This window comes from Ambystoma mexicanum, chromosome 8, assembly GCF_040938575.1.
Source record: "Ambystoma mexicanum isolate Mex_15411 chromosome 8, UKY_AmexF1_1, whole genome shotgun sequence".
NCBI lineage: Eukaryota > Metazoa > Chordata > Amphibia > Caudata > Ambystomatidae > Ambystoma > Ambystoma mexicanum.
The window spans coordinates 1,549,131,630-1,549,275,808 of NC_090929.1; positions in this window are offsets into that span (position 1 = coordinate 1,549,131,630).

Consider the following 144,179-nt stretch of genomic DNA (forward strand, 5'->3'; position numbering starts at 1 on the left):
CATAATTAGTGTATGTGATGCCTAGTGCATCCAGGAAGTTGAACAGGGGCATCATGAGCAGGTTGTAAAGGGTGGGTGAAATGCAGGATCCTTGAGGGACTCCACATTTAATCAGTTTGGGGCTGGTGCAGGCCTGATCCGAGAAGACTTTCATAATTCTTTCTTTAAGAAATGATGAGATCCAGGCTATAGTGTTGGTGGTAGCATAGGGTATCATGGTCCATCAAGTCAAAAGCTTCAAAAAGGTCAAGGAGCAATAGGGCACGTTTGCCTGCGTCTCTGAGAGCACCAATCTGGTTTTTAAGGTCTAGTAAAGCAGTTTAGGACTGGTGGCCAGGAGGGAAGCCAGACTGCCGGAGACCATGCAGATGATTTGACTCAAGGTATTTGTGGACCTGCAGGTAGGCTGCTTTATCGAAATTTTTCAGCAGGAAAGGGACAGTGGTAATGGGTCTGTAATTCCCTGGGATGGACAGGTCGAGCGTGTGTTTTTTCAGAAGTGGTCGTACCCATGCTTTCTTGAGGCAGGCAGGGACATAATCTGATTTGAAGGAGGCATTGATAAAGATTGAGGGTGGAAGCACATGGCAATCCACATCCTTCCCAAACCCCATCAATTGCACATGCCATGGATGGCCGCGTGTAGGATGGATGGATGTATTGAAGGATGGATAATGGATTCAAGATAATGAGATGGAATGGATGGATATATGGATTTGAGATGGGACAGATGATAGATATATTTAGGGAAGGATGGATGGGAAAGTAGAAATATCTCATAAAAGGCAAAACATCAAATACAAAAGTTAATAAAGGAAGTGGGGAGAAAGAAAAAGAGAAAGTGCACTCTTCATATTCAGTACCCTTCTTTTTGGTAAGGTATCTGGAAGCTTGCATGCATGCCCTTGAATTGTTCACTAATGGCAGCAAAATATCTTGGACTCGTACTGGCTCAGAGAGCTGATTTCTTACCTGCTGCACACACCTGCATTTTATATGCATGTTTCAAGATTGAATCTGTGCGGCATGTCTTAGCCTTTAACCCCTCTGAATGAACTACAACGCTCATGAGACGTGCACATCTCTGCAGTGGTTAGTCAAATATAAATGTCATTGTTGACGGAAGATAAAGGCTTAACGTGCATTATTAGAACACCTCACATTGAGTGATTTAAAATTATTTTACAAGCCCTGTATATGACAATTATATGCTCCTGTTTCGGTCTCGCTAAAGCGAGCGTTAGCTCTCCTCTTCCTGAGTTCTTGAAGATGCATACCAGAGGATTCTCAGATCTAGCAACTGTTCTGTAATGCAGAATATACACATCATAATAAGCGCTGTGTCATACTGGCATCCATCATATAGAAGAAAGATGAAGTGTTGTAGAAGAAAGATGAACTGCTGTAGCTGGGGGTGGAGTTGATTGCTGCTGCTGCTTTTTATTAATTATTTAATAATAATGACAAATGACATAAATGATTAGATGATTGCCTCAGGAGGACACCGTCTTGAAAGCAAGACGCCATGGAGCAACACAGGTTCTATCCCCGGGTCCGCACTTAGAAACCTCTGGGTATTAAGCGGATTATAAATAACCCATCATATCATATCAATATATCAGTAGTTAAGAGCCTGTGTTCTTTTCATGCTAGCGCTGCTTAGTTCATTGATGTCTTTTCACCATTTAAGCTGCATTGCATTGTCTTCCTTAGTATGTTATAATTCATATTTTTACTGATGTCTGCGCCACTGTGGTTAAAGAACGTGGCGATGAGGGATTGGCAAATACACCTTTACAATGTTCTGAATCCATCATGGCCTCCATTCAATGAAACACTGGCAAAGCCAGTAGGACTGGCTGTGCAAATTCAGAGAGTAAGGTGTTTTACCCTCTAATTTAACAACGCTTGTAGTAGTGAATCGCATTTGAAACCAACACTATGATACTTTTACTGCATGCCCTAACTGAAAAGAGTTTGGCTTTATGCATCCCAGCATGCGTCAGCGATGGGAAACATGTGGGAGTGTATGCAATATCCCCAGAACAAGCAGATTCAGTTAGTTTGGAGGTGTTCCCTGATGGACACACATAGGACTATATATCACGAGCATGGAGGAAACAAACATCCATGGAGCTGGAGGTGGACATCGCAAGACATCAGCTCTACATTCCAGAGTATCAATTAACAGAGTAAGTGCCTGATTACATAATAGGGTGCAATGGAAAAGAGGTGGAATCCACTAAAGTACTGCCTGTTGTGGAAGCTACTTGATTACAGGCGGTCAGATAGCACAGCGAGTAGAGCGCTCGCTTTGACATCCATGCAGAGCCTGCTGACGCAGGTTCGAATCCCGGCGGGGCCAAACTCAGCCTTTCATCCTTCCGAGGTCGATAAATGAGCACCACACACCGTGGGAAATAAGCAGCGCTCAGATACTTGAGGGTTCGTAGCGCTATATAAATGCACAAACAGGTGTGCAGGTATTCTGCTCTTTCAGTATTCCAAGAGAATACCTCTGGCAGTCATAAAATCACTGCATTGCATGCTGGTGTTCCACCATGAAGGTGTCTCAGTGTGTGTGGGGTCTATTATTAAATGCATAATGTGATTAAATGTGGAATACATGTTTTATTAGTTTGTCAAACACACATTATGTGCTTCATGGATAGCCTGTTAATTTATGTTTTGTCTTTTTACCATCAAATGTAATCTAGAGCATGTGTCTTTTTCCTATTTTTAATGTTATTGCCAATCGGTTTCATATGTTTAGTTTACCATATAATGTCAATGTTGCCGTTCGCACTGTGTGCTAGGCAGTATGGGTTTGAACATCTCCGTTTTTTTAGGAAATTATTTCTGTTACTCTGGCTCATCTCAATAAAGCACTTTTTAAGAAGTGAAGGTTCGATGCAGCCTTGCTCTGCCTGTGCTTTCTCTTTCATGATGTGGATTTTTAGCATTTTCGCTTTCTGCCTGTGGAAAGTTTGAGCAGCCGGATACCTCTGGTTTGTGTGTTATGTATGATTTCATCGCGGTCAGCTCTTTATTTTCCAAAAAGAAAGACAAACAAAATCAAGCATAGACAAAAAATCAAGATGGCGCTGTTTTACATGGAATCATCCGATCTGATCACTGATGGCTGTTTTTTCACAGAATTTGGTGAAATGCACATTGTGTCTCATTTTCGCAATGTTTTTTTGAGGGGATGGGCCCGATCTGTGTACATTACAATATATTTTTGGAGGAGTGGGATGGTGGATGTGTGGTGTGTGCACGCGGGACGTTGGAATGGGGATACTGTCCTGCATAAACAAAAAAAGGCATACATACAATTTTCACTGTACAGTACAGATAAATAATAAACTAAACAAGTTGTTAAAGTGTCCAACAATTATCCACCCCTTTCATGAAATTGATCCATAACAATGGCTTAAATCGGTGGTGCAAAATGCAAATGTGATTGCACAATTTAAACGTAATCTGGTTGCCTGGTGTGACCAAATACTTCTAGAACAGTGGTATTCGAGCATTTCTCTGCTGAGCTCCCCCGTAAGTAAAAACATAGTTATCGAGCCCCCGTCCGTAAACATAGTGTTGACAGTGTCCCCCAGATACAATATCTGCTTGTATTATCTAGTGAAAGCAGTCACCAACTGTCTTTTTGAAGAGCTTCGAGCACCTCCTGGTCATCCTTCGGGCCGCGTAGGGGCGCCAGCCCCACAGTTTGAAGATCGTTGTTATAGATTGTCATGGAATTGTAAGGTGCTCTGCTTATGCACAGGTAGGAAGGTGCTAAAAAAAAAGCGTGAGTGACAAGACCTGCAGTTTTATGGCAATTTGTTATGCAACTTGGCTGCATTGCTGATGTGAAAATTATGTTTTTAAGGAATCTAGTATGGCCAGGGGCCTTGCTAGGGGGTGGCTAAGGCGGCTATAGCCCCTGATCTTTTAGTTGTAGCCCCGGATAGAATCTCAGGAGCTACAGCCAAAAGACTAGCTAGCCCCCAGTCCCAACAGTTCTGACATTAGCTTAGCCCCGGGTCTTTTCCAGACCTAGCAACTCCCCTGAGTATGGCATTTCTTAATAGGCAGATTTGAAGAATGGGAAGCGGGACCACATATGTGCAGGGTGTAGATGAGGGAGACCAGTCACATGTGAATGTCACAGTAAGTTGGTGATGTAATAACTGCCTGCAATCCAGGTTTTTAAAGACTATTTTTAAGGAATGCTTCGTCCCCTCTCTTATCAGGCAGCCTTCATGAAACGTAAGGAAGTCGGCCTCGCGCAGGTCTCTTTCTGTTTTCTTATATGCTTCTTCCCTTATCCAGATAGAAAGTAGGGGTGTACACCCAATTCCACCACTCTGGGGGTTTTCACAGGTGGGGGTCCCAGTGCAGAGCTACTCCTCCCATGTTAAGTGACTTCACTAGTGTTAGTGAGCTGATTTTTTGTCCATGGAATCCTTATCACACTGGGGATGAGGTGTGGGGTAAGAACAGTGGTGTTTACACTGACACCCCACCTCTGATTTGGGGAGAGACATTCTGGGGCCACTTACTAATGTTGTTTGTCTCATTGCAGGAAGTCCAGGGGTCACAAGCACAGTTGCTGAATTAGGTGTCAGGTTTATGTATATCTAAGTGGCAGTTCCAATCGCCATTGCTAATGAGTTTCCAGCAGACGTGCGGAACGATGTGCCAATGGCCTTGAACAGTGAGCACTGTGACTCCCATAATGAGGATGGACATCAGGACATAGAAGATGAGGTGAAACAGAAAGGAAAACCCGGTAAAGGGCAACACTCTCAGATCAAGGCCGTGACAGAAAACCAGTCTACACGTAGACCCCTCCTCTGGGTGGAGAGTAGAAGATGAAAGGCATGAAGTTCCTGGCCAACAATCTGAACATTTGCAAAGTCCCAAGTTCCAATTTAGAATAGTGTTAGTTGCAACAGGCACACCTGTGAATTGTCAGCCCAAAGGATGATCTCTGGACACTTCTGAAGTGTACAAATGGCAGGATGAAGCAAAGAATCCCAGTGATTGGCTTTGGCAATTGTGGATTATCCTACTAAAGTCCTCTGGGTTATCAGATCCTTTCCCATCATTTTCTTTTAAAAAAAGTTTTTTTCTTAACTTGTGTTATCTAGCATTACATACAACAGCCGTTTAACACAATCTAAAGATCAAAATACAGTATAAAAAGAAGCAAAAGAGAAAAATAAAAAAATACTTCAGAACAAGAACGACCCTTCATACCCGATCCCTAAGGGAAGCCCACCCGATTATCAGTGGGCCCAATTCTGGTAGCCAACGTTAACGGGAATAGTTCTCCAAAATATGGGAAACATTTTTTCCAAACGATGATTAAGAATATGATGCAGGGTTAATTGTACCCACCCATAATTATCTCCCAGAGGGCCTCACCAGAGAAGGGATGTTTAAATCCAGCCGCAAGAAGGGCCGCTGACCTGCACATTTCCAGTATCTCACAATGAATGAACAGATGGTTGACAGTATCAAGTTGACAGGATCCACATAGCCGACATGTGCGAGAGGGCGTGGGGACGTTAATACAAGCACCCATGATTTCCAGAGTCTTAACAGAGCTGGTTTTAAATTTGGGATGATCCCAAACCAATATGTTGCACACAAATTGTCTGATGTACTTCAGAGACATTCCCGTTGGAGAATGTACTCAATAAATAGGCTGCTGTTTGACTTGGTAGCAAAGTGAACATTGTAATGCTTGTGGTAGCAAGCATAAATAGCAGCTCACATATTAACTTAAAACCGGGGGAAACGACATACTCAGGGAGGCACATGGAGCCAAAACCAGCCATCTGTTTACCACCGGGGTAATGCAGTGTATAGCTCTACCCTTCATGTAAGCGGCCTTAACCTGGGCAGCATTAAAGATGATGGAATTCAAAGCGCCAGCCTCAGCGTTGGGGAGGTGCCTGTAAGTGTTCAAAGAAGACCACTGGAGTCTCGCCATGCAAGAGAAGATGCCAAACACGAGGGAGATGGTCTGAACCGGTGTACGAGTGGGAAGTCGGAACAGCCTTTTAAGAAGTAAAGACTCAAGTTGGGCAATTCTTTCTACGTTACCAGGATACCAACCTTTGGTTCCATACATGAGAATTGGGCTGATCGTAGCCTGCTGTAGCTGTACCAATATCCCAACAGAGCATCCTACTTCCGAGGCAGGCCAGTTTTCCCAAGGACCAATGGCCTGCGAGCACCTACGCTTACCATGGTTAAGATGGCAAATGCCACATAAGCCACCATCAAAGTGAATTCCCAGGCATGTGTAATCCTTAACCATCTCAAATCTATCACCCTTCAGGTGCCAAGGTACAATGGACTTTTCGTGGCCAGGAGGATGGAATACCATGACCTTAGTTATTTTATTATGTTAATCTTTTTTCTTTTTATGTATTTGTGTTTATGGTTAATACAAACCTTTACACAATATTATAATACATTTAAAAAGATATACATAAAAGAAACACAGATTTCACAAAGTGACACTTAAGTAAAAGGCAATTGATTAATCAACAGTTCATGTTAAAACATATAAAAATAGTGAATGCAAATTCGATGTAAGGATCATCCATAAGACCTTTAAAATATCATTCATAAAATATAATGTATCTTATCATTAAGGATTAGATTTATAACATTGGCATTAACCAGTACGATCATATTTCAGTGATTAGACATCTATTAAAATCCAGTTGAGATAAAACATGTCACAGTTCTTAAAAAGTTAGGGATATTATTTGGGCGAGTGCCTTCTTCCATACAAATTATGTGGCTCCAGATATAACAATAGATTTGCCCGAAAAGAAATTCTGCCCAGAATTGATTTCCTTCATTAGATGTAATGCAAGTTACAAATTTACTCTAAGCATGATCATACTCAGTAGTTAGCTGTGAGTATTCCTGAGAATATTGCAAAACAAAATCGTTTGTCGCCACACGATAGCCCCATATGCACTCCTAAGGAACCTAAGTTCTGATTCTGTGATAGGTATAGGTATAGGGTCAAAAATATAAATAATAATTTGTTAAGCGAAAGAGAAAAAAAAATCACTATCCTCTGAACTTCTGCTGATTGGATCACCTTTTACCCTGAGCAAACTTGACAAAGAGTATCTGGCCTTCAATATAGACAACTCCCCGTCAGAGTATCACAAACCATTAAGACCCTGGGCATTTACCTAGAGCAATGCCTGACCATGGACAGGCAGGTCAATGCCATAGCTTTCTCTGCAGCACACTATTCCAAATTGATTAATGCTATCAGGCCTTTCCTGACCCAACAGAACTGCATCACCATAGCCAGAGCCATTTTTGGTTCCAGACTCGACTATTGCAATGCCCTCTTCATCGGAACATCTCAAAGAAATCTGGCTAAGCTCCAGATTGCCCAGAACAATGCCTTAAGGGCCACAACTGGCATTTCACGCAGGGAACACATCTCAATGGTTAGGAGGCAGGCACACTGGCTACCTATTAAATAAAGGGTTGTCTTCAAAACACTTGCCATAACACACAAATGTCTCCACAGACTCACACCCACGTAACTTGAACAAAGGATCTCCAAAAAATCACAGACGACCTTCCATGGCCACCTATGCCAACCGCATCGTGGTTCCTCACATGCACTAAACTGCATCGTGGTTCCCCCTCTATGGCTGCCTATCTCTAGAACAACCTCCCGAACAAGATCAGATCAATTGATTCTCGTGCTGCCTTCGTAAGGCCTTAAAAACTAGTCTCTTTGTCTAGAGGGCTTACCCCACAGGCGACTCCGAACTTATGCTCCCCCGCTGATTGTGTCACACCCTTCAATGAAAAACTATGCTTCTCTTAAATGTACCAAATAGAGCAACTGTGATATGTTGATTCTTGGGCCGCTTATTGTAACCCTCAAGCAAGCCTTCTTAAGTATCCTTCACAGCGCCTCTATGCCCGTGGGCTGCAGTGCGCTCTACAAATCCAAAAAATAAAATAAAATAAAATAAATAAAGGCAAGTGTTCAATTGTGTATGTGTCAATTAACTACTAAATCTGTTGCTTTGACTTTACCAGGCACGACAAAGTCAATTTCAGAACAACAAAGTATTTAATTCAAATGATCAAAGCATCCTTCTTTGAACAACTATTGTACAATTTGCACATTGTAACATTTTTCAAAACCAAAGAAACTTCTTTTTGTAAACAAAAACCACCTTCACTTGGTGTAAGTCTCAACATTAGCAACAAGATCACAATGATTATGTCAACCAAGGTATATTTCATGCATTTCTACAGTAGTTCTCTGAACTGATGTTCAAAACATCTACATTTAGTCATGTAGGAAAACCATTGGCTAGCATGAACCATTGCCAACGATGTATAATTACTGGGTTTCATGTGGTCACCATCTTTAAAGATAGGGACCATAGTAGGCCTCTGCCAACTTCTCAGAATAATACCATCACATAATATCCTCCCAAATAATTTTTCATATGCTACAACCCAAAAATCTGGGTTGTCTATTAAAAAAAAAAGAGCTCATTCACTGTGTTTTTCCAGCTCTCCATTCCAATAGAATTTGTTTCCATTTTTGTAATGGAGTGACTATTGGTTATAATGATGGCCCACAATCTTTTTTCATCTTCTTTACTAAGTATCCTAAAACGATACTTCTAGTTGGCATTCATAATTAAAGACATATGCATCTTCAACCAATTTTTGTATCGGGTCGATGCCAGTTTGTTCAGGCGCCGCCTTACCTCTTTCTTAAGCAAAACATCTTTATCAATATTTATATTTTGTTTATGGTAGGATTGCTAAACTATCACAATCTCGCGATCATAACATCCCCTCTGTAGACTGGTGAGGTGTCCCTGTACTGCATTTAATTTCAACTGAGCTTTAAAACTCATCATAAGCTTTTCTAAGCTCCACTGATTATTTTGAAGCTAATCCAAAAGGGGGATCATGTTATCTTTAATGAATTGGTTAGGGTTGTCAAGATTCTTGTTACTCCAAGTTATGATGTTGCTGTGAGGTTGATTTGTGCTGGTTCATAATAAGGGACCTTTTTGTAGATTTGCAAAGTCCATAGATACCATTTTAATATTGCATGGTCACTAAGAGTAGTGAACTTTATGGTCATTGGTTGACAATGGTTAGCCAATTCATTATCTACATATACATAGTCCATGGTGGAAACAATAGTTCCATTTGTCCAAGTAGGACTGTTACTATTTAATTGATCTCCTTTTTGATTAAGACATGAAAAGTCCCATGCATAAAAAAGTTGGGCCAAGTTCATCCCACAATCTTTATTGGATATTATGTCTGATTGTCTTATCAGCTCTGAGAATTCCATATGGGAGTTGTTATATTTTGCCAATGTAGGTGCATTTAAATCTCCTGCAATCAAGATGCTATGGCCAGAAAATGTTGATTGCCAAATGTTGATAATAGTAACAATTGCCCAACTTACTTCCTTAATGTTTATGTCATCTGGAGGGGAGTAAACATTAATAATAAAAATAATGTTTGCAGAACATGGGAGCTGTAAAGCAACACCTAATGCATACTGCCAATTAAATTCCCTACTATATGGGTTAATTGAGAGGAAAGATTGAGCACATATGGCTAAACCTACCATTGGTCTACCTTTTGGGCCTCAAATTGCATATCCATGAAAAATAGTATAACCATCCACTATAAAATCTTTAGTTGCCCATGTTTCTTGTAATAGAAATATATGGGACCTTGTTGTAGATTTACAACATCCTCAGAGACCATTTTAATATTGCATGGTCACTAAAAGTAGTGAGCTTTATGGTCATTGGTTGACAATGGTTAGCCAATTCAGTATCTACATATACATACTCCAAGGTGGAAACAATAGTTCCGTTTGTCCAAGTAGGACGGTTACTATATAATTGATCTCCTTCTTGATTAAGACATGAAAGGGCCCACGTGTAAAAAATTTGGGCCCAGTTCGTCCTACGATCTTTAATGGATATTATGTCTGATTGTCTTATCAGCTCAGAGAATTGCATGTGGGAGTTGTTATATTTCGCCAATGTAGGTGCATTTAAATCTCTTGCAATCAAGATGTTATGGCCAGAAAAATGTGATTGCCAAATGTTGATAATAGTATAAACTGCCGAAATGATTTCCTTAATGTTTTTGTTATCCGTAGGGGAGTAAACATTAATAATCAATATGTTGTTTGCAGAACAAGGGAGTTGTAAGACAACTGCTATTTTATACTGAGAATTAAAATCCCTACAATATGGGCTAATTGAGAGAAAAGATTGAGCACATTTAGCCAAACTTCCCATTGGTCTACCTCTTGGGCCTTTAATTGAATGGTGATGGAAAATAATAAAACCATCTACTTTAAAATCTTTAGTTGCCCATGTTTCCTGTAATAGAAATATATGGCAACATTCAATCAAAGCCTTATCTTCAGTCTATTTCAGAAATGAATTGAAACTTCTTGTATTCTAGCATATCCATTCCAAAGAAATCAGATTCATAGCAGGTCAATTGGTTTTCATTGTATTGCTAGGTTGATTACCTTTATTTCCATATTGAAGCACATTCCTGCTAAATTGCTTACTGGGGAAGAATTTGGTATTTTTTAGAATTGTGTTATAATTCCCACTTGGGTTCATATATTTCGTAATGTGATTGTATCTGGATTCTAACAATAAATCAGTACATGAATACAATAATGCTGGAAGTAAGTTCCAGGAGTCACCAGTTATTCTGGCTACTCCATTGTGGTAGTTCCAATCTCTCTATGTCTCTGTTGCAAATAGCAGATAGATGGGGGATTGAACCCGACAGGGCAAGAAGATTTGTTGTATTTAATAATGTACTATCCACTGTGGGATTAACGTCCTCCAATTTAACAAATAGAGTCAATTTTGCCCATATTGCTTCCTCCACTTTCGAACTTGCTATGGGGGGTTCGCTGATAAGAGGAATATTAGTATTCGGAACTCCATGAGTCATTATTATAGCAGGCCTTGCTCATACCTGATAATCAGAGAACATCCCTCTTAGTTCTGGGGTGGCTTCGACCCCAGATATGAGTGGTTGGGCGATCCGAATTCCCAATATCATTCTTATTGCCCAATTTATCACTTTTACGTTTTTTTATTCTTGGGGCACTTTTCAAAGTATTATGCATACAACCCAGACATCTCATCATTTTCTCCCGTCTCATAGTATCACTCCTCAGTCCAGTGCATTTATGCCTTTTTTGTCAGGTCATTCTATATATCCGTCCCTAATAACTTCCCTGGTTTCCGTGTACGAGTCCAATCCAATTCAATTAGAAAAGCAAGGCAGATTAATTCAATTTCAATACTAAATGAATGTGCTCACCTTCAAGGGAGTTTACAACGCTAAAATGGTTAAAACAAATTCAATCCTTAATTCATACAATCATAAAAAATCAGAGTCTGTCCCTTCAGTGTCAACAATCGTGTCTGCAAATATATTAATACAATGAGAGATAACCATTGTGTTCATCCCAAACACTGATGGAATTAGAATTGAGCGTGTCCAAGGCATGTATGAAATAGTCACTCAAACTAGGTGGATGGTCCTCTACTTTATGAGTTTTAGTAGAAATGTCCACAAGTTTGTATATCACAATTCGATATGGATATATTTTCAGGGGTTCAAATCAGCCGTTACTCCATTTTCTCAAGGAAGTAGGCAAGCTGAATTTATTATATCTGTGCAGTGTTCAAAGGCTCACGACCTGCACTCGCTCTGTACAAAATATTTGCCTAGCTGTTAACCTTATTTAGCTATTCCTCCAGAAAGCACCAGAAAGAAACTGCCAATTGACTTGCAATGGTTGAAATGGTGTAAAGACAAAGTATATAGACAGTGCTCCAAGGCGCGAAGGCCCGCAGTTGCACTACTAAAAACAACCAATATTCTGTTGTCATATATATTGAACCAGTCAGAACAGCAGCTCAAGCAATATTAAACCACAAGATGTCGATTTCGAAGCTGCCCATTCCTCAAGTTAGAGATGAAGCACCAGAAAAAGTGCTGCCAATTATCAATGTCAATAAGAGTTGAAGTGGTGCCGAGTGGTGCTGAGCAGGATGCGATGTGTAAATAAAGCGTTTCACAAACAGTGCTCCAAGGCTCTAGGGCCACAGTTGCACTACCCAAGAACATGTAAATTACATAATAAAATAGGTCCAATTTATTAATAATCAAAAAGATAAATATATTCTATAAAGGCCATTTATAGAATGTATTTATGTGTTTGATTATTAATACATTATCAGTGATCAATACTGTTACATATTGCGCTGGATCCATTATTTCTGGATACCACTGCCGGATCATCAATTCGAGAGGGAGACCTGTTCTAGGAGAATACTAGGTTTCATTTTAATAATATTGGACCTATCTCTTTTTGTAATTTACATGAATGCATTGCCCCTGATGGTAGAGATAGGAGATTTTTGAAATAGGGTAAGTTTTTTGAACCTATTAAAAATCACTACCCAATAACAAGCAGCAGCCTATTCTGGTGTGTATCGGAATTCGCACAGCGGTGGCTCAGGCAATATAAAACTGCACGGTGGCCCATTCAGGCAAATGTTTTCCACAGTAGACGTATTGAAACGCGGTTTGTTTGAAAGTCATGAAATTAAAAAAACATATCAAACGTAGGAAAAATTTGGTATCACGAATGCATAGACGTATTCCCTCCTCCCCCGAGACGTTGATCTTGAAATCTTGTAATCTTCTTTAAACGGTTCCCTTAATCAGCTCTACCAGAGTTCCAACTGTTACCAAAAGTAATGTGGGGTGCAACCGCACAGTCAAACACCAAATGCAAAACACTCAGACGCACTCTGCGTCGCTTCGCTAACAGGTGTTTTTTTATATTATAATGACTGCAACTCGAGACAGACTCTTTATAGCTGCAATCCAGTTTTACTTTCCCATAGCAGGCTGCAGAGTGTTTCCAAAGTTCACAATACACTCAGACGCACTCTGCATCACTCTGCTCACAGGTGGGGGTTTTACAGTATAATGACTGCTACTGAAGATAGATTCTGTATAGCTGCAATCCAGTTTTACCCTCCCATAGCAGGCTGCAGAGTGTTTCCAAAGTTCACAATGCACTCAGACGCACTCTGCATCACTCTGCTCACAGGTGGGGGTTTTACAGTATAATGACTGCTACTGAAGATAGATTCTGTATAGCTGCAATCCAGTGTTACCTTCCCATAGCAGGCTACAAAGTGTTTCCAAAGTTCACAAAACACTCAGACACACTCTGCGTCGTTCTGCTCACAGTTGGGGATTTTATAGTATAGTGATTGCAACTCAAGACAGACTCCATATAGCTGCAATCCAGTGTTACTTTCCCGTAGCAGGCTACAAAGTGTTCCCAAAGTTCACAAAACACTCAGAAGCACTCCTTGTTATTGTGTTAATCATTAAGTCCAGGGAATCAGATAATTTTTTCAGTGTAACTAAGCACACCGGTAAACCAGTAGAATTAAGTTCCAGGGGAATTATGGCATTTTGGGGAATCAATGAGGGGTTTGCCAAGGCAGTGCCCGTATCTGCAAGGTATAAAATGAACAGAAGGGGAGTGCAAGAAGTCAGCCCTGTTTAAGGCAACATGCCATGGGAATTCAAGAAGAGGTGCTACCAGTTTGGTTCAATTAGACCTTTACCCTAGTATTGGAATAATGGAGAATATTCATAGAAAAGAGACCTGTGGGAATATTCCAGGCAGATAGTTTCCGCCAAAACTTATTTCCGTTGACGGAATCAAATGCCACACTGTAGTCAATAAAATGTGTGTAGACAGTGCGCTGATGAATAAGCCAGGCCTGCTGGATGATAGACTGTGGTGCAAGGCAATTAGTCGTCGTGTTCAAACCCTTTTGGAAGCCAGTTTGGTTAAGTGGAACAAGCTTGCCTTCAACGGCCGAGGACCATCAATCAATAACAAGCATGTGTGCGAACATTTTGGATGAGGCATAAAGCATTGCAAGAAGGCGGTAGTTGCCAAGGTCAGACCGATCAACCTTCTTCCAAATGGGCAAGAATGCATTATACACAGAGTTTCCCCCCACATTATTAGCGGGAAGAAGTTTATCGCCAGGTGGGGAAGGGCGCAACACAGAACACACAGCCTTAGGTGAATTGACCATCCCAGCAGGTGGAAGTTGAGGTGAAACAATGGAGGTGTCTGCAGAGGGTGTCACCGAGTTTGTACTAAGCACCCTAGCCACTTGTAATAGTCTTGGATCCCAAGCACTGGTAATGATTTCATGAATCAAGTCTTCAGATAGTGCTCGGCTAGAGGAGGCGATATACCCAAATTCCTTTTGTGCGTGGAACAGAACGCAGTAATTTTGGTATCCAGTAATAGTCTTTAAGGCAATTTCAAAGTACGCTCAGGGCAGGCACACTTAATACGGTGTGTATTTTTAGCCAGGATGTCGGAAGGACCAAAAGCAGAGCCTTCCTGTGTGCTAGTTCCAAGGGCCTCTTCAAATGTAATATTCAGGAGCACACAGTCTGCTTGAGCGGGCGGTCCAAGGCAAGGGCAGAGGTTTGACGCTTAAGCATGGGTGCTGACGAGGAAAGATCCTTCTCATTTAAAAAAAGGAAAAAGTAGTACAGCTGTGCCCCATACTCACCAACTAGCCAAACTGCCAAACTGTGTCTACATTTTCTGCTCACTTACAAACCGGAAGTGTATGTTTAGCCAGCCAAGAACAAAGCTCCCAGGCAGACCAAGAAAGTCAATGGAAGGTCAAAGTAATGCCATTCCAGGAAGAAACAGGGGAAGGCAGACAAGCTCAATTCCAACATGAACCTGTGCCAAACGGTGTCTGCACTTTCTCCTCACTTACACACTCACGTGCACATTCGCACAGACAGCGAGATTTTATGAGTAAGTGTAAGCTTAGCCAGCCGAGCACCGAGCTCCCAGACAGACCAAGAATGTCAATGGCAGATCAAAGCAATGCCGTTCCAGGTATCAAGCAGGAGAAACAGACAAGTAAAAATCCAACTGGAAACTGTGCAATTCTGTATCTACACGTTCTCCTCACTTAAACACTTGCACCATTACGTTTGGAACCTGTGATCCAGAGGGAGACTTCCTGAATTGCTCCAGACCCTCTCCACGTATCGAAAAGTATGGCTAAGGTGTTAGCCAAGCCCCTAAACGGCAAGGATCTTCACCTTTGTGACAGGTATGGGCTCCCATAAATGCACAGCAACCTACCGCCACACCTTCCTAGCACCAGACAGCCCAGGATATGGATTGGGATAAGACAGTCCCAGTTCTGATTTCAAATAATGTCACTCCCAAAAATCAGTGATTGAGGCTCTTGAGCAGTATCCCCACAAAAGTGTGTGCTCTTATTTGGAGGTTTCCAGCCTGAGAGGGTTAACTGCCCAAAAGCAATATTACGAAAGGACAGTGGGCACATGGAATTGAATGGTATTCAATATGGCATTATCACTATACAAGTGATGGTCTGTGGAAATGCACCAAAAAATTAATACAACATGGTCCTTTGCCCCACACACATTCTCTGCACATCACAAAAGTATAATGAAGGTTGACAAACAAAATGAATAAAGGGCACAAAGTATCACTGTAAAATGTCACTGACTGTGGAGTATACTGCTAAAAAAAAGCACAGGAATACATACATAAGAGAAAGCGTCTCCCAGCATTGGAAGCTTTAGTGAATTACTTAATCAGGTAAACAGAGCGAAAGAGGCTTTTCTTATCTCAAAAGACAGTCCAGAGAATACAGAAATATGCTTAGTCGCCCTTTGAAATTGAGGATGGAAGAGCTACAAATAGAAAAAAAAAAAATCAGTTACAAGTGGCATTAAATGGCAGTCTTGGGGCATATGAAGATGTGTTTCAGCATATAACGATGGCTAAACATTTCTGTACAGTTGTATGCAGTATGTAAGAGGGTGGTTACACCTGGCAAAAGAAGGAACTTCCTAGCCACATGGCACTGTGCTTCTACAAAGGATTTTGGCTGAACACTTTGGGTAATGACTGTACTTTAGCAAACTGTATGACACTACACCTGGGTAAATTAAGCTAGATATATCTACCATCATTGAAATCATCGGGACTGCCATGGTTGAACCCGTGTGGCTGACGGTGTTCAATCTTCTAGTGTAACACATGGTTTATTCACCAACTACCTATTCCAGCCCACACCATCACTCAAAGTTCCAGAAATATATCTAATGATAATGAACAATACCGAACAACCTGTCCAGATCAATGGTACACACATATAAGGGTCACCATTAACGTTTTAGCTCTCTGCACCATTAACGAGGAGAACACAAAGTGATCACAATAGAAACGTATGGGGGAAGCCCAGGACCTAAGCTGAAGCTGTGGAATGCATGCCATGCAAATATTAACCCTTCACAACCATTTCAAAGATGCTATAAATGTTATACAATAAATGGGCCATTTAAACTATGTCATGTTTTGAATTTTCAAAAATATAATCGGAATTGTCGGTAGTAATTGTTGGTTATCAGAGTTTTGAAACGCAAAGTCTGTCTTCCTTTTCATTTGCACCATATTCAATGAAGAAATGGAGAGTGCAGCAGGCGGGATGATGATGGAGATTTTTGGTGCCTTTAGTTTAGGAATTCTGTAAAGCCTGGGGCATACATTTTACAAACAATAGGCAATTGAAACAGTTATTTGAGATGCATGCATTTTAGTATTCTTGGAAGTTACCTATCTGGATAGTGTTCCTGGTGAAATGGGTATCAACTGGTGTTGTCCGAGTACAGAAGAGTATATGCATACTGCCAAATGCAGTGGTAGAGGGTTTCAATTGGTTGATTATGGTCTCTTTATGCTTTTAAAAATGTTACTTTTTCTTGTTATAAATAAAAAAGAAAACTTAGTAAGTAATTGTAGAACGCCCAAACCGGGTTGGCCTAGCACCACTACACACTGGAGGAACAATGTGCTGCCAAGTGTGAGGTTCACTTTGCCCAGGTAATCACATCTTTTCTAATTCAATAAATGTGGATGAAAATGGCAGGTGTCCATTTCTTAAGCATGTACTAGGACACCCCGCCGAGCCAGTGGCTTCGTTGAGGGGATAAGGATACAACAGCAGTGAGTGGGAGCGGTTTACAATTGTGTCGGATATGGGACTATGAGTGCACTAAGAGGCATAGACGGGTTGGAAGTGGAAAAAGGAGAGAGTCGCTGCTGTGTAAGACCACGTTTGCACGAAGAATTAAAGGGTATGAATATCGAACACTTTTATTTCAATACATCTCACAAGAGTAAGATTGTCTAGGCGTGGAGTTGGACAACCATCCTGTAGATCATTTCTGTATCTTTTTTATTAGATAGCAACTTGAAACACCACAACCCAGTCAGTAATCCAAATCCAGAGAGGGACATAAAGTGGTGGCAAGCTTGGCGGAGGTGCATGGTGGTTACTGTGGATGTCAGGAATATGAGCAGTTGCCCGTCTTTTTTTGATCGGCCAGCGTAACAGTCAAGTTTGTCAAATGGGGGGCAGCAGATGAAGATTGGCAATATCTTTTTCAAGGATCTCTCCATTAAAGTGAGTAAATATGTGTCAGTCCCTGTTAGAAATTCATGAAAATAAATTAAACACTGATTACACAGTCTAGTTCAGTGGTACTAGTTACATGATGTACATACATTGGTTACACTCAAGAAGGGAATGAAGATTGGCAAGGCTGTAGGAACAAAGTTTTGTAATGAGTCTTTGACCTACCAAGAAGGAAATTAAGAAAGGGGATGGGACAGTGTAGACAATGTCTAATTAGCTACTCTCCCGAGAAAGTACTTTGGGCGGCAGGTGGGAGTTGGTGGAACCAGGACTTTATTTAATAAAATGGACAAATGCCTAAACACATCAGGACACACAGAGAAAACTCTTTGGCGGTAGGCAGGAAGGGTTTGGAATGTTGGTGTCTATTTTATGGTATGGTTGGTGGTAATTCCTGCGACTAACCTTTCTTTGTAGTTTTGGTATGAAGCTAAAAGAAGAATCTGGGCACAAAGTGAGTTTTGCTCTTGCCAACCAATCTCTAATTTATTCTTTTTTTTTATTTTTTATATTGCGCCTAATACCATACCTGGGTTTGGCTTCTAAGCACGGATCAGGGATTCAAACCTGTATTGCTCTGTATGGTCTTGCTTCCAAGACCAGCGTGTTGCCCATGTGCTATGCTCCGTTCACTTTGCTTCTTATAAAGCGTTGCCTTCTCTTCTTGGACATGGATGAAGGTTTAAGATCCGTTTGTCTAAAAGTCTGGGATGAATAGTCTACAATAAGAAAACACTGGGGTTTATACTGCACTCTGCTGCCATTTATGAGCATAGCTAATTAGGCATCATCAATGAGACTATGCTTGCCATTAAGTACAATTTGTAAATGGGAAATGTAAGGGTGCAGAAGTAAGACTCAGAAACAATGGTGGCATGATCTTGGTTATATACTTTTATTAATAATAAGTTGGTTGGAAAATACCCATCTGTCCCTAAAGCTAAGAGGTGTTTCCCTACCTCAAAGGAAACTAATGATAATGTCAGGCTGTCCGAAACTAATAAATCTGTCGCTTTCTTGTCCCCCAAAATTCTACAGCTTTCCCTAACTCTAACAAATATGTGTGTAGGCTTGATCTCTTCTCAAAAGTAAAAGTGTTGCTTAGGATTTTAAGCAACTGAACGTTTCCCAGTCTACTGTTGCAAAAATAATGTTAAAAAAAGGTTCCAAACTTAGGGTTGTACTCCTTTCCACTAGCTAAGTCTGTTCACCTGTTTCAGGGTCCCAGACACTGTGTGAGTATCTGACTGTGCATTATTTGTTTCAAAGTCCCAGACCCTCTGAAATATGTAAAAGTCTCTAGTTTGTTTCAGTATCCCAGTCCCTCTCACCAAAGTAGATAAAGGTGACTTATTGGTTTCAGGGTCCCAGACTCTCTTTTTGAAGTAAATAAATGTCACTTGTTTGTTTCATAGTTCCAGATCCTCTCATCAATTATTAGGGTACCAGACCGTTGTGGTTTTTGGTGCACATCTCAGATTTGCACAAGTACGTTTAGTTCAATCTACTGCCAAACATAAAACAGTTTTTCAGTAGTTGTTCATCAATTATTAGGGTCCGAGACGCTTGTCGTTTTGGATTTGGGTCCCAGACTGGCAAAATGTTAGGGTCCCGGGCCCTTGTGGTTTTGAGTGCCAGACCCAGACTCACACAGGTGTGTTGGATTTGTTTGGTTTACTCTCCTGCCAAAAGTTCTTTGGTTTGTTATAGGGACCCAGACACTCCATGTCCAGCTCCTTAGTTCAACCCTGCACTTCCCTTGACCACCTACAGCTCCAGCCCCCCGTACCTGAATGCCTCCTTCGTGTTGGTCTCCACGGTCCCTGGGCAGCTGCATCCTTGTGGGAGGATCCGGGAGCGATCGGACGTCCAGCGGTTGCTGCAGCCTCACTGCAGACTAAGGCTTCTCCCCAGTCGTGCACTCTGTTTCATCCATGCTTCGTCTCTTGTTTGATTCGGCTTCCCGCTTATCCTCTTTGGGGGACAGCCCTTCCATTATCATGTCCCTCCGAGCTTGAGCTTGAACTGCAGCTGGAACCGCTGTGCAACTCCTGCATTGGATTGATATCCTCCTTCAAGCCAATGTCATGAGTCTGAACACTAGACTGCTTGTTCAACTGCTCACAAGTGATCTTTGTACTCCATGCCATCTTCCTTGTCACAGTACCATCTGACAAACTACCTGCACAATATTTCCTATTATCAATGGTGTTATGCATGTTAGTTTGATTATATGCATTGTCACTGCTGTTATGCATGTGAGTTGGATTATACGCATTTCTAGTGTTATTATGCAGGTTAGTTTGGCTATATTCATAATACTGTATATTGTCTAGGTCTTCAACATTAACATGGAGGTTAGTTGCACTAACTTGACCGTTATACATGTTAGCATATTTATTTGCATAGTTAACTGGGCATCATCAATAAGACTATGCTTGCAGTAAAGTACAATTTGGAGCCCCCCCCCACACACACCCACAAACACACACTGCTATGTTACTGAAGTTAGTTACAGTGATAAGTGTTTTGCCACCCAACCATTCCACAGCACAGTTGTCCTATCACATAGTAACAAACAATCCACGTTTTCAAAAATCTTATGAGAAATCCTTAGCCACTTTGCTGCTGCTTTGATTTTCTGCTGTTTTGCTGCACGTTAACATCTGGTGGGTTTTCCAATGTTGTTGTCATCCACGCCTTGGATAACACATAATGATAGCAGATGACATGATCAAGCAAGTATTGGGCACTAGACTTGCTAATGTCAGTGTGACTGATAGGAGACCACATAAACTTGTTGACCAATCAATATAAAATGGATGATATCAAGCTTCCTCTCATTGTGTAAAGACACGTGCCAGGCCTCCCACCATCACCTATGCCCTAGATGTCGGGTTGCCGAGGGCCTCTATCCAAGGTGGCATATGGGGAGAGGGAGGAGATGGGGTCAGTTGCTACTGGTTGTTGGCAAAGTCGGGCAATGTGATTGGCTTTGACCTTGCCCCTCTGGCACATACAACACATACATTCTGGTCAGGCATGGGTGGGACGTCAGGCTATATGACCCATCAGCCCATTCTGCTTTCTAATGTACTACAGGATCTGGGGTAACCAGTGATTATGGTTGATGCAGCTCCATGGAATAAAGCAACGTAGTGGTAATTAGTACTGTAGTTGAAGGGATGGGTACCTGAGAACCATGAGTACATATTCAAACGCACACACACATATCACGCAAGTACTCACTCCCTCAAACACACTTAAGTTTTGTTCTAAATATACATGTTATCTCTGCCCTGTCACGTGGTACCAAGAGTTGATATGTGCAGGTCCTGGCCATGTGAGCATAGGCGGGAATCAGGAATGGAAGTAAGTGGCCTTCTTCCCCCTCTGAGTCCCATACTCATGTGGCCAATATGAGGATTCGAGACCCTCTAACACAGGTTCTGTTGCAGCCTCCAACAAGCTGGGGCTCAGAATGGCCCTATTGGGCTTAGGGTCTGTATGGTCACTGCCCTTGCAGGCAGACACTGATGCAGATGTCTGTGCACTCCCTGTCAGGTTGACTGATGGGGAGCACAGTGAGATCAATGGTGGTGGCCCAACCATTACGTAAACACCACTGCCTGGTCACTCATAATGAACAGGCCTCCAGTGGCCACCTTCAGGGTGAAGCCAGGTGCATGTGTCTGAGGCTGCAAATGACTTCATATTGTGTTCTATTACATTGGTTTGTGTTACACATGTGATTTTGCTTTCACACGTACACTAATATTAACTGTCTATCTTCTGGCCTCCCATGGTGGCCAGGTCACTAAGGTCTATAGTGTTCGCTGCCGTTTCCTTTTCCAGCTGCATATAAAAGTGTGGTGGTGAGGGACTCCCTCCAATGATCTGTATCCTTGAGTGAAACCTGTATCTTCACATTGCTAAGATGCATGTGAGGTTTCTGTGGTGCAGCACCAGCAGGTTACACTGGGCCTCATTAAAAGTATGGCGGTAAGGCAACAACAGTGGCGGTAGCGATACTGGCACCACTACTACCTTACTGCCATACTCCGAGCTGTGCTCGTGGGGGCCTGTCAGCCCGCCAGGTCTGACCTGGCGGGCAGAGTGGCACCCGCGAGCACAGCAAGTCGAATGGACCAGCAACGGTGCCAGTGCATCCAATGTCCCCATTCCCGTTGATCCCTATGGGGAATGGGGATGTACCGCGCCCAGCACCCGCAAAAAGGCAATTAACGGGTCCGGCTGGGCCAGAATAGCCGGTAATTGCCCATTTGCGGGTGCCGGACTTGGATGCGAGTTTGGAGGTAGCCTTGCCGATTTTACTGGCAAGGCTACCTCCAACCTCGTAATGAGGCCCACTGTTGGCATTCATGTGCAATTGGCTGCACTGCTTGAACCGCAAGCACAGCAGTTTCCTTTCCATGAGGTTCCAACAAAGCGTCCCCCTTCTTCAGATTCCTCTCCACTAGGATGTCTTCTGCACATTAAAGAATACACAACCTTGTCCCTCTGCTGTGATGGTTCTGTTGGGGCCATATGTAGATATAGGTGGAGGGTGACAGCAATGCAGCCTAAAGTGAGTGTTGTTAAATTGGGATCAGACAGATAATGAGGATAAACGGAACAGACAACAGTGATGGAAGATCCGAGAAACGTTGGAAGAACATGGCGGAAATACATACAACGGGCAAAGAAGACATTGGTGTTTTACGAACAACAGACGCGCTCCTGCTTCGGTCCTTAAAAAGCATGGTAGCACCACAACAATAATGGAGGTAACTGTACAATTAAAGCAATAAAGCAAACAAATAACATGAACTGCAACTGTAGTTCAAAGGGGTGATACCCAGTCAGTAATAGTTGCTCAAAAACTTGCAATCAACCCATTGACTCAGAAACGTTGTAAGAAACATCCTCCTTTTCGTCATAAATACACGATTGTACCTTTTGTAGTCGTGCGCTTTCTTGAATTTTTCTTGAATAAGTTAAGAATCGGTTTCTTCCAACTGAGTCTCGCTGGAATTGTTTCATCTGAGACTGAGGTAGATTGCAGCCACAGAGAATGGACGATTTTTAATGAGGGTGGTTTTGTTATCCCTGTCACTCTGTGTGAGAAATCTGACTGGCAAAGAGGCAGGCGCTTTCTATTCCATGGCAGTCACAAGTTACGAGAAAGACTAAAGAGAATGACACCAGCGGATGAAGAGAAGCTCTCATTGTCTCTAACAGAAGGTCTCGCTGTACTGCTGTCACAATTGACAGGCCAATTTTCCAGCTAACATGTAAACTACGTTGGTTTGCTGGAAAGGAAGAGCACAATTACAAGTTATCGCTGCGCTCTCTTGCAAGTCATGCTCTTTCAAAGAAAGCAGCCTTCCGGTTGGAGCCATGAACTGGGCCGGAAACTTACATCAGATTGATATACCTGAAACATTTCCCCCCGGTTTATTCTAAAAAGTAACGCTATAGGCATCTTTATGCTTCTGTCACTACCTCCCATGGAAATACTGCCATATTCATTTCCCGTTTTTGCCAAAGCTACCCTGGTCTGAAAGGATGACTTTAGAGAGCATCCTGGAGTCATCCGATGATCATCGAACTACATTAGAAGTCATTCCCACATCATCAGAAGTCATCAGGCTGTTAAAGTCATCAGCAACTGTCTCAGAATGGTGGGTGATGATTTGGGGATGAGCTTAGGAAGCCTTGCTGATGATGCCAACATCATTCCTATTTTTTTGAAAACTCTTTGTTCCTGATGATTTTAGGATGACTTGCCGATTACTTCAAGAGCATCACCTTGTTTGTCAGTGATGATTTGGGTATTATTCTGGGATGACCTGCCAATTACTTCAAGAGCATATACATGTTTGTCCCTGGTGATTTGGGGATGATTCTGGGATGACCTGCTGATTACTTCAAGAGCAAAAACATGTTTGTCCCTGATGATTTGGGGATGATACTGGAATGACCTCCTGATTACTTCAAGAGCAAAAACATGTTTGTCCCTGATGATTGGGGGATGATTCTGGGATGACCTACTGATTACTTCAAGAGCATTGCCATGAAACATGTTTCTTCTTGATGATTTGGGGATGGCTTACTGATTACTTCGGAGCATCACAGAATTTGTAGGATGATTTGCGGACTAATACTGATTGTCATTCAGCTTTTGCTTAGTTGCACTTGTGTTGAATGATTTTCAAATGCTTTCCTAAGCACAACTTTTTGACTATGTTGGACGAAAATGGAAGCCACAGGACTAAACATAGCATGCACCCCCTGGGTGAGAGTTCTTCGCCATCCCAGTCAAAATCAGGCACCCAGCACCCTCAAAATCCCCAATGTGGCAGGGATAAAGCTTGAAACCAAGCCCCTTACCCATCCATATAATTCAATAGGCTCTCACCCTTCCAAAACAAAATCATCTGCTTTCACCTGTATTGGGGCTCTGAAAGGTTGAGAGGCATATGGCTTTGGTGGTGGAGTTGTTGTGGGTCCTGGAGAGCAAAGCAGGGTAATGTTGCGAAGTACGGTTGTGTGATGGATTTACTGCAGACCTGCCTACATTTGAAACCTGCCTACATTTGAGACCTGGAAAAGAGCTTGAAAACCAAGAGGCTGGGGGCAGGGGGCACCCGGCGGTCCCCGAGGTTAGGCAGATCTGATTTGACTAGGGTAGATACTTGGGGCAATGGGGTCAGATTATGCGGTGAGGTAGGGTGTTTGGGTTGCCCAAGTGAGCTGCTGTGGTGAGATTGGTTGGTGGTGGTGACATAATGTATGTATAATAGAGTGCTTTGCCCCTGAGCTATCCTCCCAGCCCATGATGTTGTGTTGGGGGTCTGGGTGATTGACTTGCTGGGGTTAAATTAGCCATTGTGGTTCTGTGTTGCTGAGTAGCATGGGTTCTAAATCAAGTTAGTAGCAGGGGTGCTGGAAAGCAAGCATCCTGGGTACATTTTTTACATTAAAAAATATATATATTTTATAAAAAGATAATAATGATAATTGGGATTAGCAAAACATTTTATAGCAGTTCTCAGAAGAAAAAATTGAAAAAGTCATAGGAGATACACCCTAAACCGGAGATCTTAGCAACAGTAACACAACCTGCTGAACTACATTTCTAGCTTTCAGCTTCTGACATTCCTGTTGAAAGTAAAAGTCAACTTGACGTTTTCACTTTACCTGGATAAATACATTTTCTTCTGAGTCTGAGCACATGTCTGTAGCTATTCTCAGGCCAAAAATGTTGTAATCTGCTATCGGAAAATTAAGCTTTAAAAGCATTTAGTAAATGTCACGGCTGCATCAGAAATTCAGTGATAGCACAATAGCTGCCTACAGCCCCCAGCATTCTATGCAGTTCCGCCATAAGTGTGGTTTCTTTGTTTGGCTATGGCCATGTAATGGGGCCGTAGTCAGCAGCCCGCTCTTACTGAAATTGCACTGAAATTGCACACAGGTGGGCTTAAAGGAAACCTTTTCGTTTGACATTGATGGATTCATACTACAGAACCAACGCACCAACATTTAGGTGTCTGCACAGATCGGATGCACTCGACATGATGACTCGAGTGGTGTGGGGGATGGGATTAAGAAGATTTACAGTGTGGGAGCGAGCGTCCGTTTTATGGGGCAGAGCAAATTCGTACTGGTAGGGGAGAGGGACTTGGCTGAGTGTGGAGAGCGTCTTGACCTGGGTTTGGAAGTGAGACATCTGTGGGGTGGTCCTATGCTGATGCCCTTGCTGATGTGGGGTGGATGTACTGGGGGTACAGATTGTGGGAGATTGCTGTCCCTGGAGCAGAGGCTGGTGTCCCTGGAAGCGAATTAGTGGTTTCCCTGGACTGGGGCTAAGTGTGGCAATGGGGGTGGTGCCCCTGGGGGCTGAGTGGTGAATGGGAAATATCCTTGGAGCATAGTGTGGTGATGGGATGGTGCCCTTGGAGAAGAGTGTGGTGATGGGGGCATCTTTGGGGGCAAGTGTAGTGGTGAGGGGCACCCTTTGGGCTGGGAGTGCTGTTTGGGGGTGCACTCGGGGCTGAGTGTGTTGCGACAGACCTTGGCTATGGGGTTAAATTGGTAAGCACAAGGGGGATCTATTAAGGGGAGTGAAGTCTTTGACTGAGGGTTAAGGGGGTGGGGGAGACCTTTGGGTGATGGTTAGGAGTGGGTAGAAGTGATTGGTGGAAGTCTCTGGAGGGGATAAGGGTTAAGTGGAGTGGACATTTTTGGGGTCTGAGGCATAAGAGCAGGGTGGAAGTCTTTGGGGGAGAGGGTTAAGAGTTTGAAAGTCTTGAGGCAGGATTAAGAGGGGGGGTCCTGGGAGATTTATGGGTAGAACAAAACATGGGTGAAGGGGGTGTCTTGGGGTTAAGGGCACATGGGGTTGTTTGGGTGTGGTTAAGGGCGCAGGAGTGCTTTTGGAGATGTTTATGGGTGGGAGAGATCAGGGGGAGGGTTAAGGTTTGGAGTGTCATTGGAGGGTAGGTAGGTTAATTGCAGTCAAAGCCTTTTGAGAGAAGAGGCCGGACAGAGTTTTTTTAAGGAAGGAGGGCTAAGGGTGGGCGAGTCCTTGAGGGGGGAGTGCTAAGGGCGAGGGAAGTCCTTGATGGGGGGGCAGTGGGTTAATGGGGGTTCGGGAGGTTAGGGGTGGAGTGCAATTGGAGGAGAAGAGGGATGAGGCCAATTTCAGGAAGAAGGGGGACAGTTGGAGAAGAATAGTGGAGGATAGTTGAGGGAAAGAGGTGGGTACAGTTGAGGGAGAAGAGGGCTGGGCAGTCAGGGACGGAGGTTGGGGTGCAGTTGGGGGGATAAGGAGGCAGTTGGGAGAGATGAGGGTGGCTGTTGGGGAAGAGGAGGGATGGGTCAGTTGGTGGGGTCAGAAGTGGGGCCATTTGGGAAGAGGAGGGGTGGGGCGAACGGTGGGCACTTGGGGGTAGCAGAGAAATGGGGAGGGGTGGGGCAGTTGGGGAGAAGATGGGTGGGGGAGAAGGAAGTGGAGGTGCTAAGGGGGGCATTTTGGGGAGAAGAGGGGTCGGGGAGAAGGGGGGAAGGAGGTCGGAAAGGTGGGAGCAGTTGGATGGAGACATTTAAAATCTATTTTTAACACGCTTAATACCGAAGACCAGTCTCTAAGCGCGGGAGAAGGGAGGAATTGAGGCAGTTGGGGAGAAGGAGGCCAGTTAGCAGGGTGGGGGCATCTCGGGGAGGAGAGGGGTGGGAGCAGGTGGGGGAGGCAGTTGAAGGTTTTGGGGGTAGATGGGGCGCAGTTGGGGGTGTGGTGGGGTGGAAGCTGTGTGTGTGGGGGGTGCTGAGTATGTGGGGGACTGCGTGCGTATGTGGCAGTGGTGTTGGAGGGATTATAGGTGCCATGTGTATGTGTGTTTTTGAGAGGGAGAGAGGGGGGCTGGGTGAACAAGGGTGCTCAGTGTGAATGGGGAGGGCTTTGTGCAGGGGTCCGAGTGTGTCTCTGGTGGCGAAATGTTGAGTGTGGCAGGGCTCAGATTCAGTGTAGGGGGATTCTGGTGCTTTGTGTGGAGGGGGCTGGGTGTGTGTGGAGGGGGCTGGGTTCTTAGTGTGTTTGTGGGAAGGGGATGTGTGTGGTGTGCTGGGAGCAGGTGTGGAGCGGAGGCTTGGGTGCAATGTGTGTGGTCGGGGAAGGTTGGGTGCAGAGTGTGGTTGGTTCCTGGCTGCTGAGTGTGAGTGGTGGGACTGCGTGTGGGAGGGCTACTGCTGTGTGTAGGGTATGCTATGTGGGGGTGAGGTGGTGCTGTGTTTGTGGTGGGGGGTGTTTGGGGACTGGTGACATGTGTGTGGAGATGTTTGAGGGGGTTGGGTGTGTGTCTGGGTAGGTCTGAATGTGTAGGTATGGATGGGTGAGTGTATGTGTGTAGGGGTGTTCCTTGGTGCTGTTTGTGTCTGTTCAGAGGGCCTGGATGCAGAAATAATAGGCCACCTCTGAGGTATTGTTGCAGTTTGCAGAGTTCATGCCTTAGTGTCTAAGTGGTGGGTGGAGGGGTGTCTGCATAATGCCCGGGGTGTTTATTGGCTTGCCGGAGAGCAGATTATGTTTAGGTCGCTGGATGTCTGTATTTTAGTGCAGCGCTTTGTAATTGTGGGAGTTTATTGGGTGTGAGCCCATGTTGGCTAGAGGTGAGAATTGAAATCAGGGAGTTTACAGGTTGGTTTGTGACATGTGGGTCGGGGGTGTTTGTAGTTGTGTGCATTAAATCAGCGAACTTAGTTAAAGGGTGGTCTAGCAAAGATGGAAAGTGACATCTGAAAAATTCCCTAGATTATTTTCCAGTAAACTATCCAGAAGTCTAACTAGAGTCATTGTAAAGCAATGCCACCAATTGTACTCAAAAGGGATACATCCTGGGGTAATCCAAGCCCTTTTCCTAAATCTTTTGGAAGCATCTTGAAATCATTTAAACTCATCCTGGAGTGGTCTTCAATAATCATTGACAATTCAAAACCCATCCTAAAGTTATCATGGAACCATCCTGGAGTAATCCCTGCCCATCCTGAAGTTTTCATGAAGTCATCCTGGAGTTGTCATGGAGTCATCCTGAAGTTGTCATAGAGTCATCCTAGATTAATCCGAAGTCATCCGGGAGTAATCCCCACTCATCCTGAAGTTGTCATGGAGTCATGCTGGAGTAATCCATGATCAGCACTGGAAGTAATGTAAACTCATCCTGGAGTAGTTTATGTGATAACTCTAGAGTCATCCATCTCATTAAATTTTGTGTCCTGTACACATACTTCAGGATGATGTTCCTGAACTATCCATGGATGACTCTAGAATGGATTCCTCAGATGACTCCAGAATGATTCCAGGAAGATTTTTTTTTTTTTTTTTACTGGGGTATCAGCAGTAAATCCAACAGATTATATGTAGCTCCAATACGATGCCATTTGGAACTTAATGTTTATAATTGGTTATTTATAATGCACTTAATACCCAGAGGCTTCTAAGCACGGACCTGGAAATGTAACCTATGTGGCTCTCTGTCGTCTTATTTCCAAGGTGAGTGCGTTGCCCCTGAGCGATCCTCCCGAGAGGTTTTTCATAGGTGGTCATTCTGGTGGCAGTGACTTCTCCATTTTGATGGTGGTAAAGTGGAGGAAAGACCTCCAGCCATATGCTGGACATGCTCCCTCCACATTGCCTGCATGATTGGTGGCGTGGTAAAAGTGGCAGTAATTCTTTTAGACTTTGATTTTGCTACATTTGTATAAGCAACACTGCTTGCATTTGCGTATGTGGGATTCCCCCGAATCACATGGCTTATAACTCCTGATTCATTGACACTCAATTGATTTCCACTCTAGGTGCGTGCATGTGATTATTTTCCTTTGTTTTTGGCATTTGGGAGGACAGATTGCCTGTTTCCTATTGTGTTTTAAATTCTTCTACTGTGAGGAACACTAGTGCGATCTTGATTATTTGCAGACTTGCATCTGCTTTACTAGTATTATCTGGGACTGCATTTACCAACAACCCTTTCTCCCTTTATATTATCACTGAAGGCATGTCAGCGCCGGATTATCTGGGTCAAGCCGGTCTGCACACATCAGCAATGTACGCGTCTCGCATTTGCCTGTAAGCGCCAGTGTCTGGAAGATTAAGTGTGCTTATCTTCTCCTTCGATCTAGGCTCTAACTATTGTGTCTTTGTTCTAAATTCTGTGAAGCCACCATGCATCCCCTTGACATTGTTGAACAAACATGCAACAATCTCTCTTAAGGCACCTCTTTAAATAGACTCCCTTCTAAGCCCTGTTAAAATGTTGATGTTTTGGCTCAACACATGGCCTTAGAGGGCTTATCTATCACATGATCTGCTGTCACTTCTTCCTCTAACAAAGTTGTGGTTCACTCTGCGAACATGACCTCCATCAAGGCAATCAGATCAGAATGACCAAATGTGGCCAATTATGCAATTGCCACAATGTCATGTGGTAGGGAACAACTTATCTTTCAGCTCCCTGTGCAGCACAATGTTGTTTTTGGAAAAACATGATGATTCCCACAATGGAGTTGATGGTGTTATTACATCATTTAATTCTAAAATGTTGATTACTGTGGCAGGAATGAGTCCTGCCTCTATCTAAACCCTTTGTATTGAACATGACGATCTTAGGCTTGCCCTGTTGAACACTCGGTTGTTAGTCAAGCACTCTGTGAAGGTTGCCGATCTGATCATTTCACAAGGCCTAGGCTATTACCTGGTTGCAAGCTGCTTCTAGTCACATAGCCATTCCAACTTGATCTAGGATCCTTAGAGCAGATCACAATAATAACGTGTATAATTCTGAGCACTTCTTGGTTAAACTAAGTATCGAAAATAACACCAAGGTCAATTTCTTGGCTTCTTGGCACTCTACAAACCGCCAAGAGAAACTCCTGCATTTGAAGAACAACGTATTACATTGCTTTTTTAAGTCTACTTCATATATGGTTATTTTTCTTGACTTTACTTGTTGGGCAGAAAATTACTCTGACCAGAAAACCTCTGCACTATTGCTTACCCCTTAATGCTATGGGGTTCTCTCAGCATGTTGACCACAGTACTGATAGGATGGGCAACATTCTGGACTGGGTATTGTCACACAACCTCTTCTTCTCTGTTTCTGTTATTTCTCCTTGTCCCTGGACTGACCTACATCTGATGCAATTTGCTCTTAATCTTCCTGCTATCTGAAACAAGGTAAATATCAATCCTAGGCCTTAACTGAGGGTGAAAAATTGTAAAAAGGTTACGCCAAAAGCCTTTGCCGAACTTGTAATACCTATGTTGGACAATACAGCTTTATCTGATGACACTAGTGTCTTAGTTCATCTATTTGATGAAATTAGCTATGAAGTCATTGATACGCTTGCACTTGTAAGGGTTAAGGTTGTTAAGAGTGAAGTAAGAAATAAGACATGGTTTGGTGATAATGTAATAATGCAAATGAAAATTAAGAGACAGTGGGAAAGATTCTGGAAGAAGGATCCTTGGCCAGAAACTCTGAATACATACCGGCTTGCAGCAGCAAGCTATAAGGATGATCTTGTGAGCTAAACAGGATGCATATAATAATAGGATTATTGATGACAATTCTAGTCAGAAGAATCTATTTTCTGTCCGTAAAGAACTTGAAGGGAAGAACAATACCTTAGCTGTAATATCAGCTGTAAAATGAGTGATGTCTGGTGTCTTAAAATTCAGCAACAGTTTTAGGAAAGTTGAGCAACATCAAGCCAACATTTACAATTGCCAGATTAGCTTGCATGGTGTATCCATGCCCTGCCTCAGGAGCATTATGTTGCCACCTGGGTTACAGATAGTGAAATTATAAAAAATTGTGCCTTGATTAAAACCAACCTTGTGAAAGGGTGATTTATGCCCCGCAAGCATTATAAAGTGTTTGATCAAGTGGCTTGCACCTCTAAATACCAGTATTTCCAACACTTCCTTGTTGACAACTAATGTTCCATCATGTCTAAAAGATGTCTGGGAAACCGCTCTGCTGAAAAAGGAGACTTTGGTTCCTGATGCTGCAGGTAATTAACACGCTATTATGAATGTCACTTTCTTATTGAAAATGATGGGCAGTCCTGCGTACCTGAAGCTTCAGGAGCATATTGATAATAAGCATCTGTATAGAAGTTATCAATATGGGTTTTGTGTTATGTACATAACCGAAATAGCCATGTTTGATTTAAAAAACATTCTTATTGAAATTGTTGATAGAGGCACACTGGCCATGCTCATGCTGCACGACCATTCAGCAGTGTTCAATCTCGTTGACCATTCTTTGATAATTGAAAGGCTGGGCAAGATTGTCAACTACAATGAGACAGGTAGGGATTGCATTAGGTCCTTATTAGGCCCTTGATCCTCAAGCATTTTGATTGGTGATTGCAAGGCACCGGCTCTGTTACTATTCTGCGGTGTGCCACAGGGCTATTGCCTTTCTCTTACACACTTTAATATTTATTCACATCCACTCTTTGATCTCTTGGACGGTGTTGGAGTGAAATATACACATTCTGCAGATGACACTCAGGTCATCTTTGAGTTGACAAGGAAATATGAACTTGATGCTACCAACATAAATGAAACCTAGGCTTTGATTCAAACTTGGATCGCCATGAATTCTCTGGAACTCAATGATGGTAAACTGAGTTGTTCATTGTGGGTTCAGCTCAATGTCTAAAAAAATGCGATGAGCAATATGGGCATTTTCTGATAACTGACTGCTCTCGCACAGTTTTGTCGTCTGTTAAAACTTTAGGAGTCTATTTGGACTCAAATCTTTCTGTGAAGAAACACTTGGCACATGCAAGATCTTCCTGCACCTATATCACCAAACTGCTTTGGCAGATCAGGCCTTACCTATCTAAGACCTATATTTCAACTGTGGCTTGTGCCTTGGTCGATTTGAAAACTGATTACTGCAACAGCCTTTTGTCAGACACAATGATATCTAATTTATAATTCTGAAGGTTGCTTAAAATGGCGCAGCCTGAGCAGTTTGTGGATTTATCAAGAACTAGCTGGGGTACCTGGCGTTGCCCGTGTCCTGATCGAGTGGTATCAAATGTGCCCTAAAGGATGTTGCTCTTGTCCTCATGTCAGCAATTCTTGCTTCAGTTTGCTCTGGCATCTCATTTGCCCTGGAGAAAGTTGCTCTTGTCCTCTGGTTGGCAAGTTGTGCTGCTGTTTGTTGATATTGATTTTCGCTTTGCATCAGATGGAGCTTTTCCAAGTGATGTTTGGTTTGTGTGCGGCATGTTTCAGTCACTCAACGTCTTCAGCACATTTGAGAAATTGTCCAAGAAAGATTTATTAATTGTGCTCTCTTCTTGTGAATGAACTTTAGTAAACTGTAGGCTTGCGATGTCCCATATTTGAAGTGGCGTGATCAGAAAAATATAATTTTGCTTTGAATTCCCTTTAAAGATGCTTTACTAAACACTTTTTAACTGTATACAGTAGTAATACATTTGAAAGCAATAACCAACACATTGAGCATTTTGCTTCAGGCACTTTTCCAAATGTTGCCTAATTTTAGTACCTTCTGTAGTGCATTAGGTTGAGCATCAGTACATTCTCTCCCTCATATACAAATATACTGCAGGTAGAGCTCCAGGTTACCTGTCGAGGCGGATACATGATGCCACGTTTACTAGATCCGCGCGGTCTAACTGCAACAGCAACCTTTACCTTTCTCATTTTACACGGAAATCTGTGGAGGGACAAGTTTTGTAGTATGCACACCCAGCTGCTGGAATTCTTTTCCTCATGCTATTTGTGCAATTCCTTGTCTCTTGAACTGTAAGAAAGTCAGCAAAACGTTCTTGTTTAATTCTAATGACTAAGATGTCAGTCATTCTCCTTACTGACATTTTGGACTTGATTATGTTCCCCTCTTATAAGTCTTGTTGTTTGCCTGCTGTGTGTGCATTGAGGCCCTTTCGGCATGCTGCACATTATACATAATTAATAATAATAATAATAATAATAATAATAATAATAATAATAATAATAATAATAATAATAATTAATGAAAATAGTTTGCAAAACTATACATGGACAGAACAGACTACCTTGCAGAAGCCTTGATGAAACGACACAAGTCTATCTATTTGCTAAACGTGACCACCAGAAATTCAAGCTAATAACTGCACAGATTTATGTTCTCCAAGATGCCCTGGCAAAGGGACATCATGGCACCATAATATTGTTGTATGTAGTAATAATGAGCATAGCTAAATCTGAATCCCCCTTTGAGGTGCACCGGATAGTTTTGTGTGGGTGGTTCCTGAACAGCCCATTGCTACTTCTGGTTCTTGGTTAAACTAAGCGTGACCTTTCATGAGCAATTTGTGGTGCTATCTCAAAATGCACAGTCAGGTTTTATTTGAAGTAACATAGGTGTTTGTGCAATCAGTGGCTGGGACACACACATAAACACTGTGTCCATGCTCACAGAAGAAAACGATGATGGTTTTTAATCACAGAACTTTACTTTATGTTGAGGGGAAACATTTCAACACAATCTTACAAAAAAATAATTAATTTTATTGTATAAAGATTGGGAGCTGGCTCTATTTTAAAATGTCTAATACCTCGCAGTATTTATTGTAGAAACAAGAAAGAAAGTTGCACTTATCCTTCTGAGCAAAGCATATTATCAAAACAAAGAATAACAATATAAACTACTTTCTGATAGAACTTTTAATTTCAAGTTGAACAATCTTGGTACAGTCATGTTGTATTCTTTCAAAATACCCCTTTGGTAAATGGAACAAGCAGGTATACATATTATGAAAGAGCGTTCCTGGAAGCTTTGCATAACGTATAAGAGAATTCTGGCCCGATAAGAATGACCACTTATCTTTATAGTTGACAAATATTCCTGCGATAAACGGTTTGAATGATGGAATCACTAGTACAAACTACACACTGGGCTTGGTGCTAATTACATTTTTCAAAACATTGACCCTAACATTACGTGTTTATAACGATGAAACAAATACTCTCATTCAGGTGGGATCACGATTTGTCTGTTAGGACATAAGGCGCAATGTATCTGTAATTTTAGAAAAGGCAAGGTTGCTGTTTAAGTTGCGCAGTCCATATGCTCCGTTGAAAATGTAGAGACATCTTTAGAGAATTTTATAGGTGAGATGTTCATTGTATTATACAGTGCTATAGTCCCCTGGTATATTCTCTTCTATGCCAGGCAAGAGTGTACATAATGAGGGTCATTAGAGGACAGATGGCAGTCAAATAATTTGAAGAAGACTGAAAAATCCATAACTGGATTCTGTGCTGTGTGCTTGGCAGAGATAGAGCAGAAAGAGGCACCGATCATAGAGTGTTGATAAAAGATAGCATCTAATATGCAATATGTTTGAAATCGCTCCTCTCAGCCAAACAACTCAATTATTAACTATTATGCATTCACATACACTACTGTTTGCCAACCCTGTGATTGTTACCCGCCCCCACAGGGTTAATTTTAGGCTCCGCCCACTAGGGGCGAGCACAGCATGGTGGGAGGAGGGAGTTGAGGGATTGTGAGGGAAGGTGCGCGTTGGCGCCAGTTCCTGTATAGCAGTGTAATAATGAGGACGTTCTGTGAAGCACTCTCCGTGTCCTGCATACTTCCTTTCTGTGCCCATGCACAGGGCAACACTGGCGACGAGGACGGTGCCAGTATGCCAGACGCCACTCACTGCCAGTCCTCCTTCTCGCTCCTTACGGGCAGTCCGCCCGACGCACAAAAGTCAAACCCTCTGCTGCAGGAGCTGTCTGACAGATCCTCCTCCTGTTTCCTGGTCCGCAGCCCTGCCAAGAGCAAGACAAGTCTTCTGGCGCATATGCACGTCGCCCTCCTTCTTTAAGCCAGCGATCCTGCTGAGCGAGCGTGTGGTGCCGAGCGGCCCGCCCCGCCTCCTCCTACTCACAACAGGCAGGCCGCCCATTCTTCCGTCTCCTCCTTCCTCAAGCCAACGATCCCGCTGGGTGCGCGTGCGGTGCCTGAGCAGCCCACCCCGCCTCCTCCTACAAGCAACAGCCACCCACTGCACAGCCTCTGGTGATAGAGACCAGTCTGCCTCTGCTCTCACAACCAAGCAGCCGCCAGAATTTTCCCACAGCCCCTGCGGCACTGAGGCCCAGCTGCCTACGGTTTCCATCCGGAATTGAAAAAAAAAATATGAGAAAAAAAAAACACACAACACCAAACGTGAAGCCCACCGGAAACCCATGGAATTCTAATCAATGACGGTGAGTGGAAGCACGCGCCCACCCACGACCAGAGGCCCGCAAAGTGAATTAACGGTTGCATGCCCATAACCAGCACCACAAGAGGCCACACCTACAGTGTCACCAAGCACATTTTCTTTAGCTCTTTATTTCTGAAGACATTTCCATGTGGAGAGGGTGTCCAGCACCTACACCGGTGTAGGCCCATGAAAGTCAAGCTGCACTGCAAACATGAGTAACCCTGCGTCACCCCAGCCAACGCATGCAGCCAAGTCCATTCAGTTGAGGATGCCTCCCCCATTTTCCACGGTGCCACAAGCCACCAAAGGGCCAAGTTGGACCAGATGGATGGAAGACTCCCACGATGTTGTGAGAAGCTCAGGTGATGGGGACTTGCCATACATAAGGGACATCTTTTTGAACCTGGTGGGGGGGGGATTAAAACGATTGTCAAGACAGTCCCCGCAGCCGAACAAAGTGACTTTACAAAACTGATCAGCGCCCTAGACAAGCTACTCATAATTGAGACAAATCGCGACTATGAAAGATACCTTTTCAACCAGTGCATCCAAAAACCTCAAGAAACAGTGGATGAATTCATAACCCGCCTACGAGTGAAGGGAGCACACTGCAAATCTGATGAGTTCTCCCTAGAAGAAGCAATTCGCCTCAGAGTCATAGAAGGCTGTTTATCCCCTGCACTATAAAAGCAACTATTAAAAAAAACACTCACCATCCCTGAAGTCAGTGAACTCGCCCGTATCTTCGAAAGAGTCGATGCCCAAGCCGTGTCCATGACCGGCACCAACAATCCAAAACAAGACTCAACAGAACTCATAGCCGCAACTCAGACACCTCGCCAATATGATCGGAGCCCACATCCCTACAGGTCACAACCACCACAAATCCCACGGCAACAGAGACAATGCTACCGATGTGGCATGGCATACCCACATTCAGGATCCTGCCAGCGCTGTCACAGAGGTGTTCAAACTGCGGGAGGGAAGGTCATTTTCAGTCAGTATGTAGAGAAGGAAAACCTTTCCCCACAATGCCTTCCCAAGCTCCAGCCAGAATGCCATTTTGCCTGACACCTCCACAAGGCGGGGCGCAAAGATATTATCAACAGAACCAACGGAGACACATCAGAGCACTTGACGAATATCAAGAGTATGAACACGCTCAAGCTTGTTAATACGCAGATCGGCAACACCAGCTGACGGATGAATATGACAACCCTCCTGAAGATCATGGCGAGGACACACAATACTACGAACCACCAGCTACCGCATATTACTTACAACATGACCCACAGCACCAGGACGAGTACGTCAACCTGATACTTGACAATGAGGAGGCCAGAGAAGCCCCAAAAATACCGATCAAAATGGAGAACTGCATTTTTCACTTCATGGTAGACTCTGGTGCTACTGTAAACATAATGGGCGAACAAGAAAACATGAAAATCCCACGGCTACCAGTGCTTGAACCTTCACACTCCAGGATTTTCCAATGGGGCGCAGCCACGCCGCTACAAACAATTGGATGGTTCACGCGCCGTTTTCTCCTAAATGGACGCCAAGTGGACACCACCATCCACGTGATTAGATCCCTCACAAAAGGCAGATGTCTGCTCAGTTATCACACCGCTTCTCACCTAGGGTTAATCGAGATCCACGTGGGAGCAGGAGACACAATCACGTCTACCACAGTCTGCCAGGAGCCGAAAGAACAAGTCAGAGCACTTCTTCATGAACACCCCCAGAATCTTATCTCAAAAACGGACATTGAACAGAGATACCCAAACATATGCTCAGGTTTGGGGAAACTAAAGGCTCCCCCAATTAAATTGCACATTGACCACAACGTGAGGCCGATACCACAACACCCGAGAAGAGTTGGTTTTCACCTTCAAGAAGCAGTATCACATGAGCTTGAGCAACTGCTTGCAGATGGCATTATCAAACCAGCAACAAGACCAACTCCATGGGTGTCTCCACTTGTCATAGTGCCTAAAGAGGGAGGCAAGTTACGATTATGCATCGACATGAGGGTAGCAAACACTGCCATTCAACGCGAGAGACATCCGGGCCCGTGCATTGAAGACATGATCGTACAATTAAACTATGCACGCTGGTTCTCCAAACTTGATCTGAGACAGGGCTATCACCAACTGGAATTACACCCAGTCTCCAGAGCGACCCACAATGGACTTTTTTAGTTACCGCAGACTTAACTTTGGCATCTCTTCTGCAGCTGAGATTTTTCAAGAGACTACAACAAATCATTAGTGATACAAACATAACATGGCAGTTTCTCCCTAAACAACGTCATAATCAAACACCTAGATTTACCCAGTATATCAAATGCCGATATTGCACTCTCCCCTCGTCCTCTTTCTGCCTGCCTATGTCTGCCTCGCTGCCCTCTTTCTCCCTCTGCCTCACTCAGTGTCTCTCTCTCTTTGTGTTAAAGTCACACTGTCAGGACCCCTTTAGCTGGAGGCACCACAGCCGTTGCTGACAGCAGAGCATCCAGATGTAAAAACAAAGATATCTTGAGGAGAGGAGCTGCTTTGTTTTCTGTGGTGTTAAGAAGAATGAGAACAAAATGAAGATTTACGGAAGAAAAAAGATCACTGATTTTACTCTTTGTGTGGAACCCTTTTCAAGAAGGAAGGACCTTTCCAGAGACAACATGGTATTTGGTCTCAGCAAAAACTTGTTAAAAATCGATTATTTGATTATACTATCTTTTGGAACTGGCTATCTTTAAAACATTTACAATCAATATTTCCAGTGATTTATTCCAGTCCGTCTTGTATTTGTGGTGAGCAAATTACATTATCAAAACCTAGACTAACCAAATGAATGTTGTACTGCTAGAAAGTTATCATTCATAGACAAATAGTACCAATGCGCTATCCTGGCTGCTTTTCATAAAATCAAAGAGTATTTTAAGAAAGTAAGAATGACAGAATATCTTTATATTAGAAAAATATATCTGAGATATAAGAATAACTTTTTTTTCATTCTAGTATAATACAGTTAACAAAGTCAACTTTGAATACACTGCCAAAACATCTGATATATAAAAGACACAAGTAAACATAGTTACTGTTTACAAAACAAGTTAAAAGAAATAACATTCATAGCAACACTCTACACAAAATTAGAAATTCACAAATGTTATACATTTCTAATAAACTCCTTTAAAAAGAGCGGTGTTGTTAAAATTGAGCAGCTAGTACATATAAAAAGACACACTAAATTGCAGTAGATGCTGAGTCTTTGGAGGAGAGCAAATGCTTGGAGCCTCTATGTCCTAATTTACAATTAGATGCTCAATCTGGTAGAATAAAATAATCAGATCTTCTATACAAATTAATTCGGAGCATCAGTACAGCATCAGATTTTGCCTCGCAGGGGGAGAACTGCCATAGACTGTAACGCTCACCTGATTCCCACGGAGGCGCTGGTCTTGGCAGGAAGGTGTCTGTGACTCGAAAAGTGATATGCAGGACTCGATTGGCTTCTGGGGTCGAACCTCTTCGCACTGTGTGTCGAACTCGTAGGGTGAGGTTTCTGCAGGTGAAAAAATATGGGGGTTAATGGTCTGGGCTGTTGAATGTCCCTCTCTCTCTCTCTCTTCCTAGCTTCTCCGTAGAGCCCCCAGGTCAACGTGCTCACCTTAGATAGGTGAATGCTGGACTCTCCATCTGCGTCTGGTGCAAGGTGCCGTTGCCAGTTCCTTCACTGGTGAAACATACGCCTTTTGAACTCAGAGGATCGTTACCGTCGTTAACTGCACGAGCGGTGAGTTTCCAGACACCTTTTTAGTCTTTATAGTCTTTAGGTGCGTGGCACGTTAATATTGAACAGGACTCTGTATAATGCTTTTGGAAGATGGAGTGAGCACCTGGAAATGCGTAAGTAAATGCAAGCGCTCTAACTGTCTTTTTCCCTTGCAGCTTAATTCGTGCTGAAGAGACGCCGGAGTATTGGCAGGCGTTCTATTGCGACGAGCGCGATGGGCGCAAGTAAATACCTGTCTAATGTCTCTTCTTTTGTCTTTCAGAAGTTGAGTTGCAGCGCCGGAGTCCGCGAAATGCCCGTAAGTAATAACAATGCTTTTGTCTTCACAGGCGGCGATGCAGCGTGAAGAATTCCGGAATTCGCGGAGTGCCGGTAAGTAATAACAATGCTTTTGTCTTCACAGGCGGAGGTGCAGCGTGAAGAATTCCGGAATTCGCGGAGTGCCGGTAAGTAATAACAATGCTTTTGTCTTCACAGGCGGAGGTGCAGCGTGAAGAAAAGGTCGCAGCCGTTGGATCAGGTGAGTAAGCACTGCGAGTAAAGGTTGCCTTGCTAACCTGTTGTTTCTTCTCTTTGCAGGTGCTGCTGTTGACTGGATACAGGAATGGTAAGTATAATTCTTGCAGGTTCAGGATCGAAAGAAGAAAGGCTGGAACAGACTCGGTGAGCGTTCTGCTGCAGATGCAGAATAACGCGAAGCACGTTTCATCTATCGGGTGTGGTTTAAATAGCCTTGGAATGATGAGGCGTCTTCCTCCACGGCCCCGCCTAGGTAAGAAAAGAGTTCCAGTTCCAGAAGAGTTCCAGTGCTGTATCCAGGGAGTGGAGCTTGCCCCACCCAGGTAAGAAAGTAGTTCCTGTTCACAGAGGACTTCTAAGTGGCTGCTAAGTAAGCAGCATGGTCTGCTGCAGGTAAGTCCACCCAAGCATCTTCACACATATTATGAGCCCGGCGCTTCCAGTGCCGGGACGGATGGTTTTGATGAGCCTGGTGCCACCGGCGCCAGGACAAGGTCCAAAAGGTCCCAGTGGGGACCGGCTGGTGCCTAGGATTAGGGTTAGGGGCCTGCTTCCAAGGACGTTGGGCTGGTCCTGGCTCCTTGGAAGCAGTGATCATGACATAAACATATTATTAATTCTTATCACTGCAGGGTCAGATGCACTCCCTTTCTACAATCCTGTGCCTTTGCAACCAGGCACTATCGGTATATCGGTATACCTTGCTGTGGCAAAAATAACATTATGATTTACTGAGTGTATCAGGTGCAACATAGCTTCATGAGTTCCTCTGACCCCTTCAACGTTCAGTAACAGTTTCAGATAGATTTGTTTGTGAATTGTGGTGAAGAATGTGACCTAATTAGGTTGTGCTCCCCTGAAACGTTTGTAAACTTCATTTGGCATTTGAATACGCCTAGATTCACTTTAAAACTAAATGAAAAAATCACAGACATTCTTTTCATGAATAACTCACCAACAAAAAAAAACAAATGAAAGAAAGATATGTGTGTTTTAAAAGCAACATGTCACGATTTTAAGATCTTCATGACACAGAAGTCTACATCAACTAATACTTACAAACACTGTTCGCAAGGCCATGGATTACTGTGCAATATTCAAGATGGGCAAACCATACTAAATGTCCTCATACCTTCATGAGCAAGACATTTTTGGGCTTTGATAAATAGCCAAAATGAATCTCAAAGCTCACGTCAGAAATCAATCAACTCTTCACTTACATGGGAAACCTATTTTAGTAACAACAGTCAGCCCCATGCACAGATGTCATTAATGATCTAACTCTATTGTGGTCTTTAAATATCTGCGAGGGAGACTATCAAATAACATCATGCGGGCAGAGCCACACACCTAGTCAGTAATAGTATGGCATCTTTTTAGACAGATAATCAAGACTAACCACATTCCATTGACTTGGAAACAAGCTATAATTATTCCCATCTATAAGAAAGGTCTCAGATCTGATCCTGCAAACTACCGACCGATCACTTTTGTAAATTGTGAAAGTAAAATTTCACCAGGGTAGTTTTGCAGCATCTTGAAGCATGGGTTCTCAGGTGGGTTTTCATAAAGGTCTCTCCACACTTCTCAATGGTTTAATACTTAATACAATAAAAACCCAGTCGAGAAAGGCAAATGCTCGAACCAATTATAGTGCATTTATCGACCTATCTATGGCATTTGACCTTATTAATAGATCTAAACTTTGGCTCAAATTGAGATCATCGGGTATCTTTGAACATCTATTGCAAATCATCATTTCTCTACATATGAATACCACAGTCAAAGTTTGTTTAAATCTAACTGGTGACTTATCTCCTTATATTCCCATAATAAAAGGAGTTAGGCAGGGTTGTCTTTCGGCGGCATTGCTCTTTAATTTATATTCATCTGACTTGTTTTTTTTTTCCATCTTGGTATCACCGATCATAAGTAAAAGTAAAATCCATTTTATGGCTTATGCAGATGATATTGTGATAGGTGATAATACTGCTGTGGCTCTGCAACATCTCATCATGGCTCTGGAGACTTATGAAATCCAACATGAGCTTGTTTTTTGTAAATCCAAAGAAATCTACTATCATTGTATTTGACAAACCCAGTAGGAAAACTCCCAAAATACAGTGATCACTAAACCACAAAACAATTACTGAAGTAAAGAAGATCAAGTATTTGGGATTTAATATCTACACCAATAATTCAGTGATAGCTCTAATGAGAGAACTTGAATGTAAAGCTGTTCAATCTTCGTGCCAGATGAAAACACTTTTTTTTCTTTCTGCAGATTCTCCCTCATGCCTCTCATCAGGTAAGGGTAAGATTCTTCCCTCACTCTTGTATGGAATGGATTGTAACCCATGCACAAACAAAATCATTTGGGATCATCTACAGGGTCACATTTGGAAGAAGGCTCTTTCTTTACCACTACCTCTAACTATAGCAAAATTCAGGTATGAGCTGGGCCTCCACTCTCTAGAGTCATATTATCATTGGAAGGTCCCCACTCTCTATGGACTAATCCTAATACCAAAACATGATTCACTGTATGAAGATATTCATGACAAGGTTTACACATCTAAAAATACTAATTTGTCCACACTACATAATGATGCCGAAAGAATTTGTATTGCCTGTGATAGTACCAAAGAAATCCTGAAAGAAAACCCAGATAAGTTGAAGGGCGCACTACTGCAGCCCTTCCTGGATTCACATAAGAGCTATCATCTGTAGCTTGAAGCACACAAAAAGATACACACCTTATGAGAAACCTAGTCAGTACATTCTCACGTATATCAGGCATTTTCCAAATCATGCCTGGTGGGCCGAACTGCTGCGCTTTAGACGCAACTTAATTAAGACCAATCAGATGACATGTATCTGGCAAAACATAGATCCTTCTGCTGATGAATGATCTCTCTGTTGTGATGGTTTGATTCAAGAAAGTCATCATCTATCTTGTACAGCTACTCTCTTGCTAAGAGTTAAATACTTCGCACATTTTGCACATGATCCTTCTTGGCTTCACACTCAAGCATTCTGGCATCGGATCTCCTCTGGGAAAGATATTCCGTTATCAATTTCCATACTAACATTTTTAAATGAATTACACTTTTTACACAAAATTTCGTTGTAACTGTAAAATTGTTCTTTTCTCCTTTGTAATGATTTTCCTATTTTGATCTTTTTACACGATTGTTTATACTGTGCATTTCTTCTAGCAATGTGATGTTTTGATTGTGATAAATAATAATGTACGTAATAAGTATTTGATATGACTAATGCACAATAAAAATAATTAAAATAAGTTTCAGATACATGCATATCAGTTTGTTAGTGATAGGACAGATTAGCAAGTAATGCACAGCTGTTCCATTTGCGTCTCTGCACATAGGCCATAAACCAGACCGTGAGGGAGACCATGACGGAGTATACCATGCTGTCTCAAGAATTCATATCCTCAGTCTGAAATATAGAGATCTTTTGTATGCAGGGTAGATTTAATCCAGTAACGGCTTGCAGCTGCCTATCATATTGGTCGATAAAAACTCTGGGCCAATTCTAAGTACAGCCAAATTGGCTTCCAGATGTTCTCTAGATCTTATTTGTGCCTTTTCTTTCAGGGTAACTATGGAGGCCCTGGTGCCCTGGTGCAGCCAGTAGGGTTATCCCACAGGAAATCAGCATCCAACATATGCAACATATGTTTTAAATGAGTTTGAAAGCTGCAACTCTTGCCCTCCTCCAATGTAAGGACATTTTTCTATGTATACTACTACAATTCCAACCCCGGGGAGCTCCAAAGTATTAACGAATACAACACTGGTTTTAGAGCAATTTGATCGACTATGGGGAAAATCCAAGAGTCCAAATGAAGTTGGAGCATTTTTGGGCAACAGGAACAGTTTTTTCATAAACCTGTTTTCCTGTATAGATGAAGATGGTACATCAAAAGTAATAACAACCAGTGTGAAACAAAGGAAGAAAATGAAAATACATTACACACAGAGATCTCTTAAAATTAGCAAAATTAGCAAAATTGTATGCCAAAACTAAAATATATAGAGGGTTCATTATTTCTGCTCAAGTAAAACTTCAAGATAAATTCATGATCATTACTGTCCGCCTGCAAAAGAAGCCTGCAACATTAGTATACCTGCATTTTAGATCAACCAAGACAATAAAATCTAGTAATGCATGTTCTCACCACGCAGTTGACAGAGGTTTTCACTCCTAACAATGTCATACCAAGCACCAGTGACCTCGAAATGGATGAGCAACATTAAATTTAACTTTTCTAATAAAATAAAAAAAGGAAAACAAATATATAATTTGTAACAAAAAATGTCAGGGGGTCTAAGAAGTGGGTGACAGTGCGTGAAAACATCCAAATCTATTTCTTTGTCGACTCATGTTCTCACACCGTCAACATACACTTCTCTGGACGTAACTCATCATTTCGGTTCCACTTCTGATAACATGGGTGCTAGTTCCATGGGTTTAGTCACAGCCTTCATCACACCTTCTCACTCGCAAGCAAGAGTCACCACTGCTATACCAAATCGCATTCACGCACAGGTCCACTGTGCTTTTTTAAGTAATTGTGATTCTTCAACATTCTTTCTTCATGGAGTATGCAATATTAACTTCCCTCTTGTAGTTAATCCTTTGAATATGCTGACTGATTCCAACTGTCTTGCACAGGAAACTCATATCCTGGGCAGTCTCAATCACTCACTGTTGGATGTTTCAATGTTGGCATCTGCAATTATTAGGAAAGCGAGTCAGGCTTTCTTTACGACCAAGTACACATAACTTTTTCCCGCAACAATATTGATGAAGTGCATCTATTTGCTCCTGCTACTAATCTACCCAACAAGCCGTGGTGCATTGAAAAGAACATTTCCATGCCTACTAATGTCCCCAATACACCTCAAGCCCATTCTCCCTCTCCTTTGAACAACGCATTTGGGGCAAGGGTTTAAATGTCTCTTAATAATGTTTCATTCTTTGAATTAAAGGACACTGAACAGCAACACTCTTTGCCCTCTCAAGATAATTCCCATGGAAATCCTTTTTATAATCCTGGTATACCTCATGCCCATCAATCAACACCTCACAAGGATCTATTTCAAGAATCAGCCACTTCTGAAAAATACTCTTTTGCAGTTTTAACAAGAATACTAAACCTAATGGACAAAGGACATGATCTTACTCAAATAGATATTTGCTATATGAAATCTACCCTGTCTGAAGTTTTGATTAAGCTGAATTGGCTGGAAGGATTTGTGTGTTCCCGTGAAAAATGTGCAACCACCAAACCTGTCGATATTGGGGGTGGGGTGCTCTGGTGCCCGATAGGTCTCTTCAGCAGCAGAAACACTTTCCATTCGGGCACGGAATATGCCAACCCAAACTGAAGCCCCTATGCCCACATATTCACTGTTAAAGTCTTCATGTGCCTCTGTTGTTTTCAATGCTGATCCCTTGTCCCCGAAGCCTAAGGGAACTGTAGGAGTGCATTAATATTAATGCAAAAAAGATCATTGATCTTCAAAACCACGGCTATTCAACTGAGGATACAATATCAATTCCATTGGTTAACGAACATAGCAGTTGTCAACAATCGCTGGTAGTAAAAGATGTGGTTATGTGTGATCCAGATAGTCTGTCTCCCTTAGTAGATCTCATTAATGCCACTGACAAGGACACTAGTTCGGGAGCACAGTCGGCTGTGGATACCAGCCCGCCACCTTCTCATAGCAATTCACCTTCTCACTTTTTATCACGCAAACAAAAGAGGATGGAACATTGTGCTGTTAAAAGACGAGCTACACAAGCAAATTCTTCAAAATTTCTCGATAAGAAAACAAAAAATCAGCCCAATAGACAGATCACTGCGCATAGCTCGAACCTGAAAATGATTTTTAATCTACCCATGCCGGACAGAATTTAAGATTAGCCCAGCGGCCAACATTTCTCAACAGACTAATAAGAGAGCTGTTCCACATCAGTGACCTACGAGAGCCAATTACTTTCCTTAATAGATCAAGGATGGAACCAGGGAGAGCATTAATAAAGACAAAGGCGGCAAAATCGCAGTTTTGCACAAATTCAAAAGGAGTATGTTTCGACAAGCAAATCAATCTATTTAGGATGTTTCAGTCAAGCCGTGCAATATCAGAGCCTTAGATGATGATAGAAAGTATCTTAACCGAATAAAGGTGAAGAATAACACTCAAGGAAGATCCCCCACAGCGGTGGGAGAGCTGACTGGCAGCACTGGTCAATTTACCAAGTTTGATCGCTACAGAATAAATATGATATTTCCAATTAAGGGAGGAATTAATGAATAGCCCTAGATAATAATAACATGACCTAAAGAGTTATATATTTGTATTATAAGGTACATCATGTACTTTGGGCTTGGTGCTCATTACATTTCTCATAACACTTTTCATTTGTGGCACATATTGCAATATAGACTAGCCTCGATCTTAGCGACACTCTTCCCAAAAATAATTTAAGTCAACTTTAGAAAAGGTCCAAGGAGTGCTGCTCAAAATACAATGGGGGATGCAAAGGTGATTAAAAGGGGTTACATTAATTATTCTTTTATAACACACTTAACACTTGAGAGCAATCTCGAAGCACCAGACAGGGATTCAAACCTGTGTTGCTCTGCATTGTCTTGCATCCAAGACAAACGTCTTGTACCTGAGATATGTGGGTGTTTGGTGTCCTAAAATAAGACAACTCCCACTGCCAATTAAATATGGCCATCAAAGAGTTGGTCTGTTGACTTAGTCGTAGGTCGTACATACTCAGTAGAGAAACTCTTTCATTTATCTACTGTATGATCTTGAATATAGAGATAGCACTCCCATTAAAAGAGTCAGGTACTACTTTCCACATAGAACCAAGCTCAAGCTTCACACCTTTAATTGAGATGTCCAACTTATTCAGGAGGTGGGTCGGTTTGGAATCAGATGAACATCTCACAGGTTGCACTATTGTTTCAATTAAAGTTAGAGCATGTTAATAGATGGTGTATTTTTAAAGCTGTCAGAGACTAGAGCAAGTGAAGTGGGCCAGCCTGAAACCAGGAGGTTTCAGAGGGTATTTAACTATTGACAAATGAAAACATAATAATTAGTTGAAATTGTGAATTTTATAACACAAATTTCATGAGATGTTGAATCAAAAGCCATATAATAAAAAGAAAACATGTCTGTATAGGAACCCATGTATAGGAACCCATGGAATATTGCAAATCATGGATGTGTCTATCAGAAAACTGCACGACTAAGAAACAATAGATGCAGAGTAAAAACAACTTGCATTTGCTACATATTGTCATTGAAGCTGGGACTGATACAACTTCCATTACCACACTAGGGAAAATGCCAGTAGATATTGCACCATCTCTAAGTATTGAAGGGCTAGACCTCAATCGGCAACTTTAATTTAATTTTAAGATGTTAGTTACAGTTTGAGTTTTTCATGTAAGTAATCCTCGTTGAGAATGTTGTTTTAAGTAAGGGTGCAAATGAAAATGCACCTGCAGCACTGCACTCGTCTCCCAAAAGTACATTGGCTGGCAGTTTCATAATGATTGTAGATTTCATCTAAATGTAAGCTATTGAACAGTTTTCAGGTCTGGCATATGTGCAATTATATATTCCAAGGACTGGTGATGTTTTTATAGATCATGTAATTGCATATTGCTTGTTCAGAATAATTGACATCTCCCTTTATAAATGGTGCCACACTCTGACAGCAGAAAAATAAAGTCAATCAGTTTTTGCTTTAACGAAAGTTGCTGTTTAATGCTAAGGAGACAACTTTATTCTATTTATTGATTTGGTTGGTCACATTTTCATTTTTCACTACATTGTTTTTGTTGCTTAAATATTGTATCATCTTCCAGTGTTTTCCTTTTTGTTCTGTTCTGCACCCGGATGATCTGCATTTAATCAACTACTCATGACACTGTATTACACTTATGATATGGGGACTATAACTACTGAAGCAAAAGAGCCTTTTCTTTGCAATCACATTAGAACAAGTTGCTATGCAGTATGCACTTTCCATGTAGACTGTGTGAGAAAGGGGTTTCAAGGGCTTCATCCAGATTGTAGTTCTTGTGATGTCATACCCATGCAAAAATGGAGTATCGTGTCCAATGCTCTAACTTCTTTCATTCACCTACAAAAGAACTCAGCATCAGGGTACACCGATAAACTTCTTTGCCGATGGGAGGGCAGGCCATTTAAGATCTAAAACACAGTCGGACTGGGGCATACAATTGTCTCTGGCACCAATGAATAAGTGGCCCACAGTTTTTGATAACAAACTGTAGCGTTTTAAGTTTTTGATTTTGACATTGCCCTATTCCCCTATAGGCCAGTCCGAGCCTGATCCCAAACCACACATAGGGTGCCCCAGCCCATTTGAATAAACAATCTTAAATAGGTGTTATACACCACTTTGAATGACTGGGTAGTGAAATGCCCCCATTGCTTAGTTCCATGGTTAGCAGCAGAGACACCCAAAGTTTCAAATGAGGCTCACATAGCCAGTCCCCAACCACATGATCAAATCTGAGGACACTCACGTTAATGCATTCAAAACCCCAAAATCTCAAACGCTTCTCCTAAATAATAGAAGTTGTCAACAATTTCGAATGGAAAATGATTAATCATACATTTCCTCTTGAACATCATACTTGATCTTTATTTTTTCTGCACTGGTGTGCAACTTCTTCTTGAAATATGCTACAAAATCATTCAACACCTTGTATATGGAGTGTCAGGGGTCAGAAATGTGAAGCGGACACATAGTGGTAGTGTTTTCAACATTAGGCATCTTTATTCAAATAACATAGGTTTGATAAATGCCTCTCTGTCCCTATCCTAAATACAGGTTTCCTACCTAGGAAACTAAAACTAAAGATCAGTCTGTGTTTCGTTATCAAAATTATATACACTGTCCTTGTGTCCAAAAAACACTAATCTGACTCTCACAGTAGAAATGAACATTAGGGTGGAAGAAAATGTCTCTGGCTTACGTTTGGTAAAAAGTGTTCATAATAAAAGCAAGTAGATAAATCCAACAAAATAATCCTTGGATCCAGAGGGTGATTCCCTTCCACTGATATTTCAGGTAAAATGGCCAAAAATGTCTTTTCAAACACGGGTTCCTTAAAGATGGCAAAATTGTCTTTTTTAAACACCAACTCCCCAATGATTGAACAAGTGTCCCCTTCACACAAACAACTTTGTAAGGATGGAAAACTTTTCTCGTTTTATATAACAACTTCTTAAGGATTACCTCCTGGTATACTCCCCTGCCAGGAATACTTCAGTACGTTCTTTAGATTCCCTGGTATACTCTCTTGCCAGGTAACTTTTCACAATGTCTTTTTCTTCTGTACATTTTAAATGGATAGGCTGGTGTGCTCTCCTTACAGGAATCCCCTTCTGGGGTATTACATATCCCCTGATATGCTTCTCTTCCAGATATCCTTCCCCTAAAGGCGAACTGCCTGGTGTGCTTCTTTCACCAGGCCATCTATCGATGTTCTCAATGTCGATCAGAATAGCACATTCCTTCACTGCACATATTTCATAGAGTTGAGGCACTACTTACTCCAACTTTCCCCACATGAATTGCCCACATGCCTGGCCATACGCCCCAGGGTCCCCAATGGCTCTGGGAAGACTCCCTGATATTCTGGTAGCTTTGCTGCTGCTACCGGCTTCTCAGCGGTTTCCCACAGTGCCTGCTGTGTCAACTGTGGCCTTGCACCACCCTTGTAGGTAATGCTTGTAAGTGGCAGCTTGGAAGTACCTGCCTTCTCCAGCACGGTCCGTTCCTGTGCTGTTGCCTTCTCCCTCGGTTCTGCTTCCTGCTTCTCCCATTCTGCTTTTCTCTTCTCCGACTCCTGTTTGAATGTATGCCATTTATAAATGTCCTGCGCACCCAGGCTTGATTGCAACAACTAGTCCACATGTTCAGTTTGGTGTTTCCTTTAATCAACTTGAACTCCTTCTTCATCTCCCTCGTCTCAGTACTTGATGCTTTATGGGAGTTGGAGTCCAGATGCTTTTGTTTAGAATGTTTATTTAAAACTAAAATATCAGAGAAAGGAGATGTTAAGTGTATTGTATGTGTATACTAGCTGTACCAAAGCAAAACAAAAGGAGTGATGGCTGGAAGTTTTGGAATTAATCATAAACTGTGGCACTGCTCTGGGCAACCCTCCAGACCATTGTTCTTAACCTGCCAAGCAATTAGAAAAGGGGAAAGACCATATGCAAATCGGGATTAGTCCCACACTTAAGGGGTAGTCCAGCCTGAACGGCTTGGTCACATCCCTTCTGCACAAGACCACAAGCATCCCAGGCATGTTCCAGCCTTGTTGTCTTCAACAGTGAGGAGCAGACTGGGTCTTTAGGCCCAGCAGGCATGGGATGCACCACCTTGGGGTGACTACAGAAAAACAAAAGAGGTGATGGCGACAAGGTTTAGAATTAAACTTAACCTCCAGCCTTGGTCCCACCCTAAAAAAGGGGCATTCCAGCACAAACTGCTTGGTCACATCCCTTCTGCACAAGACCACAATCATCCCCAAACATGTTTCTGTCTTGTTGGGCCTCAGCAGTGAGGAGTAGCTTGGGTCTCTAGGCCCAGCAGGCACAGGACCCACGTCTGGGCATAGCTGTCCAACTGTAAAACTATCCAAGATTTCTGCTTCCAGATTCATCCACATCTCCATCCATCAACACAAACTACATGTATGAACATTTTTTGTACAGTACATTTTCAACTCTGTTATAAATGCGTGTGAACTGGGTACCTGCCACTTACCCTCCATAACCTACTCAAAAAGCATACTGTCATTTCTCCCATCACTTACAATGCTATGTGTTTTGAAAGTTTCCATTTACCCGTATCAACCATTGTAATGTTCAAACTGTTATTCTCTTCTTTCCTTCTGTCATTTTTACAACCTCTTCCCCCACTAACACACCTCCTATAAAATTCCTAAAATGCACACCGAAAAGGAAAACTGAATGTATTTTATCAAAGCTTACCAAGGACATACATTGCATGCATAACAACAGGGTGCCTGCCACTTAGCTTGCACAGTTCACAGAATGCACCATTACTTAAAAAGCAAAAAAAATATGTGTGCATGGAGAACAGTACCATTTATAAATGTAGATAAATAAATCAAACAACTGAAATGATTGCTCCACACATGTGGCAAGTATATATCTGCAGAAAAGGTAATGGAATTGCACACACAAAAACATTCTCCTTTCCAATCTGTACATCTTTCCAAACCTTTTTCTCACCCTACTACAACTTGCTCTAATTCATTTCCAAACTAAATAGTCCTACAGCAACCCACAAACTTGCTAAAGTGCACCTCATACAGCACACTTATAAATAAACCACTGATCCCCTTACCAAACATGCTGATGCTCCCAAGTCCCAATTCACATACAAAGCTATCCAGTTTCACACACACACACTAACTCTTCCTCCAAGACATCCTCCTCCAATTTTAAATAATGTATTCACCAAATGCAATCACTATGCCATTAATAAACATACATTCTTACTTCCTCCTTTCACAGTTGCAGTGAACACCTCTCTCCTGAAAGCCAGTGGCATCTCAAGTGGAAAATACATCCTAGAAGAAACTTACTCTCAACATCCAACAACATAAGTACAATACTATTGTAGTGTTCTGCCTCCTACTCAGACAGTGCAGTGTTCTTGTATTGTAGGATACACAGTTCCATCAACCCAAAAGCATTTGCTTCATTCTTACTCATTGCACCTCAACAGGTGTCCACTTCCTATTGTCATCTGACTGCCATTATAGTAACACACATATACCAATACAGCCTCCTCAACCTACAGTAATAACCCATCACACAATCACACACTTCTAGGTGTATGCCTACCCTCATAGTCAAACACTCATGCAGAGTTCACACATATACATTGCACAACCTGCACACCCACACTTTCGTTTTTTCTCCAACAGATATTACAAAATGCCTACCAGAAACCAACTCCATAGAAAACAATGCAGAAATAGAGCAGGTCAACCTGAAAGCATACAAAATAGCCATCCGTCTTTAGCAGAATTTGTACAGAAAGTTCAAACAAAACAGCTAATACAGTCACTAATGAAAATGGAAGCACATAGCAGGAAACAAACTTTAACTCCGCTTTCAAAATGTAAAAATAAAATAAATGTACTAAAAAGATTGCACCCGGGTGGGTACCCCCATGGTATCAACCCTTTCAACCTATGATGCGCAACAACCGAGGCCGCAGGAGACGAACCAGGTAGACAAACAACCCATACCAATTTTCAATCTGGCCAACATCACTCTTTCAAAAACACAAACATCAGCTATCTCCAAAGGCTTGTCTTATGTGCCTACCCACCAAACCGACTGGTTTAAGACCGAAATGGAGGTACTTAAGTTTTTCCGTACCGTGCGTCTCAAAGCATTTTTTGAGGACCTAGAACAAGAGTATGTCGAACCAGATTCAGGGTTACATGCGCCATCCACCTTCTGTCCGCAGGACCATCAGGTACCGCCTGAAATCATTACTTTTGAGAAATGTGTGCTTAAAGATCTACACAATCACAAGAGAGAAAAATTCAACTATCAACATAATATCTCTAGAGAAGAACACCATGCTATCATTGAATTATCCAAAAATCGGTCATTGGTCATAAAACCAGCTGATAAGGGGGGTGGGATCGTATTGATGACCTCAAACCAATACCTCAAAATGGTTCATGACCTTCTAGCAGATGACATTAGCTACACCAAAATTAGACAGGACCCGACCAAGTCCTTCTCAATGAGATTATTGAGACCGCCAACTATGCAAGGGACAGAGAATGGATCACTAAGAAAGAGTTTGATTTTTTGACTAGTAATCAAGGAAGGGTACCCACCATCTATGCCCTTCCTAAGATTCATAAAAATAACATTGATCCACCAGGCAGACCCATTGTGTCCGGGTGTGGGTTGATACTTGAACCTGTTTGTAAGTTTATAGATTTCTTTCTGAAACCGATGAGTGTCCTAAGAGAAATGACCCACACGATTCAGGTTTTTGAAGACCTTCCTTTTGACCCTACACAACATCTGCTAGTTACTATGGATATAAAATCTTTGTACACTAGCATACCCCAGGGCCAAGCAATTGAGTGTATGAGAAGACAGTTGATGAAATATGACCTCCAGGAAATAGTCCCCATCCCTTTCATCATTGAATTACTCACCCTAGCCCTCACAAAAAACTATTTTGACTTTGACGGCCAGTTTTACTTACAAACGAAAGGCAAGGCAATGGGGGCGACTTTCGCTCCAAGCCTAGCGGTTCTTTTCATGGCAGAATTTGAGCAAATAAACATTTTGGCTTACACTAATCCCTTCAGAGAAAACATTCAACAATGGAAAAGATACATTGACGACGTTTTCTTCATTTGGGAAGGAACCAAAGACACCCTTGACGATGTTCTAGCTTGGCTGAATAATGTTAACAGTGACATCCAATTCACAATGGAATCCAGTGCAACAACGGTTAATTTTCTAGACTTAGAAATTAAACACAGTGAAGGAAAAATTAAATGCAATCTTTTCCGAAAACCTAGTGATAGGAATACTCTCCTTCATTTTTCTAGCGACCACCCTAGACATCTCCGAGAGAACCTCCCATTCGGTCAATTCTTGAGGATCAGACGCAATTGCTCTGACATTCAAGACTTTTACCATCATGCTCATGATTTGGACAATAGATTGACACAGAGAGGATATCCACGCCACATCATATCCAAATCTAAGAAACATGCCAGATTTTATAACAGGGAGGCACTATTGGCCCCCGAAATAAAATCACTGGATACCCACCCCAGGACCACCTGTGTCATTACACACGGCACCCACTCTATGAAAATCAAGAAATTGATTTCTAAATATTGGCCACTCACCCGCCTGTGCCTACAGGATGAACCATTCCCCAGATTTGCCTTTAAACGTGGCAAGAATCTAAGGGACCACCTTGTACACTCTAGGTTCTTAAAACCTGCACCGAGAGAGGGACTCTGGAATTTGAGAAGTGCTGTGGGCCACTTTGCCTGTGGCAATTGCACTGCGTGCAAATACACTAAAAAAACTAAAGATTTCATGGTGAATGGAAAACCTTGGACCCTACGCAATCTAACAAATTGCAAAAGCAAGCAAGTAGTGTACATCATCGAATGTCCATGCGCCCTCAGGTACGTGGGTCAGACCATGCGTGCTGCCCACATCAGAATCTGCGAACACCGGTCGAGGATTCGTTGTAAAACCATAAGTGCCCCATTGGTGAGTCACTACATGGAATTCCACCATTCGGTCGATGATATTACCTGGTGGATCGCTGACATCGTTGTACATTCTTCGAATGCCCTTACGAGCCTTCTACAAAAAGAGGCCAGGTGGATCCATCGTCTTGATACCTTTCAGAATGGTCTCAACGAAGGGTTCATACCCCCCATATGACTGGACATACTTATGATACAGTTACATTGTGCGGACCTCGGTGCCCTTGATGGTGACTCTGTATGATTACTGTACCATGCTGTAGTGCCATGACAGTCGTAGGCACGCTCCCTCTGAGTGTTTGTTGCATGGCCACTATTCAAAAATGTTAGCACCCCTGCCCCTTCTGTTCAGGACACATTTGGACCAAAACTCCCCCCCCCAAGCCTATCCTCCACAACCAGCTCTAACTCAGCGGGCTCCTGCAGCACACTCGGCCATACCGCACACCAGGGCTGGTATGTTTACGTACGGGGCTAGCAACCCCGCCCCCCTTTCCATTGGCTGCTTAGCCCGCGCTGCGAGCATCAGACGCCGGACGCGTGCTCCACCCTCTTGACGAGGACCGGGGTTACCGTGACAACCCCCTCGTATCCAACAAGCCGGCGCTAATCTATCTCAGCTGCCGGTTCCGAACAGGACCTTCGGTCAGCCATTTCACCCCAGCATGACGAGGCGCTCTGTCCTCTGGCTTCAACTCAGTGAACCGAGTTAGCAGAACGTTAGCAGGCTGTATTCTCTCGTTTCCACGGGGATTTTGCACAGACGAATCCTAACCTCTGCTGTTTTCTACTTTCGTACACTGGTAAGTTTTCCAGTTTATTCTGGGTTTCAGCAACAGCCCCCTGCCAGGTTCTTTACATGGTTCCTTTCATATGGCTTCTCCACATAGTTGTTACTGTGTTTCCGCCTAGGTCCAGCACAAGCGCTCATACAGTGTTTTTGCCTTTCCAGGTTAGGTGTGCTTGCTCATTATAGCACCCTTGGTGACTCCTGACTCCATCTTTATTTACTGAAGACGGACGTGTTTTCCTTTCCACCTAAATCTTCGGACAAGTTCTACCCGGAGCATTTCACTACTAAGGTACCTTTTACGTGTGTCTCTGCCCCACCGGGCCTGTTACTGTTAAATACCAATAACATAAATCCTTTTTAAACCTTGATATTAGCACTGTGCTATGCTCATATCCACATATGGGCTTGCATGCACCCGTATACTTATACCATGCTTTTATAAACCTGCATGCCATCTTCCCGTTATGCTCCTCTATAGGATCCCTCACCATTCACTCTATGACCCTGTCTGGGTACCTCGCACTCCTTTTACTTATTGTAGTGCTTGTTCTTTAGTTATATTCATGATTCGGAGCACCACCTTTCAGATAAAATACTCAGGAGCAATACCACAACATGCTCCGATGGCGTCCGACAAACTCCTTCACTGACTTTTCGCTCTTTCTATGAATTATACTCTCACTAAGGCTGTATTCTCTCCACAGCATTTTCAGAAGCGTGACCCAGGTGCGCTCTACCTTTTTCTTTCTACTTGGCCGCATTGTTACACAGCGTACGAAGTTCAATAGGTTTGGAAAAGTAGCCTTCTACGGACTGCACTCCGTTCTTTAATCTATACTGGGTGAGTGGTCCGTATATTTATGACAGCATACACTTGAATTATGATATCCCTCTGAAGTTGTCTGTATAGCAGCCTCTCTATATGACTTAAGTATTCCCTTTTTTCTGCCCCCTCTAGGGTGATACTATCAACTCACCTCCATCCTGCCCTGAGGAAGGCTCTGACTACTGATGCCAGTTTGCCATGCCGAAATGTGATTTATATATATGTTGTTCCTTTTAGGAACAAACTTTTGATTCTTTCCCACACGTTGGCAGATTAAATATACAAACTCAGCTAAAATAATATTCTTTTTACATACCTACCAGGGTAATTTTTTATACACCCTGGTAGGCCTTATGCTGCAGGAACTATGGGTAGCCTGTAATAATTGTTTTATCTTGATGTGATTAATATGTTATCCCTTCTTTTGCACTTGATGAATGTTCTGTTTTTCTTTATTTTTTCAATTGCTCTATTCTACTTATTTTTTGCTATAGAAATTGTGTAAAATCTCAAAAAAACTATGCTGTCAACAATAAATGTATGGTTAGCATTTCTCAGACTGCTCCCTTGGTGTATCCCCAGTGATTTGCCTCGCAAACACTAGCCTTTAAATTACTATGGAGATTTAATTTGAATGTCGGACAGAATCTAGGATTGTCTCGAGTGTGAGTACCCCTTTGTCGGTTTTTGTAAATTCTACATACTTTGCCCCCACTCACACTTGCACACAGGGGCTCCCCTATTGTTTGTTACATCTACCACTACTGCTAACAGAGCATGTACAAATGGTAACTTAGACACAAGTAAGCATGCCAAAAAATGCATTGTACAAAAGATTTTCCACCACAGAGTCTTTCAGAACCTTATAAATGCAGGGGGGAAAATCATGCTCAACCGCAGAAAACTGATCCTGGTAGCTCTTGTAGACAGTGCAATGCTACTCAAAAGGAAATTCTTTATATTAATTTTAAACAGAATGAAACCACTAACAAAATTAATTAGTAAACTACAACCAGTACTTTACAACAAATGCAATATCTGTATAGATACCTTTGGCAACATCTGTACAGGTGAGTGGAGTCACACACCAGCACAGAGCCATATTTCAATGACGAATCATACAAACAAGAGCAAACAAACCAAACTGCCATACATAGCAGTGGGCAAGGGTATGAAAAGTTAGACCATACTATAATGGAAGAAGAAACACTGCTTACACAAATATTCCCATCAAACTTAGAATCAATTCTCCATTCCACCGAACCAATACGCCCCATCTACAAATGGCCATGAACATCATTGAGTAACATAGGCCAAAACTCTATCAAGACTTTGCAGCAGTTCCTCAATCACTATGTGAAAGCCAACGACAAAGGAAAAATGAAAATACTAGAAACTATATACTCCTGTGCAGTGCGCAAATACACATGACTACGAGGACATTCATTAGCCTGCATTTATGGACCTGCTTTCAAAAGCACCTTCCACTATATCAAAATGTTAGCAACACACCATTCTCCTCTAAGAAATCTCGTTCACATACTGTACTATGCACAATGTCCTGCTTTAGCACTGGAGCATTTAAATGACATTCTCCTACCCGGTACAGAAAAACAACTGCTCGAACAAGTAGACCACATCCAAAGAAAATATTTTGGAACTGAAGAGCGCTTACAAAATCCAGTAACTTCAGAAAACAGTGGCAACAACCTTGCAGATGTCAACTTTCTATTACACACATACAAAAAAGAAATAGCCAAGTTCAAAAGCTCATCTGCTGAAGTACCAAACCAAGTATGTGTGTTTTGTCACAGAACTTTTTATACAAAGAGCATGAAAACTATAGATATCATTTACAAAATAGAAGACAATGAGGAATCCCAATGGTTCCAATTAGCTCTCTACCTTATAGCAGAAAACCGATACGAAATTACTAACCTCTCAATACTGTGCATATACTGCACTGCAAAACTTGACAATAACCAACTGCCTTCACGGGAAATGAGTTATAATTTGGAAATATTCCTACTGCCAAAACCACTCCAATAGCTTAATTTGTATGAGACCATTATAATCCTAACAGTTCACCCATTTCAAGTAATAATATGACTACAACCAAAAATTGCATCCCACTGAATTACTGAAACATTGAAGAAAACCTGAGAGAAACGATTGAAATAATCTGGCAAATTTGAACTTCTAGATCGTACTGCAGCCGCCAATATTTTAGACCACTATACAATTCACCCACAAGACACCAAAGACGATGCACTGGAAGCATATCAAATGAGGCAGGCAAAGGATCACCAATCCGTATATATGGGAAAAAAGTGCAGAAGTACAAGACTTTCCTCTGCTTTTTCCTACTGGAAATCTGGAAGGTACAATGAAAGATCCACACAAATAACAGCATCAGAATACCGTTCTTTATGATTGCATTCTGAAGACCCTAGATTCAAACAAAATGTGGAATGCATATTCCACATCCTCTTTGAAAGTGAACTAGCAACTCTATGTTATGGAGTTGTACACACATTAAAAACAGGTACCAATTTTCAAAACATGTCTGCTACTCAGCTATTTCAAATGGTGCAAGAGAACGACAACGTTTTACAGTCAAGTATTACAGATCTCTTGGCAAACAAATATTGTACGAATAAATACATTATTCCGACGGCATGCAGATGTACAGTGTATGCTACGCAACCTTGGCCCGCCCACATGGTTTGTCACTTTAAGGTGTGCAGAGTATGCATGGGAAGACTTACATATGTTCCAATGCCCTCAGAGAAGTGGAACACTTCTTTTGGAGAAAAGAATATCAAGCCAGTGGAGCACCACACAGCCACATGCTTTTGTGGATTAAAAATGCTCAAAAATGTGGTCAGATGGTCAGGACAGTGATGCAACTGTTTTGCAGTTCATTCACAAATATGTCACTTCCAAAATCCCTTCAGAAAATACACATTGCGACCTACATGCACACATTTTGCAGTTTCAAAGACACAATTGTGGCTAGTATTGTCGGCGTAAATATAAAAACACAGGCAAATACTACACCAAATGCCTAGACCAGTTTCAGCAACAGGACAACTAACAGCTTCATGTCTTCGGTTAGACACAATGGGTCTCATCACGAGTTTGGCGGTAAGCCTTAAATCCGGCGGTAGCGCTTTTATCGCCGGATTTAAGGGTCTGCCAAATCAGGGCTTTGCAGATTTCTCCCCAGCTCTGAGCTGGGGGGAAATCCGCCGAAAATTCACGCTCATACCGCCGGCAGGAAATTCGCCGGCGGTATGAGCGCGACATTTCCCCATTGAGCCCAATGGGGAATGGTGCATTCCCGAATGGGCTCAATGGGGAATGGGGATTTCCAAATCTGCCAAACCTGTGATCCTGCGCTAGTAGCGCCAGTGGGTTTGGCGGTAGGACAGATAGCACCAGCGCTATTAGCGCCAGCGTTACCGCCCAACTCGTGATGAGGCCCAATGTGAAAGGCAAATCTCCTAAGAACACATTCTGCATAAAAAGAACCGAAGCATCAAAGTATATCAATGATTACAATGCAATCATTTCCATCCTTTGGAATGCAAATATAGATGTGCAGTACATTGCAGTCAATTCCACTGCAGTTGCACGATATGTCACAGCCTACTTAACCAAAGCAGAGAAAACAGACCTGAAAGACCTCTGGGATGACATATCATCAGACAAAAAACTGTCACAGAAATTGTACAGCTTTGGCATAAAAATGCTCTGCCATAGAGAATGCGGCTGCTACAAAGCCGCAGACCGTTAAACCAGTGCTGCCTTATACAGAAAATCTGAAAAGATAATCTGGATAAGCCTTAGTCCTGCTGCATCCACAAAAAGAGTTCTCAAATCGTACCAAGACATAGAAACAATAGCCAAGAATGATCCCAACAGCCTGGACATTTTGTAAAACAACTTATTGGACACATACTACGCAAAAAAGAGTACTGTTTTAGAAACCATGTGCCTGCACCACATAGCCCAAAAATTCTCAGGCAAAAATAACATCAAACCAGATGGGAAAAAAGGTAAATGCAAAGTCCAAAGTTGTGAGGATAGCCTGGTGAAACTTACCAAACGCAGCCTGATTAATCATATGACGCTGTCATTAAAAACTCCTCAACACAAAGAGCTGTACTACATGGCCCTACTGCAACTTTGTAGACCATGGAGAAAAGAAGAAGATTTATTTGACACCCATGCCTCCTATGAAGATGCTTTCAATGCAAGTGAAAGCACCATAACAGATATAAAATGTATGCAGTACAAAAACATGTTGGACAATGAATGCCAACAAGAAGAACTTCAAGCACAACTAAATATAGACACTCCTGAGAGCAGTCAACCTCCTCTGACAGGAAGCCAAGAACCACTTGGACAACCACTCATAGCAAATGTGTAATACTACGAATACACTTTTTGCCTGAAGGTCCACTGATGGATGTAAAAGTTGATAGTAGAAATTCCCCTGAAAACCTCTCAGCGGCCCAGCTTAAAAGGCTTGATGACTTAGAGATCCCCAGGGAAACCCTCATGGGGGATAAAACCCTTTGTCTGGATACTGGGGTGTGCTGTCTTCAGGAAAACAGGATTGGAGTAGGGCTCCTGAACCGGATACCGATGAGCAGTCAGGAACCGATTCTCTTCAGATGGTGTTTGACTAGATGCACATATGGGGGAAAGGATATTATGATGGTAGTCCTGGGCCCATGTGTCCAGAAAGAATATCCGGAGAACTCCTAGATCTCTTACCCCAGATAGATGTGGTTGCCTCTGATCTGTATTTAGGGCATGACACTAATATAGTCGATGGAGCAGGAAACAAGGAGAGAACCTCAGTATAAGGAAACTAGAAAGATGTAAAGAAATGCGGAAGTAGTAAGGTAACGATTAAATAGAATGGAAGGCAAAACTCCTACCGATGTCGAAGGGTTGCGTGACTCTGAAAAGATGCTGAGTCTTGTAAGCGGGAAGGGAAACAACCAGAGTCAGTTTCCCAGATGTACAGATCCTAACAACAATACAAAAGTAATTTCCTAATTCTATTCCACTAGTGAAGGCTCGAGTGAGAATTGAGTGGCCAAACTTTAATTAACCTACCGCGCGGGTGAATCACAGCGTATGTCCGAAGCGGGAAGCCATTCCCCCAGCCCTGAGATGACTGAGATAAAGGACACCTGGAAGAATAGTCAGAACACAGTGTAGGTTAGAAGGAGAGAGGAAGTGGTGTGAAAAGAGTAGACAATGTCAAGTACCTAAACAAGCTTACAAAGCGTCCTGCAACTCTGTAGAGAGTAGCAACGTGAAGTTCCCACGATCGCCTCCTCGGATATGCCTGAACGGATGGGGGCGTTGCTACCAAAACGTGCAAGCGTGAAGGGAAGACTAGAGCACGATCACGACTCGCAGGACTGCCATATTGGAAGGCTGCAGAGCCGGCAGAGATGTAGTGTTGCTGTCAGTATCAGCAGCGGCGACAAGAGTCATTACAGTATGCCCCCTCTTAGGCGTACATCCCCCCGGATTGCCCGGGTGTCTTTGATGAAATTTCCTAATCAGAAGGGGAGCATGGACAGCTGTCTCTGGTTCCCAGGTACGATCTGCCGGGGAGTAGTCCTTCCAATTTACCAGGTATTGAAGTCTTCCCCTATGGTATCTGGAATCGCAGATGTCAGCGACTTTATACTCTGGCTCGGAGGCAGATAGAATAGGTGGAGGGTGTGTCGATATCTTCGGATGAAAGAGCGTGCAGAAATCTTGTTTCAATTGAGAAACATGGAATATTGGATGAATGCATGCACAGGTGTTTGGGAGACAGAGTTGGTAGGCTACAGATCCGATAGCTTTTAACACTCAGAATGGACCAAAGAATCTTAGTGACAACTTGGAAGTAACCAGATGTTGTGGAAGAAAGCGGGATGATAGCCATTCCCTGTCTCCGGGTTTGTTATTCTGGATCTTTGGTGCAATGACGGTCTGCAACCTTTTTACTCTAGCTTGTGATTCCATGTAATGCAATTTTAGCGAATTTATAGCATTTTTGTAACTGATCCATCAGATGATCCACATCTGGAAATTTAGAGTTGGATATCCCGCATGTTGGAAAGGAAGTAGGATAAAATTCATATGTGCAGTGAAAAGGGGATGTCTTGATTGCAGAGTGGTAAGAATTATGATAAGCATATTCGGCCACCGGCAGTAGACTTTTCCAGTCATCTTGGGCTGCGAAAAATAGCTCCGGAGATACCCTTCTAGGGTTTGATTTAGTCTTTCAATCTGTCCGTTGGACTGCGGATGGTATACTGAGCTGAGGGCTTAGGAGATTCCAAGGAAATGAAAGATATGTCACCAGTAGCGGGAGGTATATTGAGACCCTCGATCTGACATAATGGTCTCTGGTAGACCCTGTAATGAAAATATCCTTTTCATTAATATACGAGCCATCTGGGCTGCCATAGGTAGCCCCGACAGAGAGATGAAATGAGCCATTTTCATGAAGGTATCAATGGTGACCATGATTGTGGGGTCCCCTCCTAATGGTGGTAATTCTACCACAAAATCTGTGTGATGATCTGCCAAAGGCATTTGGTAACAGCATCTAAACCAACTTCCCAAGAGGAGGGTGTCAAGGTGTTTTGAACTGCAAGCATGTAGGACAAGATCCTGCATATTCCCGTACATCTTTTCTTAATGACAGCCACCAGAAGAACCTGGAGACTAGTTCTTGAGTGGTTGCTACCGCTTGATGGCTGGCCGTTCTGGCATCATGACACCATTTCAAGGCTTCCTTTTGGAGAGACCGAGTTGGTATAAAAGCTCTTTGACCATAGAAATAGCAATCATCCTGTCTAGTCAATGCCAGTTTAGCGGATAGTGGGAGATGTTGCTCTTCACCAATGTGGAACTATGCTTTACACGTGTCAGGAGGTCAGAAATCCTCTGTACTCCCATGGACAATTGGGGGAAAATGGGTTCGGACCTAAACTGATCCTCCAGAACAGGTTCCTTTCGAGACAAAGCATCCCCTCTTAGATGGTTTCTTCCGGGGATGAAGGTGAAGGTGATTCGAAAGGGAGAAAAAAAATGTGCCCATTGAGCCTGACGACTATTGCATGTTTACACGTACTGAAGGATCCTTAGATTTTGGTGATGGACCTCCACCGGGAACACAGCCCCTAATAATAGGTGACACCACTCTTCAAAGGCATGTTTTATGGCTAGCAGTTCTTTTTCTAATATGGTGTAATTCAATTCTGCTGTAGCGAGTGTGGAAACATACATCCACTCTCTGCAAACATGTGAGGTAACATCCCTAACAAGCGCTTTATGTATCTATACCTAACTGTGAATCCATTCAAATCCATCCAAATCCAACACTTGTGTACGAGCGTGATACAAATAAAATATCATATCATATTACAGCAACTTGTTCAAAATGCAAACCATAGCATATTAGGTACTACTGGCAATTTCGATAATCGTTCCACCTTACAGATACAATCACATAGGCAATACAATGCAGATGGAACCGAAAACAACTGCAAGCTTACTAGCTTCACACATGGACAAGTATCATTTGGCAAGAAAACCTTCACAACAGTAGCCATAATCTACCATACAGGTGCCACAACCAGTGCAGGTCACTATACTGCATACATTAAAAAGCAATGTGCATGGTTTTAATGAACTGATACTTCCATTACTCTAAAGTGGAGATTACCAGCAAATCTTGCAAAGGCCTACTTAATATTCTTGAAACCAAAATGTACTCACTGATCTACAAAATTAGAATACCCTACTCCCCAACACTCACCAGTACATATATAATCACACACAACAAAATACCTTCTACTCTGTGGAACTGGAACAACTTAGCATACAGCAACTATCCAACACATACTTCAGTTTGCCTGCAATACAGTGTTTTCCCCAATGACCCAATCATTACAGTCACAAAAACAATATGTGTAGAAAAGACACACTAATATTGTTTCCTATATGGTACTGATTATGAGGGTTTAAAACTGTCCTCAGTAACCTCTAAAACCACCAACTACTAGAATAAGGCAACAACTGTATAACAATGTCCATATCAATGCAAGAAAAATGCAAACATTATTAAGTACACCCATAGTGTACAATCTAGGCTATAATCCCTTGTGGGCTTCTCTAATCTCTCCACACAATGGCTAGTCTCTTTTCTTGGACCTCAAAATGCTCGGGTCGTCATTCAAAATGCCTCCTCTGTACCCTCTTTGCTCACACGTGGTGTCCCCCAGGGTTCATCGCTATCCCCGACCTTGTTCAACATCTATATTCTCCCCCTGCTTCGCATGATCGACGATCTGGGTGTCCTTTATACCAACTACGCGGACGACACCCAGGTCGTCCTTGAGTTGTCTGGTTCCTACCCTACAGATTCCAAGGCCATCTCTGCTATCTACTCTGTCATCCATTCATGGATGTGTACGAATTGTATGGCTCTCAATGCTGATAAATCTGAGCTTCTCATAGCAGGTTCAAGCCACATGTTAAAAAACCTTTCTAAGGAATACGACTCATTTTCCATTGCCAATGTATCCATTCCAGTGGCACGCAGCGTTAAGACTCTGGGCGTCACTATTGATGGCGAGCTCTCAATGCGCCAACATGTTGCTAAAACCAGGGCATCCTGTTGCTGGATTAACAAGCAACTCTTTGCGTTGCGGCCGTTTCTCTCTGTCAGCAATATGTCTCTTCTAGCAACGGCCCTTGTTAATTCTAGGTTAGACTATTGTAACAGTCGCCTAGCAAATACTTCTGGTGCTAATTACACTGCTCTCCAGACAGTGCAGTGCGAGCCGTGCTAGGTCTGGCCAGGCACTCTTCTATTACTGATGCCAGGAAGAAATTACACTGGCTGCCCATCAAGCATAGAGTATCCTTTAAGATACTCACTCTTACCTTCAAATGTCTGATTGGTTCTGCACCCATCTACCTGACCCAGTGTATTCATCGCTACGTCCACGGCCATTCACTTAGGTCCACTGAGCAAGCCATGCTCACTCAGCCCCGTTTTCGAACTGCCAAGTTCGGTAAAACTATCTTCAGTGTCTCAGCCCCTACTCTCTGGAACACTCTTCCTCTCCATATTAAGAGCTCCTCCTCACTGACTCAGTTCAAGAAAAATCTCAAGTCCCATCTCTTAAATGCTCCTTAAATCTTCATGTCATAGTTACCCCTGAGATGTCCACTTTTCAACTGTCTGTTTAGTATTGTCTTTTTTGATTTGTGTGCGCCGTGAGGCCTTTGGGCGATTTGGCGCGTTATCAAGAATTACAATAAATAAATAAATACATAAATAGTGCTGCAATGGCACTTCACAATATTGAAAAATGTAAATGTAACAACAAGAATGCACAAGCTTCTAAACATACCCTGCAAAAATGAGAAACTGTAAACAGTTAGAATGTGCAAACTGGTATCTAATTGCAACCGTAATACTTCAATATTACTCGCAGCATTCAAAGTGCCAAACTCAACATTCAGCAACAACAGTGCTACAAACATACCCTCAACAACTTCCAAACTATCAACACTTAGAATACACCAACAGATATCTAACTCCCCCCGCACTTCTGTAATATCACAGTGCAATCTGGCCATCTATTGTTCTCCTGCACATGTGGAGTCTGTGCCTCGCTGCTGACCATTCCATTAGGTAGGTGCACTTTCTGTGCATTACTGCACCTCCTGGGGAATTATTGAACCTGAAAAATCAAAATTTGAAGAAAAGAAAAGAAGAAAAAAAAATAAAGGAAATTTGCATAATATTGTTGGAAAGAACTGTTTTATTTGGCATTTTCATCGTGCAGCCATTTTTTCAGCTTTTTAATACCTGGAGCTGCATTGCTATTTTAAAAGCACTAGTTCTTTCCTCCTATTGCTGCTTATTTGACTGTTTTTGGCCCTTCCAAGATGGCTGCCGTGGTTTTCTTTGTTGTGTAGACAGGCTGTGCTGAATCACCTCTCCCTGTCCTGCACTCCCTTTGGTTGCTGAGTGTTTTCTTCCATCCAATCAGGGACCGGCAGGCTTCAGCCGGCCCTCTCAGCAAGGCCCACTGGCTGGAACTGGTTTCTTTCATCTGCTTCTCACTGGGAGTGAGGTCCTGTTTCCACCCTCCTGGCCATCTTTTGTTCTCCTGCACATGTGGAGTTTGTGCCTGGCTGCTGACCATTCCATTAGGTAGGTGCACTTTCTGTGCATTACTGCACCTCCTGGGGAATTATTGAACTTGAAAAATTGAAATTTGAAGAAAAAAAAGAAGAAAAAGAAAAATAGAGGAAATGTGCATAATATTGTTGGAAAGGACTGTTTTATTTTGCATTTTCATCGTTCAGCCATTTTTTGAGCTTTTTAATACCTGGAGCTGCGTTGCTATTTTGAAAGCACTAGTTTTTTCCCCCTATTACTGCTTATTTGACTGTTTTTGGCCCTTCCAAGATGGCCGCCTTGGTTTTCTTTGTTGTGTAGACAGGCTGTTCTGAATCACCTCTCCCTGTGCTGCACTCCCATTGGTTGCTGAGTGTTTTCTTCCATCCAATCAGGGACCGGCAGGCTTCAGCCGGCCCTCACAGCAAAGACCCACTTCCAAGGCCCACTTCCAAGGCTCCTGTCTGCTCCCTGACTGCTTCTTGAATGCTAATTGGGGTCCTCCCTGCACCTTAACTACAATGATGCGGCCACCTCTCTCCTCTAAGAAATCCGGACTGCCTTGACTTTGCCACCTCCAGAACTATGGGTAGTTCCCTCCTTATGGACTCACTTCTACTGCCTTTGACTGTCACTGTTCTTTCTGCTTGTTGCTCCCATGTTGTCATCTTGCTGCGCAGTGCTTCCTAAACCCTTTGCCAACATCCGATTCCAAGATTGAAAAAGTCAAATCTTGCTGTTTTTGCTTTGCTCTTAAAAGTCAAATCTTGCTGTTTTTGCTTTGCTCTTAAAAGTCAAATCTTGCTGTTTCTGCTTTGTGCTAAAAAGTCAAATCTTGCTGTTTTTGCTTTGCTCTTAAAAGTAAAATCTTGCTGTTTTTGCTTTGCTCTTAAAAGTCAAATCTTGCTGTTTTTGCTTTGTGCTAAAAAGTCAAATCTTGCTGTTTTTGCTTTGCTCTTAAAATTCAAATCTTACTATTGTTGCTTTGTGCTAAAAAGTCAAATCTTGCTGTTTTTGCTTTGCTCTTTAAAGTCATATCTTGCTGCCCAGTGTGAAATTCTCTGTATTTTGCTTGTATACTGTTTCTTCTCTGTAACCTGCCAGCCCAGTGACCTCACCACTCTCTTTTGTCTCACACCTACCTGCCTTAGCCCCCCCAGTATCTCCATCCTCTCCTTACTTCCACCCCAATGGCGCTTTCTGTTTCTCCTATCTTTTCCAACTGCTTCTCCATTGACTATCCTTCCCTTCTCACTAAGTCTGGTAGGAAGAAGTTCAAAAAGGATATCTTGGCCTCTAATCCTGGACACCTACTCCAATGCTTCCGCCAGACAGACCCTTACCGACATCCTCTTTGTCGTTCCTTCGCCAGATCTATGGACTCCTCATGTGGTCTCTGTGCTCTGCCCTAACTCCTCCTCTCCCATTAATGGTGGCACTCGCTGGGAAGTTCTCATGGCTTCCTTCGACTCCTCTAAAGTCATCATTAATGTCTACCTAAATGGCACTGTCATGGTCCAAGGCCCTCAGGCCAATCTCCTCCTCTTTGATAGGCGCTTCGCTCGCCTCATCAATTTCCTCTCATCTCCTGCTGTCCCCTCCACTCCCCCCTTGGCTACCTTGCCCTCTCTCACCTCCTCCTCCTCTGCCCCTCCTAGGGCTCTTTCTCCTCCGCAGGGCGCACCTCTGATCTGTACCCCTCCCCGGAAGGTCTTTAGGGCTGGCAACCTTCTTCATATTGCCACTCTCAACTCTCGCTCTGCCGTCAAACGCTCCTCTGACATCTGCCACCTCCTTGAAGAACTAGACCTTGATGTCCTTGGTCTTACTGAGACATGGTTAACGGCCAGCTCTGTTACGAGCTTTGACACTCTCCTCCCTGATGGCTACAAGATCCTCTCAGCACCCAGATCCTCCCGGTCCGGTGGGGGAGTAGCCCTGATCTTTCCTGAGTGGATTCCTGCCTCTATCATTCCCACTCAGACCTACTTCTCTTTTGAATGCCTTGTCTGTAGGCTTTATCTATCGCCTACCCATTCTTTTACTGTGGTTACCATATACCGGCCTCTTGGTCAAATCACCTTATTTCTCTCTGAGTGGGCAGGCCTCTCCTCCTCCTTCCTGCCCTCTACCACTCAACTCCTCCTCCTCGGTGACCTAAATATACATTTAGACTCTCCTTGCCCCTCCTCTGTACTCTTCCGTGACCTCTGCGACTCCCTCTGCCTGTCCATCCTGCCCTCTTGCCCGACTCACTCTACAGGGCACACACTCGATGTCTTGATCTCCTCTGACCTCCTCCTCTCCATCCCTCTGACCACTCCTCTCTCCTGGAGCGATCACTCCCTCCTCTCATCTCATCTCTCCCTCTCTTCCCCCCAAGCCAAGCCTACACCAACACTGCCACCTACCTTCTCGGACATCCAGCCCATGAACCGTGTGTCAGTTGAGGCTTTTGCCGCCACTTTCTCTCCCCCCCTCCACCTTTGGCTGTCTCTCATCCTGATACAGCCCTGTCTCTGCTCTACTTTTCAATTTCTGATACGCTTGATGTTCTTGCCCCTGTCATGAGGATCCTTTTGAAATCCAAAGCCAAGTGCAATTCCTGGTATGACTCTGACCTAGCTAAACTTAAACGTAAGTGTAGGGCAGCTAAGAGGAAATGGAGGACTTCCTGTTCATCCTCTGACAAACTGGCCTGTCGCCTGCTACAAAGGCAATACCGACTCTCTGTCCTCACCAAGAAGAGAGTCCACATTCTCTACCCCTCCTGTTGCCTCCCAGGCTCTTTGCAATGCCCTTGCCTCTCACTTCATTTAAAAAACCCAGGACATCCTGTCCACCCTCTCCACCCACCCTCCTCCTCTTCCCTCTCCATCTGTGCTTGCTGACCCTCCTTTAGCCACCCTCCCACCATCCTTCTCGTCCTTTCCTCTTTTCACCCCTGACAAGGTTGCTAGACAAGTCCGATCTATGAAAGCCTCTTCAAAACAGGTTCATCCCTGTTCCTCTAAAACCATCAAGGACCACATTGACACCCTCGCTCCGTCCGTTGATGATTCTTGCAACCACTCCTTTGCCTCTGGATCCTTCCCCTCCCCTCTGAAGCACTCCATTGTGCATCCTCTTCTCAAGAAACCCACATCTGATCCTTCGTTGTCCAGCTAACTGTCACCCAATTTCCATTACTCCCTTTCTTGGCAAACTCCTGGAAAAGTTGGCCATCTCTCAGATTAACCTTCATTCCAATTCTGTTGGCTGTCTCCATGACCACCAGTCTGGCTTCAGAGCTGCCAGAAGCACAGAAACTGCTCTCCTAAACATCCGGGAAGATCTGCTCACCAACCTTGACTCTAACATTCCCTCTGTCCTCATCCTCCTCGATCTCTCTTCTGCCTTCGACACGGTCAACCATACCATCCTGCTCAACCGTCTCTGTGAAAACTTGGTTATCACTAATCAGGCTCTGGCCTGGCTGACCTCTTTCCTCTCAGATCGACCCTCCCAGGTCCAACTTGGGTCCTTCCTTTCATCTATCTTCCTCTCTACCTGTGGTGTTCCCCAGGGGTCTAACCTCTTGCCCTGGCTTTTCAACCAATACCTGGCACACTCGCCCACTGCATTGCCATTTTCTGCTCAAATTTCCAGTGCTACGCTGATGACACTCAACTCATTTTCAGGCTGCCCTCTGCCACCTCCTCTCCCTCTCTCATCTCTGATTGCCTAAATGCCATTCAAGATTGGTGTGCCGCCAATGATCTTTGTCTGAATGCCAGCAAGACAGAGATCCACCTCATCGGCACACCTTCACCATCTTTTCCCCTCACTCTCTGGCCGGCCGCCCTTGGCCCTCCTCCTACCCCCACCTGCGAGGCTAAGAACCTCGGGGTCATCTTTGACTCCACCCTTTCCTTCTCCGCCCACATCTCTGAGGTCTCTAAAAAGTCAAATTTCCGACTGCACCTCCTCAGAGGTACTCTGCCTTTCCTCTGCTTCCCCCAGAAGCTCATGGTATCTCAAGCTCTGGTTCTCTCTAGCTTGGACTATTGTAACAGCCTCTTTCTAAATCTACCTGCCTCTACTCTCCGCCCTCTGCAACTAATCCAGAACAGGACTGCAAGACTTGTCCTTGGCCTCAGGCCCTGGGATCGTATCTCTCCAGCTCTGAAATCTCTTCACTGGCTCCCAGTGGATGCAAGGATTAAATTCAAAACCCTCTGCATTGTCCACAAGGCTTTCTGGGGCCTGGGTCCAAAATACCTTCAGCTATCCCTCCGCAAATACCTCCCCTCTCGAGCTCTTCTCTCCTCTACCTCCAACTCACTCAGGGTCAGTCGTTTTTCTAAGAAACGAGCTGGGGGTAGATCTCTGTCTTCGGGTGGGGCCTCCCTCTGGAACAGTCTCCCTGTCACTCTAAAACTTGAGGAGAACCATCTCCGGTTCCAGAAGCACCTCAAGACCTTCCTCTTTTCTTCTGCCTTCGCTCCCCCTCTCCCCTGCTGATCTGTTCTCTCTTGGCACCGTGCACCTGTCACCCTCTGTCTTTTGAGCCCAGGTACCTGCTCATCCTGTCACCCTCCCGCACTGCCCCCGGGCCACCCATTGCACTGGGGTCTGTATCTTCTTGCACTTATCAGACCTACCCTGTCTGCTGCCTTAAACATAGCACTTGCAAATTGCTGGCTTCATTACCACTGTTTGTTGCCTTTATTATTTATTTATTGTTATTTATCTGTTTCTCCTCTGCTTCGCACTTTCCACCTCTCCCCCTTCCATGCACTTTTCCCCTCCCCCCTCTCCCATGCACTTGCGCGTTCTCAATGTCACTGGCCCTAGTAAGATCGCTGTTTTTTTCTCTCCTGTTCCCCCCCCTTGCCTTGTCGCATTCTGAAACACTTGTGTACGAGCGCGATAGAAATAAAATATCAATCAATGCCAAAATACTTACAAAACATCAGCAACAACGAAACACATAAAGAAATACTGCTGAAAAGTTTAAACAGATAAACAGAATATGCCAACTGGTATCTAACTGCAACAATACTACCACCACTTCCAAAAGACAAATCATAAGCATTTCAATTCCTCCTACTGCAACAGTGTACTTTAGACATTGCCGTAACTAGTGCACATATCAGTAAAACAGACTGTGCAACATAAAAACAAATGAATGTCAAAGGTGTTTTTTAATCCTGCATCGTTTTTTTCCCCACAGACCCAATGATTGTGCGAAGAAACAGGAACTGTGCACATTGCACAGTGTACTTGTTTAAAGCATGGTACTTATGAAGTACTAATTATGAGAGTCCACTAATGTACACAAATGTCTGTAATGCAATGAACTACAAAATGACGAAGTACCTACCCTAACATGTTATGTTTACATTTATCAGAGAGAATGAAACAATGATTAATTACTCCTACATTTCCACATACCATGCACAGAAACAGCATAGGCCCTCAAGAATACAAACAGTAAGTATAACATTATTGGTGTCCAAATTGCAATATGTACACATATTTCTGCAGTCCACCAACCATTATCACAATGTTGACTGCAGAGGTATATTATACTGTGGTGCTTGTACCCATGGCCTACACTCTTGAGTGCATACCCTACAGTCTACAGCCTCCAGCCATGCACTCAATATTCTAGACCCTGGCCACAACCCCCACATCATAACACAGCCATGAATGCAAACATCTACCCACTTACCACAAACCACAAACATAACACAGCCACCTAACCCCTATCCACTTCAGTTCATATAGTATTGCAGTTCTTACAGCCAATGGACAAATTCTTTGATGAATGGCCTCTGCACCCAAGGCTCTTATAACTGCCCACAACCAATATATCACAATACAGTAAACTACCGAATAATCTGCCCAGTGGCCACAACCCAAACACAGAATGCATCAATATCTGGTACATAACTGTACTGTGTTCTGTAAGATATCCCTCCTCGCACGTCAGTGGCATCGTTTAACCCATTACTTGATCTTTCTTCTTATGTAGGCCATTTGACTGGAACTGGTGGAAGATACAATGGACTGGACCACATGGTGCAGGACTCGGGCAAGCATATTTTAAAGTCTGCTCTACTCTTTAAAGTTTTAAACTTCTGCTTTACTCTTATAATATCTAATGGAATCACTATTTGAACACCACGAATCACTTTTTAAAGGTTTTAAAGTAATTCCTTTGGTTTGGTGGAGGGGGCCCAAAAAATGTCTGTGCCCAGGGACCCAAAAGTGCTTAACATGGCCCTGCCCCCCACATATGTTCAGCTGTCTGACACACATAGTCTGTCACACACAACAGTGTCCAAACATGCACCGTTGATTCGTAAGACACTGTACATAACAGTATTACATAGGGGGCGTAATTCTACAATAGGAGGCGTAATTCTACAATAGGTTTTTGCTCATCCATCTATTCATTGTACAGTGTGTAAGGTAGAATTATTTCTCCATGTAGATAATGCTAAGATCTATGTAACTACATTGCAAAATACACAATAATATCCTACCAGTCTCCCACCGCATTGTCTTTTTTTCCCGCATTCTTTCCGGAAATCGAAACCTAATGTGTCTGCCTTTGAACAGGACAAATGCTTATTGTAATTTAGCTTTGAACGGTACGCATCAATTTCTCAAAGGACATACATTGTGCAAAGTAGAAAAAAAAGAAAAGATAACTTTAACTATATTCAGAGTGGACATGTACCTCCAAGTTAGTCTGAAATTGTGTGATAGGTTGTACAGCGCGATTTCCCGTGGAAACAATCTATCCATGGGATTTCCAGAAATTATGTAAATTGAAGTTTACATGACATTTGTATTGGGATTACAAATGAGTAGGATAGAGTGCTGTATACATAATTATTTATCTACCGTGGTGTAAACGTTGTCCGTGTGCACTGTGCTCGGTTTTCAAACAGAAATCTTGCACGCTTCATTACAATGACATCTCTCCGGGGTTCAAGCTGAATTATTGCTATGATTGTTTCTCCATGTGGTTCTCCATCCCATTCGAAGCTCTATCTTTTTCACACACTCAAATTGTACGCAACTCGTGGTCTAACCAGTACACCTTGTTTTCATTTGTGTGTTAAAGATTAGCTGTGTTCTGCCTTTGATTAGGTTTTGAACAGTTATGAGTTATACGCTAACTTATTATATTAAAATACCAACGACTACTTAAATGTATTGTTATTCTGTTTCATTCGCAGATAAGTTCTACTGTACTGCCCCTGTCACAGCTTCCAAGTGCCAACAGATGGATTCTGGAACCAACAGTACAGGATTACCATAAGCAGTGTTTTTTTCACTCTCCGCTATCTGGGACAAACGATATGGCCCTATATGTCCATTTGTGTTTCTGGCAATAAGGAGCAACATGTCAGCATTCATGATGTAAGAAGCTGCAGAAACAAGAACGTTCACCTTTCCCAAACAGACCACCAAGGACCATCATTGAATTGTTTAGCTAATTTGCCATACGGCAAAACAAGGACACAAAATACTAAAAAAAATTGTCAGCTCCAAGTATCCCGCAAAATTAAAAAATTGTTCAATTCACGGAGCTTACAATTTATTGTGAACATTCTTTGAAAAATAAAAGCACTTGTAACATTGCACATATTGTTGATGTATTATTGAAATGTTCACTTACAAAATACTATTGTTGGCAAGACAGAGAAGGTACGCTCTGTATGAGCAGGACTGTATTATCTTCTGTGTATATTCCTGTTTGCGCGGGCGTGGGTGATGACGTGGCACATTGGGCTACGCTGGCCACAAACGTAATGAAAATAGCTGGAGCAGATCGTTGGCACAACTGATATCGGCTTCGAAGGCGGGTGTTTTGATATATTGTCACGCCCTCACTTAAACTTATAGCGATGGATCCACGCATAAGATTAGCACAAGAAGGCCGTGTCCAGCACATTATTTTTGCATCTGTAAAAGTGAGGCAAACTAAGCTAAGGTGCATAGGCGAAATGTTTACAATCAATCAATGTATGGTTATAACGACTTGTCCAAACGATCGGTACAATAAAATTGCACTCTGTACACATATTTGTCAATCCATATATGAGTACACAATGTCTGCATGCATGGCTGTATTATGTTTCAATGCTTGTGGCCAGGGTCTAAACTCTTAGGTGCATTGCCTATAGCCTACGGCCTTGAGCCATACACCCAGGAGTCTAGGCCCTGGTCAGAAGCACCGCAACATAATACAGCCATGCATGCAAACACATGCCTAGTTACCACAACCCACAAACATAACACAGCCACTTGCGGCCCTACCCACTTTAGTTCACATACTATTATAGATAGTACTTCCAACCAATGCACAAACTCAATACATGGCCTCTGCACCCAAGACATTAACTGCCCGCAACCAATACATTATAATACCGTAAACTACTCAAGAATCTGCCCAGTGGCCACTACCCAACACATAAACCATCCACCTAAAGCCCTGTTCACTTCTGTACACATAGAATTCCAACGCTTCACCGAGTGGGCACACTCCTGGACTGTTGACTCCATCACCTCCGGCCATGCACCCAACACTGTAGTAGCTGGTCACAATCACCACATAACACACCCATGTACCCAACAATCTGTACACTGGTCATAAACCACACACATAAGCCAACAACCTGAAACCCTGTCCACGTCTATACAGTTAGTATTCCAATATGTTCAAGCAGTCACCACACTCTTCACTCCAATAAACCAGCCACCTACGCCCCTGCACACTTTTCTAGACATACTATACACCCTCAACAATACAAACAGTAAGTATACCGTTATTGGTATCTTACTTCTTTTTAATCTGCACATTGCATTCTGTACACATATTTGTACATTCCATACACCACTATCACAATGTTGACAACATGGCTATATTATGTTGCAGTGCTTGTGGCCAGGGCCTCGACTCGTGGGTGCATGGCCTCCAGCCTACAGCCTCCAGCTATGCACCAAACAATCTGTGCACAGCCCACAACCCACACATATAAACCAGCTGCCAGAGGGCCTATCCACTTCTGTACACATACTATTGCAGTACTTGCAACCAATCAGCAGACTCTTGGGTCCAATAAACCAGCCACCTGAAGCCCTGTCCACTTCTGTACACATATTATTGCAGTACTTGCAACCAGTGGGCAAACTCTTGGGTGCATGGCCTATGGCCATGCATCTACGAGTCTAGGGGCTTACTACACACAGCAAAGAATAATACATCCTATACAAACATCCTCATATCATCTGCAATCCACTCCCCTTCCCTAATTAAGCCTGCCAGCAGTCATCACATAAACTGCTCACCTCAGGACCTATTCTACCCTAATGAAGGCTACCTGTAGTCACCACGTAAGATGCTCGTCCGAGGAGCTATCCGCAAACGGCCATAGTATTTGCAGACACTGTGCACACACCACTGTCTTCTTCCACCTAAACAAATACATCATATAAACTATTGTTCACTCCCCCACCCTTTCCAACCTCTCTTCCCACTATCAGATGCCTCAAAGCATTTATTGGAGCCCTTTCGCTGCTGCTCTATCCTTGGATACAACATGGCAGGCGTTTCTGAAAATTATGACGCAGAACATGCTTCCTTCCAGCCAATAAGCGGGTGCGCCGTATGTCTGCAGACATCACACCGCCCCCTGGGCCAATCAGTGTTCTGGCCACGGAGCAAACAGGGAAATGGGACCACAGAGCAGAGCCAGATATCAGTAATCTTTTGGGATCTACATTTTACCTGTTTTAAAAAAAAAACGACTAGACAAATCTTCCCAAAATTTACAAAAGCACGCTGTCGAGACCAAGCCACCGCTCCTGCCACAAATTTTGTGTAAATCCATCCAGCGGTTTGGATTGTACGCGTGCACAGTTTTTCTACATTCAGTCTATTGAAGAAAAAAAATTAGGGATGCCCTTATACCTTTGCCCCCATTTAATGAAAGCTCACCAAACTTGCGAAAGAATTCAGAGCGGGCCATATACTTTTTTTTCAAAGTTTGTTGAGAATTCGTCCAGGAGGAGCGATGTTATAAGCTGCCCAAAAAGTGGTCTTCCTATGGGTTTAGCAACTTAACCTTAACTACACGCCCACTGCAGTGGGCCATGTAATGTATATATATGTATTACACGGACTGCAGTAGCAGCCGTGTAGTTATGGTTTAGTTGCTCAACTCATAGGAAAAGCAGTTTTTGGGCAGCTTATAACAGTGGTACAGTTCCATGAATCCTCTCCAAACTTCGCAAAACAAGTATATGTCCACGACCAAATGATTTTCCGATGTTTGGTGTGGTTTCATCCAGGTGGGCGTAAAGTTATATGGGTGTATCAAATCTTTAGAACACCTTATACACATGATAGAAAGAAATATGTGTTCGCATCTACAGCCCAAACAGCACGACGGATATAAACCAAAGAGCGGGGGCTTGCTCACGCAAGTGTGCTTTTTTGTATAAGTTTGGTGTAAATCTGTCCAGTCATTTTTTTTAAAATGGCCAAAAAGTAGGTAAACAAAATAGTGATATCTGCATGCGGTCTGCTGACGCATTTCCAGGTTCAGTGTCCCCAGACGCTCCTGGGCCAATTAGGGGGGGGCTTGGTGTTTGCAGACACAAACACGCATCTTCAGTGTTCTCCCATACCATAAGTTTTGTGTATAACCTACAGCATTTTATCTTCCACAATGTGGTTAAAGAGTTCAGACCATGTTCACATCTTATGGCTTCCACGGGTGTTGAGCTAGCTAACCTCATAACAGGCCTACACAGCTTCCCCTCTATGTTTCCCAGGCTGTCTGTGTGTCTTGCCACCACCGATTCCAATGCATACAGAGCACCCGGCACAATACAACTCTTACATATTTCCAAAAGACCTTCCACAGAATGTCCACCCTTTTTGACCATGTATGCTCTAATCACGTTCCATTTTTTGTTCACCTTAGCTTCTATCATCTCATGGTAGACATTTCTAGGAGGGTTATTCATAGTAGATATACCAAAGTATGGATAGATCTCCACCAATTAAATAATTTCTGTATCAGTCTTCCATTTAAAAATGTTATTAGCCCTCTTCCTATTGGTTCCCCCAAACACCATGATCTTTGTTTGTTCTACATTGATACACATCGTGTTGTCTTTTGCATAGGAATGTACTGTGTTCAACATCTTCTGTAAACCTATTGGGATTTTATTTAAAATGACTGTGTCATCAGCATACATCATCCGGCTGATGGTGAGGTCCCCGACTTTGGGTGGATGGTTATTTATTCTTTCAAACCTGTCGCACATATCTGCCACATAGAGGTTGTACAGGACTCAAGATGTTACACAGCCCCATTCCAGCCCCATGTTTATTTTAATGGAAGGGGAGATGTTAACTCCTTTATCTAAACACATAGTAACTGTGGTCTCATGATACATTTCTCCAAGGAATAATAATGATCAAAACATTTTGCAGCTAGTATCTGTCATTGCTAATAGCTGATAGGTCTTAGGGGAGGTTCTTTTCCCCTTTTTAAAGATGGGAACAAATATTGCTTTGCACCAGCTATCGGGTATGATTCCCTTTTGCCATATTGAGGAGAATAATTGAAAGAGGATGCATGCCTATTTTTCTGGGTTCCATTTGATGACTATATTTGTTAGCCCATCTCGCCCAGGGGCTCTTGATGATTTAATTTCATTTATTATTTTCAAAATGTCTGATACAAAAAGGGAATGTCACCTTATTCATATCACAGCCCATTCTAATTATTTTATTAATCGTATTCCCCATGTACTATAGCTGGGAAATATATTTTATCCAATGATCCAGTGTTATAACATTTACATCTTTGTTCTCGTCTTCACTCAGATACTGTCTATATAGATACCAACATTTTTTGGAATCATGTGTTTTGAATAGGATGTAGATAATTCTCCAGTTGGCATTATTGACATCTTGTTTGTGCACTTTTAGCCAATTATTAAACTTTCTTCGTATGGCAGTTGTTCTCTGCCTCTTCTCACCCTCTTTCATCCCCTGGCTATCAAATACGTTGTTATACTTTTTCCCCATTCTTTGTGTAACAGTAACTCTACTATTGGTCTTCTGAATCATAACAAGTAGGTCCCCCAAAATTTGGTTTTGTCCAAAATATCCTATTTCCCCTTGTGTGCTTTGTATATTCTCAGTATCTCCTGTTCGACCTCTATTTTGGTGGTGTTTGGACAATTAACATTTTAATACCTTATGATCGCTGAGAGGAGTCAACATATGTTGAAAGCATTTCACTTGTTTTTGAATAGCCTTGCTGGAGAACATATATGCCCTCATTACAACTCTGGCGGTAGCCGTGCCCGTATTAAGGGCACAACTGCTGCCAAAGTTGCATTTTTTCCGGCACCCGCAAATGGGCAAGAACCGGGTCATGCCGAGTTTGGCGGACCCGGTAAATGCCCATTCGCGGGTGCCGTTATGGCCGGCCTCCCGATCCCCATTTTGCCCCAGAGGGCAGAATGCGGTTCGGGAGCATGGTTGCACCGGCACCGTTAATAATGTTAATAAAGGTGCTGGTGCAATCATGAGTTCTGCTCGCGGGTGCCGGTCTGCACGCCTGGTCAGAACAGGCGTGCAGTCTGGCACCCGCAAGCAGATCTCATAATGTGGTGGAGAGGTAACAACGGCACCGGTAGCACTACCAGCGCCGTTGTTGCCTTTCTGCCACACTCATAATGAGGGCCATAGTCTAGACAATAGCTCACTTTACCATTTGTCCATGTAGTATGTTTTTCCCCCAAGACACCAGGTTCTAAGTACGACAACCCCCAATTCTGAAACATTTTTACCCAGGAGATCCCATTGTTAATTTGCAATGAGTGATTCTGTTTGGTTCCAAATTTTCCCAAATCTGGTGGGTGGTCTATCTCAAATTCCCCAGACAGGTAATTCATTTCTCCATCTTCTCCAGAGCCTAATCACAGTAGGCATTCCAATCCCCCACTATCAGAATATCTGACTTGGGGGATTCAATCTTCCATCCTTCAATTGTGTCTGTTATTACCTTTCCAACGGCTTCTATATATTTATTTATTTTTATTTATTTGCATTTATCAAGCGTGCTTGCAGCCCAGGAGGCATCGAGGCGCTGTTACAGATGATAAGCAGACTTAAGGTTACAGGCGGGTGCCCAATGGGCTCATGGTTACACAGTAGCAAAAAAATATGCAGGAAATTGCTAAAACCAATTCCTAATAGATATTCTGTTTAGACAAAGAGTCTAGTTTTGATAGCCTTACGGAAGGCTAGGTGTGATTCAATCAGTCTTAGGTGAGGTGGCAGTGTGTTCCAGTGCGTGGCTGCTTGGGTGGGGAAGCTGGAGCCTCCAGCGCGCACCTCATGTGTAATAGGCGTGACAATCATGTTGGCATAGCATGATCTTAGGGGTCTGGTGGCCATGTGCCTGGTGATTCTGTTGGTCAGGTAGGGAGGGGCGAGTTTGTGGAGGCATTTGTGGGTGAGGGCAAGAGTTTTAAAGACAATTCACTCTTTGACAGGGAGCCAGTGGGCTTGCCTTCTGATTTCGGAGATGTGGTCTCTTCTAGCGGTACCTGTGGCTGCCCTGAGCGCATTGTTTTGAGCTAGCTGCATTTGGCCACGTTTTTGTTGGCGGTCCCAGCGAGGAGGGCATGGCAATAGTCTAGCCTTGACCCGATAATTGTCTGGCAATGATGAGGCAATTATGGCGGGCCAAGAAAGGCCTGGCAGCATTGAGGATTTTAGAGTAGTAGGCGGAGGAGATGGCGATAGCATTGACCTGTCTGTCCATGGAAAGGTCGGAGTCAAGGTAGACTCCGAGTGTCTTAACATGGTTTGAGACCTTGATAGGAATGTTATCGATGGTGAAGGAGGAGTACTGGTCTCCAAGGTGACCCAATGTGAAAGGTGACCCTATAAGGAGGAGTTCCGTTTTTTCACTATTGAGGCAGAGCCAGTTCTCTGCCATCCAGGATTGGATGGTGGAGTAGATAGTTGTGAGGGTGTTAGTGTCTGCTAGGTAGTCGCCCGTGAGTGGGATGAGTACCTGTGTGTCATCTGCGTAGTTGGTGTAGGATATTCCAAGGGAATCCACGATGCTGAACAGGGGCCTTGTGAAAAGTTTGTAAAGTGTGGGTGCTATACAGGACCCCTGGGGAACACCGCAGGTAAGGAGGCTAGGGGTGGCGGATGCAGACTCCGAAAAGACTTTCATGGCCCTTTCTTGGAGGAAGGAGGTGATCCATTGACAAGCTTTCGGGGAAAAATTGGCTTGGGTGGCTAGATGGTGGCACAAGGTGCTGTGGTCCACGCAATCAAAGGCCCCGGATAGATCAAGGAGCAGTAGGAGAGCAGGTTTGCCTGCGTCTCTTAGATCGTCCATTTGATTCTTGAGGTCTATGAGGGCTGTTTCAGTGCCGTGCTATGAGCGGAATCCAGATTGCTGCAGGCCTAGAAGCTGGTTATCCTCTAAGAACTTTTGGACTTGCAGGTAAGCTGCTTTGTCCAAAATGTTGAGCAGGAAGGGTACAGTGGTAATAGGTCTGTAATTACCAGGGACTGTTGGGTCGAGCGAGGGTTTTTTGAGGAGTGGGCTAACCCAAGCTTCCTTGAGTCCACACGGGACATGGCCTGACTTCTAGATTAACCCCATGGGTGAGAATAAACATTGATAAAGAGTATTACACCAATACCGCCTAAATTCCCTATGATGTCATTCATAGCAAAAGGGGAGCAGCCACATTTTTCATACTCTCTAATATTAAGGGGGCATTTAGCCCCAATAAATAGCCCCCCAGTGGGCATCCCTTCTCCCCACAGATGGCTGATTTCATCAAAATATTGTAACCATCTAAAAGTACTGTGCCATTTACCAACATCTCCTGGAAGGTGAAAACATCACTATTTTCTACAATGTTGATTCCATCTTTTTATATGAAGGATCGAAACCCTCCACTATTCCAGGAGATAATTTTTAAATCCTGTCCTACCTCCTTATCTCAACAATCTTCAAAATAGGTCCTGTCCGGGATCCACCTCTCCGTCATCTTTCTAATCTCTACACCCAGATCTTTTTTCTCATTTTGCTTTGGTATATTATTTCATTTGGTGGTAATATTCCCAATATTGCTGCATATTATATCAAAGTCTTTATCTATTAGTGCCATTTAGTTTTCCCTTACCAATTCCACAATCACTGCTGTCCAGAACTGGACAATTGCCCACAATCACTCTCTCAATATCTGTAGTTTTTATACATTGGAATTGGGGGATCCTATGTAAGATTTCTAGTAGCCATGAACGATTTAAGAAGGGGCTTTCCTCCTCAGTATTTCTCTCAAGTATCTTAATGCTCTTGCCCAAGTTGATTTGTATCTCCTCTTTATCCTTTTTGTTCCCTAACATCTTTTTACTTCTTTCTCCTCTACTTCTACTCATAGCCAATCTCTCCATTTCACCTATGTACACGTCTTTTTTCACTGGGATTGAACACTTCAACGTCCTTATTAATGGGGTTAGTCAAATACCTCATCACTGTACTTCCACTTCCCTCCTGTCCACCAATATCCTCATTTTTAATTGGTAGTGTCACACTCCGGTACCACTAGGGTATGCTTTCCTCTTAACCATTTTTCTATCCCTTTAACTTGTTTACTAGAGTTATTACTGCCTTCCCCAGCTTCCTTACAGTTCCCGTTTAGCTTAAATCTATTTCCCACCTCAAAAAACTCAATATCTTTATGGATGTCTCAGCAAGGGCTACACTGTTATTTTGTTACTATGTTACCCACTTTTCCTGTACCTTTTACCCCTCTTTTATTGTTTCATTTACAACGTATCCGGCTTTTCTGTGTTAGTACCTATATCCACAATACCCTCAACCCCTAGTTAATTTACATTTTACTCTGATATCTTTGAATACATATAATTTACCACCCCACATTCCTCATTCACAATCATACATAGCTCACTCAGATCACCTATGATCTCATCCATCGTACCCACTTTTTCTATATAGTTGTTCTTTAATAACGTCATTTCTTGTTGAGATATTTTCACTCATTACTTTCAAGTTAAAAAAAGGTAGCAGGAGCCCCTCTCTCGAAAGAACACAGTATAATAACATGTTCAGTGGTTATTAACCACTTTGAGAGTTTGCATCCATCTGCTTTTTGCTCACTGTACCTTTCACAAATGGGAAATATCCATTTGCATATCAGTCTTTGTCCCGGACGTGGACTCCCTGCTCACTGTGCTAAGAGAAGCACAGCTTCACCTCATTGATGAGGCCCAACAAGGTTGAAACACGTGTATGGGGTTATTGTTGGCACTCTTGTTTAGAGAGGAATTGCAAATGCATTTCGATGCTGGACTGCCCATGTGGGCGGGACAAAGACTGATATGCAAATGTTTATTTCCCATCTGTGAAGGGTACAGTGAGCAAAAGGTGTGTGCTGCAAACTCTCATCTCAGAAAAGGTTATCATGCCATGTTCAGAACAGGTTATCATGCCATGTTCTTTCTGGAGAGGAGCACCTGCTACCATTTTTGACTCATTTACTATTACTACCAGGTTCTTAATAACTTGCTGCTCATTCATGAGCTCTGTACATACACCCAGAAGTATATCCACAGTTGTTGTTATGGAATCTATTTTTCCTCCCATATTTAGTGAAATATCAATTACGCTTTCCAGATCATTCCATGAGTAATCCCCATCATCAACATTGATAGTATTCTCTTGGACCTGTTTCTCTAGGTCCGGAGTCCCTGATAGATTGGTCCCTATCACATTGTCCATATACTCCATTTTCTCATTACTTTTTTCCACTTGTGGGGAACCCAAACCAGCCGGGAACACCATGGGATGTCGTCTAAAATCATGACATAGATTTAATTGTGAGTTATTGTCTATAATGGAGCTATTTTCAAGTGACAGAGTTATTTCTTTATTCACTTTCCTTATTTTTCTTAGATAGAAAGCTTAATATTTCGGGTTGTTCCATTGTTGGCCTGTCTCTAGTAAATTCCCTTTTTGGGGATGTTTAGTAACGGATAGAGGTTTAATAGGTGATACACCTCTTTTACACTTTTTCCTTTTCAGATTGTGTGATCAGAGTTTAGGTCCCATTTTAGCACTGCTTTGGTATGACGCTCTTTCAGAACAATCAAATTGAGAGGCACAAATAAGGGCAGTGTTTACGGGACTATACTATTATACTGCACACCAGATCACGCACTTCAACAATGTACTTACATTAATATGAAAAAAGGTGTGCCAATTGTTTCTAAAATGTTATAATATCGTACCGTATTGTATTGTATTAGTTGCCAAATAATAGGGCTCTATGCTGCAATGTTGTTCCCCCATGTTTCCGCCACCGCGTGTGCTATGATATCAAGGGTTTCACCAAAAATGGCACCGACACCAACACTTAGCCACAACTCTGTCACTGGCGTAACAGTGGCCCCCGCAGCCCCCGCAGTGCGGGGGGGCCCTGCGACCCCATGTTCTGGAAGGGGCCCCCACTTGGAGTAAAAAAATAAAAACATTTTTTTTTGCAAATTTCTTTTTTTTTACATTTTCTTTTTGAATTCACGCTGCATTTCTAAAGAAATGATTTCTGTAACATAAATAATTTCTTTATGAAGGCAGAGTGAATACAAAAAGTCTGGTGGCTACCCCCACCCCATGACATGAAGTCCCCAGGCTGGGGTGGGGGAAGCCCTATGACTATTCGCAGGTGGCGGTATTGCCGGGCTCCCGATCCTCATTCTAACCAATAGGGCAGAATGGGGGTGGGGAGCATAATTGCGCCGGCACCATTGATAACGGTGCCGGCGCAATTATTAGTTATGCTTGCGGGTGCCACACCGCCTACCAGGTAAGACCTGGCGGGCTGTCAGGAACCCGCGAGCCGAACTCGTAATGTGGCGGGACGGTATGAACGGTGCCGGTGCCTTACCGGCACCATCCATACCGTCACTGCATGGTCCTAATGAGGCCCAATGTATTTTTGAAGTATTATGGCTCCCCTCAACCCATGACATGTGCGTGTGTAAGTGTATGGTGAAAGAGTGCACATAAATGTATGGGTGGCTGGGTATGCATGTGTGTGTGTGTACGGTGAAAGGATGCACAATTAAATGTATAGGTGGCTGCCTGTGTGAGCATATGGTGAAAGGGTGCACACAAATGTATGGGTGGCTGGGTGTGCGTGTACGGTGAAACGATGCACACTTAAATGTATGGGTGGCTGCTTGGGTGTGCCTGTATGGTGAAAGGGTGCACACTTAAATGTATGGGTGGCTGCCTGGGTGTGCCTGTATGGTGAAAGAGTGCACTCTTAAATATATGGATTGCTGGGTGTGCATGTGTAAATATGGTGAATGGTGTGTGTGCTTGTGTTTAGGGGCGCAACAAAACCTGCATTTCAGGGGGGCTAACTTTTCAAATGTTGGGAGAGGTGCTAACTTCATGTGTGGTTGGGAGGAGCAAACTTATTTGTGTGGGGGCATCTAACTTCTTTACGCATTTTAATGAGACTATTTTAGTGCAGCTTCAATGTTACAAGCAGTTAACTCTCTCCTTTAGGTCTGAAAGCACCCACTTATGGGCTGCTGTGAGAATGACTGGTCTCCTGTTTCCGCTCTACCCTTCCAATCACTCCCATGCCATGCAAGTACTAAACCCACATAACAATTTCAATTACTTAAAAAATGTGGCATTTGAATGCAGGTACAAACAGTGAAATGCTGTACATTAGTAATTGCTGGGCTGGGCCCTTGTTAACGGCAAAACCCAGGTGCTGTTTAACATCTGTGTCCTTTTCTGTCCTGCAACTGCTCTGTTGGTCAGCCATGTCAAGTCCATATAGCCCACAATTTCAGTGGGGGGGGAATGTTGCAGCCCAGTCAGCTCACTGGTGTTGCACCACTATTTGTATTTAATGCCTTGATTCATTATTGGTAATCTTCTTTACACCTAGCCCTATTCTTCCTCATCCCAGTACTTGTGTATGAGGCAGTACTTGTGTATGAGGCACTATGCCTCATACACAAGTACTGGGATAATGTAGAGGTACATGAAGGTAATGCCTGACTTAGCTACCTGTAATCTTCATTACTCCTAGTCCCACTCTTCCTCCAGTACGTACCAGCGAGGCAAGGAGCCTCAAATGTAAGCACTAGGACAAGGAAGAGGGACAGAGGTAATTCCGGGCCAATTAGCTGATTTTGGGGGTTGGGGTAGGGGATGGGAGGGAGAAGGGATGTGTGGGGAGGGATGGGGTTGTGCAATAAATCATAATGGTCGTCCATGTCCATGCTAAGCAGGCATTATATGTGGTATTAGTGGCTAGAGAGGCATTTTGGTGCAGCCAGTCTAGTCATTCCTCAGTTTGGTATGACTTTTTTTAACTGGGCATTTCTGATAAAGCAGTCCTGCTAAGTGTAATTACCTGGCTAGACTGGCATTTGGGTTCTGCCAGTCTAGCCGTTTCTAACTGTGGCACTGTATATTTTTCTGGGCATCTGTGATAAAATGATATGTTATGATATGATAAGTCATATACAAAGCACCTGTACACAAGTGTTTTTAGGCACAAGACAAGAGAAGGAAAACTGAAGGAGGACAAGACAAATTATCTTACTAAGCCTTGTGTCATTCAGATCGTGCAAGTGCAAGAATGAGAAGTGCAAGGGGGAAAGGAGGGGGTAAGTGCAGGGGAGATGGGAGGGGAAAACAGGGCAGCAATGCTCTGAGTAAGTGCCGCCAGGGCAGCACCGCTCTGGGTAGTGCAAGGAGAACAAGGGACTGTAGGGTTACAGTTACAGCCCCTAACTGCGTGATGGGCCTGGAGGCAGTGCAAGCGTGACTGATCAAGAAAGAGCCTGGACTCAGTGAGACAGAGGGTAGCCAAGAAACCAGTTGGTACAGCAGACAGGTAGGTCAGGTAGTTCAGCAGGAGCGGGAGAGAGAGAAAGCAGAGGAGAAGAGGAAGGTTTTGAGCTGCTTCCGGAACTTCAGGTGGTCCGGCTGAAGTTTGGGAGGGTATGGGAGGCCATTTCAGAGGGAGGCACCTGCAGGGCAGAAGGATCTACCCCCCCCCACTCTCTGCCTGGAGAAGCATATAACCCTTAGGGCTCTAGAAGGAAGGTATTTTGGAAGATAGCTTTGGAGGTAGTGCGGATCCCAGCCCCAGAAAGCCTTGTGGACAATGAAAAGGGTCTTGAACTTGATCCTTGCAGCCACCGAGAGCCAGTGGAGAGATTTCATGGCTGGAGAGATACAGTCCCTGGGCTTGAGGCCAAGGATAAGTCTTGCATTCCTGTTCTAGATTAGCTGCAGAGGGTGGAGAGTAGAGGAAGGCAGATTGAGAAAGTGGCTGTTGCAGTAGTCCAGCCTAGAGAGAGAACCAGAGTGAGGCAGTGAGCTTTTGGGGGAAAGTGAGAAATGGAAGAGTCCCTTTGAGGAGGTGCAGCTGTTAGTGGGACTTCTTGGCGACGTCCGAGATGTGAGGAGAGAAAGAGAGAGTGGAGTTGAAGATGACACCAGGAATGAGCGAGAGAGGAGAGTAGGCTGAGGGGAGCCTGAAGGAAAGCTCAGTGTCATCCGCATAAAACTAAGTTAGAGGAGAAGGTAGTGATCAGGTGGTTCAAAGGGGCCAAGTAGAGGTTGAAAAACATGGGTGAGAGGATAGAGCCCTGGATTACGCCACATGTAGAGAGAGGTTGTAGAGTGAAAGGTACAAAGTTGGACCTGGGAGGGGCTGTCCAAGAGGAAGGAGGTCAGCCACTCTAGGGCCTCATCCATGATGCCCAGCTTCTCACAGAGTCAATTTATCAGGATGGTGTGGTTGACCATGTCGAAAGCAGAGGAAAGTTCCAGGATGATGAGGACAGAAGGAATACTGGAATCAAGGTTAGAGATAAGATCTTCACAGGTGTTCAGGAGAGCAGTTTCCATGCCTCTAGCAGCTCTTAAGCCAGACTGATGGTCATGGAGACAACAAACAAATTCAGTGTGGAGAGTAAGCTAGCAGTTGGCCAGCTTTTTCAAGAATTTGGGAGAGGGGAAAGTTCCAGTGGCCAAAGAATGATTACAGAAATCGGCCAAGGCTGGATCAAGGGTGTCAATGTGGTGCTGAATGGTTTTGGAGGAGCAGGTGAGCACCTATTTCGATGACACTTCCATAGATGGGACTTGTCTAGAAACCTTGTCAGGTGTTAGAGAGAAAGAGGAGAAAGGAGGAGGAGAGGGAGAGATGGCCAAAGGGGGCTGAGAGAGAAAGAGGGAGAGGAAGAGAAGATAGTGGACAGGGTGTCCTGAGTTTTAGCAGAGAAGCTAGAGGCCAAAGCCGTACAGAGAGCCTGTTGAGGGAACAGGAGAGGAAGAAAACGTAACAGGATTGGCCAGTTCCTTGCAGATTTTAAAGAGTTTGGCTGTGTTGTTAGAGCCCGCAGAGTCTCAGGCTTGAATGTGTGCTCTCTTCTTGATGAGTCTTATTGCTTCGACTGACATTTTGGTGCAACCACTCTAGGTATGTCTTAATGTGGCCTGGCATGCTTTACTGTAATGTTATTATGTGTCTACACTGGTCTACGTTGTGCAGCCAGTTGGACATGTTTTCATTGTGGCATGGCATTTGTAATAGCAAAGCATTAATGTTCATGTGCACTGTTGGTGACTTGCATGTTTTGGATTGCTGTTACCCCACACAACAATAGCAAACACTGTGGCCTTTTAGTAAAATGTTCTCAGAAAGTGTGCTGTATATTGCATGAAAACACATATTTATATCTTTCTCCTAGTACGGTGTGTGGCATACCCCATAAGCAACACGTTTTTGCGTATTGCGCAAGCGTGGTAATCTTTGGCGGCCCAGAGTGTGGCGCGACTCGTGATTTGTTGCAGATTTGCGGTGGGGGCCCCCTCAGCGTGGCTTGCAGGGGAGCCCCCAGAGCTTGTTTTATGCCACTGAACTCTGTATGCAGCTTAAAACAAAAGGGAGCACCAATTCACTTTAAGGCTTTACAAAACACAGTCCCATTCCATAATACAATATATTAGCTTTTAAACCCTGTGACTTTACACTATCCAACCATTCCTCCACGTTTCCAACAGCTCGTTGTACAATGATGTCAGCAATCTTACCCAATACAGCAAATACCCTTGCTTAGTTGCTGGTCTGTGAATGGCTTATTTATTACACAATGTGCCAATACTTCTACGTTGGTGAGAAATATCCTCAAAGGGCTCATTTTACCAAACTAAGCCCAACTTTCATAAATAATCTCAGCAGTAAAAACAATAAAAACAATACCTCGTACCCTAGGTCCTAGAGCCCCCGAACAGCGAACAGCTACTTTAAAACTACTTTAAAGCTACTTCAAAAGCATGCACGCAACACCGCGCACCTGCTAGTTTATGTAAGCCTTCTGAGAAAAGAGGGAGGGGCACAGTTGCATTTGTTCCTAAAAACGAGAAATATGTAAAATGAGTCCATTTAATAAAATTGTTCCTTATTATATCAGCCACTTTATGTGCAGCTCGTAGTCCAAATGAAATCGTCCGGCAATAGCACAAAATGCTTTAAAGGTCCACAGTGTCCTCAGCGTTCCAGCATAGCCTCTCCCAACAAACAGTTACTTTAACGCTACTTCAAAAGTGCACGCGCAAAAGCGTGCACCTGCTGGTTTATGTAAGCCTTCTGGGAAAAGTGGGAGGGGCCAAGTTGTATTCATTGCGCGGCATTAGCACAAAATGCTTTAAAGGTCCACGGCGTCCTCAGTTCCGATCTAGAGACTCAGAAAGCCCTCAGCAAAGGCAGAGAGCAGTTGCTGCTAGCCTCCAGTGAGGGCAACAGAGAGGGAACATGGGATTGCAGTACAATTAACAAATACAAAAGTACAGTGGGAGAAGGGACGGCCGGAACTACTATGTCTGTGAGTATTCAGAATGTACAAGTGCAGCAAGGAACAGTATAGTGGGGTAGGTGCAGGGGTGTATGTGTTTGAGGGTGAGCCACAGATGAAGTGCAAGGTATGGTAAGTGCTGGGCGGCCAGGAGCCACGCTGTTTCGAAAAGTGTGAGTCTCCAAGTGCAGCAAGGAACAGTGTAGTGGGGTACGTGCTGCGGTGTCCGTGTTTGAGGGTGAGCCACAGATGAAGTGCAAGGTATGGTAAGTGCTGTGCGGCCAGGAGCCGCGCTGGTTCGAAAAGTGTGAGTCTAAAAGTGCAGCAAGGAACAGTGTAGTGGGGTAGGTGCTGTGGTGTCCATGTTTGAGGGTGAGCCACAGATGAAGTGCAAGGTATGGTAAGTGCTGTGCGGCCAGGAGCCGTGCTGGTTTGACAAGTGTGAGTCTCCATTGTGGAGGGTGTGCCAAGGCAAGTGCTGAAGGTAGACAGAAGCTGGGAAGATTGGGTGTGAATGGTCAGGGGTCCTGAGGAAGCATAAGGGTCCAAACCACCAATTAGAGCAACAGTGGGATTAGCAGAGGAGGGAAGAAGGGCAGGAGGAGGAAAAGAGGAGAGTCTTGAGGTGCTTTCAGAATTTAAGACGGTCCTGCTCAATACGCAGAGGGAGGGGGCTGTTACAAAGGAGGGATCCAGAAATTAGGGTGCAGGATATAAAATACAGCTAAATTCATTTTTCAGTCAGAAGGCACAAATGCAGTGAAATTAGGGTGCAGGATATAAAACACACACAGCTGAATTCGATTTTCAGTGAGAAAGCACAAATGCAGTGAAATTAGGGTGCAGGACAGAAAAGACACACAGCTAAATTCGGTTTTCAGTGAGAAAGCACAAATGCAGTGACATTAGGGAGCAGGATGTAAAATACACACAGCTAAAATCGGTTTTGTGCAGTGGACACAAGCAGAAAGAAAGTATAGAGGTGATGAGGATAAGCAAAGTGAGATAGTCAAAGATATAGATCAGGGTGCAAGTGGAGGAGGCAATAGAACAAGTTCAGCCATCACTCACTGGAGGCTCAGCAGTTCGTAGGAGTGCAGAGGCCCAAGTTCATGGGAGAGTAGGATGTACACAGCAGGCTGCAGCATAGTTTGTGGTGGGGTGAAATGGAGGTGGCTCTCCTAAGCCTGGATAGGCACAGACAGGACCTTAGTTTGGGCCTTGGGAGGGGACGGGCGTCCGCCTGCCAGCTAACGTGATGGATGTTAAAGGAGAGGAACAGAGCTGATCACGATGTAGGACACTCAGGCACTGCAAGCACTCAAGTACATGCATTTAGGCACTGGCTTCGATGGAGTGAAAAAAGTTGCCCAGTTGTCCTTTGTAGTTGCACCACAAGCACTTCTCCCCAAATGGCTCTTTGCTGCTACCACGATCAAGATGGCAGAGGGGGATTCAGATTATGAAAAAAGTAAAATAAACGAAAACATAATTCTTTGTCTCTCACGGAGGGACCGCTTGCTGCTCAGGATTTTTCAAAGAAATTGAACCCAAAGATTTCTACAGCAATGCCCAGCAGCAAGGCTTACCAGCTTGTCCCTCATGGAGAGACCACTCGCAGCTCAGGATTCATTAACAAAATTGGTCCCAAAGATTTCTACAGCAATGCCCAGCAGCGAGGCTTTCCAGCCGGCAGATGGAGGCCCAGCTCCTGTGTCCTCGAGGTGAGGTGGGAGCTGCTGCTCTTTCCGCAGTGTTCCTACCGTTTCCTGCTTTCACCTCAGTGTAAAAGATGCATGTGTGTCACAATTTGAGTAGTCAGTGAACTGTTACTGTTCATCACTATGTGTAGGTTGAAACTGGTGTAGACTTGCCAGTAACGGTTGGCGAATGACCCTATTTCCTGTTAACAAGTTGTTCTTTTTTCTGGCCAGGAGTGTGCAGTTAATGGCACAGATGAGCCTATGGAACTTGACAAAGTCAGAGAATCATGTCCTGATGACACGGATGTACTCTGGAGAGTGTGGATATGTAACATAAGGCATTAGCGCATCTGTGCCTTCCCATACTGCTTCTCTGCCTGTGGCCTTTCATTTTTCTGTGCAGTGAGTTGAATAGTGTGTGGCATTGAGTCGTTTCAGCAGACTGGCATGGTTGTGGTATTGAAATTTGGGTGAGATGTTGTCCTCTGCCCTGTCAAAACAGAGATTGGCAAGCAGTAGAAGCTTCATTCCTAAAACAAGCACATTCATAATAATCAAAACATAGGCCTATCATTATCCAAATATGCTCTTCAAACATAAATACTGCAATATGCGAATAGTGCTGATTGAAATTGTTTTGGGGTCAAAATAATGTATTGATGAGTCTGCATGTGCTTTGCACAACCTGTTCCTTTTGAAGACATCAAAATGGTAACACAGTGTATAACCTCGGTACCACCACTGTGTTGTACAACTATATCGTATTGTTGTCATTCTCAGACTCCGTTTTGACAAAATATTTACTTGCCATGAGGCAGCATTGATTGTTGGTGTCTAAGCACTTTCCAAACCAAATCGGACCCCCATTGTGCATTCTCTAATAATCAAGCTACAACCCTTTAGCTAGCCTAAGACAAGTCCTCATAGTGTACATGCAATTTAAAATCATCTTATCGTATGCATGAGGTTTCATATCCGGTCCTTACTAAGGCAGCATCATGGGAGGCATCTGTGATTGGTGCAGCATGCTGGTGTTCTCTGCTTGTGGGGTTTCTGTGCCTATGTGCTTTCCCCCCGTTTGACATATGTCCTTCAATGCCTCAACATGATGGAGCATCCGACCCATCTGTTCCAGCATGTGACCCTTTGTGAATGTTCGCAGGGGCATGGTTATGTTCCTGCACAGATGTTCGAAGGTGTAATTGAGGACATATGTCTTCTATCCTCTGTTGGAAGGGATTGTTTCATAGGTAAAACATTATTCTTGCAGGTGATTTCTTGTGATATCTGCTTCTCTGATGCCACAAGTGTACTAACATGCATTGGGAATCATTGCGAATTTGGTGGTAAATCGGCGATAAAACAAATTTAACGTTACCGCACTCAGCCCTGTGGCATTAGCACAGGTTTACAAGATGTGGTAGGTTGGTCAAAATCTCAATTTCTGAAGTCTATAGGACACCATGGTGATTTTTGGTCGATTTACTGTGAGTGGTAATAACACTAGGTACATCTGGTTTTTGGCCTTAAAGTGGAGGATTTATCTCCAGCATCAGGCTGGAGGTCAATCTTCTACTCCAAAGTCAAACTCTGAATTCAGCTATGTGCTCAAATTGGCAGTAGTACTATTAATGCTAAAACATGTAGTGGTTTACTGAATTACTGCCTGTTTTATACCGTCCAACTGAACTCGTAATGAGCTCCTTTTCCATGCAAATATTAGTTAAAGGAAATGGACAAGGGCAAAGTAGCTGTTTAAGTCCCTCGCATATATAAGTCAGGTTAGATGAATGCTTTAGTCTGTGTTCACTCATTTCCCTTGTGTGAATCAATTAAGTATATTGTTTTCTCAACATGTTTTCTCGTGTATTCACATGTCAATGTGTTCTCTTGTACCTCAGCGTTGGTGCCAGTATATATTCCTTTTAGCAAAAAAGCATGTGTTCTATCTTCGTCTTCACTTGTTGGGTGATTGTTTCTCTTAGTTTGCTTTCATTATTCAAGCTTTGAGCACAGTGATGATTTGTGGCTTGGGTTTGTAAAGCAATATTCAGTGTACACTACTTATGTGATCAGTTGCATTTGCTTGATTGGAGTAGAAGATTTGGGTTGAGTGCTTGGTTATTTTGATGAGGTGGCAGTCTCTGTAATCTGAATCTGTAGGTATTGGGCAATTGCATATTTATTTCTGAATTCCCAATAGAAAAATCGTTTGGGATGGGAAATATTTGTGGACTTTGACTCACCTTCTCCAATTGATGTTTTCAGTAGTTGCACATTTTGGCAACTACAGGTTTCCACAATCGGGTCGTCGAGTTAATTCAGAGAAATTCTCGTCAACATATATCTTGTCAGAGAGAGATTGTTCTTGCACAGTTGTGGTGGTATGCATAGTAATATGTGAAATAGAAACCATAAGTTATATATACTTGGCCATGGGGCTTTTGTTTTTTAGCACAATATACACTTTGCAAAATGTTCTTTTGTTTACTAGAACGTTACAAATATTGATATGATATTGTACTTTTATCTCGCTCATAAACACTTGTTTCAGAGCACGACGAGGCAAGTGATGGGATCAAGGGAGGACATAACAACGATTTACTAGGCCCAGTGACATTGAGAGCATGTAAGTGCAGGCGAGAGGGAAGGAGGAAAATGGTGAACAAGGGATAAACACAACAGGTTTCCCGGAGGCAGTGTGGGCGTGTAGCTGGGTGGGCAGGGACCTGGGCCCAAGGTCAGAGGGAAGCCAGGTGCATGGAGCCGAAGCAGACAGATCACTAGGGAAGAGGAAAAGCGATGGCCGAAGCAAAGAGGACGGTATTGAGTTGCTTCCCGAGCCGGAGATGGTTTCACAGTGGCAGGGAGGCTGTACCAGAGGGAGGCCACAGCCAAGGATAGACTCCCAATTATTTGCTTGGAGAAGGGACTGACCCTGAGGGACTGACCCTGAGCGATTTGGATGTGGAGGAGCGAATAGCTCGAGTTGGAAACTATTTACTGAGTGAGAGTTGAAGGTATTTTGGACCCAGGTCCCAGAAAGCCTTGCGCACAATGCAGAGTGTCTTGAATGTAACCCTAGCAGCCACTCGGAGCCAAGGAAGAGATTTCAGTGCTGGAGAGATGAAAATCCCAGCGCTTGAGACCAGTCCTGTTCTGGATGTGTTGCAGAGGGTGGAGAGTAGAAGCAGGCAGATTTAGAAAGAGGCTATTGCAGTAGTATAGCCTAGAGAAAACCAGAGCTCTAGAGACAGTGAACATCTGGGGAAGGAGAGGAAAGGAAGAATACCTCTGAGGAGGTTAAGTTGGTAGTTTGACTTTTTAGAGACATCAGAGGTGTGAGGAGAAAAGGAGAGTGTGGAGTCCAAGATGACTGCAACGGAGGACGGCCAGAGAGTGAGAGGAAAGCAGGGTAAAGGTGTGCTGATGAGGAGAATCTCTGTCTTACTGGCATTAAGGCAGAGATCATTGCCGGCACACCAATCCTGGATGGGAGAGAGACAGTCAGAGATGAGGGAGGGAGAAGAGGTGGCAGGGAGAAGCACGAAAATGAGCTGAGTGTCATCCGCATAGCACTGAAAGTTGGAGCAGAGATCAGCAATGAGATGGGCAAGGGGTGCCAGGTATTGGTTGAAAAGCCAGGGAGAGAATTTAGAGCCCTGGTGAACGCCACACGTATAGAGTGAGATGGAGGAAAAGAAGGATCCATGTTGGACCTGGGAGGGTCGATCAGAGTGGAAAGAGGTCAGCCAGGCCAGGGCCTGATCAGTGATACCCAGGTTTTCACAAATACAGTTGAGCAGGATGGCATGGTTTACAGTTTCAAAGGCAGAAGAGAGATCAAGTAGGATGAGGACAGAAGGGTTGTTAGAGTCAAAGTGGAGAGCAGTTCTTCACTGATGTTCAGGATAGCAGTTTCCATGCTTCTGGCAGCTCTGAAGCTAGATTGGTGGTCATGCAGACAACCAACAGAGTCAGTGTGAAGGTTAATCTGGGGGATGGCCAGCTTTTCCAAGGGTTTGCCCAGGAAAGGAGTGATAGAAATCGGGCAATAGTTAACCGGGCAGGATAGGTCAGCTGTGGGGATTTTGAGAAGAGGATGCACAAGAGAGTGCTTCAGAGGGGAGGGGAAGGCTCCGTAGGTGAATGCATGGTTGCAAAATTCAGTCAGAGCAAGGGTGCCATTATGGTCCTTGATGTTTTCTGATGAACAGGGAATAACCTGTTTTAACAAGACATTCATAGATCAGACTTGTCTGGAAATCTCATCAGGGGAGAACTGAGGAAAAGATGAGAAGGCGGGATGAGAAGCTGCTGAAGGGAGGGTAGAGGTATCAGAGAGAGAAGGGGGAGGAGTAGGAGAGGACGAGAGGGTGGACAGAATGTTCTCGGTTTTTTAGATGAAATTAGAGGGCAGGGGTGTGCAAAGGTCCTGGCATGTAACAGGAGAGGTAGATACTTCAGCAAGGTTGGCCAGCTCCTTGCAGATTTTAAAGGGTTTGGCTGAGTTGTTAGATGCTGCAGAGACACGTGCTTGGATAAGGGCTCTCTTCTTAGTGCAGACAAGGAGCTGGTAATGCCTTTGGAGCAGGAGGCAGGCCAGTTTATCAGACGATGAACAAGAAGTACGCCATTTTCACTTGGCCACACTGTACATGCATTTAAGGGTAACTAAGTCAGAGTCGTACCAAGAGTTGCACTTGGCTTTGGGCTTCAAGCGTATCCTCATGACAGAGGCAAGAACATCAAGAATATTAGAGATACAGGGGTAGAGCATAGATAGGGATGTGTCACAATGTGGGTCAACCTGAGGTAGAGGAGGAGGACAGAAAGTGATAGCGAAAGCCTCAACTGACACACACTTCATTTCTCGGATGACCGAGAAGGTAGGTGGAAGTGTTGGATTTGGTTTGGCCTAAGGGGTAGCAAAGGTGAGATTGGAGTAAAGGAGAGAGTGATCGCTCCAGGAGAGAGGAGTGGTCTGAGGGATAGCGAGGGGGAGCTCTGAAGAGATCTGAGCATCCAGAGTGTGAGCTGCAGAGTGAGTCGGGCCACAGAGGTGAATAGAGAGAGAAAGATAGAGAGTTGCATAGGTCACGAAAGAGTCCAGATAAGGGACAGGAAGCATCCAGATATATTTTGAAGTCTCCAAGAAGGAGAAGTTGAGTGGCTGAAGGCCAGGAGGGAGGGGAAGAGCTCCGCCCACTCAGAGAAGAAGGGGATATCTGACAAGGTGTCTGATAGATAGTGGCCACTGTAAGAGAGTTGCCAGGAGTGAGAGAAAGCTTACAGACAAGGAATTCAAAACAGGAGTAGGACTGCATAGGAATGACAGAGGCAGGAATCCACTCTCAAAAGATCAAGGCTACATCACCACCGGAACTGTTAGGTCTGGGCACAGAGAGGATCTTGTAGCCTTCAGGGAGGAGAGTGTCAAAGCTTGTGACAGAGCTGGTCATGAACCATGATTTGCATTTGTTAATTTCATCATATTTTTAGTTATGTGTTTTTATTCCTTTGTTTGTATGATTGCCATCTGGATAGTCTGTAGGAGCCCAATCTTTTTGAATGTTATTGTATAGGGGTGCTGCTTCCCCCCATTGGGTACAGATAACATGATAGGCAGATAAATGGTTCTATTATTACATACATCAGGATTATAATGCCTTTATTTTGAGGTAACATGTGCACATGGCACTGTGCATATTTGGGTTAAAATGACCCAGGAAGTGAAGGCTGCTTTAAATATTACACACATATAATGAGTATATAAAAATGTATTATGAATATGGGATGCAAAGTGAGAAATTCCTCAATAAATAAATAATGGCTCCCTGAAGGGTAGTACAGTGGCAGACTGAGATATATTTCAAATTGGATACCTCAAGCAAAATGGTGCCTAGTGTTATGGACAGGTGTGGAAAACCCTGACTCATGCTGATAAGCACCCAGAGGCCAACACAGGAAATTGTCTTTGCCAGCACCTCGCAGTGGGCAGTGAGATAATTAAGTCTGGGAGGTTACATTTGGAGCTTAGCATGAAAAGCAGACAAGATAATGATGCAACTTGGATACATTTATCTATGTTGTGAATAAGAAGAGTGCACTGTACTTTATGTAGACCAAGTTGACAAGACCAGCTGCATTACTTGGCAGCCTATAATTGACCTTATTCATTTCTCCATGGTATACGGGCTAACTAAACTTAGCAAGGCCTCGAGAAGCAGATAAGGGATTGACAGTGATATGATAAGGTTGTTTTTGGCAGGGGTTGAAAAATGTCATAAATGTGTCTAGCTGGGTCTAAAATAAGCTTCTCAGTTTCATGTGTCAGAGGAAAAACAGTGAATGACAACTATGACTAATATGGGGTTGGTGTGCATCAGATAAATCATCCAATCGTAAGGAAGGGAGGGTTTTTCCCTGGCTAAAAGTACCTATCAGATATATGCTCTGACAAAGTAGTAATTTGCATGAGGATGATGCATCATCCAAAATAGCCTACATAAGCAGGCTGAAGGCACAATGATATTGTGTGCTTTTAAAGAAGTGTCTTGAAACCTCATCTAATAAAGACTGCTGTGAAAACCACCAAGTAGCCTGTTCTTTTGCTCCTGTCTTTGCCTCAAGATGTATTCACAGATGCCAGAAGGCTTGATGAGAAGAAGACACTGTGTTCATTATAAATAATACAATGATATATTGTACACATTATCCCTGCTATGTCAGTATCCTAACCAGTAGCACCTGCTATCCAGTGACATAGAGTAGAGTCACACGTCACTGGTGTCTTCTTGTCAGGTAGGTAACAGCAGAGTCACTTCAGTACAGAGGGGGCATTTACAATATACTAATTTCTTACATAACTGCATATGTATCGGGAAGTACAATCCTGGTGGCAGTTTAATCTGTAAACATAAGACATACCTAAATTGGGGTAAGGTAGCTGGTTATTCATATAATTATTAAACATATCAGTAAAAATGCTAACCCTATAATCCCGTTCTATGTTCTACGGTTAAAATAAGTAGTCTTAATTCAATGCTGATTTCTGGCTATACTGGTGGGGAAGTTATGAAGAGTGGTAACTGGGAACTGGATGTGATGATGGAGACCTAGTGGCCTAATGACCATAGATATTTAGTCACTCATAAGTCCCTAGGTAAGCTTGGAGTGCCTTTTTTATCTAGGTATAGCAAAAAGGAAGCAAAAAGGACCTGAGAATTAACCACCACAGTACGTAGGAACTGTTTTACAGGAAGTGGAAAAAAGAAAACAGATTGCTAGGGCACAAGGTCAATATAAGCACTGGCTATGTGAAGTTTGGTCAGGTTGAAAGTTCATTAATAAGCTGATTAGAACACACAACACAAAAAGGTTTGGCCATTTACAGTGCATCAACAGAGCAGGATCAGCATTAATTGAACTATGTGGTCTCAGTGAAGAGGCTTGGGCTGCACATATTACAGAGATGTATTGGAATGTGAAAGAAATTAGTCAAGTGGTGGCATGGCCAGCTATAGTCAGAAATTCTGTTTGGACTCATGTGAAGGAAGCTGATCTGGCTAGCATTTTTATAAAGTCTAAACCTTCATTGGCACAGGGCCCACATGGTTTATGTAATGCAGTCAATAAGGCTTATCCATAGCTGTGTTCCTATTTATTGAGTTGAACTTACCTTCACATATGTGAGGCAGGCACAATTCCTGTATCCTGGCAGCACTCTATTCTGATTCCAGTACATAAGAAGGGATCTTATCTGGAACTTGGTAATTATAGATTATTGGCCATGCTCGACTGTAATGCAAAAATACTTCAGCTCTGTTATTGGAAATGATAACCGCCTGGTCGGATGCAAATAATTCTGGGTACTCCTTAAATTGATATCAGACACACATCAATATTCGGAGGCCACATTGTATCTATGTTACGTTGATTATTGTGCAGCATTTGATAGTGTTATAAGGCATACATTGTGGACAAAATTTGAATATTAGGGCATTGAACCCAAGTTACTTTATTTCATGTAAATGCTGTATAGTGGCACATATGTTAAGGTAAGGATGTCACAGCAGGGTGCCATGTCTAAAGCCCTTCCCACACACATTGGGTTTACGCAAGGGTGCGGTTTGGAACCTCCTTTATTTAATCTATATGTCCCATATTTAGACAAGACGTTGAAGATGGCCTATTGTCACCCCCCACCCTGTTCTAGCCGTGAGGACATTTATTGTTTCACATATGCAGATGACACAGTAATACTGGATAGGACAGCCATTGGCTTCCACAGTTCAATGGCTGCCCTGAAACAGTATGCTTATCAAAAGGGTCTCTGCATTAATTTAACTAAAACCAAAATAATGGTAATTGGTAAAAAGGTATATGGTGGTTCATCTCTCCAGTGGATTATGGGAGATACTTGGTTGGAAAAAGTTCAGGAACATACATATCTGGCTTTTCCCATTAGGGTATCTCCCTCTTTTAAACATCTCACTGAAGTGATTCCCTGGAAAGCACAGCGGAAATGGTTAGCCATCAGAAGAGTATTAGATAAATGTGGGTGATGTTCTATGGAGGACAAAATTTACTTTTTGAGAAGGCAGTTTCTTGGTCACCTAAATTGAAGGCTAAGATTCTGCGTTCATTATCGGGACTACTCGGGACTGTCCCTGTGGAGGTCATTAGATTGGAATTGGGACTGCAGTCTTTGATGCCATTTTGGAAAATGGCTGCTCATAAGCTGTGGAATAAATTCAATACTGATGGGGTAGCCAGACATCTGCTTCTGAGCTTGACAGTTCAGCACTCAAAGCTTTGTCGCACAGCATTTGGTATAAGGTATTGGAGAGCACAGTCTGAAGTCATTGTGCGGACATAGGTTTGACAGTTCTGGCAGCTCTGTTTTTGTAAAATATAGCCACAAAGTCAGTAATTAATGATCAGATAATGTCTCTGGCTGAATTGGCCAAAAAGCGAATGTATGTCACATGTACACAACATGTGAATCTTCTTGCAGTTACCTGATTAAGTTGCGTACCAGGGCATTAATACAATTCATATTGTACTTGCAATTGGGGATATTACCAGTTTATGAGTACACATGTGCTTGGAAGGTTGTACCAAGGCAAACGCCTCTTTTTCATTTATGCCAATTACAGTTGGATTCCTCACGCCATATACTCTTGGAGTGTATGGCCCTTAGATCCAATGATGAGAAAGGCTAATCAAAATTCCATTTGTATCGATCTGACCAGTTCGGGACCATAGTATATGGCGCCGAGTCGCTGGTGATAACATTGGCAGCCTGTTATACCTGGTCGCGGGAAAAACAAATGCTGGATGTGATATCTAAATTGTGACTGAAAATGTAAGGTTGTATTCATTTTTGTAACCGAAAATGTAAGGTTGTATTCATTTTATACATTATATATGTTATATTTAATATGCAAAAGATTTGTTAAATGTGTTCATTTTATGATTATTACCTTGTATGTTTTTTATGTGTGTTGTAAAATGTTGGCTCACAACCACATGCACTTACTTAATAAATAAATACATAATAATAATGATTTGAGCCACACCTGAAGTGTTTCATACTTGTGTCAACTCTGTGAGCCTTTGTTTGTGCCCTCCCTGACTTACACGTGTACAATGAATAAAACAGACACTCCCTGGACAGGGAATAAGGCACAAAAGAGCAGGCTGCGAGAGTTCAAGGAAAAGTTTATCTAGATCTCTGAGAACGCTCTGCCCACATCAAGGTTACAACACATTATATAAGCATATTGGCACATCTAACATATGATGCTACGTTGGACCCGGAGTGGTCAGCCAGGGTGGTGTCTTAGGTGTGGGCATCATCTCTTCCTTCAGGTTGGTTGCTTGGTTGGCGGGAGGATTGACATCAGACATCTGTGCTCCGGATGGGTGAAGGTCAGGTCGCTGTGAAACACGGTGGTCACTATCTAAGCTAAGAAAATACATTCTAAATAATGCATGCACTAAATAACGGTTGATCAAAAAGACACTCAGCAGTTTATCATGTCACTATACAAATCACACAGGTATCTATATCATCTGTAATATTTGGGTTATACAGATCACAGGTTTACGGGTCTTGACCACTATAATACTCTCATTGAACTGTGGGGTTAGTCTCACAAGAATCTCAGGTATGTGGCATTTGTTAGTATTGGGCACAATATACTGCAGCAGGGGTCTAATGTTAGTTGGGGGTCTGTTGGGTGGGCTTCATAGCATGGTCAGTGGTCTGGCACATGAAAGGGATATCTTGCAGGTACACAGGGTTAGAATGGCAATAAGTTTCAACTGGCGAGGGTAAGAGGGCAAGGACACGTTTGTGGAGATGGACGAGCTATGTGCTTGGCTCATGTTGGTTCACATGCAGGACAGTGATCTCAGAGGAAATGAGATGTGTTACATGTATTATTTGTTGCCAGCATCTCTGGCTTCAGCGTGAGAATGGAGCTGCAGAGTTTTCCAGTCAGAGTGGGAACGAGGGTGGGGGCCATGTGCTCTGAGCTGCTGCAACGGGGAAAGGGAGAGAGGCATTTTGTACTATTGCAGTGAGTCCTGGTCACCAAGATGGAGTCGAAAGGGGGTACAAAAATGGATGCCCTGTGTCCTGCTCAGTGGTCCCATCTACGTGAATGTAACCCAAAGTTAACATTGCATGAGGGTGAGGGGCGTACCCACTACTGGAGGCACTTAGTCCGAGTTTTGTACTGAGAAGTGACGGCAGAGAGGGACCTGTTGGCCCCTCGCTCCCACACACCTTGTTAGCCATGGACATGTTGTTTGTATTCTCCCTAAACTGTATGTCTCTGCTGCATATGGCAGGTCCATAACCAAAGGGGGTTGACACTCTTTTTATACTCTGTGAGGTTTTGTGACAATTCATCACCACGGCAGCCCCTCAGCAGGAGCTGTCATGAGAAACAGGAATCAAAGTCTGCACCCTAGACACAAGGGCAAGCCTGACTCCAGGATGTTGCATAGCAAAGTGTTCTTGATGCTATGTTTGTGAGAAAGGTGAAGGCTCTCTATAGAGATAGGGAGGTCCACACAATTGGGAATGGTTTCCAACATTTTGTTTCTATCTGTACTTCATCTGCCTTCATGGATTCTCCACTTCCTTCAGCACAAAGCACTGTGTGTATGATGCAAGACAGCAGGGATCACTTGTCAGAAGGATTGGACCCTTTACAAAAGGCTTGGACCATCCAGGATTTAAGGAAGAATTTGTTTGGTACTCTTTTGGGAGAGTTTATCTTTTTAAAGCCCTTGGAACTTGAAGTGAAGAAAGAGTATTCTAAGTCAGAAGCATTCTGTGCACCCAAACCTTTTCCCAAGCACATTGGGGGTGACTCTTGCTATGGACAAGGACATGCCATTTTCTAGCCCTTGGAACTTGAAGTGAAGAAAGAGTATTCTAAGTCAGAGCATTCTGTGCACCCAAACCTTTTCCCAAGCACATTGGGGGTGACTCTTGCTATGGACAAGGACATGCCATTTTCTACCAAGTCTCCCTAGGTTGGGAGAGCATAACCTGAAATGATTCACCCGGCCCTGGAGCCTCTGCAGTTAGTCTTACAGTATCGGGAGAGCCAGAAAAGCCAGTATCCCCTTTCTACCTCATCAAATCGGTCAAGCCCCATTTGAATTGTGTTCACTACATTCAAACCAGAGGAACCCACAATGCTGCATTGAGCACTACAATAAACTTTGCATATGTTTAACCGGCTCAGCCCTGGATTGCGTGAACCATCTCTAACAACCAAATTGCAGTTGCGGACAAACTCAATCTCATGCCTCTTCGAACCCTGCATAAAATCACCAATCTCACCACATCGAGCTAACGTTCCTCGACTCGAACCACAAGAGCATTACATCATTTATCTACCTCAACCAGTGGTTACCAATGTCTTGAACCTATAGCACCATCGATCTGACCCCATCGAGCCATCTGAATTGCACAAACTGAATGCTGTACTCAACCACACTGGGTTCCTGCATTTAACTGACTGTACACCAGATTGCTGCATGTTCCAGCATGCTGCACCTGAACCTAATTCGACCCACACCACAGTATAGCTCAAAGCCTTGTCCGGCACTGTGGAAATGCTGAACATAGAATTACAATATTTTCAAGTCAAGTCAAGTTCCAGTTTGTTCAATGGTAATGCAGCAATCATGAACAGACAATACAATCAACAAAATCACAATAAACTTTTTAAAATGCATTCCAGATACAACATAACAGGTTAGTCTGGAAGTCTAATGCCTTAGCAAAAGTAATTTTTGACAACAGATTGCTTGGACTGAAAATTACAAAGTTGGTCACGCTCTTCATTCTTGTCCAATGCTGAGTGTCTACCCTAGGACTTTCTCAGAATGCAACTATGCTGCGGATGCAATTCAAGATGAAAGGGCTTTTAAATTAGGGTCACCATGCAATGGCTGCCCAGAAGATGAATGTGTGGACAGTATTTGCTGTGTTAATTGGAGTCCTGCTTGGGATTCCTTGTCAGAAGTGGGTCTTCATGCAGCTAACTGGGGTGCCTCAGATGGTTCAACTTTGGCGACCAAATGCTGCTTTACTTCCTTGTTTGTAATATTATCATTTTTCTTCTTTAAGTGGGTCTGTGTCTAACAGCCTGTAATTTCTGCAAATCATTTCTATATATTTAATTACCTAGACTCTAAAAGACTTGTTTTCATCTTGCATGATGATTTTCTTGAAAAGAATGGATTTGTTAGAATTCTGTACTTGAACAGTTTGCAAAACTGTTAATAAATGTACATTTTATGAATAAAGTTGTCACTTGAGTCTGAAAAAAAAGTAATAATAATAATTTTGACAACAAACGCGCTGAAACATTTTAAAATTAAAATTATAAATTAATAAGAAAGTGAAAATGGTCACTTATGAAATAGATACAATTAGTGAGACACAAATATTGAGCAAGGTTTACTGAGTCCTGCCAAAATCTTTCAGAATGCTTTGATTTAGGGCCAAAGCTCTATTCATGAACAGATGCAGTGCCCAAGAAAAACACTGTCTTGCAACGAGGCAATTAAGGAGGGCTGGTCTAAACTACATACTTCTTCTGTCTCTTAGTACTGGTGTTATAGTTATTTTCCTTATGCAGTTATACGCCGGACAAAGGAGGAGACAAGTCTTGTATTTTGCTCTTTTCCTATATACCAAGTTGCTGTGGCATTAACGTGTGATATTAACACATCCCATGGATGTTTCATTGCTTCTCTGTATTGTAGCCTTGAGCAGGTTTTCACAGAGGGTACACCGTTTTTTGTTAGACTGGCAGCAATCATTTTAGCAAAACAAAAGCGGTGATGACTGGAGGATTAGAATTAATCTTAACCTCTGGCATTGCTGTGGGAAACCCTCCAGACAATTGTTCTTCACCTGCTAATCCATTACAAAAGGGGAAATAACACATGAGAAAATCAGGCGAAAATCAGGCTTGGTCTGATCCCAAAAGGGGTAGTCCAGCCCAAACTGCTTGGTCACATCCCTTTGCATGAGACCACAAGCATCCCCAGACATGGTGGGCAAAGCCTGATTTGGATTTGGTATTTCCCTTTTGTAAAAGCTTGGCAGGCGAACAACGATGATTTGGAGTGTTGACCAGAGCAATGTCAGAGGGTACTATGCATTCTAGACCTCCCAGCCATCACTGATTTTGTTTAGCAATTATTTTAGCGTTCTCTCCAAAAGTGGACAACGTACTGTCAGAGGTTGTTCTCCCTTTTAAGAACTCACTTGGAGGGGAAAGACTACCTTCATATCCTGTTAGTAAAATGTCTCGGGGGGGTCAATGCATTCCCATCTAATCCTTTGCCTATCTGATGTTAGAGCACCCTCTCCCAAAGTTGCCCCCGTGAGATTCTTTGTGGCAACAAAACAGGGCAGTAATAAGGGAGTGTGACCACTCTGGTATACACGTGCATGTCTTTTATCCCTTTTAAATGTTCTACATTGATTATAAAAAACAGAAAAATGATTGAGCTACTTTGGTGGCCCATAAAGATATCATGCACTGTTGAAACGAATACACTTATCCCATTGATCACCGTAGCCCATGTTTAACCAAACACATATTAAAGATAAGCCAGTGGTACAGCTTTTAGGCCTTGAATACACCAATGGTGGCATCCCCCAAGACAGTTCTGCCCCAGGGTCTAGAAGGTCTTCCCTCATGCCACCACTGACCTTGATTAAAAGGTTCTTTGACTCAGTCACCACCGTCCACATTTGGGGCCCTAGAAACTAACTACCTTGGACTAAGTTCCTTTTGCACCTTTCTTCCATTGATTAAATATCCTTTTTTTATTTTGTTTTATTGGTTAAATATAATTTTTAAGTATTGTAATTGTTACCGGTTTTACCTCCCTACTGAACACTCAGGGTGCTGCACTACTATGTCCTGCATTTCTCTGTCTTTCCTTTACTGGGGTCGTTTTCTATAGTGTTTTTGGTAGTTAGTTAAGAGTGCAATTGATTTGTGTAATTCAAATTGGACATTTCCTTTTATATTAGAGCTTTGTTGTTTGGGGTGCTAGCGGATCACATTCACATCTCTTCTGAGAGTTATCGCAGCAGGGGAAGTAAGTATATCTCTTTGCTGTGCCCATTTTACTTTTATGATTATGATCACTGTTGGTTTCTAGAGTTGTGTGGGGGCGTTTAGCCACAACTCATCTCTGAACTCCTGCAGAGTAGAGGTAACGTTGACTCACTTTGTCTTTCCTCTTCTATTGATAGTTCATTATGATCTGTTTTATTTGATGTCTTTGAACAGACAAATGACACCCTTTGAGATTAGTTATAATACAAAAAATGAAATGAGGCGTTTTTATTCCAGTAGCATGCACAATTTCTGACAGGTGAACACAATAGCAAAAGCAATGCAAAATGTGAATCACCTATCTGGAATGTTCATAAATCCCCTACACTTTTTGGTCCATGTTGGCTCGGGAGGATAGCTCAGCTCCGGAGGATAGTTCCGCGGCAACGTGCTGGCCTGGCAAACAAGATGACACGGAGCAAAACAGGTTCGAACCCCTTGTCCGCGCTTAGAAATCTCTGGGTGTTAAGCGCATTATAAATAACCAATCATATCATATTTGTATGATTGTATTCGCCACATTATTTCATCCTGTTTAGCCTGATTTCTTAGCAGAGGTCATCACCTCCAGGCAAGTTCAAATCATCATGTTCTGACATGTGGCTGTAGCTGCAGAGGATTTAATGCAAACGCCGGGGAATGCTATTTTACGCTGACAGTATCACCAGGAGACCATATGTTGAGTCTTTCATGACGTGTTGTTAGCAGTTGTCACACTGAACTGCTGGTCTGACAGTGCCTCTGATCCCAATGGACTGCCCCAGATGTACAATTGCCTCATCCTTCGGCTCTTGACCTTGGGATCCCCGTGGAGTGACACAGAGATCATGACGCTAACAGCAGCTATTCAAGGACTGTGGCTTCAAGCAGTCACACAATAGAATCCTTCTCGCTGCTATATTAGTCACAAGCAGGGAGTGAACTACAAACGCGATTTTCATTTCTTTTTTCAAAACCATCTTCTACTGTTTTCTTGCCGATCTATCACTTGCTGGCATTTAAGAGATCTGAACTTGGGGACAGGCTTATGCTTATGCTGTCCTCAAAAAATGCCAGAAAAAAAAGGTATGTTGGTGAGCTTAGAGAAAAAGTAGATTTTTTTTTTTTTTTACTTTGGTACATCCTACTGAGTGACAAGATGGATACAGTACATTTCACAGGGATCAACATGTATTCTACTGAAATGATAAGGCATCAATAATTTCGTGTTTAAAGCAATGCAGTGAAGGAGGTGTCAGGTAGAAGAGATTACTTCCTCGCAAACATATTTGAGCTTTCTTAGAAGTTTAAGCAAAAAACTTTAAGGAAGTTTGTAGTGAGGCTGTACACTACATACACTTCTAAGGATTACTCTTAATAGAAAGGGATACGCGAGGAAGCTTGTGGCTGGCATGTGTAGGGATTTAGGAGATATCTGCAGTGGATTTATATTAGAATTATAGTTTATTTATTTTTCTTTTGCTTTTTATTGAACATCAACCTAGCTTCTGGATGCAAAATAGCACTCTACATACGTTTTGGTTAAGTGGGACCCAGTACATTCAACATAGCATTTATTAAAGACAGATCATTTAGGGGAGCAGGAAAGAGGTAACTTTCCAAGATGCTCGAGGGACATGTGACAGTGCTGAAATGCATGTAGGGTCATACGAATGGGTTGTATAGGGTTATCATCAAGAGGGCTGCTGGGGTCACAGGGTTCAGGTGGTATATATTAAGTGAGGCGGAGAAGGTGCTGCTTGATCCTGGTTTCTTTTCTGACTTACATGAGGTATTGGTAATCTGATGCTGATAGATGTGCAATAGGCCTGCAAGGCTTTTCCTTCTTCTCCCTTATACGCCTTTTTAGGAACTATTTGCATTGATTTACATCACAAATTCTCCATCCTCCTGTATCAGAAAACATCTGACGTTTAATGTAGCAAATACATTGAGATATACATGCATTATTTTGCCACCAGATCTATGACAAAGTTTGTTAAAACCACGTCTGGTTGACTTGATCCTTATAATAACTTCTGTGTGCTATACAGTTTGGATTAGACAATCATTCAAATCCGAATAGAGGTATTACTTAACGTCATCAAGATTGGTGTTCACACATTAACATGTAAACATGTCATCATGTTTGGCAAGCCATTCGGGCTTATAGGAAGACTGGATGCCTCAGAATACCCACTACTGTGGCAATTTTGTAGGCTATTTGGAAGAGTTGAAGAGGAAACTGGCAGATGTATGGTTGGTAAACAGAATGGACTGGGGAATGAGAATAAGCCAATGTTAAAGTCCACAATGGGTCATAGAGCTGGAGATTCATGCTTACCAATGCCCTGCTCCCACAGTGGTCAGATGAGTGGCTGGAATGGACACAGACTTGCCACAAGAGTGATGGAGAGGTTAGGATGGTGCGTGAAAATGAATATGCCCAGTGATTAGTCATACTTCTGGGCCAACATCTCCAGCAGGTGTGCTGTGTCACAGGAGGGACCTTTGGAGAAGCTGACATATTTAAATGCTCTGTGCATGTGGAAGAGTAAGAATATTCGTTGTGGGGTTATTGATTTGATCCATAGTTAAAACTGTGAATTTGTGTTGCTGTCATCTCTTTGAGAAGAGCGACATCGGATGAGGAGGCAAAGGGGATGGGGAAGAGGAAAACAACTCATCAAGAGACTTCAGATTTCATTGGACCTTGTTACACCCTCGATCCAAGGGTAGTGTCTCCACCTCAAAGCCCAGCATGGATAAACTGTACCCCTGGTGCTTTGCAAGGGATATGGCAGACAATGAAATCCTCATTTGGTCTGTGGAAGAATTCCAAAGTGATTGAAGCAAAACATGATATTGTTGGAATTGAAGATAACATCTATATCTCCATGACAACAGGTGCAGAGAAAGAGCTCAAGTGGATGAAGGCAGGGCTGGTAAAAGCTGAGTCCGTGCTGAAGGTAAATGTTCACAAGAAGTGCAATCGTCCATAGGGAATGAGTGCCTCCACTATCCACAATCTCGAGATTATGGAAAACATTCTTCTTATCAGGTAGGCGTTGCAGATGAATAATGCTGATCACCAGGTGCAAGACAGAGTTGAGGAATTCCTGCAGAAGGATAGCAGAAGCCTATTCACAGTTTGAGGGTGCTCAATACTTCAAAGAGAATATGGCTAGAGGAAAGGGAGCAGAGTTATGAAATGTCTATGTCAAATGGCTAGTTTGTGACAGTTTTGCACTTGGATCAATGTCATTGAAATGCAAAGCAAGGGAGAGGAGGATGGATCTTGGTATACTCTAAAAACCCATAGGGTTGTGGAGATTTTCTGCATGCACCTTTTTTCAACTCTCATCCCCTTGCTTTTGCCCTCAATGGTTTCTGCAGTTCAATGTTTTGGAGATGCGATAAAGACATATTTTATTTATTTTAAATTTGACAACTAAGATCAGACCATTGTAATATCTATTTGTTGTTTATTTCTTGGAGTTGCATTATAATATATCTTAAATGAAATTAATGGCAACTTATGTATCTTTTGTTGACCTTAAACCTTGATTTCATTAAGGAAATGCAAAAATTAAGCCGTATGACTATACAGTTGGGAAAAGTGCTTCGGCCAAAGCTCACAAAAGTGAAAATGTTGCCTACACCAATCGAACAGACAACAAAGGTTAAAACAAACACACGCACACTAATGAGCAAGCACAATATCAAGGCAGCTATGCCCTTTCATCACACATATGACCAAACCACCACTAATATATTAGGAAAGAAAATATCCCTTCACAAAATCCCCATATATGATGTTGCAACAAGACGACTTCTGCCAGCCATAGCCTACAACATGGAAGGAACGAGAACACACTAGAGTAAAGAAATTGAACAGCACCCTTATTCAGCAGTCATGTGAAGGCAAGGCATCCACATTGCTACAGCTGTTCGTGAGCACCCCCGAGATGTGCCACCATATCGTGACACAACTCCCATCACAACAAATGTATGCCTCATGCACTACTGAATTCTAGTCATTGATAAGATACATCCCCCCAAACTGTTGCACAGTGGCAAGAGGTAAGACGACTGCCAACAGTAAGCTTCTACAATGCCAGCAACCCTCATCTGTCAATGGCACAGGTCACATACACACATGAACATATCCCTCACACTTACCGATGTTCTGATCCCAGATCCAGAATCTAGCAACGACCACGCCCGCGACTCTCAGAGGTAACAAAAACGTTGCCACACAACACATTGGGCATGCAATCCTCCCCAAGTCACACTTGAAATCCTGCATTACTAGAAGTTCAGAAATTCGAGTACAACAGTGATACCTGCCAATAAGAAATGGGAACCTCAAAGGAAGAAACACCTGTGTGCTTATTACCACAATTCACCACTGATTACACCCACAACCCTTGAGTGCACCCTACAAGCAGAGTAGTCCCCAGAACCATCACCATCAGTCATCCTGTCACCACCATCAGTCATCCTGTGCAGTATGTGTCCCGAAACATGCAAAATGGAAATGGGTGGATCTACAACACTTCAACAGAGCAGCATGTCATGCAGGCTCTGAGGGTCACTAAAAAGGGCCATCAAAGACAGCATGCTATGCATCCAACAGCACAGAAAGTATCCCCTCCTAAGAGCTGTGTGGCCACAATATTGACAAAGGAGGACACTGAAGAATATTATATGCATTCATCATTGGCTCACACAGATTTGACATGCTAATTTCATGCTCCAATTTATACAATTTCATCCTAAAATTCAGGACAAAGGACAGACAGTGAGGTAGTCAAGAATCAAAATGTGTTTAAAGGAATATGCAACTTCAACCAAATTGTTCTCCAGCTTTACCCCGTATATCACAATAGTGTGTATTACTACCATGGCTGTGTAGTTATGTTTAAGTTACTAATCCCATAGGAAGAGTACATTTTGGGTGGCTTATAACTTCACTCCCCCTGGACGAATCCACACCAAACTTAAAAAAAAGTATAGGGCCCACTTTGAATTCTTTTGCAAAGTTTGGTGAGGTTTGGTCGAGGGGGGGAAAAGTTATAGACTGAATGGGGAAAAAAATGTACTCAAGCATAGAGCCCAAACTGATGGATGGATTTTCACTAAATTTGCGGCATGAGCAGCGGCTTGGTCCCAAAAGCGTGCTTTTGTAAATTTGGTTAACATTTTTTTAAAATGACTAAAAAGTAGGTCACAAAAAATTAGTGATATCTATGTCCGCTCCACAGACACACTTTCCTGTTCGCTCCGCGGACAGGACACCGATTGGGTAATCAGCTTGCATCATGTCCGCGCACATGCGACGTGTTCGCTGATTGGCTGGGATGAAGCCTGAGGTGTGTTGGATTGTTCTGATGCGCCCGCCATCTTGGATCTGCGTTTGGTGTCCGCGGACAACGCGGTAAAAGCAAATTAAAAAACACAACATTGTGCGGTAAAAACAAATTAAAAAAAAAACATTGCACTTGTTAAACTTATCAAATAATCTTTGGGGAGGTGAGGGGTAATGACGATGGGATGGGATCTGGCTGCAAGAAGCAAAAAACTGGTGTTTTTTTGTCATGAAAGTCACACGGTAGATTTGCCGTTATTCCACAATATGTGCCTAAAGTACAGGACAAAGAGATTGCATTTTGGCATTCAATGGATGGAGATGTCTAATCATGGAATTGTGGACTTGTAAACATAGATTGTTGCTTCTGCAGTCTGCAACCCCAACCTTACCTTGTGGTATTACAGAGTAATACTACATTCCGAATGCTCGTTCCTCTATATAGTTTATGTTGGTTGCCCAATATTTATTAATATTAAATAGAAGCAATTTCAGGTTATTTTGCACTCTTAATTAAAACGCTTGATGTTTATAAATTGATGTGCTGGTGGTACATCCAGAGCGCGGCAAATGAAGGGCTAATGATGTCTGTGTTAAAATGTAATAAAAATAAAAATGGAGTCAGACCGGAGCCCCCTAGAACATGACACCTCAGGCAGCCAGCTGCAGTGCCTAATGGACGTGGATCAGAATAACGGTTCTCATGGATGCAGTGAGGCAAGTTGTTGCAAAGTAAGAATGTATGTTTATTCTGAGTGAAGGTCACCAGCTTTGAATTTTTGCTTGCGAGCTAAGGAAGCTCACGCATCGGACACACAGTATAAGGTTCAATTGTTTTTTGACCTTGAGGGAAAGGGAGCATTCTGAAAGGAATTGAATGAAAGGAGGGTTGTAATAATGCAAGATATGATAAGGTTATCCATTTCAAAACTGGGCTAAGGAACATGTAAATTCAGTTTATGAAGAATCGTTGGTGCCAACGCAGTGTGCGTTACGGTCTGAGTTACGCCAAGAGAATGGAAATGGTGAATATAATGTAAGTTTGATTTTCGCCGATTGTATGTCGGAACGAGCATGAACTACTTATTATCTGACCATTATTTCTGGGTTACATTCTATTTGTTTGTTCTGTGCGGCATTTTGCAATGAAATGCAAGTACAACCTTTCTGTGTAGTGGTCTTTCTAACGTGCATATGGGGAGTCCAGCATCGAGGTACATGTAGAACACCACTCGGTTCCCCCAGGTTCAACGCTAATATTTCATTAAAATGTCATTTATGACCATCTCGAATTGTGTACCACTTTCCACATTGTTTTCTCTCTGTTGAGATTGTTTCATGTCTGTGCTAATTGTTAGTTTAAACTCTATGCCAAATTAATAAGTCAATAGATCATTTGTAATAAAGATCGGCTAGTGAGACACATTTCTGTTATGTTTTTGAAACAGGTACATCCTGCCATTCTGTGATTGTCATAGATTCCAGGTGCCAACTGACGGGTTTTTCAACCGGCAGCTGCACATAGTTGTGAACAACGGGATCACAGTGACTCTTTTTTGGGACGATTGCCAAGGCCCCATATGCCCTTATGCTGTACTAGTGATTAGGAGCAACATAACATCCTTTACGGTGGTCTAGCCCCAAGTTTATGCAGAAGCACTGGAATTCACTGTGCGACCCAAGTGCTTCTTTTACCGAAAAGAACACCTTGTGTACACAAAAAGAACAATGTGTGCCTCACGATAAACATTTTGGATAGCAAGTGAAGAAACAAATTTGCAATTTGATTGAACATGGCAATAGTCGAATTTTCTCGGAGCGTTTATTGTGAAATAAAAGTACTTTACAAATTGTACAGTGTTGTTGTTTTCTTGTAACGTACGGTTTAATATTCCGAATTGTGACGTGCTGTGTTGTGAGTCGATGTGTGTTGATTTTCGGGTTCTGCGTCACGTAGGTGATTATGGGTGCGTTTGGCTATGCTGACGAGAAACGTCACCGAGAAAGGTGCAGAATATCACTAGGTTTGGTGATGTGAGGCTCAGGGGTGGGGCATATGATTTAGTGATGTCAGGGCAGTTTACCTTAGGCCGATGCAGCAATGGATAAGATTAGCACAAGATGGCCGTGCCCAGCTGCCAGATTTTGCATGTTTACAAAAGAGGAAAACTAAAGTAAGGTGCATTGGAAATGTTTGTACGATGGATCAACGTATGTATAAAAATACATTCCCGAAGCCTCGGGACAATAATATTTTCTGAGCATTGCACTTGTGAAACTTATCAAATAATATCTGGGGAGATGAGCGGTGTCGAGGATGGGATGGGATATGTCGGACATGATTTAGAATGAGTTTACAAAGTTTGGTGGGATTCTGTCATGAGGGGGGAACATTAGAGGGAGTGTCCCAAAATAATATAATGGCTTATAAATGAGGTGCCATTTGACAAATCTACAATTAATTTGGCAAACTGACAATAGATCTAGATATAAATGTTTTTGCGAAGTTTGGTGGGATTTTGTCCAGAGGGGGCAAAATTAGAGGGGAGGGGGTGCCAAAATAATGTAAAGGCTTATTAATGTAGTGCCCTTTGGCAAATCTACACAAAGGTTTGCAAAAAGATTATAGATCTAGATATAAATGTTTTCGTAAAGTCTGAATGGATTTTGTGAAGTGGGGGATAGGTTATATGACAATTGTATGTGCATTCATTTGACACTTTTGAAAAAATAAAACGTGGGTGGATTTCCAGCAAACATGCGTAAGGTGCATTGGCAAGGATCTACAAGCATGCTTTTGTAAATGTGCCAGCTTTTATTATTTGACAAATGTCATAATGTAGTTACAAAAAATAGCGGTATACCTTTAGTGACTGAGGGGTAGCCGGTGGCAATGGGCAGTGGCCAGATCGTCCTGTTCATGGAATAAGGTCATGATCCGGACAATCTGGCTACTGGCCATGACCACAAGGGACAAAACATAGGATTAAAGTGGCCATGTCCACTTGGGAATGGCTTTGTGGAGATGTTATTCGAAATTAGGGTAAATTATGAAAGGGAAGACAAATGTGTTCGTGGTAATATGGTCATAGGGTTCTCTTTTTGCCTTCTGCAGGCTGCCATGGAAAGTGAAGAGGGCCCTGTGTGGAACACTCGCCTTCTCTTTCTATGGTGGCCATGTAGGAAGCAAAATCATCTTTTTTAGCACCTCGGGTTCCCGTTTTGGGAACCTAGGTTGCTAATGGCCTTCGCCCCCCATTTCAGGGGCTGAAATGGGGGGATAATGGTCCAGAGACCTTGTTATCCACCCTCGCTTCGCTTGAGCTGATAACTTTGGCTGCTGGGCCGGGATCCACTGTTGTTTACTGACATATCTAAGCCAGGTGGTTTTGTTCACTGACAGTCAGAATATTAAAATTTAAAAGGTGATATATATCTAGACATTAAACTTGTTGTATGTTCTTAAAGTACTTTCTTTAGGGTTTGGTCTCAGCTCATTGAGCACATATATGGGGCAATAAACAGGCCTCAAACAAAATCCATTTGCATAAATGTAGATGAACTTTAATGTTATTAACGTTTTCTGGTGATGCTGTATCTTTCCTCCTTACTTTAGTTTCCCTGTATGTGCCTCTGTATGTGCCTCTGATGTGTATGAATTGTGGGACTGCATATGCATTGTTTGTAATAGGACAAATGTGTAATAAGTCTTGAATTGTTAGCTATTTATTACATGTTTAACATTACCAAAAACTCTGATAAGGTAGCATTCATTCTTTTACCATGTTAAATTACAAGATAAAAAATATTGTATTTCTATGGTGCATTAACATAACAACATAACAATGTAAGTGCAATAGTATGTTTGTTTGAAGTGTGTTATAATTAAGGCAATGTTTAAAGTAGCTAAATACCTGTTGGCGTATTCTAACTATATTAGACTTTACAAGATGTTTTCTAGTAACAAGAACTGTGATGGTGTATTTCAAGTCTTTTGGTAAGAAGTGCATTTTTTAAGTAGTTAGATATCTGTCAGCGTATTCTAACGGTTTATTGTTTTACAGTTTAGTGAGTACATTTGGGTTGAAGGAATATTAAGTAGGCATTTGTTAGATTTGCTGGTAACTTATGTTTTGGAGTAATGGAGGTGTCATTGGTTATAGGTGAAAGGATCGAAATGCAATAGTTGAGTGTCAAAAGGATCGGAAAAAAAAGGTCAAATTATTTTTCTTTTTTTTGGTAGAAAACCGACTTTTTTTTCCTAAAGAGAAACAAAAAAAATATATATATTATTAAAAAAGTATTCAACCTTTTTTTTTTTGGTCTTTTTGACTCTCAACTGTTGTATTAGATCCTTTTGTTTTCGATCCTTTGACCGGACTCTGTGTGGTATATTATGCCTACTGTTGTGACGGTTTCATTGCCAAGAGATACTTGGCCATGTGTAAAGCTCATGAGGCAGTATAGACAGTACAGTTATTAGAAGCATTACTATGAGATATTCGCTATGTGAGCTTATTTGTAGTCTGGAATGATTGTCTGAATTGAAAAAAGGGCATAATATGCCATAATTTGCATTCTTTAGAAGCTGGTGAAATGGAAAGGATTCACAACTTGTTATGGATACTAAAAGGATGCGACTCAGCTCTTAAGGTAGGTTGAAAACCAATGTTTATTCAGATAAGTTTTTACAGCAAACCCCCAGCACTCAGCCTTTGCACCGGTCTTCACCAACTGACAGTTTTCCTGAAAATAACAATCTTTTCTGCAATGTGCCAGCTGCGATCCACCATGAACCTCCATGGTGGAGTACATCATCAGGAACCAGGAGGGAGCTCGTCATAACACATCTCCCTCCATCAACTATGTACAGCAACATTTGGATTTTCAATAAAATCCCTCAACAATGCAACTATATACATGCAACATTCTATTTCAGATGACACCTCAAAACCTAGAGGTGCTAGAAAGTCTATTAGGGATGGCACCACATTCCATGTGGCTGGGAGACGGGACACATCTGAGCCGCCATATGTTTCACACATGTTTAATCAGCGCCATTCTTGACAAAGTCCAGACTTGTCCTCCACGCACTCCAACCAATCCCCTCAAAACCTCCATCACTTGCAATGGACTAGATTATAGTAGATCTCCTTTCTTTTTCACAACCCCTTTTTTTATGCGAACCCAAGCAACCACTACCACCTGCATCTTCCTCCTGCCCAATTTATCAATCACATTCTTAACCCCTCACTTTTCTTCTTATCAATTCTCATTGTCAATACTTCCACAACACGATCTGTGTTGCGCGCTCTACGTAACCAAGGGGGCAAAACTTTGGTGTCGAAGAACTCACACCTGTGGATGCATGGGGCATCAGTCGCAAGACATATAATCTATCTCTCACAGCAACCTTTTTTATCTTTCCCACATGCACCTGCCATCCGTACATCTTCACACAACAATTCACCCTTTACTTCGGTATGATAGGTTGCTGTTCTTTCGTGCTTCACCCCACAACACTTAAGGTATTCTTCAAAATATCCTCCAACAAATTGTGTACCTTTATCTGTTAGAATGGAATTGGGCAATCCCTCTCGCTCAAACACAGTTTGTAAAAACTCTGCCATTGCTGCTGCCGTAGTATCCCACACAATTTTGAACTCAGTCCACCGAGAAAACAGATCAACAATAATAACAATGAAGTTTGGAATGTCCACCACCTACATCAACAGGACCTAGGCTATCCAATGCCAAATTACACCAAACTTCCTCCAGTACATCGCATTACCTTTGGTTGCTAACGGGCTACGCTATTCGTACCCAAAATTTACACTCAAAACACTTGCCCAATGCTCTCTTTATATCTCGATCGATTCCAGGTCACCAATACTCACTTCTCAACAGTGCCTTGGTTTTTGTAACCCCAATGTGTCCCTCAAGGGCAATCCCTACCAATCTCCTCCTCAGGTTCCTTGGCACTATAGCCCTGTCCCACCGGCCATTCTTGACACTCAATTCATATCTCACTTCCCACAAACGTCTCTCCTCCGCATTGAGTAATCTCTTCTCTGGCCAACCTTCATTAACTAAATGCACAACTCCCCTGAGCTCATCTTCCTCCCTCAAGGCACTTACCCACTCTTTATGTGTTGCAGCACCATCATGTGTCACAAACACTGTATCAGTAACCGACTCCTCCACAGAACCCACATCATCACCTTCCACACTTCCACCTAGCCTGGACACATGATCCACCAAGACATCACTTTCATAACAAATGCATGCACTGCATTCTGGCCACCCAGCAGGCAACCCTCCAAGACGTCTTCTCCAGACCCTTCTATTTGAAAATCACCTTGAACATCCTGTGATCAGTCTTAATAGTGAATTCTGCACCCCATATAAAATTCTGAAACTTGTCCACAACCCAGTGACAGACAAGGACCTCCTTCTCCAAAACTGAGTAATTTCTCTCTGCTCTTCTCAACATCCTTGAGGCGTGTGTCACAATCATTTCACAACCATCTTGTCCGACTTGTGTTAGCACAGCACGAATCCCTGTGTCACTAGCGTCCACAAAAATGATGCTCCTCCTTCTCGTGTTGAACATGGCTAGGGGCTTTGCCATATCAATCTCTGTTGATCATCTGAAATTCCTTCACACATTCTACATCCCAACTAAATTCCACACCGTTCTTTAACAAGCTCCTCATTTTTATAATCATATCCAAAAAATTGTGCACACATTTCTGACATAACTCTATCATCCCAAAAAAGGACCTCACCTCTCCTTTACTTAGCGGGTACATGACTTTCTTAATACCATCCACCAAATCATTTTTTGGCCTAAGCCCATCACTTGAAATCTCATGACCCAAATACTCAACAGCCTCCTTTCCAAACACACTTTTCTCCCCTCAATGTTATCCCTCTTTTTTCTAAAACTGACAAAACCTAACTGACATTTTCTTCATGTCTTTCCCATATCTCTCCACACACGAGGATTACATCCTGGAAACAATGTACATCCAGGATATCTTTTAACAGCTTATCCATCACCTACTGGAAAACCGATGAGGCAGCAACCAACCCAAAAAGGCATCCTGCGAAATTGGAACACACCCTCATGTGTGATAAAAGCAGTCAATTCCCTGGAGTGCTCATCCAATCGTATCTGTTTGTATGCGGACGCCATGTCTAACTTGGAAAAATATTTTGCCTTTCCAATCATTGCCAACATCTCTGTCATGTTTGGGAGTGGATGCCTCTCTGCTACCACACATTTATTGAGTCCCCTTAAGTCCAACATAAACTCTACACTTGCCTTCTTCACTACCACTAAATGGGACACACATTCCACACTCCCAGCTGGTTCTAGCACACTGACTTTCTCAATTTCCTCAATTCACTTTTACCTCCCTCTCTCCATACCATTGGCATGGGACATAATGTGGCTGTCACTGCTCCCTTCCTTGAGAACAATCCTGTGTTTCATGCCCGTCACACGCCCTATTTCTTTGGAAAACACTTTGGGAAATCTTTCTGCCATGCCAACACTTTCCCCAACCTGTAACACTTGCTCATCAGTGATGGGATCTAGTCTTATTTTCAAAAACGTCTGTTCCCTCCACCCCAAACGAATTTCACCACACTTGGTAACAAAGATGTTTCTGTTAGTTTCTGTACCCTTGCACTTCAGATGAGCCACAAAACAGCCTCTAATATCTATCTTCCCTAAATTGTATCCCCCTGGCCTTTTTTCCAGAAGGTAGCAAACTACATAACTTCCCACCCACCTTCCTTTTGTATAGATCACGGGACATCAACAACAATTTTGCTCCCAAATCTGCCATCATTCGTACACTCCTCCCTTGCACATCAATTTCTGCAAATGGACTATCGTATTCATCATCCTCATTACACTTAACCATGTTGACTGTAACCACTTCTACTTGCTCATCCTCATCACCTGATGATTGTTGAGCTTCTTAATTGACATATAACACTTTCCTACTTCCCCCAGCTAAATAATGTTTACAACAATTGGCATAGTGACCCCACCTTTTGCATTTGTAGCATATTATTTCCCACCCCGGATATAGTGGAGAACTTGCAAAATGGTTTGCACTGGCACACCTAAACACAGTCTCTCCTCTGTTTTTTGTCCCTTTGTTTTATCTCCTTTCATGTCAGATCCATCATGAGAGTGTTGCCCATTACCTCTAACCTTTTTCCTTTTCTATACCAGTATCATTTCCCTGGTCCCCCACCCTTAATATCTCACTGGTAGTGTTCTTAATTTCCTTTTTGTTCAACTTATCCATACATGCCATTACATGTTCTACATGTTTTGCAATGGCTACCACTTCACCCAGATTAGGCTCATCCTTAAACACAACTCTTCCCTTATTTTATCATTACAACAATGGAACATAAATTGATCTTCTTTAGTTGACGTGAGCGCGATGGCCACTGGGCAACTGTGGGGCAGATGCAGGCACACTCGCGCTGCAGCATGCTCCTCCTTTATGCTCAAGTATCAACAGCGCGGGAGGAAAGGATGTGACTCCACTCTTAAGGTAGGTTGACAACCAATGATTATTCAGATAAATTCCAACAGCAAAACCACAGCACTCAGCCTTTGCCTCAATCTTCACCAACTGACAGTTTTCCTACAATCACATTCTTATCTGGAATGTGCCAGCTGTCTTTCACGATGGAATCTCCATGTCCACACCGGGCAGGAGCCCTGCAGCACCTCCTCACGGCTGCTCTTCGTTCCGGCGCTCGATAGGAGCTGCTGGAGCAGCATCCTCACCATTGCCCGACCTGATTGCACCCCAGCTGACCTGATCCCCTGGAGGCACGCGTCTCGTGGCCTCCTCCCCCCACCCTGACTGTGATTGCACCCTGTGCATTCACAACTCGCAGGGACAGAAGTGGATCCCTGGATTCAGCCCGAGGCGACCGAGCCTAAAATGGCCGCCGACACGAACGCGTTGCTTGCGTTCCTTCAGGTTGCCTAGCAACCACATTTGCATTTACTCGGAACATGAGGACCGGAGGCGGAAGCCGGCCCTGCACGTCCAAAGGCCCGCAGTTCAAAGGCTCTTCCTGTCTGCCCCTACAGACTCTCTGCCATTTCCACACCGGGCAGGAGCCCTGCAGCACCTCCTCACGGCTGCTATTCGTTCCGGCGCTCAATTGGAGCTGCTGGAGCAGCATCCTCACCATTGCCCGACCTGATTGCACCCCAGCTGACCTGATCCCCTAGAGGCACGCGTCTCGTGGCCCCCTCCCCCCACCCTGACTGTAATTGCACCCTGTGCATTCGCAACTCGCAGGGACAGAAGTGGATCCCTGGATTCAGCCCGAGGCGACCTAGCCCAAAATGGCCGCCGACACGAACGCGTTGCTTGCGTTCCTTCTGGTTGCCTAGCAACCACATTTGCATTTACTCGGAACGTGAGGACCGGAGGCGGAAGCCGGCCCTGCACGTCCGAAAGGCCCGCAGTTCAAAGGCCCTTCCTGTCTGCCCCTATAGCCACTCTGCCATTTCCACACCGGGCAGGAGCCCTGCAGCACCTGCTCACGGCTGCTCTTCATTCCGGCGCTCGATAGGAGCTGCTGGAGCAGCATCCTCACCATTGCCCGACCTGATTGCACCCCAGCTGACCTGATCCCCTGGAGGCACGCGTCTCGTGGCCTCCTCCCCCCACCCTGACTGTGATTGCACCCTGTGCATTCGCAACTCGCAGGGACAGAAGTGGATCCCTGGATTCAGCCCGAGGCGACCGAGCCCAAAATGGCCGCCGACACGAACGCGTTGCTTGCGTTCCTTCTGGTTGCCTAGCAACCACATTTGCATTTACTCGGAACGTGAGGACCGGAGGCGGAAGCCGGCCCTGCACGTCCGAAGGCCCGCAGTTCAAAGGCCCTTCCTGTCTGCCCCTGTCCGCACCTGACAGCACGGCGCTGGACTCTGCTCCACTTATTTTCTTCGCATTATTCCTCGGCATCCCTACGCTACCTACTTTACACTGCACACGCGCCGCCTATCTATCTTCGAGCAGGCTCTGACCGTCTGGATTAATCCCCCCTTGGAACTATCTGGTAAGACCTATGCCCAAGCGCTGGTTCTAATGGAGTTTGCTATGTGTTTCTGATCTCTGCATGGCACATCCATTCCACACTCTGTTCACCTAGTATGTGTAGAGTGCTCACTTTTGCTGTCTCCAGTTATCTCCATCTCACAACACAGCCAATTCCTATTACTGCCTCCCATGCCCCATGTAGGCTGGTGTCTCATGATCCTTGTTAGACCACATTGACTCTTGTGTTGCACCTTTAGGTCAGCTGTTGTGTTGCACCCTATGCTCGCCTACAGACCACATTGATTGTTGTGCTGCACCTCTAGGTCAGCTGTTGTGTTGTACCCTATGGTCGCCTACAGACCACATTGACTCTTGTGTTGCACCCTATGCTCGCCTACAGACCACATTGATTGTTGTGCTGCACCTTTAGGTCAGCTGTTGTGTTGTACCCTATGGTCGCCTACAGACCACATTGATTGTTGTGCTGCACCTCTAGGTCAGCTGTTGTGTTGTACCCTATGGTCGCCTACAGACCACATTGATTGTTGTGCTGCACCTCTAGGTCAGCTGTTGTGTTGTACCCTATGGTCGCCTACAGACCACATTGACTCTTGTGTTGCACCCTATGCTCGCCTACAGACCACATTGATTGTTGTGTTGTACCCTATGGTCGCCTACAGACCACATTGATTGTTGTGCTGCACCTCTAGGTCAGCTGTTGTGTTGTACCCTATGCTCGCCCACATTCCACCTTGATTGTTGTGTTGTACCCTATGCTCGACTACAGACCACATTGATTGTTGTGTTGTACCCTATGGTCGCCTAGAGACCACATTGATTGTTGTGTTGTACCCTATGGTCGCCTACAGACCACATTGACTCTTGTATTGCACCCTATGCTCGCCTACAGACCACATTGATTGTTGTGTTGTACCCTATGGTTGCCTACAGACCACATTGATTGTTTTGTTGCACCTCTAGGTCAGCTGTTGTGTTGTACCCTATGCTCGCCTACAGACCACATTGATTGTTGTGTTGTACCTCATGCTCGCCTACAGACCACATTGATTGTTGAGTTGTACCCTATGGTCGCCTACAGACCACATTGATTGTTGTGTTGTACCCTATGGTCGCCTACAGACCACATTGACTCTTGTATTGCACCCTATGCTCGCCTACAGACCACATTGATTGTTGTGTTGTACCCTATGCTCGCCTACAGACCACATTGACTCTTGTGTTGCACCCTATGCTCGCCTACAGACCACATTGAGTGTTGTGTCGCACCTCTTGGTCACCTACTGACCATATCCACTGCTGTGTTGCCCCTCATGACTACCCTCTGACCACACTGAATTCACTAATCAGTGTTGTGCTCTAGGTCGCTAATTAGGTCCCCAGCTACCTGAGTACTAGTGACGCAACCCACATCATGTATTGGTGCCTATCGACTCTCATCCATCTCCTGTATACATACAGTAGACACTGGACTAGCCAACCCAACATTCATTCTACTCACGATACATTTACCAGCTTATGTACGGTAACCACCCCCCCTCTTCGCGGCCCAGTACCATGACATCTGCAAACCCGTATTTGGATGATCCAGCACTCTGGATACGCCACTTTGCCACTAGACCAACACCTTACCAACCTTGTACCACAGCTATTAGAAACACTAGATTGAATACTAGAACTAGACCACCTACTCATATATGTCCTCACTACCCTAGCAGCCTATTGAACAGAAACACTAGATTGAATTCCAGAACTAGTACTCCGACCTATCCTTACTCTCACCACCCCAGCATCTTAACCAGAAACTCTAGACTAAGAGTCCGCAGTAATCTTGCCAGCTTCCCCATCGACTCAGACTACCTAGCCCACATCCCTCTACAGATACGACTTGAAAAATCTCCCAAAAAAGACAAACTAATTAAAGCAGCCTTCGTGAATGCTAGGTCTCTTCCTGCCCATGCTCTTGATATAGCTGACTTTATAACTAATGAAAATCTTGATCTCCTCGCAGGCACAGAAACATGGCTCAATGCTGCATCCGGCCCATCTTTGGCCCTCGCCATACCTGATGGTTATGCTATCATTAGATCTGACAGAAATACCACCCAAACGAAGGGAGGCGGACTCGCCCTCATATTCAGAAATACCTTCGACATCAAAATCATCCAAGACGTTCAAATCCCCTCAGCTGAATCCCTATCAATTAAGCTCCCTCTCTCACCCAACCACACGGCATCATTGCACCTTATTTACCGCCCACCAGGACCCATTTCCTCTTTTATAGAGGACATTGCATCACTTATATCCATAAACACCAAACCTAACTCTCAAATCATCCTACTTGGGGACTTTAATCTCGGGTTCAACGATCCCAAGGACACTATCGCCCATGACCTAGCCAACACCTTATCCGAACTCGGTCATACACACATTATCCACGAACCTACTCATATCAAAGGCAGAACACTAGACTGGCTCTCCCACCTCAACTGTCCTATCGACCTCCTATCCAATGACCCTTGCATCTGGTCGGATCATCACAAATTAACCTTTGCTATCAAAGCCAATTTACCCCCCGCGCTGCCCATCATCACCCCCACCACCTGCACGAGAAATAAGAAAGACATTACTCCTGACAATCTCCTACCCATATTACTCCCTATTCTGAATAATATCGATTCAGATGTTGACCCCACAGTCTTAGTGGATATCTACAACCAGGCTATACTCAAAGCACTGAACACCATTGCCCCTTTAAAATTGCGGAAACCTAAACCACAGCGTCACCTTAACACCTGGTTCACGCCGCAGTTAAGAGAATTACGCAAAACTAAAAGAACCGCCGAGGCTCACTGGAAAAAACAACCTACAGCATCCAATAAGATAGAGCTTACCCTAGCCTCTTCCAGTTACAAAGAGGCCATACTGCATGCTAAAAAAGACACCTGCAACAAAAGGATTACACAAGCGGAATCGAACACTAAAGAACTTTTCAAGATTTTGAAAGAACTAGAATCCCCTATTGCCCCCACTGACAAATGTATTACTGACACACTATGGTGTAGCAATATTCAGAAGGCCTTATTAGAAAAAATAGCTCGCCTACAAGCCAAAATTAATGCAAAAAAATCCTTATTACTAGCTGACCCCGACTATACACAACTACCTAACAGACCATCCACTTTCAAATCAACTTGTAAACCTTTCAACTTTTCACCCCTCTCTATTTGGGAAGTGGAAAACATCATCAGGAAACTCAAACCTTCGAACTGCCAAGGTGATGTCTGCCCTGCCCCGATCATCAAAGCGGCCGCACACGACCTAGCACCTTTCATCACCAACCTCATTAATGCCTCATTTAAATCATTTAAATCTGGAATAGTACCTGATAACCTTAAAGACGCCTGGGTCATTCCTCTCCTTAAAAAACCTACTCTTGACCCAGCCAACCCGTCTAACTATAGGCCTATAACGACGGTACCGTTCTTATTAAAAATATTAGACAGAGCAGCCTACTTACAAATACAGGCCTACTTAGAATCAAACAACCTCCTAGGACTTAGGCAATCAGGCTTCCGACCAAGACACGGTACGGAAACTGCACTAATAGACCTTACTACTCAGATCCATATCCTGAAAGACAATGGCAAACTCGCACTCCTTCTATTGCTTGACCTGTCAGCAGCTTTCGACTTGGTCAACCACCAAACACTCTGTCACCACTTGAAATCTGCAGCACACTTTTCAGACGCAGCCACGGCCTGGATTAGCTCCCTCCTGGCGAACAGAACCATGATTCTGCTGAACCCTCACCAGTACCTTGTGGAATCCCGCAAGGCTCTTGCGTGTCCCCGACACTTTACAATATATTCACTAAACCACTCTTTGATATCCTTGACGCTCTGGGTGTCACGTATACTAATTACGCGGATGACACCCAGATTCTCATTCCTATGTCGGGTGATTACGTAACTGACAGTACCACCCTTAATGAAATCTACTCGGTAATACAAGCATGGATGGCACACCATGGACTGTGTCTCAATGACGAAAAAACGGAGTTAATCATCCTGGGTACTCATGCCAAACTTAAAAATCTCAATCCCTCATTCAAAGCCTTTACCATAGATGGTAACCTCATCCCTGTGTCAAATAACACTAAAACTCTTTGTATCTACATTGATGCCACCTTATCCTTCTACAAACAAACCAATGCAGTAGCTTCCTCAGCCGCATACACCTGCAAGCTGATCACGGCATGTAGACCGTTCATCTCCACACCCAATTGCATTACTCTTGCCAGAGCACTAGTCCTATCCAAATTAGACTACTGCAATGCCCTTTACCTGGGCACTAGTCACAAAAACATCAACAAATTGCAAGTAGTCCAAAACAACGCCATCAGGGCTGCCCTCAACATCCCCAAAAAAGCACACATATCCGAGACCAGACGTAAACTACGCTGGCTCTCCGTCGAGCACAGAATAGCTCTTAAATCATTGGCCCTCATACACAAAGTCAGGGCCAACCTTGCCCCAGCATACCTTACAAACCAACGTACACCCCACACTTCCTCAAGACCACTCAGGGCAGCACAGACTAATACCATGACCATGGCGCGATTCAAACTTCATAACTCAGGTGGAGCTAGCTTCCCTGTTCAAGCTTCCAAATTATGGAACACTATCCCCGCGCCCTTGCGTGCAGAATCCTCATTCAACCTGTTCAAACATAACACGAGGTGCTGGCTTCACAATTTGGACTCCTTGACAGCATATCCTCCGGATCCTAGCACGCTAGACTGATGCCGGCACACCATGTAATTTATGTATATTTGTACGCACTTGCAACACTATGTTTGTACCTTCTGTAACTGTAACGTAACTACTGTTGACTGCTTTTTATTGTAACTGTAACCAGATCTAACTTACGCGCCCATATGCCCCCGGGCCTGGCTGCGCTTTACAAATAAATAAATGACAAATGACAAATGACATCATCAGGAACCAGGTGGGAGCTCGTTATAACAGTTACATATACAAATATACATTAAGGATGTGCTGCCATGAGAAATGGTTGCAGAGAGTGCATCCATGTTTCCACATGTATGAAAACTTCAAGCCTTCATGCATAGGGATGTTTTTGGTTTCCAGAACTTGTATTAAGTGAATTAGGAATTCTTGTGGATCTTCCTTTGTATTTATGGTGTTTATGGTACATTTTAGCAAACCTACACAGTAGTCCAACTCAGACACTATAAGTGCTGTCAGGATTATTGGTGGCATTTCTACAAAAGGCGAGCATTTGCAAACACAACTGGTCTGAGATTTTTAAGTAAATGTTGTGAACAGTTTGTGGCAATTGGAATAGAAGATTGATTGTAACATTTGCATAGCAATTTACTCCAGTTGTGTTGCTGAATTTAAATGGACCAGAGAGTTGTGTCTCTGCATCGTTTGATGGGCCTGCACATTTTTTTGGAGAAGCAATATTTCTCTGTTTCTCTTCTGATGGACGTGCAGGTGAGTTTGTAGTAGACAGTTTTGTGGTTGTGTTATTTGATGGAGAAGCAGTTGGCTGTTGTTTTTTTAGTGGTATTGTTGTTATAGGTTGTGGTCGTATTACTTTTCTTTGCTAATTTTGTTTTGTTTTTTGTTTTGAGGTACAGGGTACATATCTAGATGGGGGTGTACAGTGCATGAAGCATGTTGCATTCTAGACTTCAAGGAATGTCACTGTTGAGTTTGTTTGCATCAAAGTTAACTAGCAATACACCAATGAGTTTACCAAGACGTGAATGTGCTACGTAACTCATGCCTTCTTTAAAAACTGTGCTGGCAATGTCAATCAAAATGTGATCTAGGGTTATACCTTGTAATTGGTGAATAGTGACAGCATATGCAAGAGAGAGAGTGGATTCTTCTATGCGTACATACATGTCTTTGAAAAGAAGGAAACATGCAGTTTTGCAGCCAATTATTTTAACGTCTGCACATTTTTCAAAGTGGATGTTGACAAACTGAATGTTGCCGTCATGTGGATATGTTTGGAAGATAACTGTACCAACTGCTCCATTGACTAAACCTTGTTCAACGTAAGGTTACATTTTAGAATTAATCTGCAGTTTAGACACAAAGGTAACATTTTCCTCAATACAGCTGTGTTGGAGATACATTTTTCTAAGCTATTTAGTTGTGCTGGTGCTTGTTGACACAACACCGACTCCCCCCCTTCCTATCTGCAATACCTCGATTGCTCTCATAGTAAGCTCCCTGCTATCTACCTGCCATAACTTGACCTCCAGCCGTTGCAAACTTTTACTTACATTAAGCACCACTGCACTGTGACTCTACCCACTCTCGCAACATTTATGTGAGCCCGGGTGCATCACTGTTTGTTACTTGCATTAACCGTGAACTGCCATCCCTTTACCTCATCCAAACTTTTAAGCCCCTCCTCGCACGTATCATGTGGACCGGTTGATATACGCATGTTGAATCATAATTTATTGTGCTACTTTGTCTTCTGCACGCGAGCACAGTGTTCACTACTGTTCACGCACCGCATTACAACTGTATTTGACAATTTCTCCCTAATACCTTACAAGGTATACTGTATTTGACCATTTCTCCGTAAGACCCTTCCTTACCACAAGGACTTTCCTCATCTCTCAAATTGTCACGTAGTCTGTTCCTAATTCACTACGTTCCTAATATTGCATAACTGGCACATATCGTGTCATTATTAATATTCCATTTCTGATTTTGTATCTAATCAACTGCCATATGCATTGCCTATGTATTACTATCCTACTTGCTGCAAAACTATTTTTTGCCATTGTATCAGCAGCTCCATTTACTGACCATTGTGTTTGTGATTAGTGTTTTTTACACCACCTCTATCTATTACAGTATGCTTTCACCTAGACTATTTCTCACTGCCCATCAGATTATGTAACCTTCTATTATGTGCTTCCTCTACCACAATTAACTATCAGTGCATGACCACATACTTATAGACTTATTTCTTGCAACCATTGCGGTGCTCTTACCTAAACTTGTGTTCATCAAATGATTTACTGTTGTTGAGCATATCATTTTTTGGCACCTGGTTTAAATGTACCACATAGCACAATATGCACCTTGGTTAACATCCTACATCTAGCTTAATCACTAGGTAGACACAGCATCTATACTTTACATCAAACTCATATAGAGCAAAGCGCCTAGCCTACCTTCCGGCCCCAGAACTAGACTACACCAAGCTACCCGATAACCCCCTTCTGTGGGACATCAACCCCTCTTGTCGCCTCACCTCTCCTCTCCTCTTGCCTCTCTTTCTGAGCACATTCACGTCTACATTGCACATTACAATGTGTAAACCTACTTGGTCATACTTTACACTTATCCCATTATTGAACATACTACTCCCCACCTGGCTTACTCCCATCAATACCGTAAAGAGTGTGTTTGTAAGTAACTCTGATAGTTCAGGCTTGTCCACCATCCCCGCATCTTCTCTCCACCACCGACTACTATCATCTACGCCAAGGCTGCATTTTCTCAACTTAGTGTTCACTACCACAATCACCATGTCGGATGTCAATCCATACCTGAACTCACCTGCCCTTTGGTTACAATATTTGTATCTAAACCAACGCCCAACCAACCCTGTGCCACACCCCTCAGAAATCTGAGACTAGCCTCTAGAATCCACCATAAAATCCACCATTCACACCTACGCACTAATAGCAAACTATTATCTATCCAGGATCTCCCTACCAATGCGACCCTTGCTATCAACACCATGACCCCTGATCAAAACATCCTCCTAACTAGACATGACAGTAGCTCCACTAGCTCCAAAAGTCTACCAATTTAAGGTGCATTAATCAATGCCAGGTTACTCCCAGCTCACCCCGTTGACATTGCCAACTTCATCACAACAGAAGACTTGGACTTCCTTGCCATTACAGAAACGTGGCTTCATGCTGCATCTGGCCCGCCCTATCCTTGGCCATACCAGACAACTACACCATTATCAGATGTGATAGGAGTACTAATCAATCTAAAGGCGGCAGCATTGCCATAATTTTCAAAAGTTCCCTTGGGCTTAGAGCCACTAAATATTCGCAAATTCCTTCAGCTGAACTGCTATCAGTCAAACTCGCTATCTCGCCTAACCATACGGCTTCAATGCACCTAATTTACAGGCCACCAGGACCTATCTCCTCCTTCATGGAGGACATATCCACTATCATTGCTACCAATACTAAGCCAAATTCACAAATTATTTTACTCAGCGCCTTCAACCTTGGCCTCCAAGACCCAAATTACGCTGTTGCCCTTGACCTAGCCAACTCCCTAACGGATCTAGGCTTCACTCACCACATCCAGGAACCCACTGATATTAAGGGTAGAACACTCGACTGGTTAACAGACTTCAACTGCACAATTAACCTATCGTCAGTAACACCATGTCTGTGGTCTGACCACCACAAAATAATTGTCACCATCAAATCCTCCCCGTTAAATACCAAAACAAACATAGCAACTGCCATCCCCACTCATAACAAGAGGGACATTACTAAGGAGAAACTGCTCCCTTTAATCACCACCTTCTTAACAAAATGTCATCATCTAACCACAACCCTACAGCCTTGGTTGACACACCCGTACTATCCTAAAAGCCTTAAACACCATTGCACCATTAAAACTGCGTTAACCAAAACAACGCCCTCATCTGAATTCATGGTTTACACCTCGTCTTAGAGACCTCTGCAAAGCAAAAAGAAACGCAGAAGCGCATTGGAAAAGTATTCCATCTGATGCCAACAAATGTTCTCTGATCATTGCATCATCGACCTATAAAGAAGCCATATTCTGCGCCAAAAAAGATGCTTACAACAATCATATCTTGCTGGCTGAATCTAATACCAAAGAGCTCTTTAAGATTCTTAAAGAACTTGAGCCACCCATTGCCCCATTAGACCAGTGCAACACAGATGTCTCCTGGTGCACTAACATCCAGAAAGCCCTCCTTGATGAAGTTGCATCTCTACAAACAAAAATCAACATAAACAAATGCACCTTAACCGCAGATCCGGCATTCAACTCTGCATTTAAGACCACAACTTTAACATTTCCTGTCAAACCAATCAGCTTCTCACAACTTTCCACATGGGAAGTAGAGAACATCATCAAAAAGCTCAAACCCTCCAACTGTCAAGGTGACTCGTGTCCAGCACCTATTATCAAAGATGCGGCCCACAAGCTTTCCCCCTTTATCACTACCCTCATAAACGCCTCTTTTAAATCTGGGATTGTACCTGACAACCTCAAGGATGCCTGGGTTATTCTCTTAATCAAAAAACCTACCCTCAACCCAAGTAACCCGCCCAATTATAGACCCATCACCACAGTACCCTTCCTCCTAAAAATTTTGGACAGGGTAGCCTATTTACAAATTCAGGCTTACCTGGAATCAAACAACCTTCTTGGCATCCGGCAATCGGGCTTCTGTCCTAGACACGGAACAGAAACTGACCTCATTGACCTAAAAACACAGATTGAGGATTTAAAAGATAAAGGCATTTGGCCCTACTTCTACTACTTGACCTATCAGCAGCTTTCGACCTGGTCAACCAGCAAATTCTGTGTCAACATCTTGAAACTGCTGCCCACTTCTCAGATGAAGCCACCTCCTGGATCAGATCATTTTTAGCAAACATAACTATGCGTGTCCTCTCACCGACCGCTTCTGCTGAACCATTACAAGTCCTGTGTGGAGTCCCACAAGGCTCTTGCATCTCTCCAACACTTTACAATGTATTTATGAAGCCTCTTATTGATATTCTCGACTCTCTGAGTGTCACCTATAACAATTATGCCGATGACACCCAGATACTCATCCCCATCACAGGTAACCATACTATTCAGTCTAAAGCACTTAGCGATGTATACATGGTCATCCAGGCCTGGATGACACATCATGGACTGTGTCTAAATGATGAGAAATCCGAGCTCCTCATCTTAGGTTCTCACACTAGACTCAGTAAACTGGACCCTACCGTCAAATCCTTTACCATTGATGGGAATACCATCAACATCTTCAAGGATACAAAACAGTAGGTATCTACCTTGACTTCACTTTGTCACTCATAAGACAATCACATGCTGTTGTATCTGCATCGGCCTACACCTGCAAGCCTATAACAGCTTGCAGACCATTTTTAATTGCCCCTAAATGCATTATCCTCACCAGAATCCTTGTCATGGCAAAATTTGATTACTGTAATGCCTTATACTTAGGTACCAGCCAAATAAACATCAATAAGCTCCCAGCCACCCAGAACAATGCTATAAGGTCAGCCCTAAACATCCCTAGGAAATCTCAAATCTCTGACACGTGACAAAGTCTACACTGGCTCCCTATGGCCAACAGAATATCACCCAAAACTCTTGCGCTAAATCACAAATCCAAATCAAACCAGGCACGCATCTATCTTGTTAACCACTTCACTGCCCACACTCCCAACAGACCCTTAAGATCTGCACAAGTTAATTTACTGGTAATACCTAGATTCAAGCTCCAGGAAGCAGGGTTAACCAGCTTCCCAGTCCTTGCCGCTAAACTCTGGAACACATTACCCTCTACACTTAGAGCTGAACCATTTCAACTTACATTTAAGAATAAAGTCAAATCTTGGCTCATCGAGCAGGACCACAACACATATTTCATGTAAATCTGCTGCACTTCCACTATCATCTCCCTTTAGCACTTGTAAGTATGTTAGTAACTGTGCCTCCTCTGTAAATATGTGTACAGGTTTCAGCTATGTTGATCCTCTGTACAATTGTACATTTTGTAAATTTGATTTCAGTGTTGCATTTTTCTATCATTGTAAATTCACTGCTACTTTACGTACCTCCTTTATTACCCCTCCCTAATAAATGTGCCCAGATGCCCTTGGGCCAGGTGCACAATACAAATAAAATAAATACAATAAATACAAATACAATTAGGGAGTGTGATGCTCTGCACTTCTAGTTTGTCTGTGGAGCTAATATGCAGTATGGATTGCATTTCTTTTTTAAACATAGTCTCGTTGAATTGACTACAGCTTTGAAGGGTTGACATTATGAAAATGCATTTCATAGTTTGTTGAGTTCATTATTCCATGACATCAGGAGCAGATTTGTTTTGCCCATTTAGCTCATGGATTAGTCCACTGTTTAAGATGGATTTTGCATCGTTGGTAAGCAGACCAGTTATAATGATTTTTTAAATGTTAGCATAGGTGTGGTCTGCAGACTGATGTTTTGAGTTAGTTCTCTGTACTGAAAATGATGCCAGAGATGTATATGTCCAATGCTGCTGAGTGTGTTGCAGCATTGTTTGTGCCCTAATGTTTTGAAAATAGATTGACCTTTTCCTGGGGTTAACTGTAGGAGATCTCTGAAACCAATAACGTGTTTTCCTCCAAACAGTTGGACACCGTGCTTACTTCATATATTAGGAGTGTTTAATTTGTTTCAGAATTCTGCCTACTTCAGTAGCAGCTTCTGCTGATTTTGGTGTTCTACTGGAAAGAGCAGTACTCGGTGTAAAGTTACACCTGCTGTGTTATAGGCAGCTAAACCTGTGGGGGCTGTTACAACAGCCGAAAAGGTGTTCTTTGTTAAGTTTAGTAAACATTTGCGCTTATTTTAATTAAGAATGTTTTACCAGAGCCAGCTTCACCACTTACATACAGGAGCAGAGGTTTATAATTTTTACAGATACACGTTTTAGTCTCATGTTTAAAACCATGTTCAATTTGTTCAGCGACTTCTATATAAATGCTGATTTGTTCATCGTTTAGCTGTGATTTGAGCACTGACAAGTATTTTTCAGATTGTTTATATTGATATATGGTATTTTCTACTTCGGTCATGGCTATGTATACTTCATTTAGAATGAGTGGTTCTCCAAGTGGTTTTTGGCTTCCTGTGAGGGAAGGTTGACTGCCCTCAGGAGTATCTTTATCTAGTTGAGCTTCAATTTCTTCCTCTTATTGGCGTTCATTGCCCAATATTTTGTTGCATTATTTGAAATTGACATTCGTTATACTGCTTCCATTCGCTTTGAATTCATAGTCACCAAAGAATTATTATTCTTTTCTCCAAGGTTTAAAACGTTGCGGTAGGGCCATGTAATACAGTTCTCTTTGTTGCAGAGATTTGAATGAATCCTTTATATGATTAATTAGGCTGGGTTTGGTAAGTTTTACTAGGGTTCCTTCACAAGTTGAATATTTGCCAGTTGTCTTTTCTGGTTTGACAATGTTTTTGTAGTAGTAGTTTTGGGCTATGTTGTACGGGCACACGTTTTACAAAGCAGTACTTCTGTTTTGGTAGTATGCATCAATTACATGGTTTTTTAAAATGTCCTGGCTGTTGGGAACTCTCAATGTGGTTAATAACCACTGAACAGGTTATCATGCCTTGTTCTTTCGAGAGAGGGGCGCCTGCTACCTTTTTTGTATTTTTGAAAGGAACTTGGGGTTGGTCACCCTAGGTTACCTGGGGGAAACCAGACGTGGACTCCCTGCTCACTGTGCTTAGATAGGCTCAGCTTCACCTCACTGATGATGCCCAACAAGGCTGAAACACGTGTATGGGGTTGCTGATGGTACTCTTGTTCAGAGAGGAATTGCCATAGCATTTCGGTGCTGGACTGCCCTTGTGGGCGGGACAAAGACTGATATGCAAATGGATATTTCCCATCTGTGAAGGTACAGTGAGCAAAAAGCAATGGCTGCGAACTCTCAATGTGGTTAATAACCACTGAACAGGTTATCATGCCTTGTTCTTTCGAGAGAGGGGCGCCTGCTACCTTTTTTGTATTTTTGAAAGGAACTTGGGGTTGGCCACCCTAGGTTACCTGGGGGCAACCAGACGTGGACTCCCTGCTCACTGTGCTTAGAGAGGCTCAGCTTCACCTCACTGATGATGCCCAACAAGGCTGAAACACGTGTATGGGGTTGCTGATAGTACTCTTGTTCAGAGAGGAATTGCCATAGCATTTCAGTGCTGGACTGCCCTTGTGGGCGGGACAAAGACTGATATGCAAATGGATATTTCCCATCTTTGAAGGTACAGTGAGCAAAAAGAAATGGCTGCGAACTCTCAATGTGGTTAATAACCACTGAACAGGTTATCATGCCTTGTTCTTTCGAGAGAGGGGCGCCTGCTACCTTTTTTGCACTTGTGGTTATTGTTTCTATCTCTTGATAGGATTTGAATACTCTTTTTCGGGATCAAGCTGGACCAAGGTATAGCAGACAATGGGGGTCATTCCGAGGTTGGAGGTAAGGGATTACCGGCGCCTGTAAGGACACCGATGGCGGTAATCCCTTACCTCCGTATTCCGAGTTCCCTTTGGGGTCCCTGTTTACCTCCTGCTTTTAGCAGGAGTAAATTACAGGACCCGCAAAGTGACCTTGGAGTAAATTACGGCACCGTAATTTACGGTGCCGTAATTACCTCCTTCCCCATTCCCATTGAGCCCTATGGGGGCAGAAATGGGGATGCGGAAGGGCTATGGTGAATGGGGAATTACCGGTCCATCCATCCTTGGAATGGACCAGTAATTACTCCATTCACCATGCCGGTATTCCATGGAGTAAATAGCTCCATGGTTGCCAACCATGGAGCTGTTTACTCCATGGTGTAGTCCTTACTCGGAATGAGGGCCAATGTGTTCAGATTTGCCATGCAAGGCTGTATCTGTTAAATGGTCTGCAGCTTCGTAGCACCCACATTCTCTATTGGAGAGCATTTTTATACCGAAGATGTACAATGTTTTGTGACAATGTTCTGTCAGATGATATGTCACCCCAGAGGTATTTTATATCTGTTTTCTTAGATTTGGTGAAGTGGAATTGTCTGCAATGTATTGTTTGTCTATGTTTGCATTCCACAAGAGGGCAATGATTGCATTGTAATCATCGATGTACTTGGATGTGAAAGTGAGCGTCCCCCAAAGGCATTCAAAACTCCCCTACAAGAATCAATGATGGACACACCCCAGATGGGAATGAGACAAAGACCAAGTGTGGGTGAAGTCAAAATGTAAATGTTTATCCAAACCAATATAGGGCATGCAGAGAACTCTGCAAACTCCGAGAGCGCTCTGCCCAAATATCAGAAAATGCACATTATATTACAAACTCACGCCATCTATGACATGTGCTATAGGGGACACATTGAGTTGTGGTCATTGGACAAAGGGAACAGGTCAGTATCCATTCTGTAGATGTGGTGCTCCCGGATTGGTTGGCACAGTGCTGGTTACTTCGTGGAGCAGGTGGGTCAGCTGTCCAAATCATGAAGATATACCCTACTTAACGATCTGCCTTGTGGCCACACATACCTTGCGAATTAGAGTTATATCACTAGACGTTAGACCTGAACAATAAAAAGAGAGAATACATGGGTCCATTTGGTAAGATTACTCATAAGATTATGGTGTCACATTCACCAACCAATCTGTTAGATCTCCGAAGGCAACTATTTATTGTTTGTTATTATGAGAAGAATATATTGCCACACATGGGGTTAGGGGTCTGGGGTGAGCTGGGGTGGTACAAGGCACGGGGGGCCTGTGATGTTACTTCAAAAGACATTGAGGTGAGGGGCTTGTTTCCCACATTTCTTTACCCTGAGTCTGGGGGTGCACGGCAAGTTCATAGTGACATCATGTGTCAGGGGGTTGAGGGGAGAGTGGATACAGGCTCAGTGGAAAGGTGGAAGGTTACAATTGTAGCATCACATCATTCATAGGGCCAGGGCTTCATATCTCAGCCCGGCCAGAGGGGGAGGGAAGATGGGGCTATGCACGCGGTGGTACATGAGAGAGGAGAAAAAGCCCCATAGCATATTGTGCCAGACATTATTTATGAGGTGGGGGCGCACATAGAGCACGCATTAGAACCATGTAGAAAATAAGTTAGCGTGCACTGATACATTAAAAAGGTGTGCAACGTTCTGTGTACAATATGGAGTGCATGACTCAGTGCTCTGAGGTTACTCATATGCTACAAAGGACTCTCTATTATCCAATCAGCATGCATCATATTAAACCATACATTTTGCAATACTTAATTGAATACTCTTGAAGTTGTACATCTTTTCAAAATCATTGAGTATATATCAATATTATACATTGCTTTTGTGTATTCTGTAACAACCAATAATCCTGTTTTAGCGGTGTAAGTCTTAAACATATACTTCATGGTTCTGTGTGCACTCCGGGATGGGTGGGAGTATGCAATCAATCTCGTGGTGTACACCAACAGGAGTGAATTTTATAGTTCCTTCAAAGGGATTAGCTGTATGGGTGAAACAGGGTGACACACAGGCTTGGCATACAGGTCTGACACTTCAAATGGGGAACAGGGTTGGGGGTTATCCACAGCATGTGTCATAAATGTGGGGTCTGCAAGGGAACAGGACAGGTTTTATGAAGGTAGCTTGTTTTTCTTTAACCCCAGCTTCAGCTCAGTCATCTGCAGGTCAATGATGGTCTGTGGAAGGTGTAAGATGCAGGGTTTGTCATGTAACTTGTTCGCGCGTAGTCTCCTGTGAGAACAGGCCTGCAGCAGGGATGCCGAGGGGAGGAGGGCGAGTGAAGCGCCAGGCTCGATGTGCGTGGTCCGGACGGGAGAGCTGCAGCCCTGCAGACTGCTTGTTTTTGTGAGGCCTAAGTTAGTGTGTTCAAAATGGAATCTAAGCATACTACAAAATGGAGTCTGATATCATGCTGCTGGCTGAGTGTTGCAACCATATGTGTTGACCCACAGCCATCCTGCATCCCTGGCCACAGGCGCATGGGTGGCTGCTGAACAAGTCATAGTCAGTGTGTTGATAAGAATGCTGGGGGTGGCCTTCAAGACCTTCCCTTCCATACATTCCCCCCTTTTGTTACTTAAGTAACGAATACTGTAATTCAACCAATCTCTTCTGTTCTTCCTCCTCAGCCAAAGCTTCGTCCCATGCAGGTGTTCCCTTTCATGGCATCCAAGCCCTAAACACTCCTCGGAGTGCTCTGGCATATTGATCAGAAGTGCAGGTCATATATATATATATATATATATATATATATATATATATATATATATATATATATATATATATATATATGTGTAAACCCTCCATCTCCCTCCAAGTCCACCTATACCTCCTTATACCACTCTAGTGTGTGGGGTTCCTTTATGGTAGTGTGATATGTACCCATCATAGTACAGTGGTACCATTCTATATTTAGGGCCTGGGTCCTCTCCTGTTTGTATGTGTGCCTCGTGTGTCATCTGCATCATTCCCTTGGCATTGCCCATTGTCACCATCATCATTGCACCATTAGGAACTGCATCTGCGCAGCATGAAAGACCTAGCTGGCACACACAGAAAATCAGGAGCAAAAAGACGATGATGGGTACCAATAGTTTGATGGTCATCCCGAGCCAGGAAGGTACCCATGAAAAAATGTAATCGAACCACAAGCTTGACTGCACCCCTCCTTCTTCCTTCATCCGCTCACCCAGGTTGTGCACTGCCGCAATAACGTGGGACAGAGTTCCAGTGTCCGCATCTGCAGATGGTACGAAAGTGCAACATGCGCTCCCAATTTTTCAGCAAACACCTCCTTCCATGGCCGTCAACAGGTCTAGGACGTACCTGTTCTACATCGTCATTAGTCGTAGGGCTCTTAACTCCACCTTGATTACATTGAGTCATTCTTCTGTGTCGTTGGCTAGTTGGATCATTTTGCATTGGCTCGCGCTTGGATACTTGGGACGAGGGAGGCGAAAATGTTTTCCACGGAATTGAACAACAAGAACCTGTCTGGAATTTGCGCCAAAAGTTCTGTGGAAGCCTTGTACTTGGACGCCCTTTTTTTTCTGGGTACTGACCTTTGCATGTTGGTTGTGGAGCTTCTGGTATTTTAACTGCCGACAGTACCTTTCCCTCTTGAATATGGCTCTTCCGGGACCACCATCAGGGCGGAATGCAGCGTTGCCAGGGAGCATGTGCCCCCCATGAATGTGGGAGGTGCAAGTATGCCTGTTTACTGCAAACCAAGTAAATATCCATTAATGCAGCTGTAACCTTCTTCATGTCGGGGATGATGAGAGTTTTGTTACAGTTCTTGTTTGAGCCCTTGTTTACTTTTCCTTCTCTGAGAAAACACAATTTAATATGTAATTGCTTTTTGCAGTTTGAAGGGTTTTTCCAGGGCTGTTACCCCAGTAAGTTTTGTGATGTGTCGGCCCATATCGGAGCGCATGTTTTTTCGATCCACTGCAACTTTTCTGCTGCCAATCTTCGTAGTGCTTCTGCCTTGCATGTAATTTGTTTGTCTTGCCATTTATTGTCCGAATACAATGTCGCTTGATCAATAAAAATGGTTCCTTAAGGCACACCACTCCTTTTGTTCTTGAGTGGCATGTTTTTTTCATACTGCAGCATTTAAAAAAAGACTGTGTGTGCCTGGAAGGTGTTCTTTATTCTGCATAATGTGAGATGAAGGAGACACTGGGCATCTCCAATAGGTGATTCTGGTGGCAAGAGTACTTTGGGGGTAACCGAGGCATAGGAACAAAAGAGCACACGTAACAGCTCTCATTGGTTGTTGGTTTTGTAGTGGAACTCATGTCTGCACACCACTTGTTAGACTGGTGTGGGTGTTGTGGATCTTCTACCGTGTCTAGTCCTAATCCAGAACACTTGTCATACTTCCTCCTCTCCTCCTCCCTTCTTCGTCTTCTATTACCCTTATGATATGCTCCTTCTTTCTCTAGATCATGTGCGTTAAAAGCGTTCCCCCTGCTCCCCCTCTTCCTATTCATTGTGTAAGGCAATAAACCTCTTGGCTGTCTCTGCATTTTCTTGCTTTACACTTGTGGGGGATTGATTACCTGTAGAAGTTTCAGAAAATGGTGTTACAGTTGTTGTGGTATCATCATATAACCAGGGTAATTCAGAAGAACTTGGGTCATTCAACTCGTACATATTATATTCCGAGGCGTTGTATGGGGCAGTGGGGTATGGTGATACATGTTCATGACAGAGTATTATCTCTGTGCCATGTGCCATCGTGGTGTGTCCCATATCCCCATATTAGTTTAAAGCCATCCCATATGAGGTGGGTCCATTGTGTTATCATGCTTGTCCCATTCCCTCCACCCTCGTTTATATCACTTGTTATAAACGCTACTGCCCATTATATTACTAGGCCAAACATCATTGAAAAGAATTGCACAGCACATATAAACCGACCGCATTCATTTCTATCTATTCTAATGCTGGTTGCTTCAGGGGCCCCCTCCGTTGCCATGGTTTCTCCTACATAATGAGACATAAAAGTGTGTTAAGCAACTCATATACTTAATACCTTTTATTTTTTACATTTTTGTTCATTTCATTTTCTTGTCATTGTCAATTTTAGCATAATTATAGTTAACATATTGTTACTTAGAATTGAGAGAGATAGAGAGAGAGAGAGAGAGAGAGAGAGAGAGCGATATTTTTTTTTGTTTTTTTTGTTCCATTAACGTTATAAACATCATTCTATTTATTCACTTAGTGCTTCTTTTCTTGTCAGTTTTGCACTTTTTAATCTACACCTTTCTCTTCTAAAGTTTGTGTTTCCTCTTCTGCATTTCCCCTTTCCGCTTCCTGTGTTACACTATCATAAGCTTTTCGTACGTCTGTCAAATGTATCCAGTATCTCAGCCCCTCACCCCTACGGCAGTGGGTGTGCAATACAGCACTTCATATGGGCCATGAAATCTTGGAGAGTTCCACCGACGTACAAAACTTCTCACATACACCATCTTCCCTGGCATTAGCTGACATGTTGGACTGTCTGCTGCTGGTGTTATTGCGTCACTTGTTGCTTCTTGTGTGAACGTTGGTGCCAGCTGCCTTGCAATCATACAGGCTGTTTTGGTACGCTTAGTCAAATACTCATTAAATTCATCCCCTAATACTGTCTCACTTCTGTGGGCATCAGAGTGTCTGCAGAGTGGGGAGTGTGCTGTATGCATGCGTCTACCTGTCACAATCTCATGGGGGGACAAATGGTGGTCCTTACTAGGTTGATTTCTTAGTTCGAACAAGATCAGGGGTAAGCAATACACCCAATTTTTCATTAGGGTGAAACATAATTTCGACAATCTCCCCTTCAGGGGGCCATTTATTTTCTCTACCATGCCGTTCGATTGCAGATGATAAATAGTGCACAATGTATGTGTTATTCCCAGCATTGCTGTTACTTCCTTGAATACATCATTGACAAAATGCGTCCCATTATCTGAGCATATTACGTCACAGATTCCCCAGTGGGGAAACACTTCCTGCACTCAGAACTTTATTGTGCACTTTGCATCTGGGTGGGTGCAGGGGCCTGCCTCCACCCATCTGGAAAAAGCACAAACCACCACTATCATGTAGCGGGATCCGTTGCCCGTCTCGCCCATGCCGGCATAATCTATATGCAACTCTGTGAATGGGCAGGTTGGTTTGGGTAGTGTTCCTCGCAGTGTTCTGAGTGTCATCCCTGAATTATATATCTGACATGTTGTACATTCCATGGCCATTTTTTATATTTGTTCCTGCAGTCCTGATACAGATCAATGTTCATGTATCTCTGCTGCAATGTGTTGTTTGGCATTATGAGTTGGGAAGTGTAGCTGTTGGAACACTATTTCTAGTAGCTTATGGGGCATTACTACTTTACCTGTATTGTTTTGATGCCACAGGAGGTCAGTGGATGACTGGCTAGACCCTCTTTTTTCCCACAGCTCCTTCTCCTCAGCCGTTGTTCCTTGTTGTAGTTCTGGGAAATGTGCATGGAATTATATCCATCAGGGCGGTCCTCCTATACATGTTTACGCATTATGTACTCACCTGTTATTTCTTTAGCCAAATATGATGCTTCTTTCTCAGCAGCGTCCACTGGCGTGTTTCCTAAAGAGATGACACCATTGTTGTTTGTATGAGCCTGGCATTTCACTATGGCCACAATTGTAGGTTCATTTAGCGCCTCTATCAACTCTTTTAGTAACTCAGCGTGCTGCAGTGGGGATCCGTCCACTCTATGGAATCCTTTCCTTCCCCATTTAGCCAATCCCCCATGTACTGTTGTGGTCATATACACAGAGTCTGCGTAGATTGTTGCTACACATCCCTTTGCTGCGTGTAGTGCTTCAATAAGTGCTCTTAACTCTGCTGCTTGTGCTGAGTATTGGGCAAGTAACCTTTGTTGGACAAGTATTTCATATTCACCTTCCTCTAGTCGCACGACAGCCACCCCCACATGTTTCTCTCCTGTTTCTGAATTCATTGATGCTGATCCATCTATAAAATATATCTCTCCCTCAGATAGTGCATTCTCACTTTCTGTGGGAGTGTCTCCATTCTCTCCTCTGTAGGTAGCACAATCGTGCGTTTGCATGTCTTCCACTGTGCACGCCTCGGTGATCAATGTTGCAGGGTTAACTGTTTTACATTTCACTATGTGTATGTTAGCGCTGGATAGAATAATCTCGTAAGCTGTTGCTCTCTGTGTTGTCAGTGTGCTCTTTGATCTTTCTAATATCGCAAATAGTGAATGTTCCACAAAAAGTGTCACAGAACACCCCATCACAATTGTTGCACTTTTTTCTATTGCGAACGCTGCAGCTGTGAGAGACTGCTCGAAAGTGAAGTATCCTTGCATGACTGCATTCAGTGTACCACTGTAGTATGCTAGAGGCTTATGGCCCAAAGATGTTTTTTTGTGTTAGTACTGCTGTCATAAGTGTCCCATTACAATGTGAAAATAAGTAGAATGCGCATTCATAATCTGGGTTTGCGAGTACTGGTGCTGTTGAGATCAGTTCTTTTAGTGTACTGAACGCCTTGTGCATTTCGGCTGTCCATTGTATTTCTGTGTTTTCTCTTTGTGCTTCTTTGAGTCCCTGCAGTAATGGCTTTGTATATCCTGCATATTCTGATATCCAGACACAGCAGTAGTTGCACATGCTGAGAAATTTCTGCATTTCTTTCACTGTTTTTGGCTCACTCACTGCACGTACTGCAGCTGCCCTGTCTTCTATCATTCTTTTACTATCTTTTGATATCAATTTACCCAGATACAACACTTCTTCCTGACAGTATTGTAATTTCACCTTGTCCACCTTGTAGCCTTTGTGGGCCAACAATGTCAAAGTGTAATAGAGTCTTTCCTGCACTCATCTTCATCTTCCCCGCAAATCAAGAAATCATCAACATATTGAATAATCATGCTCTTTGTGACGATATTGCCTAGATCTTCACGTAAAATTCTGTTGAATATAGTTGGGCTCTCACAATATCCCTGGGGTAATCTGCAATGCTCATATCTTTTCCCTCCCAGGGTGAATGCTGTCAAATATTGGGACTCTGGGTCCAGTGGGACTGAGAAGAATGTGTTCTTCAAGTCTATTACTGTAATACATGAGGCATCTTTTGGTATACTACACAAAATTGATGCAGGATTTGGGATTAAAGGAAATTCTTTTTTGTATGATGTCATTAAGATGGCATAGGTCTTGGATCATCCTCCACACTCCGCCCTTTGCTTTCTTGATGGGGTAGATGCAAGTATTGCATGGCAAATTGGAGAGCACTATTATCCCTTGCACTAGCAGCGCATATATTGTTTCTTTTATCCCTTCTTCTTCTTCTCGGGACAGTGGGTATTGTTTTACCCGGGACAGCAGCGCCCCTGGTTTCAGTTTTATTTTTACTGGTGTTACCTCACGCAACAGACCCACATCATGCGGCCTGTGGTCCACAATTCTGGTGGCACCAGTTGCATGTCGTCAGTGCAAAAGGGAGGTGGCGCATCTACTACTGCCATTAGCTGTACTGGCACTTGTCTTGTCTGTATCATGATGTCCAGGGAAAGTTCCTCGTCAGACAGGTCTCGCAGTGCAATGTTAGCATTGATGCACAATGCTGTCCGCCACTGACACCCATGTATGTCCATTGAAATGACTGCTATTCTTTGAGCGGACACCTGTACTGCATGCAAGTCTAAGGACTTCACTGTTCCTGGCATTATTTCTGGGCATGCTATCGGGCGGAAAACAAACTCTGCTGGCACTCTCCACTCTTGGCATTTTAACTCAGGGACCACCTGTGCTAGTGTTTTTAGCCCTTGTATGAACATGTCTGGATCAACTGGTATACCGCGGACCTCTGGTACAGTAGCTTGTGTGTGTACTACCAACATTTCTCGCATGGGCCAAATCCCCGGGGTCGAGCATAATTTCCCTCTTTCTTAGAATGATATACTCATGTTGAGCTTGTTGAGGAGGTCCCTCCCCAGCAAGTTAATTAGTGATTTTTTGTAGTACAGCAAAAGTGCTGGTACTGTCTTCCCACCCACTGTTACATCCAAATCTTCAGTGTAAGGAACCTCGACCACTCCCCCAGAGAACCCCTGCATTTCCAATTTACGGTTAGATAACGGAAACCTGCCTTCTCGTAGACATGATTTTTCGCCTCCTGAGTCTACCATAAAAATGAAGTGTTTATTTCCTATCTCCGTCCCCACCAATGGTTCCTCAGCTGCATCGAGGTCATCAATAGTTATGCAAGTACTCTCTGTGGGCTGTCCTATGATGGATGCCTTGTCATTACCCCATTGTCAAAGACATTTCTTGACACCACTGCCACTCCACCAAAGGGTGTAGGTGCACCATTTGCTGTTGTGACGAAAGGGTTACCTTGTACATGTGTCATATGTTCGCGGTATTGTGGGTGTTGTTGAACATTACGCTGAGGCGCCCTGCGCTCATCCGTGTATCTCTGATCATGTTGTTCTTCTCTTCCTCCATTGCCCATTGGCAGCCCATGTGGGTATCATGGGTGGGGGTATCCGTACGGTTGTTCATTTTGATACGTATGCATGGGTCTGCTTCTACACTCCACTCTACACTACACTACACTCTACATAACCTCCATAGGTCTAATATCTCCCTTCTATTCTGCAATTGTTTGCCTTTATACTTTAGAAATAGGCATGTGGCCACCATATCCAGAATGCTTTTATCAAATGGCCCTCTCTGGGACCATACCTGTGGTAGCCCTTCCCCTTTTAGTTCTGTGATCCACTGATCATGGTATTTAGTTATTCACTCCGCATAACCCGGTAAGCTCTGGCAAATATGGGCCAACAGTGTTTCTGCACTCATGTTACCTTCGTGTCCCCCCTAGTAAC